The 144,179-nt window shown below is 38.5% G+C and overlaps 5 protein-coding genes across 9 annotated transcripts; 4 read left to right on the forward strand and 1 right to left on the reverse strand.

Annotated features, from left to right (window-relative positions):
• The first annotated feature begins 10,360 nt into the window (after window positions 1-10,360).
• On the forward strand, window positions 10,361-29,111 carry NMNAT3 (nicotinamide nucleotide adenylyltransferase 3). Of its 5 annotated transcripts, XM_062613222.1 has the most exons (6): window positions 10,361-10,462; window positions 13,810-13,946; window positions 20,417-20,600; window positions 24,763-24,872; window positions 27,031-27,140; window positions 27,900-29,111. In XM_062613222.1, the coding sequence occupies exons 2-6, from the start codon at window positions 13,838-13,840 to the stop codon at window positions 27,990-27,992; spliced, it is 606 nt and encodes a 201-aa protein (XP_062469206.1). In that variant the 5' UTR covers window positions 10,361-10,462; window positions 13,810-13,837; the 3' UTR covers window positions 27,993-29,111. The 5 variants fall into 5 exon arrangements, 4 of the variants coding, with proteins under 4 accessions (XP_062469206.1, XP_062469209.1, XP_062469208.1 ...); XR_009963709.1 differs by lacking the exon at window positions 24,763-24,872; XM_062613221.1 differs by having other exon boundaries at window positions 10,368-10,462; window positions 27,031-29,111.
• Window positions 28,930-61,663, forward strand: RBP1 (retinol binding protein 1). The gene is made up of 3 exons (XM_062613227.1): window positions 28,930-29,059; window positions 29,653-29,831; window positions 61,566-61,663. Exons 1-3 carry the CDS (start codon window positions 28,987-28,989, stop codon window positions 61,596-61,598), a joined length of 285 nt encoding a protein of 94 aa, XP_062469211.1. The 5' UTR covers window positions 28,930-28,986; the 3' UTR covers window positions 61,599-61,663.
• Window positions 39,292-70,142, forward strand: RBP2 (retinol binding protein 2). Its single transcript, XM_062613226.1, has 5 exons — window positions 39,292-42,032; window positions 61,566-61,660; window positions 65,151-65,329; window positions 68,137-68,238; window positions 69,877-70,142. The coding sequence occupies exons 1-5, from the start codon at window positions 41,830-41,832 to the stop codon at window positions 69,928-69,930; spliced, it is 633 nt and encodes a 210-aa protein (XP_062469210.1). The 5' UTR covers window positions 39,292-41,829; the 3' UTR covers window positions 69,931-70,142.
• A 14,480-nt stretch (window positions 70,143-84,622) lies between these two features.
• COPB2 (COPI coat complex subunit beta 2) lies at window positions 84,623-101,226 on the forward strand. Its single transcript, XM_062613235.1, has 22 exons — window positions 84,623-84,769; window positions 86,418-86,555; window positions 87,171-87,257; window positions 88,997-89,123; window positions 90,167-90,315; window positions 91,215-91,361; window positions 92,650-92,749; window positions 92,879-93,021; window positions 93,329-93,528; window positions 94,091-94,201; window positions 94,493-94,581; window positions 94,663-94,769; window positions 95,050-95,193; window positions 96,189-96,319; window positions 96,610-96,817; window positions 97,022-97,132; window positions 97,936-98,150; window positions 98,407-98,499; window positions 98,580-98,760; window positions 98,892-98,960; window positions 100,419-100,511; window positions 100,886-101,226. The coding sequence occupies exons 1-22, from the start codon at window positions 84,767-84,769 to the stop codon at window positions 100,979-100,981; spliced, it is 2,742 nt and encodes a 913-aa protein (XP_062469219.1). The 5' UTR covers window positions 84,623-84,766; the 3' UTR covers window positions 100,982-101,226.
• Window positions 101,227-101,732: 506 nt separating this feature from the next.
• On the reverse strand, window positions 101,733-108,309 carry MRPS22 (mitochondrial ribosomal protein S22). The gene is made up of 8 exons (XM_062613233.1): window positions 108,182-108,309; window positions 107,839-107,993; window positions 106,822-106,986; window positions 104,823-104,966; window positions 104,240-104,323; window positions 103,173-103,318; window positions 102,179-102,287; window positions 101,733-101,906 (listed from the first exon to the last, which is right to left on the reverse strand). Exons 1-8 carry the CDS (start codon window positions 108,288-108,290, stop codon window positions 101,814-101,816), a joined length of 1,005 nt encoding a protein of 334 aa, XP_062469217.1. The 5' UTR covers window positions 108,291-108,309; the 3' UTR covers window positions 101,733-101,813.
• Window positions 108,310-144,179: the final 35,870 nt, after the last annotated feature.

Consider the following 144,179-nt stretch of genomic DNA (forward strand, 5'->3'; position numbering starts at 1 on the left):
TTTCTGATTGCTATTTGAGCCCTTTTAAGTGGTTATTTTGTTTTTTGTTTTTCTTCTTAGCATTCAACCAAAGCTTTGTATTCTGCCCTGTCTCTACCTTTGCTCATTTATCTTCTGCATTTTATGAGGAATACCGCACGCTGGAGCCTGCTTTTGTTTCATTACTGGATTTCAGCCTTTAGACTTCTGCTCGCCTCACTAATAATGGCTTTGCTAATGTTTGCTTTTAATTCTAACAGCAATCAAGCAATGGAATGATTTTCATTTGCTGGAAATTAACATTTTCTTGTCCATTCATATTTGTAATATTTGATTTAATGTCCAAACCAACCGTAACTGCAGCATCTAAGTGATTTAAAAATAAAAGCTTGTGTATTTACTTTGTAGATTAAGCTGAGTGAATGATCGCCTCATTGTCCAAGCCAAGACTTCAAGCTAATGCTTTCCAATCCTGTTACGGAGGGTAAAGGTTAATGAACACTTCTCTCATGTTTCTCTTCTCCATCTCCTCCCAGCAGAGTTTTGTTCAGAGCTGAACTGCACATCAGTAAAGGTCAGATGCCAGCAACTAAAAGATTATGCTGCCTTGCCGTGCTGCTGCTTTGCCAGATTTTACAACTACAAGGCCTAATTCTGTAGCCTTGATGTGTGTAACTCATGTAAGACCCTGGGAGCTTTGTGTCTTGAGAACTGCAGTCAATGCCAGGTTTCCATACAGCTCCAGATTCATAGCATCTGGAACAACTTTGGCATGGAATTCCATCCAGTTTTACACCTTGACATGGGTATTCTAACTTACATTTTACTTGACAATAATAGAAGACTAACAGAATAGTATTGTTGCTTCAAACTCCTGCTAGAAGTAGTCCATAATTGAAACCCTTGAAAATAAGACTACTGTGTTAAAGAGAAGAAGCTGGTCCAGTGACTGTCATTATCTTTAGGTGCTTGTCAGAACATTGTGTGATTTTGTAGTGGTAACTTTGTCTTAATTGCTGGAAGACAGCTTTTAATTAGTTCATCTTTCATAATCACCTTGGAACTTTCTGCGGTCATTTGTTCTTCCCTTGCAGTGCTGCATCTCAGTGCTTCAGCTCTTGCACACTTTATTGTTGGATCCTCATCTCTTCCCTTACCATCTCTTTTACATCAGTCTGTTTCAGGTATGATTTGCAATTTCATTCATTTCAAGAGGGCTCAGTGGAGAACATGTTTTAGCATCATACCTACTGCTCTCTTTGTTTACCATTAGCAAATTATTCTAGATACAGCTCAGTTCAAAAAGCATTTTATTTATTAAACAGCTTCTAAAACCCTCTAATTTAAAATGGAAAGCTTATGGGTAAAGGCAACAAGCAAGAAATGCTTATTATTACAACTATGACTCAGTTTTCTAGCTGAGGTTCTGTGCTGTATACACAATGATCCATTGAGATCATTGGAGGAGCCACATTGATTTGTGTCAGCTCAGATGCTTCACCTTATTTTTCAAGCTTAATGCAAAAGATGTAATCTTTAGATTGGTTTTCTTTCTTTTTTGTAAATGAAGCACAATGTTTCCTTTTCTAGGGAATCTTACTTATTCCCAAAACACATAACAGTAATCCAAAATCTACAAAGAGCATGTTTTAATTCTAGCTCCTACTTTTCAGAATAAGCTTTATATGTTTAGTAAGCCTTGTCAGCAAAAAGAAATGAGTCATTACGCACTAGGATGTTGGATTCATAAAGCTTTTTAAAGTGGACTTTTCCCTCTCAAAGGCAGTTGGGGGAATTGTAACATTATAGATCCCTTGATTAGAAAGATGTTCAAGGCTAGGTTGGATGAGGCTTTGGGCAACCTGGTCTAGTGGAAGGTGTAGGGGTTGGAACTGAATGAGCTTTAAATTCCTTTCCAACCCAAACCATTCATTGATTCTATTATTCTATGGTTATTTATACACACACATTAGTTAACGTCCAAGCTGCCTGGCTGGCTTTTCATCATTACCTAATCCCAAAGGGTTTTAAAACCAGAGCATCTACACTCCAGGCTGTTTATATGTAAGGAATTGTTAGTCCTTAATTTTCCTGTATTAAATGATGATTACACCCACTTCACCACTAACGATAGTACTTCCCTAAAATTATAAGTTGTATTCTAAAGTAATTCTCATGGAACATAGCAGGACCAGAGGAGAGTAAGAAAATGTCATGGAGAAACACGTGCACACACACATGCTAACCACAATTTCAGCACTGACACCTTTTTAATCTTAAAAATATCAGCTTCAGGGATAATCACAATTAGCATTAAGGCAAAAGACCCCAAACCACATTTACATATGCTAAAAGCAGGAGATATGGCATTAATATACTTATCTGTATTTATATCAAACCCTGTATTTCAGGGTTTCTTAAGTGGACACCCTGCTCCCAGCCACAAGGCGAAGACCCAAATGCTGAAACCATCCCTTTCCCAGCCTTGGGAGAGACCACCCGCAGGTCTGCAAGGCAGTGCTTGGCCTCCATGTGGCACGGTGGGTTTATTGTTGGCATGTGCAATTCTCACTGTAAAGCTTAAAAATACAATCCAGGATCCTATGTATGATCGCACTGACACGAGGAATAGTTGTGCTTCCCTTTCACATTATAAACAATGGGAGGTTTGGGGTAGATTTTAAAACTAACTGGTGACATTCTGACATCACAAGAAGCTGAATTTTACATGATTTAAAGAGAATAAGCAAATGACTTAAAACTCTGTGGGCTTTCTTTTTTGCTAGAAGCTATTTAACACACACTATATGACATGTATGTATTTTGTAAGATACTCAGCAGCTGATGGAGAAGGTGACTCCACGAGGCTATTCATTACAGAAAGCTTCACTTTCCTAAGCCACAAGAAAGCCACAAGAACTCGCAACAAAACTGACAGTTACAAATGGACCCTTAAAGCGCGACTCCAGAGCCAATCGTTAAGAACAGGAATGGCAGCGGGAAGCTGAAGGTTTAGAATCCCAATTTCAGACGCGCAAAGGCGTTCCAGCAGCGGTTTCCGGGCCCTCCAGGCAGAGGGGGCCGCCGAGGCGAGGCGCTGGGTGAGGGCAGACCGCGATACCCCGGGCTAGCGCCGTGGAGCGGGTGGCAGCGCGGAAAGAGCGCCGGGGAACAGCGGCTGGTGCAGCGGAGCTAACCCGGCCCGACCCGACCCCACCCCGGTAGGGAAGGCGGGAAGGGAAGGGAGAAGAGGGGAGGAGGAGGCGGCGGGGTGGCGGCTGGCCCGAGCGGCGCGGCCGTTTCCTCGGCGTCCAGGCGCAGAGCTGCCGCGGCGCCGTGCACAGTGGGGCCGGGTGAGGCCTCTTCCGCCGCCGCGCCGCTGCCGCTCGGGCTCCAGCCCTCCACAGGCAGCTGGGCCTGTGCCCGGCGGGGCTGGGAGTGGTGCTTCGCTGTGGGCCCACCCCATGTGCCCGGAGCTGGCGGCCGTGGGTCCGGCGGGAGAGCGGGCATCAGGAGCGCTGGCGTCAGCGTGTGGGCTGCCACGGTCTGGTGTACGCGGCACTGCGAATGTGCTACAAACGTATATCCAGGACCACAGGTACAGCATAGAGTCACAGACTGCTTTGGGTTGGAAGGGACCTTAAAGCTCATCCAGTTCCAACCCCTGCCACAGACAGGGACACCTTCCACTAGAGCAGGTTGCTCCCAGCCCCTGTGTCCAACCTGGCCTTGAACACTGCCAGGGATGGGGCAGCCACAGCTTCTCTGGGCACCTTGTGCCAGTGCCTCAGCACCCTCACAGGGAAGAATTTCTGCCTAATGTCTAATCTAAATATCCTCTCTCAGGTTAAAGCCAGGTATTTATATTTAAAATAGCAAATCAAAACTTCCCCTCTCCCTCTGAACTTGTGTACCAGTGAGCATTAAAGAAGTGGCTGTATGATTACTTCTTCTTTTAATCTGTGTAACTTCCCTTTCTTTTGCCTCTACTTCAAGAGGTTGTGCAGCAGCTGTTATCTGGGTTTAGGAGGGACTCCTGATGTTGGTTCTCTTCAAGCTTCGTAGCAATACAGCATGTGCCAGTAATGCACTTTACAGGTGTTATAATTTGCTGCTGAAGTCTAGGTACATCATGTGACTCCAGCGTTTAGCTTCACCCCTTTAACTTCCCAAATGCAAATGTTCGCGTAGGAACTGACACATAACCACCGGAATGGTTATATGAGGTGCATTATTGCAGCGCTGGGAAACCAGGGGCACGCGCCCAAATCTGGCTTCCCCCTGTCACATCACGTTCGCAATTTATGCATAAAAGTTCTGCAATTAGTGCATATTCAACATGTGTTGCTACATTAACTAATACTTATGCATCAAGGATTACTTCATTAGTCCATTATGACATCAGCCTCTTCTGCGCTTGTGCAGCCCCCTCTGGTGTTCGTCCCGATGAAGTAAGGAGTCTTCCTCCCCTTACTGTTTTCACCTTTCTGTTCTTTGTACAGGCCACAGCCATTATGTGGACGCCAGCATTCTCACTTCCTCACTTGGCTTGTCCTTTTATGTTGCAGTGATTTCACAAAGCTACCAATATTGCAGAGATGAAATTTTCTGCTGCTTAAGATACATGGTTTCTATTTCTAGACAAAGCTTCCTTGTAAGCAATACAAATATTATGAACGTCTGTATTATCAAGACGCACAGTTAGACAAAGCTTCCTTGTTCTAAACCACAAGGTCTTAGGTGAGACATCCTGTGTCCTTCTCGTTGTTATGTTAGTTTCTACTGCTGAGGCTACCACAACAAAGTTACAGCATTCTTTTAATATACAGAAGTCTACTATTGATTAGAAAACTTTTCAAATATAGTCATTTCTATTGCTCTATATAATTAACGTAAAATTTCACTCTTTTCTAACATTTCCCCCCTTTGAAAATACTTCATTTCAGCAAGTATTTTCACTCCTTTAAGTAGTGGTTTCCTGACAGGTGGGCGGGGGTGTTGGGTACTTTGGATATTCTCTAGTTAACTGCTCCTATAGTTCGATAAGTCCATGCAGTGCTGCAGGTTATTTCCTTTTGGATACAGAGATACATCAAATATATCATTAAAACCACAATATCACGATTACAGTTTGCACGAGGGAATGAGCCCATCCAGTGAGATGAAGGCCCAAGCTATCAAATAGTGCTCCTACCCAATTCTGCTCGATGTCCTTTTCTTTTCCTGTCTCTTTTTCAATTTTAGTTAGTTGGGAAATGTCATATTCTACCTTTGCAGTTACGTTAGGAATGTGAATACAGCAATGGTCTATTTTGTCTTTCAAATATTCACAAACACCATGTTCTTTAATTAGTAACATGTCCAATGCCATTCTGTTCTGCAAGGTCATTTTAGTTGTTGCTTGTAACTGCAAATTCATGTCTCTGAATCCCTCCCTTGTTGCTCTTTATTGTTTGATTCATCTTTTCTACTTGTCCACTAGATTGAGGCCTCCAAGGGGTATGTAAGTTTCATGATATCCCTAATAGTTTACTAATTTCTTGTACTATGGTTGCAACAAAGTGTGGGCCCCTATCTGATGATATCCCTAAAGGGACTCAAAATCGTGGAATGATTTCTCTGAGCAACCATTTCACTGTTTCTTTTGCCTGATTGGTGCGACAGGGAAGGGCTTCCGGCCATCCAGAAAAAGTATCAACCCCTACTAATAGATATTTTATACCCTTGTGCCTTTGATAGTTCCACAAAGTCAACCTGCCAATAATCTCCTGGTTCTACCCCTATCCTGATCCTTCCCATCTCCGCTTGTCTTTTCACCACTGGGTTATTTTTCACACAAATTTCACATTTTGACCCTACAACTTTTGCCATAGTTAGCATCTGTGTGGAAATTGTTCCTCGTTTTAAATAAGTTACAAATGCTTCTGCACCCCAATGACATTTTTGATGTTCAGTTTGTAGGATTTTTCGCATTATTGCTGGGGGTACTATTACTTGTCCAGTTGTTGTTGTGTACCACCCCTCAGAATTCTTTTGTGCTTTCAAAAGTCCTGCTAGTCTTTCATCTTCCTTTGAATATTTTGGAGCTTGTGGGAGATAGGTATGGAGTGGGCTTACCTTGAGAGGTATCAGGGCCACCAGGGACTAATGCTTTTGCTTCAGTTACCTCCTGCTGCGTCGTTACGACATATCCTGCATACCATGTGCCGTTTTCCACAAAGCTGCTTCCATCTGTGAAAAGTTCCCAGTCTGGTTGTTCAAGAGGTATATCTTTCAAATCTGTCCTGGTTGCATATGTATGCTCGATAACCTCTATACAGTTATGTTCAAGGGTTCCTCCTTCCAGAAAAGCTGCTGGATTCAACAGGTTAGTGGTTTTTTAAACTCACATCATCTTGTTCTGTCAAAATTGCTTGATACTTCATCATTCTACTAGGGGATAACCAATACCCCCCTTTTTGTTCTAAGACAGTTGTTACCATGTGCGGTACAAACACTTCAATGTGTTTTCCCAAAGTCAGTTTTCTGGCCTCCTGTTGCTGCTACCACTCTTAAACATGAAGGCCATCCCGCACTTACTGGCTCCAGTTGTTTTGAGAAGTATCATGCTGGTCTTTTCCAGCTTCCAAGTTTCTGGGTTAACACTCCCAGCGCTAATCTCTGTCTCTCATGGACAAATAACTGAAATCCTTTGTCAAATCTGGGAGTCCCAGTACCAGAGATTTCATTAATGCCTCCTTCGGTTTCTTAAAGGCCTCTTTCTGTGGTTTATCCCAAACAAAAGCAGGTGATTTCTGGGCTTCATACGGGGGTTTAGCAATGAGTCCATAGTCCATTATCCACAATCTGCCCCACCCTGCCATGCCCAAAAATGTTCTTAACTCCTGTAGGTTCCGTGGTTCTGGAATGGCACAAATTGCCTCTCTGCGATTTATCCCTAGCTTTCGCTGTCCCTGCGAAATTTTACATCCTGAATACAATACAGTTGTACATGCAATTTGTGCCTTTTCATTTGAGACTTTATAACCATTTAGGCCTAGCTGATTCGGGATCTCAATAGTCACCTTTATGCATAATGACTCCTGCTCTGTTGCAATAAAGATGTCATCTGCATATTGCAATAAAAGATGTTGTGATCTCAGCACCTGTACCTTTCCTTGAGTAGCCCATGTTTCCAGTTCCTTGGCCAACTGGTTCCTAAAGAGAGTCGGGCTGTTCTTAAATCCTTGTGGGAGTCTGGTCCATGTTAACTGTGTCTTTCATCTGTTCTGTGGGTTTTCCCATTCAAATGCAAACAGTTTCCTGCTACTTTTATCAAGAGGAATGCAGAAGAAGGCATCTTTTAAATCAATCACTGTAAACCATTTATATTTTTCCTTCACAGATGTTAACAATGTATAAGGATTTGCTACTACTGGGTGGATATCTTTTGTTATTTCATTTATTGCCCTCAGATCCTGTACTAACCTATATTCACCATTTGTTTTTCTTACTGGAAAAATTGGAGTGTTATATTCTGATTCACATTCTTCCAAAATTCAATATTTTAAAAATTTCTCAATTATTTTTATAATCCCATATGTTGCTTCTAGCTTCAGTGGATATTGTTTTATTCTTACTGGCCTAACTCCATCTTTTAGTTCCACTGTTACTGGTTGAGCTGCTTTTGATTTTCCCGGGATTTCTGTTTCCCAAACTACCGGTATTACAGCCTCTTCTACCTCCTTTGGGATTTGAGCAATAGACTTTTCTGTAAGAACCAAGATCTGTCCTGCTTTTGATTCAGGGATTTGCATTATTAATTCACTATTCTGAAAAATGATCTTTGCGTCCAATTTGGCCAATAAGTCCCGTCCTAAAAGGGGAATGGAGCATTCAGGTACATACAGAAATTCATGTGTTAATTCCTTCCCTCTAAATCGCAGATCTAGGGGCTGCAAGAATGGCCGTATTTCCTCCTTCCCTGTGGCTCCCACAATTGTCATAGTTCTTTCCCCTTAACCTCCCATGTAAATCATTTAAAACTGAATAGGTAGCCCCTGTGTCTATTAAAAATTTCACTTCTTTTTCCCCCAGTTGGATTTTGGGTTTTCATAATCATTTTTATTACACGGGCTACTTTATCAGGGTTTTCTCTATATGTTCCTGCTGATTGTTTCCAGATGACTAAATCTCCAGGCAAGAAGGGTACCTTAACATACACCGGGCCCTCAGCGCCCGCCCCCTGTCTTAAAGGTACCAGCACTGCTTTAGGTACCTGGGTTTGCATTTTGCCTTCCTGATTTCCCCTCCAGCGAGTTCTGTGTGAAACCGGAGGGTGTGTGTGTGTGTGTGTGTGTGTGTGTGTGTCTACTTTCTGATCTCTTTTGCACTCACAACTACCCAGACTCTCAAGATCACTATCACTATCACCTTCTTCCCCCCCCCCCCCCCCCCCCTTTCTGTATCTAATGCTGGCAGGGCTGATGGAGCAACTGCCAAATGCAGACTTTCAATATCCCTCTGGTGTTGTAAACTATTGTCTACAGCAAGGCGCTTCATACATTTTTTCGGTAACACATCCCTTACACTGTTCATTAGCATTTACCTTTACAACCATTATTCCACAGGATTTTTGCCACTCATCATTATTTCTTAAAGCAAAGAAAAAATCTACATATGGTATCTCGTCCCATTTTCCTTCCCTTTTACAATATAGCATCAACTGCGATATAGTATTGTACTGCAAAGTCCCATTTTCAGGCCATTTCTCCTGATCCTCTAGTTCATACTGTGTCCACCATACATTACAGTAATCAATTAGTTTACTTTTCTTCATACTCTGCCCAAATCGACCCTCCTTCCAGTGGCTTAAAAGACAGCCTCATGGGGACGACTTAGGGATCGACGACATTTTACAAATACAAAGAGATCTCTGAAACAAGTTTATTTCACACCACACACACCCACACGCACACCAGTGAGTTACAATGTCTAGCTAGACAGATGCTGATCCCACAGCATGAAACCAAACAAAAAACCAGACCAGATTTGCCGAACCTGCAGAGCTTTCGCTACTGTCTAACGGACGGCGCCTAGGCTTACCCCGGGAGCTCCCTGCCCAAACAAGTGCAGCTTTCGCCGCGTCTAACAGGCAGGCTTTACCACTAGCCCAACCAAATGCAGCTTTTCACCATGTCTTACAGGCGGGCTTTACAAACCATACTTTACCAGAGATTGGCACCGTGTCCGAATCTGAAAGAAAAAAAAGCACCTTTCTTACCGTATCAGAGGTCCGTCGTGAGCAGCGGAGATCGGTCACGGTTGATGGCTCCCCAAGAATTTCTCGGTGCCGGCTGGAGCAGGATCGAGGCGCTATCTGCCTCAGCAATGCCCGCGGGTCCCATCTGGGTCGCCGAAATTTCACTCTTTTCTAACACAAATGTTAGAATTTAGCGTAGCTATGATAAGCTAATTAGCATTCAGATGGTCTAGTAGGCCTTTGAGAAGCTCAGGACACTGGGGGCACGGCACAGCACGGCACTGAGGACACGGTAGGTGTCAGAGCTATTTGATGTTCTACTTTTGGAAATACTTCAATGAGGCAAATTGATTTCATTGCAGTGATGATTTCTTGACAGTAAGCAGGAGGAACTAAAACTTAGCCATATAGGCTTACAAACTGTAATGGAGATCTTCACAAACAGAAGGAATGCTGTGCCGTGTCAGACTGTCCAGCCCACTGAGTGAGCCGTCTTATGCAATGGAGGAACAGTCAAGGTTCTGAAGATGCTGTAACTGCATGGTTTTGAATGTGTATTTCAGTTGCTGTAAGGACTTATGAAAATTAACACTTGATAGTTGCAGTGTGATTGCAGTTGTAATTAGGTACCTGATTTCATTGTAATTGTTTCAGGATCGTACCTCTCTGAATAGATGGAAATCCCCATGCGGCCAAGACATTCTTAAAGAGCAAGCAGGACATTTTGTACAACGGGCAGGGCACATACATGTTTGTATAATTTCCTTGGTTTCTTGGGTTGTACAAGATGAAGCAAGTGGAAATCTAAAATGATCATTTAATTACAATATAAAGATAGCAAGCAATGTGAGCTCTTAAGCCTAGGAGCCGTTTACTAAAACTGCCTCATTGCTGTGCAAAATCCTCAGTGTTAGTATGCAAATTCATATATTAGCCTAAGAAAGGCACATAATGCTTTTGCTTTTGATGGCTTAAAAATTTAATTGCAGATAGCCTTCTCTCTGTGAAGTATGTTACACTTAGGGGCACCTGGATGCTACTGAATTGGTGTAGGAGGGCATCTTGTTTCTAACAGTAGCTTTATATACTCATTAACCTTAGCTGCTCAGTTGGGTTTGTTGCCTCTGGCAGTAACTAACAGCAGAATTTCACAGGAAAAGGAGAAGACCTATCATGTGCTTAACAAACTGAGCAGCCTTATGCGCTGCAGAAGAATTCCTTCTTGCTTCCCAAGGTGGTCAGGTAAACTCTGAAGCACAGGAAGTCTTCTTAGCCATGTTTTTACTTTTATTTTAATTCCTTACTTTGCTAGAAGTACATGCATCTGTAGAGCCAGAGAGATGTTCGTTTCTAACTACATAACAAGTGTCAGGAGTTAGTTGCTCCTAACACAGCAGTTAGCATATAGCTCCTTTTTCAAACGGAGAGGCAAGCAGTGGGATTATGGATGTTGTTGTTTTACCTTCGGTCTTGCTGGATGTTCTGTGAATCCTGCCTTACCCTGTGGTTGCTATATATGATTATTTTGCATCTGAGCGTTCTGCAGTAGTACTTTGAGGGGGTTAATTAGTTTGCCACCTCTATAAGATTCAGATTTCAGCAATTGTTTTCTTAGTTATTTAGGTATCTACCATTTGTGTGGAAGCTGTATTTCTGTTACTAGATTTGCCTTAGGTTCTGCTAAATGTATTTTACTAATTGTAAGAAAACTGCAGAAGAGGTTGATAGAAGAAAAAACACTGAACGGCTTCTCAAGAGGAATTTCTGAAGTTTTAGTAATGGTTTATTTTGACAGACAAGTTGGTGCTTTTATTAAATCAGCAGTTTGTTTGCTTCAAAATAGCCACCTTCTGTTGGGTGCTGCATGTGACCTCCTTTTCTAGAAACCAGTATATTTTTCTTTGTGGATGACTGACTCATACATGCAAATAGAAGGGTGATTGTTGGTTACTTGGAATAGGAAGTTTATACAACTATAGTAGAAGAAAAAGCTTATTCATGTGCGATAAGGGCACAAGAAGTAGGAAAGGAGTTGAATGTAAGAGTTACAGCAATCACTAGGGATTATTGGAAAAATAATTATAAGGACCATACTGCAGCAAATTCCAGATGATGCCAGGAACTGCTGGCCTTCTCTTGACCTTGCTGAAATGCTACCAAAAGGTGCAGGGACTGGTGTTGTGTAATAGGCTGAGAGCAAACACAGCTTGCCAAGCTGCTCTTTTTTGACTTATTTTCTGCATAGTTCTGGGTAATTGTAGTATCGTTAGTTTTCTAACCAGATTAAAGTGCTGCAGAGCTCTGTGCTAAGTACTGCTGAATGTTCTATGGGCAGTTAGCCTTTTCTAGAAAATGGGGATTATTCCACCATTTTCCCAGAGAAAGAAAGGTAAGAGCATTATGCTGTGGTTTGTTTTTACATTTTTATTGTAAAAAGTTTCTGCTCCTAGAAGATTCTTGGTCTGCAATTAAATCGATTTATCATCGAGAGTTTAGCATCCACTAATCTGTGGCAATGGAATATATCTAGCAAAATGGGGACTATAGGAGAACACTTAAATGGTCTAGCAGTGATTTCTTTCTGAGTTAATCACAGATACTAATGTTTGGCTTCCTGGTTCAAGGCAAAAAGACTTCTCCATACAATGAAGATACATGAATAGAACTGTTGATATTGAAAAAAAAGAACAGTGAGTTTGGTTTCTTTTCTGATTTAAGAACCTGTAATGTATGAGTTTGTTAGTGTCTGTACAATAGTAAATCAGAGTGGAGAGTGCTGTGAAATGTGCTCCCTATAGCTGCTGTAATTGTAGACCTTAAAATTATATCAAACTTTCAAGGTAGCAAGTGTTTTTTTACCCAATACATTTCATTTCTTGTATCCGTCATAGTAAAGGAGTAAATTAAACTGAAAGCATTATAAAAGAGTCTTTATGTACTCAATATGTACTCAGATATTTGAGTACTCATATTATGAATATGTATATTCAGTACTAGATGTTCATGGTACAGGTAAGACATATGCTTTGAAGAATCTTCTCTATAAAAAGTTTTCCAACTGCCAGCATGTCACAGTAGTGACATGAAAGTATTAAAACTTGTCTCTAGATGCACTGAATGCTGTTAAATAGTACAGTCCTAGTCTTCAGAGTCATAAATCCTCTGTAAATGAATAGATAGAGTTGGCAGCTATAAAATATCAACTTGATATTGATTTAGTCACTGCTGTTAATTTTTTCTTAAGTAAGAAAATGGTGCATAGGGAAGGAGAAACAAGGACTGAGAACAGTGAAGAGGGAGCGCTTTGGTATGCTGCAGATGGAGGACAGGATTTGGCTAAACATAGCACAGAATCCTTACTGGATTCAGTCTGTTAACCCAGGAATGATGACTGAAGTTTGGGATGCATGTGTGTTCTACAGGAAGACTGTTACACGTTGGATGGATATAGCTGGAGACCAGGGGAAGGGAAGAGAAATGGTGTATGTATGGTATACAGGTGTGAGCATTGCAAAGATGTCGTATCGTATGGAGAGAGAGCAACCTTGTCTAGTGGGAGGTGTTTCTGCCAGTAGCAGGGGGTTGGAACTGGATGAGCTTTAAGTTCCCTTCCAATCCAAACTATCCAGTGATTCTATGATCAAAAAATTGAATTCACAGATACGTATGTGGGGGACAGCTGGTTTTATTATCCCAGATATATTCTGGATCACTTCTGAAGTCACTCCAAGCACAGTGACTAAAACTGCTTGCTGCCACATTGTTACTGAGATGACTGACATTTTAGCGGAATTATATAAGGGTTCTTTGTAAATGCACCTGCAAGGGTCCTAACAGCACTGCTCCCCACCCGTTCATGCCATTCATAGCTTTATAAGGTTTGTGGTCTTTTCCTCTAACAGCAGTTGTTTCTACTCCCTGCTACTCCCTGTTGTTGACCCACCATCACTTGCTCTGCCATCAACAGGGAAGCTCTGCAGGCAATTGTTGGTAGTCTGGCTAGCACATTTGCTGGCTGGCCACCAGGTAAGGAAGTCAGACCTGTAAATTTGGACATGGCATGTGGGGTTTTGTCATATGTTGCAAAGGTCTTTTTTAAGAACTTACTTTAAGAAAACTCTGCTTTTGTAGCAGGTCCGCAGGTTCCAAAATTATTAATAGGGGGTTGACAGCAAGACAGAACAAACCCTTGGTTTTTTGCCAAAAAAAGGTAAAAATTAAAAGCCATATAAGAAATCTGTCTGGTTTTAATAATAGTGACAATATGAATTTCTAGAAATACTTTCTATCCATCTCTGTATGTGGAGAAACAGAATTTGTTGATGCTTTCCCAATTCTGAGCAAGCTGATCTAGTTGAAGATGTCCTTGCTTATTGCAGGGGTTTGGACTGGATGAGCTTTGAAGGTACCTTTCAACCCAAACTGTTCAGTGATGCTAATGAATATGAGAGAACACATGTTTCTGAGGTAGTGCTTCTTGTATGCTGTGATGATAAAGAGGAATGATCTGATATGATGTTCTAGGAATACACAGCGGGCAGACTGCTCTTTGTCAAGTTTGTCTTTGTAATATTATCTTTTTTCTTTAGGGTGGAGCTTTGATGTTTTGATGTCAGAATGAAGAGCAGGATACCTCTCATTCTTCTAGCCTGTGGCTCCTTTAACCCCATCACAAACATGCATATGCGTTTATTTGAGCTGGCTAGAGATCACCTGCACCAAACAGGTCAGTAAGGTGGTGGTAGGATCACACACCCATGGTGGTTTACTGTGAGAAGGAAGAAGGATTATTAACACTTGCTATAGATAAGCTGTCACTGTGCAGCTGGCTGAATTCTAATATGCTTTAGTGATCATTCAATATGAAGGTTTCATGGCATATTCAATATAGAAAGTCTAGCATTACCTCTTCCTTTGGCTCAGTACATAAACAAGTATAATGAATATTCATGCAAAAAAAAGTGGAAGTTTTATCAGCACTTTTAGGCTCATATTCATGGAACAAGCAGAGCCTTGTGAAAGAATACACCTAGCAGCTTTGAAACTGAGAAGTGTTTGCGTTCAGATTTCATGCTTTTCTAATACATTGTGTTTTAATACGAAAAAGCGTTAGCAGTTTTGACAGCTGGATGAAACTGGAGAAAAGATGAATCCTTAATTACTCATTATCCATCTTCACTAAGAGGTACAAGTTACCTCCCCTAGCAAAAGCATTTCCTCATAAAGAAGATAAGAAAAGCTAGGTATTGGCAGGCTAAAAGGTTTTGGCAACACGGGAGAAAGGTGGGTAAAATCTTGAACCTCAGCAAGAATCAGAAGAGCTGCTGAGAAGCATTGCACTGAAAGCTTGATCAGCTGCTTAGCTGCTGAGGCTTTTAGGTTTTTTTTTTCCATTTGGCAGTAAAATATACACATATGTTTCTGGAAAGAATTGGAAGGGAATTTTAGTTTATTGGAACCTTGTAGAAGTTCCTAGGGAGGTGGTTCAGCAGGAACCTGAACAGAAGGTAACAGTAACAGGAATTTGGCTGTCAAATTGTGGGGATGTGGGGGGAGAATTTGGAACTCACTGATACTGTTGTGTGGCAAAAGCAGCAGCTACATGTTTGCCATATCCTGTGAGAATACTTAAAATGATCAGTTCTTGTTTTATATTTTCCCACCGAGGAAATTGGTTGGCCATTCTCTCATGTTTTTAGTCCTGTTTCCACTTCTGTGATTACCTAGGGAAGGAGAAGAGAAATTGGAGCTTATTTCCTGGGGAGAAGCACTAGTTGCAGACTGGGAGCTGATAGTGGGGCTGGAGGACCATGGTTATACATGTCTAAAGCTTGTTTAAAGTGAGGTGGTAGTCTGCTGTATTTGCATTGATTCCCTTCTTAGTGGAAACAGTACACTTGTGAGGTAACATACACACTGAATGCCTGACTAGAGTGAGCGAAGAATTAACTAGCATGAGGGGCGATGTTCCCTAGGCTGCCAGAATGTGACTTCTGGTGCTCCTTCAGTATTTCTGCTCAGTCACAGAAATGAGTTGTGCAGTAGCTAGAGTTGACTTGGCAATCCAGTTTTACTGTTGTGAATGACATGACTATCACTAGTGTGCATCCTGACTGACATATCCAGTAATTCTGCCTGTCAGCTTTTTGCACATCACTTCAGTTTTAAATGCTATCTAGTCTTATTTTTCATACATCCCTATTTTAAGTAGGGAGTTTTACTGAGTTTCTGATACTTTTAGCAGTACTTGAATTTCACTGTCACGTGTCAAGTAAGTCACTCTTTTTCTGTTAATATCAGTCGATAAACCTTGTCATGCTGCCTTTTAAATACAAGAGACATAGCTATGTGCGACTGAATAATGATTCTCTTTGTTTGGAATTTGTCTCTGCTTGTGTCAATTTGACTCTTTACATGTTCTCACGTAGCTAGAATTGTCTCATATTCAAATCCTGGTTTTAAAAATGTTTCTTGAAACTTGCACTGTGGCAAATGCCTTTCCAGTCTGTTCATACCTAATGCCAGATGCTTTTATTTCTCTTAGTATTTCTCATTTGACTGTAAAGTCCAAAGAAATAGTACTAGACTCAATCTATGTAAGATATTTAAAGCCTTGTTTCCGGAGTACTGCCATGGGAGGGTACGTGCTTCACCCATAGTTTCCAGATAAGACCAAGGCATAGAGGGCAAGGGAGGGAGGTATGAAAGACAAGATGGTTCTATCTGTGATGAGACAGATGCAAGGGGGAGGTGAAGGACAATGAGTTACTATCTTATGAAAACTTGGGGAAAATGTGACAGTCAGTGGGTTGTGTCAGATGCAGCACTGGGCTGCAGAGATGAGAAGTCCAAGGAGAAATTAGTCACTAACCAGCCTTGGGAATCTGGAAGTTTATGGTGTTCAAGGGGTGTAGCTGAATAAAAGACTGGTATTTTCAGGAAAGGGATAGGAACAGACTGGAACAGCAGCAAGTCAGTATATATAGTGACTTCACTTTGTTTTTCCTACAACAGTTCTTATAACTGGAATTGAAAACAAAAAAAAAACCCACTTTGATCCTACTGTTTTGATAGCGTGTATAGCAATATAGATACATGACTGCATTTAACGTGAAATCCTAGTCATCTGTTTTGTAGCCTCTCTGAAGAGAATCACTGCTTCACAGTCATGTTACATGAGAAAAACCAGCTTGGATGAGAGCATTTCACAATAAGGTGTCCTGTTAGTAGAGCTGCAATACTTTTATTCACATTGTTACTCTGAAAATTGTGGTTCTATCCTTCCATTCTGGAGGATATAACTCATTTTTATAGCTGTCAGGGTACTGCGTTTCCTTCTTCTTGTCCAAATCCAGTGACCTCAGTAGAAGTGAGCTGTTTTTTAAGGTCTTGGTGCAAAATGTTCATTATAGATGTGATGTGTGGAGATGATTCAGCATTTGTTAGAGGACTGTTCATGCTCAGTTACTTAGCTGTTGGAGGAGTTCCTGAAGTTGCAATGTATTTGAGTGGCTGCCTGACTACAGAGATAAATCTGCATCTTCAGGCCCTGTAGTTCATTCAGCCAGGTGGATATGATTGATGTTTGTCCAGATACTCATGTGGCATCTGTCACTACAGTTTTTGCACACCTCATCTAATTGAGTGAATGCATCTTTCAAACGCTCTGAAGTGGTGAAGGCAAAGTTATCCATCCTATGCAGAGCTATCCTAGAAGTTTGTCCATTACTGCTCTGATGTATTGGTTGTTTATGTTGAATTTCAACGCAGTGATTGCTGAATTTTTTACCTCTTTGGTTTTCCTTCTGTTGAATTCCCTTCACAGAAGGTGACTGAACATGAAGTAAAAAAAGCTTTGTCTATTGTCTTTCCCTTTTTCATGGTTGGCAATCTCAAGAGGATGGTGTCCTCTTGATAGGTAATCTAAAAAAAGATGTTAGATATCCCTCCCTCCACCCCAGCTAATTATAGCCTGTAAATAAAATAAACATTTTGGTTTAAATGAAACCACGACGAGTCTTTGTATTTGTTTTCCTACCATTAGTAGGCTAAGTTCTGGGAGGATAACTTGATTTTGTTGTGGTTTCAAGGGAAGCTGTTACTGTTACTTCAATACAGGATTTTATCATGTATTTTTAATGTATGTACATAGATGGCAGATGAAAGAAATTAATCCAGTTAACCCCGTTCGTAAAAGCAAGCGTGTCAGTTCTTGTTTCAGTGAAGAAATGAAATCTTACGTTAATGTAAACTCTTGTTGCATCTTAGATGGTCGAACAGGAGTTTGATCCATTTTGCAGGGAGTCACATGGGAAAGACAAGGGGTAATTGGTGCAAGTTAATCCTGGAGAGATTCCAATTGGACAAAAGAGGAAAATTTTTCCCAGTGAGAGCAATCAGCCATTGGAATAATCTCTGCAGGGAAGAAGTGATGGATTCTCAGCACTGGATGCTGTTAAGATTCAGCTGAACAGGGTGGTGGGACACCTAGCATAGGTCATCCATTGTCTAGAATGGTTGGACCAGGTGACCGTTGAGGTCACTTCCCACCTGGTATTCTATGATTGTATTATAAATGTTTTCCTTCTGACAGCAAGTTGTACATCAGTTTATGTTTTGAAATAAGTACCACTTTGCTCACGAAGGAGGACTGACTCCTCTGCAGTCCAAGTGATTTTTGTTATTTATGTATTTCATGTTCCGCAATTGTTCCCATTAATGTGCAAATATATGCAAGTTAGTTTCTTGTCCAGTGCTGGAAAGGAAATTAAGTCAGTCTTCAGGAAAAAAAAACAGGAATTTTTTGGCACATGCTTGCAGAATTTGAGTATACTGGTGAGAAACCTAAGATAGGTGGGTTAAAAACACATCGTCATCAAGGTGTGTGCGGTTTGCAGGAGGCTTTTTGGTGTTTTATTCTCAGTGGGGATTTTTTTGGTGTGTGTTTCTGTTGGTAGGGTTTTGGTGTTTAGCCTTTAGGGTGGTTTGGGTTTTGGTTTTTTTGTTGGTGTGGGGTTGGGTTTTTTTGTATGTGTGTGTTTGGTTTTGGTTTTGTGTTTGGTTGGGGGAAGAGGGGGTGTTTGGGGGTTTTTGTTGTGGTGGTATAGGGTTTTTTGGTGTTTGGATGTGGTTTTGGGTGCAGCAGTTGGCTTTTTGATTGGTTTTGCCTTTTTTCCCTATATGGTTTTTAAGCAAATGTTGGTATCTGCAGGAAGGGAGAATTCACATATTTGAGTTGGTCACATTTGAATAGGTGAACTTTTAAATAACTGGAGAGGACACAAGTTATTTAGAGACAGTAATAAGGTATTTTCCTATGTTTTGAGTACTAAAGCTTGTATTTTTAGGTGGAAGGCTCATGTGTGTATCATGTTAGTATAGTGCTGGGTTACTTAGTTGTGAATCATCTCAACCACTTACTGTATTTTCTCTTGGTAGCATAAGTGTTAGCAACCTTGATTTTTCTGTTCCAGTTGGCTTCATTTCTGCTTTGGAACAAGCTGTGATATGGCATGCGAAGCTCTTACCTCATCCAGCTGATGTAGTTCTGGGCCTGACTAGAGACTGAAATTTTTACAGTTAACAAGGATACGGCAGAGTTGCAATCATTCTTGGCTAGCATGATCTCACACCATTTTCATTTTTACATTTAATATATTAATGTAAGTATAAGGAAACAATTTATATCTGTAGAAACTAAAAAGAAAGGAATTTAAATGTGGAAAATAAAATTTTTGTGTAAGTAAAAACATTTAATAAGAGTAATCCCCAAACTATAATTTATTTCCCTTTAAATGAGGTTATAGTATTGTATGTTATCAATGTACCAAGGGAATAATTGTTGTTCATAAGTCAAATGAAATTATTTCCAATTTCAGGTCAACAGATGGACTTAATTATATGCACATCTTTGCATGGGTCTGGAAAATTTTAGCACGCTCGATTGCCCATTTTGCCTATAATGAGAATGTTTAAAACAGAGGGTAACTTGGACTCAACATTTCAACAGGGGACGGGCCTGTGAATCTCACTGACTCTCAATGCTATGTTTTTAAGACCAACTCACTTAAATTCTTCTTAAAATTTTACCCTATTACATCAAAATAAATGTGATGTCACTAATTTTTCATTATGGAATATTAAATTCTCATATGCTAGTATCAGAAATTAGGAGTGCAGGGGTATCATTTGCATTACAAAGCAATAGAAGGAACTTGCTGTATTTAAGAAACAATTTGATCTGAAAAAAGGAAGATGATTTCACTCCCCTTCAGTATTATACATATAGTTATTTAAATAGTATATGTTACTTTACAATAATTTTGTTTCATTTCTGTTTATGTGAAACACCCTTCCTGTCCTCTCTGTTTCTTGAGGGACGTGGCTCATATCAGTGCTTTATTTCCCTGTGGATTTATTTAAATAAGAGCAATATTTTGTTTGCTGATTTGAGGCCAGAGCTGCAAAGTCTAACAAAAAGAGCTTGTTGTGTTAATGATTACATTGTGTTACAAGAGTAGAATAATATGGGCATATTTTCAAATTTAATTAATGTGATCAGCCACATAGAAAGGGTCTTTAATGGCTGCTAAGCTGATGTTTGGACCATAGTGCTGTAAGTCTTATTTTAGACTCCATTAGCCTCATCTTTGTTCTTCTGATTTGTCTGAATCACATTAATCACAGCTGCAGCAATATGCTGTAATTCTTGCTTTAACACAATGAAAAGACTGTGATTTTGATAAATAGCAAGCATCAGATCCTGAAGAACAAAGCGATGGTCATTTAAGTCATCAATTGCTCTGGCTTTAGAAAAACTGAACTTACTGGAATATAAAACTTAATTAGATCCAGCGATTTTGATAGTTTGCATCATAAATTATAAACTTCTCTAATTGCTTGAAAATTGTATGTTCATCCAGATTTCCTTTTGAGTCATCTAATAGGATAAACATATTGATAGTAATTGCGAGCAGTTCACAGAGGGACAAGAAGGTTGCTTTTTAATGTAAATTGCTGTTTCTGTATGGAAAATAATGCCTAGATAAGTTTTCATAGCCTCTTATTAATTTGAAGTTAACCATGCTTTGAGGAGGTTGGACTAGATGTGCTGTCAAGGTCCTCTCCACCCTAAATTTTCAAGATCTTTGAAGATGACTTATTTTTATTTTATTCTCTATGTCCTTTCTTCAAAAGGAGGGTATCAGGTGATTGAAGGCATAATATCTCCTGTTAATGATGGCTATGGAAAGAAAGGCTTGGTTTCAGCAAGGCACCGGGTAGCAATGGCTAAACTAGCCCTGGCGACATCTGACTGGATTCGAGTTGATCCATGGGAGAGTGAGCAGAAGACATGGATAGAGACAGTAAAAGTATTAAGGTAATTACATTGTTTTTCCCTTTCTTTATGAAGTTACTGATTGCCAAAAATCTGTCAGGCTACAAGGTTAATGCACAGATCTCGCTCCTAATAGCAAAACCCAAGCAAAGCAGAATATGTCTGTTTATGGCATCATCTGCTATGAGAATATTATATGCAATGAAAATTCACATAGCTTTGCTTCAAAAAGGCTGTGTCATCAGCATTTCCTATCTCTGCTTTCCTAGTGCAAAGCCAAAAGGCTTTCTCCAGACCTATGCAAGACCCCAGTACTGTACTTGTGCCATTTCAGTAGTTAGATGCAAGTGGGAAGTCTCTGCCAAGAAAAGGTCTTGCAGAATTATAGTTATTGAAAGAATTCTGCAGATAAGGTTTTGGCTCTTATTTCTCTTGTTTTTAAATCTCTGAGCAGGTAATACAGAGATCTTAATCAGATGGTAAGAGAGTTTGCAACCTATTCTTCAGGAGCATCCCCATTCCAGATAAGCTGCGTTAGCATAATTATGCCTGCAGGCTTATCCATTCACACATCCTTGAGAAGTTTTCATATTAAGTCTAATGGAAAGTCAAACCCAAGCACATAACTGCTGCTGCTTTCTTCAAAATCACTGAATTTGATGTGGTTTTGTGAAAAAGGAGAAAAAAAAACCCATGATTTGTCCAAAACCTGTTAACTTGATGCAAGGACCTTGAAACATGCCTTTTGCCTGTATGGTTAGTCTTGGTAGTAAATGCATTATGGGGCAAGGTATGAGAACAGAAACTTCTTGTGCTAACCACTTTTTGGAAATGTAGATGCTACAGAAGTCAACAGATGCTGTTAAAGTGAAAGATTTCAAGAAGGCAAGTGTGCTATAAGGACTGTCAATGATCCTTCATTTCTATCCACATTTTCTAGGTTACTTACTAACTGGAAACAGTTGCTTGGATAGCTTTAAGGCTCTATAATGTGCCTTCCAGTAACAGCCCAGAAAGTTCTTATGACTCCCTGTGAAGGCAATTCAAAGCCAGACCTTTAACTTTACAAAATCATACATAAGAATACCCTATGTACTTACAAAACAACTAGTGGAGCCTTTTACTTCTGCTCTTACTTGCCTCACTGTGCGAACGTAGACATCCAGTTGCTTCTTTTGCCCCTTCCCTCCAGCCAGCTGAATAGGATCAAGGCAGGAGGAAGACTAGGCGACGCTAATTGCTTCTGTTCTTTTCTCTTATCACAATTGTGTATTCCAGGGTGAGAAATCACCAAAAGGTCTGTCCTGCAGCATTGATTGGGTGTGGGGTTTTGTCCCTAAATTTCAGTTTTGTAAAACTATATTCCTCTGAAGAAGCAGCCACAAATCTTACAGATAAGGTGATCCTACTTACTTATAAAGCCTTCGATTTTGCACAGCTCCAATTGAAGCAAATGCTACTTGCAAGTTCAAGTTTGTACCTTGTAAATCCACTTCAGCATCCTTTAGGGTAAGAGGTAAATAAAAACCTGTTTATCAATTTCTGCTCAGGGAAGGTAGTATCAAAGTGGTATGAACAGCCAAACTTCCTGTCTGCCTAGGAATTGAACCTCTAGTTTTAGAAATAAATTAAATAGATGTTTGTTAGGGAGAGATGAGCTTTATTAATATTATGTTGAACCCTGTCCCTTGAATTGGGTAAGCAGCATCCTGATGAAAGAGCACACGTAGGTATTTTGGTTTTACAATGTATTTTAACCATCACATATGAGTATTAAAAAATGAGGTGGCTTTAGGGGTAGACCCTGTTTAGACCAAGTCTAAACAGGCAGTGGTTTATTGTAGAGTTGAGCTTCTTCACAAGTGTTGAATGTTAATCTGTAGATTATTCCCTGGTCCAAGAATGAAGAGCCAATTGCTGCCTTCACTATAGACTTCCTCAGGTAGCAAACTGTAGTACCCATAGACAGATTTTGCTATTGCAAGGCAAAGGCAAAAACCATTATTGTACCTGATGTCTCTTCCTATCAGTATTTTGAATTGTACACTTAACTGCGGTAGAACATTGTGTCCCGAGACACATAAATGGCCTTTTTGTACAGTGCTTCTTTTCCCTTAGTGTGATGAAAATGTCATATTTAATCAAGCTCAGTGTATTTTGTAGAGGCTCCTAAATAGCTATGGCATGTTAAACAGCAAAGCTCATACCCCACTTGTGGTGGTGCTATTAGTTGCCTGTTACATTGCATGAGTATGGAAATTTTGGACACTATCCCAAGGCTTTTTTTAGAGAGGAAGAGGGAACACGATAGTACTATTTCCCCTGCTGTTTGTGAATATTCTTCCTAGACAAGAAAACAGTATTATCAGTAACCAAAGAACTACATTCATTCCTCTTGTAATATAGATTTGATTGTGGTTCAGACAGACTGTGCATTAATTTAGAATTGACAAAGATCTCTCTTACCCAACTATGGGTGAATTGTCCTTGTGATTTAATTACACAGTTACTCAAAGCTTCACACATGTTTCAGAAAGTGTCTAATAAACTGACAGATTGGTTTGTCCTTCTTGATGTGTCTTTAACAGAACCCTCACTGCCCCAACACTTGAAGTGCTCCCTGCTGAACAGACCTTCTGACAGTTAAGATTTTGCAGGCTTTGTAACGTAAGTCCTGCAGTGAGCCCTTTGCCAAGAGTTGTTATTTTTGAATCATGGACCAAGAATGTCAGTCCATGATGCAAAGTTAGTGTGCTTGGCTATACATAGCATCAGCCTGTTTACAGCAAGGCAGGATTCAAAATAGAAATATAGGAAAGCACAGGCCAAGCTACTGCTACCTACTTTCTACTCCCTTATATCCCTCACCTCATGTCTATTCAGTTTCTTTAGCCACTGCCTGAGCATCAAGTATTGTCAGACATTGTTCTGCAGCCTGTCTAGGTGTAGGTTCTTGACACTTGGGCAACTTGTTCCTGTGGCTTAAAGTATTTGCATGATTTGAAGCCTGTACATTTAAATCACTGAACTATAAATTCATTTCTTACGCCAGACATTCACAGGGTTATCTATGGCTTTGTACACATACTGAATTTGAACTGTACCTTGTAACTCATGATCTTTGCTTAGATACAGTTATATAAGGCCTATTGGTCACTTTGGCTGTACATTTAACAGACAGAGATGTGACCTGGCTTGAGTTTATGCCTGCCTGTTCTGTTTAACCATGAACATGATTCCTGAAATGATTTTGGCTCATGTCAGTATGAGCAATGCCTAAGTGTGGTTCAGGATGGTGCAAGTTACAGAGTATTCTAGTCAAGCAAGCCCATGCTGATTTGAAAGGAAGGGACTTAGGTGTTTACATCTTGCTCTCATGTTCAAAGAAGGGGCCAGTACCGAAAAGTGATAGTACCAGTACTGCAGTGGGCCACCAGTGATCAGGAGCAGCAAAAGAATAAAGTAATAGAAACCTGGAAAAACTGACAAAAGGATCCTTGCCTGCTTTCACAGATCTCAACTCGATAAAATTAGAAGCACAACAGATGTCAGAAATCTTAAGAGAATTGTCTGTTTTGAATTTCTCGGAATTGTGATTCTTTTAATTAGAGGCCAGATTGGACAGGGCTTGGGGAAACCTGGTCTAGTGGAAGGTGTCCCTGCCTGTGGCAGGGGGTTGGAACTGGATGAGCCTTAAGGTCCCTTCCAACCCAAACCAGTCTGGGTTTCTATGAAAGGGAAAACCACAAGGTGAAAACTTGGGGAATGCATTTTGTGGAGAAGAGGATGAGAGAAAACAAGAATGTCTCCTGAAAACTGAGCACACATTGTGGAAACATCTCCATAAGAGGTTGTATTTAATCCAGAAATTAAATCTAGTGAATGAAGTGTGATTTAATCTTATTCCAAGCAAAAAACTCCACAATGTTTCAAATGCAATGTTATAGTAAAATTGCCATAATGGCAGAATTTCAAAAAGGCATTTGAAAACTCGAATGCCATTACAGAGATTGCTTGTGAATTCTGCAAAATGTGAACTGCATGGCTACTGATCTCATGGCAGAAGGAATATGCTAAATTCTTACCAAAATGTATTCAAAGTGCATGAAAGCAGACTGTGTTCTTGAATCTGAAAGTGCCAGGTAATCGCTTTGTGCACGTCTGAGAGGATTGCCTCACACAGAAGCCTTTATTTTAAATGCAGGCACCATTACAACGAATCACTCAGATTGCTCCAGTCTAAGAAGGAATTCATGAAAAACAAGTGGCCCATAGAAAGAGCTACAGAAGATTCCCTTTCTTACCAGCACTCAGGTTGGTTCATAACTGTAAACATGATTCTTGGTTTAGCATAAAAAATCACACAGCTGTACCAGATTAGACTAATTGATGAAGAACTTGAACATAGTAGCTGGTAAATTTTGAGGGTTGGAGCTGCCTGCCAAAAACAAGCCATGGCAAATGCCAGCATGACTTGCAGTTATTCCCACATAGATGGGAGATTTGTTTTGGAATTGTATTAATTCTTGGTTTTATAAGCATCTCTTTGGCTGTGTCAGCAATGAGTGTTGTGGCCCTGATAGTTTTGTAAAGCACAGGATATATGAATAAGAAATATCAGAAAGTATAGGGATTACTTAGAATTGTAATTTAGTGTAAAACAATGGATGAAGTAGATGAATATCACACCGGTGCTGCTGATGCACTGATGTTCATTGCATTTCTGGACAGAATAGCTTTTGTTGACATTAGAAGTATGGCAGGTTCTGGAAACACTGTACTGTCAGGTTTGGATTTCCTGTTTTAGCCTTATGACTTGGTAGGATGCTGCTAGATTTTTGATACATTACACTGTGTAGTATTGCAGCACTCCTTGAACATGAATAATGCATTTAATTTGTTCGTGGTTATAAAAAAGTTTCCAAATGATGAGCTGTATCTTTATAGATGGTAGAGGAAAACAAGGTTCAAGGCATTTGGGCTGCAGTAGAATCTTGTGTCTGATGGGGTTAAAGATTGTGAGCAAGTCAGATTCTTCCACATTGCAGCATCATGATTGCTGGTATCTTGTTTTTACTTACTTTTTCTGTCTTCACTGCTTTTACCAACTGGGCAGTGATACGGATTTGGCTATACTAAACACGTATGTGGCCCACCAAGAGGAGCAGAATGGTTTCTTCCCACTTCCTTTGTTCACTAGCATGACATGGAGAATGATCAAGAACTACTGAGAACTCCAGAGCAGAACAAAGTTCCTCCCCTTTTTCTCCTTTCTCCTCCTCTGTTTTCACAGTGAGAACAGCCAGCCATTGGAATAATCTCCCCAGCACTGGGCACTTTTAAGGCTCAGCTGGACAGACTGCTGGGACATCTTGTCTAGGTTATGCTTTGCCAAGAAAGGTTCCTTCCAACCTGGTATTTTATGGTGCAAAATTAGAAGTTGGTTAGCACAGACTTTCAAAGGCAGGCAACTGCTCCCTAATTCCTCCTCCCCAAAAAAAAACCTGCCAACAGTGAAATCTGTAGAATTGGGGTTTTCTTGTATAAAGGCTAACTCACTTAAGTGACACTTTCACAAAGATCAGCTTGATGGCTGAATTTAGCATTGGCAGGCTTCCATAATATACTATTTGTCTACGAAATATCTCCCTACTAAACTGTAAGACTTCTGTGCTGTGAGATACTGAACCTCATGATTTTGTTCCGCATGAAGTAATCAGGTCACTTTAATATATATTACAAATAAAAAGATTCATTGAGGACAGGTATAGACAAATTATTGCAGTTGTTACACATTTAGAATAGCTTATTAGTGCTGGTTACTCAGGATGAAGATGAGAATAACAAGACTACAAAATCCTTTCTCTGTTTTTCAGTGTCCAAGAATTTGCCATCCCTCCTTGATTTTGGGGTTTTATATCATCATCTATAGTGGAAACTGCAGTCCTCATTTAGCAAAATGCCTTTGAAGGGCCAAAGACTCATTTTTCTCATTGGCATGTGAGATGTGGGGATATATGGAGATGTATCTATAAAATTGACAGCCTTTTTGTAACAGCCTATAATCTGTTAATTTAGCTTCTAGTACCGTAGAACTGTAATCCACGTACATTCAGGGAAAACCCATCAACACTATAAAAGCTCTGGCATCAGATTAGCTCTAATACAGTGTGGGACAGAGTACTGTTTTGTTATGGAGGTTGCTCTTAGTTAAAAAACAAACTGCGACATAAACCCCAGGTAAGACTGAAACCCCAGGGGACTGAAAACAGAGTTATGATAAAGTATGTGATAAAGTAATTGTGACAAGACACATAAAATCCAATCTGAATTTTTCTTGCAACCTTTTGGAAGTAAACTGGAGTAAAGGTAAATGATTAAAGAAAAAAGAGTGATGAATTGAAACCAATTTTAAGTATAGCCTTCCTCAAAAACCAAGCAACTATAGAAATCTCTCTTTTTCTCTTTCCAGTCCTACCAGAATTAAAGCTGCTCTGTGGGGCTGATTTTCTACAGACATTTAAGACACCCAATCTCTGGAAGGAAGAGCACATCACTGAAGTAGTGGAAAAGTTTGGTTTGGTCTGTGTTAGTCGTGCTGGCTCTGATCCTGCTCAGCATATCAAAGAATCAGAACTTTTATCTAAATTTCAGCACAATATTGTTCTGGTGAAAGAATGGATTCAGAATGAAATCAGTGCAACACAGATACGCTATGCCTTGCGCAGAGGGTTAAGTGTCAAGTATCTCATTCCTGATTCTGTTATAGCCTACATTGCACACCATAATATCTACACAGAAGAGAGTGAGCGGAAGAATGAAGGTGACTTGCTTGAGCCTTTGAAGCTGCATAGCACACCAGTAAACCCACTCAATGACTGATGTCTGTAGTGGGTCAAGTGGACAAACTTAGAGTTTTTTCCTATAAAGTTCTTGAGGAAGCTTGGTTCTTGTTAATGAGGAGAAAATAAGTCAGTCCAAAACCTCCTGAATTTGTTTGGTGTTTTAAATTCATAGATTTGTTTGTGGTAGTGAGCAGGAAATTGGGATGCTCAGCTCCATAGCTTAAAATACATAAAAACCAGCTTCCTTGTGAAAACAAAAGAAGTAAGATCTGAACAATAAATATTAATCTCCAGCAATATGTAAGGGCCAAACATAGTACTTTCCTGAACTGTACTTCTGTAATCCTACAGAGAGCTTTAGGATAAAGATGCTGTTCTGAAGCAGCAAAATACATGAACTGTAACTTATCTTTGTGTATATATATATATATTTAAATATATATTACTGTTAAACTTTGACTTTTTAGGACCCTGAATAATTTTTGTGTTTTGACAGCTTAGACAAGAGGTGGGAATAAATCTTCGATGTCTGCACTTTAAAATGCATGCGCCACTCATGTCACTTTTAAGCCTCCAGATTTACAAATGACAGACACTCCTCATCCCCCGATTTCGAGTGGGTTTCTTTGCTTCTCTTATCCAGAGTCTTCTATAAGAGTAATTGCCAAAGCCCTGGATTGAATGACATATCCAAGAGGATCTTCATCTCTACTATTTGAAAATACACTGTGGGAAACAGATGAAAATAGCTAAAAGGCTATCAGTATTCGAGCCCTAACATTAGCCAGAAAAATCCTTATGTTGATTGCTTGTTCTGCTTATTCACTCCATCTCATTTTTTGACAGAAGACCCCTTCAAAGAATATAGAATCTCTATAAAGTGCTACTTCTGTGTTTCAGTGTTGCTTAAATTAACTGAAAGCATGCGTTCAGTAGTGATGTAGCATTTACAATGTACAGAATTAACCACTCCTCCTTAGTTTCCACCTAAGTGGCCCTTTTTGAGCCCTTGGATGGCCGAACAGCTTCCACTGATAGAATTTCTCTAGAATTAAAGAGCTTTTGAACAAGTTAAACTAATGCCAGACACAAACTGCTTTCACTGAAAGAGTCTGTGTGATTGTTTTCTGAAAAGAAGGTGGCATAGGGTAGCTGGAGCATATTCAAGGGAGAAGGAATTCGTGAAAACCACATAAGATAAGCACTTGTATAGCTTTGGCTAATATCCTAAGCTAAAGCTATTTACCAGGGTTTTTTTCCAAGTGGAAGAATGAAGAGCAATATGGTTAAAGTGGTCATCCAGATAATCAGTACCCTTACAGAAGTTGAATGGAAGGTGAATGTTTCATTCTGTTTAAATCAAGCCATCCTGCTGTTGTTGGAAATCTCGGCAGTCAAGCTTTGTGGAAGGATTTAAAAGCAACATTTCCAACAATAATCGGATTATAAGAACTTGCATAGCTACATAGGCTAAGAAAGAGATAAAGGAAACCAGAGTTCAAGCTCGCCACAAAGAAAGGCAGTGAGCTGTGTGGTGCAGAATCAACACACTGTGTTTGATTTTGACAGTCACCTAAGCAGGGATGCCTGCGGATTTCAATGGTTACTGGAAAATGATCAGCAATGACAATTTTGAGGAGTATCTGAAAGCCCTGGGTAAGGTTCCGTTTATATTTAATAATCAATAAATGTAGCCCATCTTGGTCTTTATGTGAATCTGTTTTTTTCTTGTACAGTCATAAACATTTGAGAAGTATTTTTCAGGAATGCACTTTAAGAATTGCCTTATGCAAAGTTGTTTTGTCTTAAGCAGCCTCTACTTTTTTCCATCTTGAAGCTTACGTTAACAGAGATTAAACATCAGATCTTGAAGAGGTAAGTGGCAGACTTCAAACTTTAAAAACAATCATAAATTGAAAAAGAGTAAATGTTTTTTATGTGACAGTGATGTACTTACTGCAGTTTTGTGTTTGCATTGGATGTAAAGTGCTAGTATTTCTATAGAAATATTGAAGGCCTTATTGACTGTCAAATACAAATGGTGGGTTTTAGGATTCCACATAATCAGCAAATCAAAACATTAACTTATTTAAGTTAAAACCATAAGGTTGTGGCTTTTTCCTGATGAGAAACCTGGCCTGAAAGATCTGGATATTTACTTATCATTCCCATTTGAATTGTCCCAAGAGCTACAAGTTTCATTTTGTGGTAGACTTTTCTGGATTAAAATAACTCTTTTTCTTTTTCAGATGTAAATGTTGCTGTAAGAAAAATAGCAAACTTGCTTAAACCTGACAAAGAAATCATTCAGAATGGGGATCATATGATCATTAAAACGCTAAGCACTTTTAGAAACTACATCATGGAATTTGATGTAGGAAAGGAGTTTGAGGAGGATTTAGCTGGGGTGGATGATCGCAAATGCATGGTAAGAATTAGAACACAAACAACAGACCAAAAAAAGGGAATATTAATGATCTGAGGCCTTTTGTAGATGACATCTGTAAACCATTTTGTGTGGCTACTCCTAAAATGAGTTCTGTACTTCTCAATTTGCTGGAACACAGTTATTAGCATGCCTTTACATGAAAGGAATGCTAATTTTAACCAGGAGCACAAACCAATTTTATCAATGAATGAATACTATCTCCAGTGAAATGCTACAGGATTATACTGGGATGTTTCTCCGTCAAGAAGACATTTAAGTTAGACTTTCAGAATCTTTTCAATGAGTAATGCTTTACAGTAAAGAAATCTGCTGATTGCAGGGTCAGGCACTATTCCTCATGTGAAAGAATGGCCAAGTGCTTATAAATTGCTTATAAATCTTGTTCTTGTTGCTGTGCTTCTTCCTGGATATATTTATCAGAGCAGATGTGTTTATTAGTCTACTTACTGCTGTCAATAAGCAAACTTTGAAGACTGCCTTATGAACTCTTTTTGCTTGCCAGAGAGATGATGTTTTCTAACTTAAGTATGGTAAATACCAATTAACAGAGGAAAAACTTGAGAATCCCAGGTTTTTTTCTGTTAGTTTGAAAGTGTGACACCTGCGATATCCTACAGTGAAGAAACTGATAAGGAAAATAAAATTATCTCAGGAGAAGAAATTACCATATAGAGCAGAAATTACATAAAAGAGAATTCATAGATTTCCATTCTTAGAATGACAGTGCCATTTAGAACCGATTCTCTAACACTAGGATATGTGAATTTACTTTTGCTCGGGTGATGGCAGGAAAGGGAAAGATGGTGAAGATCAGGAAAAAAGAATGGCTAGCTAGTGAGTGCCTCAGCTATTCTTTCTGTATCCCTTGTACAGAGGGCAGAAGCATGATCGGGTGCAGAATACGAAAGGGAGAAGCAATGTGTATAGGAAAGTATCCCAATGTCATAATGCATTTCTGACTGCTGGAAGGCTCTTAATCAGGATAATGAGGTCAAGATCCATGGAACGGTTATGAGCACAAAGAAAGACATGGACACGGGTGACAAAACTACTATCGAAGAGAGCAATGATCAGAGCATCTGCTCAAGTGGTAAAAATGTCTGAAGTCCTCAGTGTTTGAGTCAGTGAAGTACTGGTTGTGTGTGCACAGAACTGTCTCCATCTAAGCATTATCTGTACATAAATACCATTAAACTCCATGTACAGGAGGACAAAGACATCCTCTACATGACAGAAAGAAGTGTTTGTGCTCTGAGGCTGTCTAGCATGTACATGCAATGAGTTGTTACAAAATGTGTCAGACAACCACTGTGATGAAAAATCGGATTCAGGAGACATGGGAGCGTGGCTGTGGCTTAGTCCTGCTTTGGAAATGCTGAATAGATGCAACACACAACTCTTATTCCTGACAAATACCCTAATATTTCTTTATTTGTAACAGGGAAATTCTCTACCCTATTTTGCTAAATTGAATGATTGGGAAGAGTTCAAAATGTTGAACCAGAAAGAAGAAATCAGTGAAAGATAATTCTAGTCACTACAACAGCTATTTGGTTAGGAGTGGAACTTTAGTTCACCCTGCTCCCAGGGATTGCTTAAGCATTTTGTTGGCTGTTTAGTACAAAATGCTTACCCAGTCTTGGAAGCAGAAGGTATCGGCGTCTTACTGCCTTTTCAAAAAAAATCCCAAACCCCAAGTGGAGTCACTAATCCTGAATGTTTAAGAACAACAGGCACCTGACTTAAGAATGACAGGCACATGACTCCACAAAAGCTTCCAGAAGTGCTCCACGTCCCTTTATGGCCTGCAGCAACAGATACCAGCTGTACAGTTAAGGTCACTAATCACTGGTCTTGATTTGCTTTGTAGCAGTATATCATACTTTATAGCTCAATTTTCTTTTTAAAGGTTTCTTTTCTACATAAGACCTCAGCTTTCTCAAAGGCAAAGGAGTACAAGAAGCTGTCTTTATTGAAGGCACTTCAGCCCAACTCTGACAACCATAATGTCGGGCAAAACTTGCAGTTGTTAAGCAGCAAAATAACTCCAACAGCCCAGAAAGAGTCTTTTGAGAGAAGGGTCATGAAGGTGATGTAAGAGATACCAGACCACTCCCTAAATGTCCTACAAAGAAAACTACCGTAAAAGCAAAGGTTGAATATCATTCCTGGTGTTTCCTTTTTTCATCTATAGCTTGTGAAACTGCATGCCATAAATGGCTTAATCATTAATAGTCAACCTGTGCAATGGGAGAGATTACGAATCAATTATCATTATTGATATTGTGGACTGGGCAGACCACTGGGCATGTTTTATCCAAGTAGCTCAGTGTATGAGAAGTACAAAGTAACATGGATAAGACAAATTACACATTAAACATTAATCTATATAGCAGAGCAATCATCAGGAGACTAGCAAAAATAAACCTAGAAGTAATTCATCCAAGAGGTATAGATCATTTTTTCTTTTAATGAAAAATATATCATCTTTCCAGAGTTAACATATCAGTAAAAATAATAGTGGGGTGAACAGGTTGCATCTTGTGTTTAATTCACTGAAATTGTCTTCACCTCTCAGTTGTAAAACGTCTTGGAGTCAGTCAGGGTAGAGTGTAACTGCAATTACTCCACATGAATACTGTCTCTGGTAACTGAAGACTTAAAATATTTTGCTGATACTTGCTTTAAAAGTAAGTTGAAGGTTTGACATTAGGAATTGGTACTTCTGTGATGGGGTAGGCCCCCTCCATGTTTTTTTTCATTTCTGTGGCTGGTCACACCTGAAGCCTGTCTAAACTCTCTGGAAGGTTGCGTTAATTGAGCTGGATAAACCTTAGCAGTTTCAGTTTGTGATTTTATTGACCTTTAATTTGCTTTCTTGTATGCACATGTCTTTAGGTGATGCTGTTTTCTTAAGGGTTATAGGTAACAATGGCTGTTGACATCAGTTCCTTTATGATTTTGTTTCTGTTGGGAAGTGAAAAATTTTTCCTTTGGAATCTTAAGAAACTCACAAGCCCTGCTAGTTTAGTTAAAGATGTACTTTCTCTGTTCTGTAAAACCAAAGATGAGGATGGTTGACGACACAGATGTATGGACACATGAGAGATCACTAATCACAGTGCAAGGAGGCAGCTGATAATGCGTTCCAAGCAATACTGAAGCTGTGTCTGGAGCAAGCTGCCCCACAACCTGCTCTATTACGAAATGCATTCACATAGCTCCATAACGTTGTCATGCTTCTCCTGGAGTCTTTCCCCAGATGTTTTACCTCTGAGATAAAAGTTAAATAAGAGTTTCTCTATCTCATTTCATGAATGCTGTGTTTCTGCAGGTTTATTCATATTTCATATTTAGGGTTGTTAAAACCTTGTCAGTTTGAGATACAAAGGTAAAATGAAACTTTTACATATACAGAAACATTCATTAGTCCTCACAAACATTTCAAGGTGCACATTAGATGTTGTAGAAAGACATTTAGAACATTAATACTGTATTATTTCTCATATAACGTGACGTTTGAATCAAATCTTGTGATAAAGTTTCTTTGATGATAAAGATAATTTGTTGAGTTTGTGGTTTTAATTGGTCACATGTAGCAGATGAATAGTGTACTAAGACATTTAAAGTTAAAATGCTAACTTGGGTATTGCCTAAACTGAGTATTTGATCCTGCTTTCTTCATCATCCAGTCTCTTCATGAAATTTCCTCAATTTTAAAGATAAATTCTATAATCCTTATTTGAGATTAATTTAGTGTTCTGGGTATTCCACTAAGTGTAAAGCCTTGTTTCCTGTGCATAAGCTTTACTGTGGAGAATATTTACTGTGCACAAAAGAGGGAAGACCTTCTTAAAAGAATTAATTTAAAACTGTCTCCAGAAGTAGGTCTTACTCATCACCAGATAATTTTGCCTCCTTTTTCAACATTGGCACTAAGCAGTGAAGCTGAGGAAACATCCACAATGTGAAGTATGTCGCAGTAAACAGAAGAACAGGGCAGGTTCTGACACCAAGCAGAGTTAGCTTTATGTACCTTCACAATGTATTTGCTTAGTATAACAGCCAAAAGTTGATTAAAAAGTTAACTAAAAAAACTTAAAGGCTGGAGTTCCGTGTTCCAGGTCTTTGCACCCAGTGAATCAAAGCAGACTGAGATGCAAAAATTACTTCCCTAAATTTTTTACTTCTCTAATCATTTTGCTGCTGAAGTCAGAGAAAGTTTTTGCATTACAGTTTTTTTCTGCTGTTTAAGCATTTGAATGAGACTGAATTGCTTTAGCTCACACTATCCAGAACGAAGCTGTCTTTTGAAAGAGACTAAGAGCAAGCAATCTGTTTAAAAACCCAAGGGAGATGCTATGTTCTAAATCACAGAACAGCAGGATGTCTTGGATAACTGAAAGAAGCATTAGTTGCATTAGAATTGAGTATTTGGCTAAGCAGGTGAAGGATGCTTTGATAATTTGGAGCCTTGTGCTCTTTGGCATGGTGATTTTCTTACATCGAAGCAGGAGAGGAAATGACAATGGTAAACAGCTACACCAGCGAGAAATTGAAACTGAAGGTGGGAAATTGTACCTATTAACCATTTAGTTAAGCAAACAGAACACAAGCAGAATATAACCATATAACATAGGTTATCACATGGGTGCCATTATTGGAACTAATATAATTTTTAGTCATAGTTAGGATTTGGTGGGGTGAGGAGGCGAGTTTTGGAGTTGTAGAATTCACTCATCACATCTGTCGTGCATCTTACCGTATGAAATATCTTCCTGAATATATGGGCATTTAATGATTAAACCACATAAGGACTGTTCACAGGCATCAGGCCAATCCTTCTGTTACTTGTGACAGGTGGCAAGGTGTTTGAAACTGATCATGGCTCTGTTTTAAATAACAAACATTCCTAATGTGAAAACCATTCCTCTCTAGTTTGTATTCAGGAGCAATGCAATGAAGTTTAGTTGTTCTCAACATAGTTTGATTTCTACTGCTGCCAGGTCAGAATAAAGCCCTGTTACAAAATCGCATGGCTTATGGAGTTTATTAACTATTTAAGCAGGGTTCCTCTGTTCCACAAATGGAATTCACAGCTGTGAAGTTAGTCTAGAGTAGGTATTGGAATGAAGACTTTGCTGCCAGAAAAACAACAAACAACCTTCCAATACTTGGGTTTTTAGTAGGGATCCCTCCCAGGGTGAGAAGACTCAAAATATTTTGCTCCTGTCTAGTAAGATGCGAGATCAACAATATGTCTTTACTTGATCCTTCTGACTCAGTTGTTTTGTTTCCTAACCTCTTCAAATGCTGTCCTTTTCTTTTTGGCTTGTATTTTCTCATACGCTTTGTTGGAACAAGGACTGTTGTAGAATTACTGTTGCTGGGAGGTGGGTTTATGGTATTGACTGTGTGTACATACTAGTCTCCTCTCAAATCCAGTGCCCTCCCTTTGCAGTACTGTAGATTCCCCAGCTCCTCATTGGAATAATCTCTGACTTTTGAGGGGTTTTACTTCAAAGGAGGTAGTCTTCATGTCGTTTTCTGTTGATACTTCTGACCTCTTACAAACTGTTGTCCACAAGTGAGGAAGAGCAGTCCTCCAGTCAGCCCTTCTGGGGCTCTGGTGAACAGAGATACCTACTTGGAGCTGTCTCAGGCTCTGTAATACTCCAGTTCATTCAGCCTCTGTGCCTCAGTAAAGAACTGTTTCCTTTTTTCTGCCTTGCTTCACACTGCATGCTCTTTTGGCCTTACTGTTTATTACCTGTAAGCGATATGATCAGCACATTTGTGTGGTGATATCAGGTGAGATCTCTTCAATCTTTTGCCATATAATTTAAGATGTCATTAAATTCACATTTTACAGTGCTGGATTCATGTCTAAAACCCGAGAGTGATCACAAGCTTTGAGCTAGTTATTCACAAAACCTCTGCTAACATGTTGAAGTCTTGTAGGTTAGGTGATTTGGGATGGGCTATTCACAAAACCTCTGCTAACATGTTGAAGTCTTGTAGGTTAGGTGATTTGGGATGGGCTTTTCAGCTCTCTCTGAATCCTAAAAAGCTCTGAGAATTATGAATGCAGAAAGTGCGATCAGAAAGGATCAGCTGAAAGCCTGACAACCAGATTTAGCAAATCCAGTTTTGAATGACAAACCATTAGTATTATGTACGATTGCATCTTGCTAAAATTACATGGGAGATAATTATATAAATTAATTTTAAAAGGGAGTGTCTTAGAATCAATTCTGATCCTTGCACAGATCAGATGTGCTGTTTTGTACTTCTTCCCTGGCATAGGATATACACAAGTCTTCCTATTTTTGTATTATTTGTATACAATTTTGTTTCATTAAAAGAAAAAGAATCCACCATTCCTAATAAATAAAACATTATGCACTGTCCAAAACATTGATTCTACTTCTCCTACCACATTTTGTCACCTGCATAGCCTTCAGTTTTGGCAAATATCCATTCCTGGAACATGTCTTTAGTTATTGCTTGTCTTCGTTGCTGTTTTGAACAAGGATTCAAAGTAAGGAATTGAAACATTTCGAGTCTGATCCTATCTGACAGAAGCTTACCCTTGGATCTTAAATTTGTCAATCCAGTCCTAAGTCTCTTTGCTAGCAGTGGAGGTGCTGACAATCACAGAAGTGAAATACTGCTTCTAGAAATGCTTCAGCTTTTGACTACTGTGAACTTCAGTAGTTTTCTCAACTGGGTGCAGAATGCCCGGATTATAACCAGCTTGTCTTTCCGTAACAATTTGAGCAAGTTTGTAATGGCATGAACATACTTCAGAGTCCTCTAACTATAGATACCTACTATGAGACATCACATCTACCAGCCCCACAAGGTGAAAGATTAGTTGTACTGTACACTCAACTGTCTTCTGTGAATTAACTTTGGGAGTCCTGGTGTTGCATGGCTAAAAACAGGAGTGGTGAAATGGGAGGTTAGATTTCTAAGTGCTTCCACGGGAGTGAACTGAAGTTAGTTAAGGGAAAGAAAGGTCGATATAGATTGTATCATTCAACCTAGCTAAAGGATGGTTAAGTGTGTAAACTTTTTTCTAGCAATATATATAGATAAAATCCAGGAACACTACCACTATATTTTCTGTTGGCTTTGTTGTTGTTTTCTCAGTAGTTTATCTGTCTGTCACCAACATGCCAGATGGAGATTTGATGACATAAAAGAAGTTACAGGATGGAGAGATGACAAACCCTGAACATGGTTGTATCCCTACTGTTAGCAATGCACATAGGTCATAGGTTGGGACTACAACATTACAGAATGCCCCTTCCTAGTTACATTTGATTTTGCCTGTAATATCAACATCAGTTTATTCCATTAGGACTTCATTTGATGAAAATTTCCCCTGCAGACTGCTTAGCTTAAAGAGGTTTTTTAAATGACTTTGATACTTGGTACAGATGAAACTGCTGTATCTTGAGAAGCTATTAAATACCTTGTTGGATAAGTTGCCATAATTGACCAAAAATTTTAGGTCAAAAATTTCTTTGGTGTTTTTTGTAAATACAATACAGGGTACAGCTCAAGCTGGATTTGACTGTGTCACCTGACTTAAACAGTTCCTTTCTATTGTTTAATCCTTCTTAAATTGTAAGTACAGTTGTAAAATGACCGGTCATGCTCATAAGCAGAGAATTACTGGATTGACATGGAGCACGGAGTGCGTCATTGCTTGTTTAGAACATTGCAGTCATTTTCTGCAGCACCATATAGAGAACACACTCTGAAGGGAAGTAGAAGAGCAGAGCTGATAGTGGTATATGATATATTTCTCCTACAGATGGGAAATCAATAACATATTTTTGATGAAGGTTGGTAGCTGCAATTCATGTTTGTAAATGCAATGTATCAAATCTATGTAGCATTAACAAAAAATCTTTGTGGGCTACTTAAAAAATGTTATTTTATTTCATTCACCTGTAAAATACATTATGTATCTTCAACTGCATGCTAGGGATAGCCAGCATGGGAATGAGAAATATTGCTTAGAGCCAGCATCAAATGTTTTTCAACTTAGACATCACTGGGAAATGCAAAGTTCTCTGATAAAATAGGTTGATGATTCTTTCAGTAAATCATAAAAGTCAGCATCTCTGGCTGGGGGTCAGTCTGACTTGCTGCTAGAAGCTGAAAGTAATACCTGTTGTAATTCTGCAGGACTTTATTGCTGTTACTGCTGCCTAGAGAAAGTGCAGATACATAGTCAGTAGATTTGGTCTGGTTTTACTTAATAGTTCATTTAATAAATCTGCCTTGTCTCAGTACTGAAAACAGTAACGAGAATACTTGATCATTTCTTCGAGCTCTAATTTTCAGGAAGGTGGTGTTGCTATGCACATATATTTGAATCTTCATAACACAAAGATTAAATCACTAACAGAAGTACGTAAATGGCAAAGTAATAAAGGGAAAATATCTAAATACACAAAAAAAAACCTGTAAGACTACAGAAATATCATGTAGCTGAAGAAAATGTGAACATTTTTGGTGTTATTAGGCTTCGAGAACTTCTCCCAGAGGAGCTCCATTCTCTATTATTAAACAGCAAGAATAAAGGGTATATAATCCAAAAGATGTGCAATAATAGTAGTTACAGTTTTTGACAAAAGTTAAATTGAAGCAAGACTCAGTCTTTTCTCTCCATTAAGTTTTCTTGTGCTCCTTCAGTATTTTTAATCATACTATTAACTGATGACATTAATCACTCTTTTCTTTTGAAATTTCATACAGAATTATATGCATTTGACCCAAGAAGTATTTGTATGATTACGTAGTAAGTGAGCAAAACTTTAACTTGCTTATGACAAACTAGATTATATACTACTTAATTGAAAGGAATAAATGAAGTCTTCCATTTATCCTACAAGTAGTACAAGGTAGGAGCTTTCAGTTTTAGAGAAAAACTGCATTTTCATCTCTTTGGTTCTGTGGCCATCAGGAAACTGCAGCTTTCCAATGTCTTCAGAGTTTATCTACTTCTCCTCCTCTTGTTTGTGGAGGAAGATGAAGAATAGGAACTGTGTGCCTGGGATGCTGTGGACACCAAACTCTGGCAAAGATTTTTCAGTTGTCCCAGATAGAGGACAGTAGCTCAGGCTCTGTAATCAAGCAAACCTTAAGTAATGCTATTATTAAAATGGTGGCAAACAAGGTTAACTATAAAAGCCTACTTTTCTAAGAAAAGCTACTTTACATAGAAAGCATTTCTTTATCTTGATAATATGTGTGTGGTGGGAGAGGAAAACAACAGCAGCTAAAGGTTCATACAGAGATGCCTTACTGGTCAAATGAGTGCTTGACTCTTAATTATACAACAGCAATATCCTGATCTGATCTTTAAAAATGAATCATTGCTCTTACATACCACAAAAGAGATTGTATTTAGTAATACAATTATTTTTAAAATATTATCGTTGTTACTGTTATTGTAATGTTCTGACCCAAATATTTGGAAATGTTCTAAGGCAAGTATTTGCTGTTGGTAAAGGGTGGACTATTAGAAGCAGCCAGTGTATAACAGCCACAGTAACTCCAACCCAAACTAATGCTCAATGTGTGTCTCAATAGAGATATTTAGAATGGAAGAGCTTACTTCAATCTGAGTTAAAAGAGAAGTTTCCTTCTTCTGTATTAGTTGTGTCTTTTATCGTCTGAGACATTACAGTTTGACCTAAAGAAAGGAAGATAAAAACACTGATTAATCTTCCTGTCATCAAGTGGTTGTTCCTGCTAACAAAGAAGAGGACATTGTGTTCTCCTGCAATATATTCTCTCCTTTATAACCTTCATAGGAAACCAGCCATATACAAAAATCAGAAACTGTATGATTTACTCATATCCCTTCAGTGTTTATATTTCTCAAAGGGAAGACAGAGGATGGTAACTGAGAATATTGGATGATAGAACACCTTGGTTAACGGTCTTTGGGATTGCACTCTTTGTGGTTATCACCAAATTGCCAAAAGCAGTATGTAATCTTGACTGGAAAAACAAGTGTGTTGTTTTCTGAGATGAAACAATTTCCAGCACCCTGGAGGCTGAAAAAGTTAACATCTCATTGCAATGATACAAATATTTCTCAATTGCCCCAAGTGTACTAAGCTAGTGAGCATTTATTAAGACTAATAACTTCCTCAACTGACTTAGAACATTAATAGTACTAATAAAGTTGGATCTTACTTTATTACAGTATATTGCCTTTGAATTCATATACAAACCCACTAAATTTAACTATTAAGCTAGTTTAGTGGTTAAACTATTCTGAACTAATACTCAATGGATAAAAATAAGTGCTGTTACTAAACGAAATTGTAAATACAAATGCATCGTTCCCAGTATTCCTCACATCTACAAGTCATCAGTAGAAATAATGTTCATTTTCTGATATATTAATTTTTTAGAATCATCAGAATTTCTTTGATAGGTTAACTTGCAAATTAAACAGGTTTCACTTTGACTAGTATTACTTTTTATCTTGTATCTCCAACTGGATGTCTACAGATTCAAATCAGACATAGAAGAGGGCTTAAACTATGATGACCACATTAACTACATACGTTAAATAGCTTTATCCAAATGTTCCTTCCTGCATAAGCATTTTATACATTATAAGAATATGGCTTTTAAAAATGTTACCTACTACTTGGTTTAAATATGTCATTTTACAAGAGCGAACAGAAGAATTTGTGAATGCATTTTCCAAATTGTAGAGATTTTTAGCAAGGACGCAAGAGTTTGTTTTTCAGAGACCCCAAATGGTGCAAACAGACTATATAGGATCAATAACAATGCCTTGCCTATGATTATCTGTGCTGGAACTCTTTTTAGTAATTAATTTTCCATGCCTGTTTAGCCTAAAGCTTCTCAGGGGAGGAGACTGCTAGCTGTACCCATGTAAAGATAGTGGCTATCATGGTTATCATTTAAGAATTAATAGTTTGTGACATGCAGAAATGAAATAAATAGGGCTGCATAGTTCTTCAGTGTTGAACTGGGTTTAGTTCCCAGAATGACAAAGGTAGGCTGACTTCTTAGAAACTATACAGGATGGATCCATTAAGTTTTCCTTTATTGATAGATCAGAATTTATTTTCTCTCCACATTTGACCGCTCATACAGGCAGTGGCTGAAGGCTTTTACAGGGTAGACACTAAATCCATATTTAGTCCTCAGCTTCACTTCCAAAAAGCTGGTTTAAAAGCCATGTGGTAATATTGATGTTAAACTGTCCTCATGTTGCTGCTATTCCCTTTCCCTGTTTAAATATTTTACTGAGTATTGCTTCTCTTTATCTTCGGGAGAGGTGGAAGGCAAAGTGTCAGTAAAGACTGTAAGATGCACCCTCATACATTTAAGTAGTTTTCTGAATCAGAATCTACTGAACAACTCAGGACAGCACCAATATTCACAGCAGTGCTGCATCAAACCCTGCAACACTGAACTCTTACTCTGTCAGTCCTGGCTCAAGTAGCTCTCCTGCTACTCTTACACAAAGCAGGGTGCTGGCAAGTTACCCATTTGCTGATGCTTCCAAACTGTTCTGCTCGATGACAGAAAGCAGATTAAGATATGGGGAAAGAACAGCACAGGGTTCAAAAAGCCTTGGTCATCCATAGCTGCCAGGAGGTGGTACTCTTTCAAGTAGAGCAGCTGGGGAATCTGTCTTACAGTGGAAAAACCAAACAATCTCAAGTTTTCAGCTCCTTTTGCAGATACAGTGTTAGGCTGCACCTCCTTTCTGCTGCTCTTAACTCTCAGAAGGAAGGGAAGAGTGCAATTAGTTTTACCATATTTTTCTTGCCTTTAAACAGCTTTATCTCATCCTTCCAGGTTTTTGACAGGCAGTTGGGCAGCAGCTTTCTCTTTAAGCTCATTTCTTTTGTATGTATCCTAAGTGTTACAACACTCTACAATTATTCTTCTTATGAGATAAATGTTAATCATTTATTACATTAGAGAGAAGTTCTGCTTTAAGGAAGGTAATCATAATACCAGAGAACACTGTAGTAACGCTGAACATGTCTATTTTGTTAGACCACTGTGTCTTGGGATGGAGATAAACTTCTTTGTGTACAGAATGGAGAAAAAGAAGGTCGTGGTTGGACCCAGTGGATTGAAGGAGATGAAATGCACCTGGTAAGATCATACAACAGGTTTTAAATGCCACTATTAAAATAGATGTAATGCAGGTTGTGTGCTATGTTATCTTGGCTTACACTGACATAATTGTGTATTGGTTTGGCATTTGACTTGTTTCTTAAGCAACAATTTAATTTGGAGCCATTACGGTTTTATGTCCTGTACGAAGACTGCATGATTTCAAAGCAGTACTCTCTGTTAACTGCCTGTCAAGACAAACCAGTTTGAAATGTTTATTCTGAAGAAGACATTTAACAGCATGTCCTTCATACAGTCTGTGAATTATGCAGTATGGGAGCTGATGAAATTGTGCATCCAACAATAAGCCATAAAGTGAAAATACACCATTGTTCCTCTACAATAATTACAGGCCAGATCACATTAGTGCCTAGAGACCTAAAACAGCAATTAAGTTTTTGAAATGTCATCTTCTTTTAGATCATAATTTCTATGTATCTAAGTTAATAGGACCTGAAATAAGATTCCTATTCTTTTCTCGCATAGCTGTTTATAGGTCATCACTGTGGGTAAAAGGCAGTCTTCCTGCTGACATAATAAAATGCAACTTTTATTTCTGTCCACTGTTCAGTATTATCAGCATTCAGCAGTCTAAATTGATGTTCTGTAAATGTTCAAATTGGCAACAGAGTTATGAAATCTTTGCGAAGTACCCCAGACCTGTTACTACTAAATACAATTTTTAGGTAGTACTGGAAACCCCAGAAACCAGTTTGGGAAAGGAATGTATATGACAGATCTTGCCATCTAAACTACATACTTTATATAATGCAGGTAGGGAGGGGTAAGTGGTGTAGGGACCACCATTGCAGCTGAGGTCATGGGCTCACGGAAAGTAGGGGGAGTCTCCTTATGAAAAGGAGACTCCAGAATTACCTGTGTACACATATTCCCTCTGTCTCTACACAAACACAGTACAGTATTGCCATACTGCCTCCCAGCCTCGTAACAGTTGGTGCCATGACACCATGGTGCCTTTCAGATTCTCTGCTGGCAAACAGCTTGCCGTTAGCCATACAGTGTCCAGCCTAGTAGTTTAACTTAGACCTTGCTGCAATCATACACGTGTGCACTCATCTGCACATATATGAAGCAACAGCACGAGTTGCTATTGGATTTATCTGTATTGGCATCCTGGTTTGTCACTTGCCAGCTCCATGGTCATTATCTCTACCCATTTCCTGTCCCCAAGACCTTTTTATTTAGCTCTGATGGCTGCTATCCTTACACTGATGCTCTAGTCATGCAACCTAGCCATGGACCTGAAGGCCAGACCGCTTTTTATACCTGACACTGTATAGAGTTTGGTTGTAGAAGTCATAAAATCAGATTCAGTTGCTCAAACGTGTATCTAGTGCCGCTTCAGGGTAACATGACTGCTCTGAGGCTGCTTTTTCAGAAGGCTGTGAAAAGTTCTGTATTATACCTACCAGCTCATGCAGGCATCCATGCACTCTCGCACTCGTATAGTTTATCACAATCTGTCTCTCGTGTATACAAGTCAGTGCAAAATTACTTCATGCAAAGGAAGTAACCAAGTATTTTAGAGACCAGTCCCCAATATTTCAGTCTGATCACTTTTTACATTTCATGAACTTCAAAAGATGTCTTTTTTATTTCTCTGGATCCTTACTAATGTAACTTTCTCCATTAAACATAGAGTACAAGAGTCCCATTTACTATCTGGGTTTTGAGCAGCTAAGATTACTAGGTCCTGTACTCCTGAGAGCCCTTTGATACAATGGGTAGTTACCTCTAAAAAATTGATACTTTGATAGCTTTATGATCCTATTGAACTTTACACAATGAGCCAAGTGTTAATTCAATTCTTTCCACAGTTCTTTAGCAAGTAGTACCACATCTCTTAGTAGTTTATTGCTTCCTATTTTCTCCATTTCATCTATGGTCTGTACTTTGTAGTTCTTTTTCCTCCTTAGGGTCTATTTTATGTGAATGACTTATTTGACCATTCTCCACTTCCTTTTGATTTTTATTGCCCTTTTCTATTGTACTGGTTGCTTCTGCTTTGTAGGTTTTTGTCACTGTCAGCAGATCTCTTCACCCTTATTGCACACTCCTTCTTTCAGGTTACCCATATACAGGTCCTGACTAAAATCACTGTACCAGTCTTGGTTTCGTCAATTCATCATGAAACACCTTCTCTTACTAGGAACTAGTAACGTATGCCAATAAGGTTATTGCCTTAGTGTCAGGTTTTTTTCAATATGTCATTTTATCAAAGTTCCCATAAGAAAATGTGCATAAATTCCCAGGATCACTTTCTGCAAGCTCAGGAGCGAGGAAAGTTCCTGCACCTAGGTCAAGGCAATCCCAAGCACAACTACAGGCTGGGCAGAGAGTGGATGGAGAGCAGCCCTGAGGAGGAGGACTTGGGAGTGCTCATGATGAGAAGCTCCCCATAACCTGGCAGTGTGTGCTCAGAGCCCAGGAACCACCCCTGTGCTGGGCTGCATCCCCAGAGAGTGAGCAGCAGGTCAAGGGAGGAGATTCTCCCCCTCTGCTGCACTCTGGGGAGACCCCCCTGCAGTCCTGATCCAGCTCTGTGGTGACAGCACAAGAGGGACATGGAGCTGCTGGAGCGAGCCCAGAGGAGGCCATGGAGATGCTGTGAGGGCTGGAGCAGCTCTGCTCTGGAGCCAGGCTGAGAGAGCTGGGCTGGTTTAGCCTGGAGAAGAGAATGATGATCTTTAAAGCCCCTTCCACCCCAAACCATTCTATGATTTTGTGAATATATAATGCGTGTGCCCTAACTTGTATTTTTTAATTATTTTCTCTTCCTAGGAAATAAGAGTGTGTGGAGTCAAGTGTAAGCAGGTCTTTAAGAAGGTGTAGTGAGCCTACTGCTGATACAGAAGTGAAGAACAGTAGAATTTACGCTTACCACCAAATCTCCAAATGCTAGTAATGAACATCATCCCTGACAAGAGCAAATACAGAAATGAAGATCACGTTTGGACTGTATAGTTAGAATATTTTTTATCAAATCATTTAAAAGGAATAAATAACTGCAATTTTTAGAAATGTCCATTAAAGATACTAAACACCATAAATGTGTGCATACAGTAATTCCTGAGTACACCAAAATAGGACTGTTTGGTAAAAAATAAGATAGTGGAATTTAAGAACTTTTAAGTTAATTTTTTACTTAGAATAGAAAACACCCTTAGCCTTAGCAAGGGGCTTCCGGGTAATCTTGTTTTCAGGTGTTGAATTGTAGTTGTAGTGAAGCTGTAGTATGTGGCGTACACTTAAATCCTGATTTCACTGAAGAGAGTGAGAATTTTACCATCATCTCCAATGGAACAGTGCTTCACTGAAAGTATATGAAACTATATGGTAAAGGAATGGATCAGTAGTCTGGGAGGACAGTGCTTAGAGAAGCATAACCAAGGGGCAGTTCTTTTCTAAACACTTCAGCCAATATCTGCCCAGTCATTTCTTTTTGTCTTATTCTGGAGAAACTAAAAGTGAGGTCACTGCTATAGGCTGTATATAGTTGTACACATAGCACACAGAAGATACGACTAGCATTGCTTTGTATTGTATCATTTGCAGAATGTTTTACAACACATCATATTCCTCATGTTCTCATGCAGACTGAGTGTATAACAAAGCATTGGCCTGGCAGTTTCCGACTCTGATTTAATTGGTAGCTATAGTAATAGTAGTTTGCAAACTGAAACATTGTATTTTCAGTCTGTCAATATACCTGATCTACAATTAGCACTATCAAACTGTTCTATGATTCTGTGAATCTGTGATTCTATGAATATGTGTTATTATGAAGGCTGTTGAGAAAAGCTGTCAGCATGCTCTAATATGAAGAAATGAAGATTCAGAAACAGTCACTGTGAACTGTAAAGTTAGTACAGCAGGGATGATAAACTTTCTCAACTCTGGTATTTTAACTGTACAGCATATATTGTGAGCGTAACACCAGATGTGCTCTAATGAAAATCTAATTCAAATTTGTAAAGTTTTAGTTTTTACTGTGCATAAGAAAATACCAGAAAATATTATCAGTGAAGACATAAGCATCCATGTATGATAAAGAGGGGAAAAATGCTCCCTCTCCATGTAAATTCTTGCGTTGCTATTGCAACAGCTGTGGGTCATACAGCTTACAATTACACACATATGCAGTGCAGTCGTTTATTTAAGTTCCCTTGTAGTTTTCTTCTTGGCAATACATGAAACTCCTGCCTAAGGAAGACTCTGGGAATTATACTTGAGCCTAGTCAACCAGATAAATGCAGAAGCTGCTTTTTTTGTCATGGAAGAGTGTGTTAGCCATCTAGCTATGTTTCCACATGGGTATCCCTCTTAACTGATAAGCAAACTTGCAGTTAATGGTGATAAAGCTTTCTTGTGCTTGGAGTGGGACAGGTCAAAAATTGTTGCAGTTAAATAGTTGTGGGTGAGGGAAAAGGATCAGAAACATGTGTATCTGGGCCCAAATTACTGTTCTGCTTAAGTGAAATTGCAAATAGCTGTCTATTTAAAGTGCTGTTTATCACCTTGCACAAAGTTGGGGATATCGCAGCTGCCCAATTTCAGTGCATCAGTCATTTGCTTTTCTTGAATGATTATTGTATACAGAAACTTAATCAAGTTTCTGAATGACAGATTTCATAACCATGCACAGCCTTCACACTCCTTTCTACATTTCTGCCCAAAGTAAAACAAGAGAACAATGGAAAAGAAAGAACAAACTCCAACTTCTCATTTATAATCGATCCTATTTTTTTTCAGACCACCTCTATTTTCCTTCTGATGTGAAAACTGAAACTACACAATAACAAGGTGGTTCGAACCATTATCCACAATTAATCTTTACATAATTCTTTTTCATGTTCAGCACTGACTGAGACCTTTTTTGCAATGTAGTTTTCCTTCAATAGAGCTTGGCAGTTCATAACCTTTAATTCACCAGATGTCCTCTAATTTTTGCCTGCAGCTCCCTCCAGTCTTGTGTAACATTCACAAACTCTTGTTGCAGAAGGTTGTAAGTGGATCCATTAACATCTAGTTAAGTAAATCCAATTGTTAAAAGCTATTATTATTGCAATCAAACAGACAGCTTTTCCCCTTTGGGTCATCTGGGACAAGGGCAAATTTAGCACCGTACTAATATCTAATGACTTAGCAAGCAGAAGCAGTGTAGCCTCCTGGTTATTGAGGAAAGGCAGACTCAGAAAGTACTTCCATAGTTCACATTGTAAAATATAGAAACTTCAGGAATATGTAAAACTGAATATATTCTCCTCAAATCATCTCAATTCCTTGTCATCATAATTGTAACTTCTTATCTCTGCAACAACCATTTCTCTTGGAAAAGGAAATTATGTTCATTCATTGTTTCCATGATGGAGCTCTCCAAATAATGTGCATAAAATTAGCCATGATGTTTCCATAAACCTTTAACAACTTGTTATCATAAGATGTAATTTAAAATTTCCTCCATAAAATAGCTGCTTATTGAATGAATAACATTCGACAGTTACTTGACAAACATCAGCTTCCCTGACTACTTTCAAAGCCACTTAGTAGCCAAGACCTTCCCAGTGAATTCATATCCAGATTTGTTTACTATTTGGGAATAAAACTGCATATTCATTTTATTGATCTTCCAAAGGCTTTCAGCTATGCTTTGCCAATACCAACCCAGTGTTTCTGGTCAGCTGCTTTACTTCCAGATAGGGAAGACCATCTCTATTTCATAGCCTTCACCATATTTTTCTTTCATGAAACTCTTCAGTCCCTTTTGAGATCAATATAAAACTCTTAACAAACACAACAGCCTCTGTCAGTTATTGAAAAAAACACCTCTTTTTGTTTGCTTAAATCTTCTTCCTGCTATGATGTTGTTATTCCTCCTAATTCTTGTACTGCAAGAGATACCGAACAGCCATTCCCTATTTTGTCCATGCCACTCAGATTTTCTTTACCCCTAACATCTCAGTAAGAGAAGTGTGCTGACTGAGTCAGTCACTAGGCTGATTTAGAATTAGAGAAGGTGAGCAATTGACTGCTGTGAGTCTTGTTGCAGGTGTTTGAATGTTAAATTTTAGTGAGCTCACCCCATATGTTATGGTTCTAAGCCCTAACACATTATAGTGGTGACTTCATCGTATGATAAATACCTCCTTTTTGCAGTAAGTGCATTGAAAAAAGTGTATGAAGTTAACTGTTTTCATTCCTAGAGGCTTTTTGTTTTAAACACCAGAAGATCACGGTGTTCCCATTTCAGTTCACACCACTGAAATACTCCATGGAAACACTTGGACTAAGGGCAACTCTTAGAATCTAATCCATGGAAACCAGAAGTGAAATAAGAGTTAGGGTTGCAGTCTACATTTATGCAAGTCTAACTATGAAAGATGAGAAAGAATTGCTTAGTATCATCTATGTAACAGTTTTATGGTAAAATAAGCATGAGCAGGCTGAATGGAAAATACCTTGTAACAAGAAGGTGCATTAGATTCTAAACAGTCTCTTATGGGACTAAGCAGTAGAAAGTAATACTCTAACGGCATGGCATGAATTATGTGCTCCACTAGATACATCCACTTTTATAAATGTCTATCATTCAGTTGACTTTTCTATATTAAAGTGGAGAACAAAAAGCAAGAATTCTCTAGCACAACGTTAATAAAACGTCCTAGTAGTGTCATACTATATTATTTTATTTTTTTGTAAAGTCTCATCTGTAGTTGCATAACAGATTCATGGCTATTCACCGTTTCACCCTCTGTTAGTAACACATTTGTATTGGAATAATACCTATGTGGTACTGCTATTTCTATTTTAAGGAGTTTTTTTTAACCTCAAAGCAAATGTTTATTGAAGTAATTTACTCCTGTCTAGCAAAAGTGCACACAAAAGTAGAGTCCCTTCAGTACTGTGTGTTTTCTTATCAGGGCAAACACTTTCTCTGTATTAATAGCTAATAATAAGTATCCACACTGAAGAGTTAATCAGAATGGCATTGCAGTTCTTCACCAATCCCTTCATAGGACTGTCTGAAGATTAAGTTTCCACACCACAGAGGCAGAATAAAATTCCCTCTTTCAAGGGCCACATTGAAGAAGAGAGGAAAGAAAGATAGGAAATGGCCTGCGGGTACTGACTCAACAGTTATTTACATAACAAGAGACCATTTATCTAATGTTTCAACAGTAGTCTAATGCTGAGCAAATTAAAAGGTCGATATTGCAACAAAAGAATTTCAAATTTAAAACATTTTATTTAAATGTTCAGCTATTTGACAGTTCAAGATGGGAGCAGAAGTATGAGCAGTTAGTTATGGGGGCATAAGCATTATAGCGTATCTAGCATTTAGAACTTATTTCTGCATGTGCAGAAAAATACAGAGCATGATTTTCAACAGTAAACTGCAAAGATGTGCAGTTCTTAATCTTTCTTTTATCAAACTGTGGAATCACTTTAAGAGCTTTTCTGTAACTGCTTGACTAGTCTTTCTTTCCCCTCCACTTCCAGCCACACAAAGCAGCAGCACTGATGTGCAGAGTTGAAATACAAGAGAAGGTGAAGGATTAATGCAAAATTGTATTGGCATTTGAAGTTACACTTTAAGTAATTTAAGGGTCTGGAAAGGTCCCTCTCCATCCTGATGTTCCCACTGGCTTTTCTCCAGTGCTAAGTCAATGCACTTATTGCAAAAAGGAGGTATTTATAATGCAGTGAAGGGCTTAGAACCATAACATATGGGGCAAGCTCACTGAAATTTAATTCAATCAAGTGCAACAAGACTCACAGCAGTTCATTGCTCGCCTTCTCTAATTCTAAATCAGTATGACTCAATTTATCTTTTCTTACCAAGAGGCTGATGCTTATTATCCATAACCATTACAATTTCCAACACTTCTCTCCAGCTGGGCATGTTAAGGGCATGCAGAAGAAGTTAACACATTTCAGTAGTACTTCTGTGAAATGACTGTGTGATCTTTCACTCATCCCGTCAAGAAACATGCTGCCAGTCTTGATGCTGACATTTCCAAGTTTATTTTTGGAGAGGAAAAGGAGAAAAAAAGTGCCATTTTACATATGTTAAGGCAATGCAGCAAAGAACTTATTCAAACACACTACCGAGCAGCTCCTCCAAACTCTCATTTTTAGGTACAGCACTGTAATGTAGTCTGGCTGATACCAGTGCTCATCAGAGACACTCAATTACTCAGGACAATCCTTAAGGGCAACATATGCTCTAAGATGCCACTAGCTAGAAAGCAAGTCATCACTACTTTATTCCAACACATATGTTCCATTATTTCAGATATAGACATAATCTTTTTCTCAGTTCCTAAAGGCTGCTCACAGATTACTCTGAAATAATTAACTTCTGAGTTTTAGATCTATAATACGTATTATAGACATAGTATACCTATTAGTCTGTTAGTATACCTTTATTTATTAGTATACCTATACCTTAGACCTAGTAGACCTATTATACCTAAGAAACAGCAGAAAGTACAGAACAAACTTTCACAACACCCTGCAGCAGTAACACATCACACTGACTTCATCTGAGATCAGTTTCAACTGATCTCAGACACAGGGGCTGACTTAGGAGCCAGACAAACAAGAACTGCAAACTAGATTTCACGCTGTCCTGAATGATGCAGAAACAGATGACTCAGTCCCTACCAAGGAAAACAGAAAACAAGCAGATCATCTGAGTTCCATAGCAAAATAGTTTTCAAATAATCTGCTTCCAGCTTTATAAGGACTGAAACACCCCAAATATCCATTAAAAACTCTGCTTGTCATCTTTCACACAATGGAATGCAGGGCAAATGTCTCCCAGAAACATATGCAGGATTATTTCAGAGAATGTTTTTTGCAACCTATGTAAAATCCTTTATGATGTATTTTCCTCACAGAGCAAGTGTGCCTTATAGACACTTGAAGTATCACATTACACAAAATTCCATTTCTGTTTCCAGCTCCCAGCATGAACACATGTATGTTTTTACTGTATCTCCAAGTGTATTTTGGTGAGCAAAGAAATGCATAGGCACTTAAACTGCTGAAGGTCACTCAAAAAATTTACCAGGTGCTTACCTGTTAGTTAAAACAGGTAAGGTTAGTTTAAACAGCTTATTAGCTGTACAAGGTAATTAATAAGCACCTACTTTGCTTGAACATCAGCTGGATGTTTTTAGGGTAGCCTGTTTTCCCTCTTCAGCCACATAAATGCTTTGCAAAGCTGGCCCAGTGTAACTTCAGGAATATCTAGTTGCCCTCTCAGTCACATATTCTCCCCAAATAAGTGAATGGTTTTCAGTACAATAAAGTAGATCAGTTTGGATTAATCAGACTGTCTCATCAGGCACTAAAGGTTTGAAGCAGGCATGCCTAAACCTTAGTCAAGAGAAGGCAAATGTACATCCCCAGTTAAAACAAATATTGTTCTTCCAGGTCCCCTTTGCACAATGAAAACAAAGCCCTATAACAACAAACTCATCAATAGCAAAATAAATACAGCTTTCAATAACAGAACTGACCAAAGATTCACTCCACTTCATCTCTGAAGCTTAAAACCTCAAGACACTGAATCATGTGCCTAAATACAGAGCGGCAAACTTCTTACCTTGCCTGTTAATTCTTCCTCCTAAAAATGTCTGTAAAAAGAATAAACCCACAGGTAATAGGTATCCACAGAAAAGGGCATCTATCATGAGAGTTACTTCTTTGGGAAGTAAAGCTCTTCCTGGACTTGCTAGCACATTTTTGAAGCTCGTTATGTGCTGTTGTGCAAAATGTGCATTCTATCGGACAAAAAGAGGTTTTCATGAAACAGCTTGGACAAAGCAAGAAGATTTCTCTTCCTTCATTTCCTTTCTAGTGCAAATGTTCCTTATTTTTAGACGTTTCAGCCTTGTAGAGCTGTTCCATGGGTGATTATGGTGCCTATTTGCTGATAATCTGATCTCTTCATAATCCAAGTATCTGCTGAAATAACACTTTTTTTGTTCCTTTTTTTTATTGTTGAAAGGATAGAAAAATTCCCTGTAACTGCACCAAGGATTTCAGAAGCAGCTATTTACCTGTTTAAGATCAATGCAGATATTTTTACTTGCTGTAATTAGATATCTAAACTCAATCAACTGTCAGCCTTGCAAATGTGCTCAAATGGGATTCTGCAAGGTACTGAGATCTCTGCATTGATATGAAAACTCTTTAAACACAATGCTATCCACTGACAGAAATAAAAAGTGATGTAGATTTGCTGGCTAGATAAAAGGCAGATTACTCAGCCTTGAAAACTATTGGGGGGGGGGGGGAAGAACAGTTTTGGGCTGCTTTTGATAATCTGAACTTTCAGAGCACCCCATTAGAGGCTCAGTCTAATGAATGGTCATTTAATAGCCACCATATAAACATTTATAATAATGATACAATGTCTTCTTTGAAACTTCAGATATCTCTGATTGCCACGAAGTAATATAACCTTTACTCACAAGTGAAGGATATGCTGCTGAACAGAGATAGCAAATCAGCCTTTGCAGGCAATGAACATATTCCAATGAATGGCAGGCATAAAGCAATTTCACAACTGTCCATTAGTAGGGCTCTCACACCTTCCAGCCATGTTGTACTTTGCCACTGTCACTGTTACAACATGGTGCTATTTGAATCCTCAGAACTGCTGGTTGAAGATGTAGCTATATTAATAACAAAGAGGAAAACGGATTTTTTTTTTTTCCCCTCTCATGATGAATATTTTGATAACAGACTTGTTTTTTCTACCTTTAAATGGCCATTCGTTGCAATCTCTTTGTAACAGCTAATTCTTTCCCTAGAAAGTTCAACATTTAACTTGGAAGCAATGGAGCACAATACCCTGATAACCAATATACTTTCATTTCTCTGACAGGGTGGTCTTTTATTAGCAACAAAGGCAATGATAAACATAATTCTAATAGATCTATAGCTTATTACAAAGACTTCTGTTTATGTTTGGCAAGTAGAAAACTACCCAGTTATCTATATTCCAGCATAGGATTTTGTTTTCCCACTGTCATGAAAGGATACTTCTCATAAGGGCTCATCTTAGTATTGAAGAAACACTTCCCAGCTCAAGCTGTTTTTTCATTGTTGCTATCCCAAGGGCCAAAGCTGACACTGCACTTGCACTGCTTTCACACAGCTCACAGCCTGTGTCTATGTCTATAAAAAGGATACATTTGTTTCCACATTGTTTTTCCCTCTGCTCAAACCTCAGATCATCTGTAAACTCTCACACAATCGAATTGAAGCCAAACAGCTATGAACTATAAATTCAGATACAGTCTGAAATGGGCAAGTGGGAAACATCTCTGGAGACCAGAGTGATACTTTCCTTTTTGCGCTGTGTACCAAACAGCTTTAGCAAGGCAGAGGTAAAGATGCTTTGTCTGCCTTATTCATTCAGCTCCCTTCAGGTTTTTTGGCAACATCCTAGGCAAGCTGTTACACTAATTTTACAGTTGATTACAGATAAAAATGCATTAATACATTAATACAGTATTAATACATTCATACATTAATACAGATAAAAAAGCATTAATAATGATTCTGTCTTTGCCTGCTTGCCTCCCTCCCTTTTTACCCCTTATCCCCTTTTCCCTTCCCTTCCCTTCCCTTCCCTTCCCTTCCCTCCCTTCCTTTCTTCCTTTCTTCCATCCTTCCTATTTGCGTATAAGCTAAAGAAATGTATCATGATGATATCACTCCAAATTTCTGGGGAAACGTTTCCTAACCTGAGATTGTATTTAGGCCTCAGTTTTTTAACTTGGGTATCACCTATTTCAATTCTTTTTCATTTTATTCTTCTTGTGAAAGCCTGTTACATGTGTGTATGTATGTATATCTATCTGTATGCATATGTATATATATATGAATATTGACATCTACACATATAAATTTTCTTCTAAAATATACAATTTAAGAAAATGTGTTTTCATCTGTATCTTCTTCTCCATTAAATGTAGTTGGTGCTTTTTATCAAAAACTGAAATGACCATATTTATCAATTCCCTATGTCAATTTAGACATCCAGTGGTAACATCAATAAATCAGATATAAACAAGCCTTCACCCTACTTTGCATGCATGTGCATCCAGTTCCTGAAGCCACATGGCAACACCGCTATGAAGAACCTATCCCTTCAGATATCTGGGAGTAATCTTAACTTCAGCAATGTGTCCTGAGTTATACTGCCTGGTTTACCACCAAGGATTCTGCAATGGACTGGTTATATACATGCTTTAAGAGCCATCTTGCAGTGTCAAGTGTGTTGTATTTCCATAACACAGAGTATACCGATTCATTTAAACAGATCAGATGACATTTGGATTTTTTAAAATACATTTTTAAAAATATTACTACAAATTTTCATCTTCACTGCTATTTTTATCAAACAATTGCCAAATTAAAGCTAGAAATGCACTACAAAGATCCAAACACCACTGTTACTACACCAAATTATTTTTTATTACATTCCAGGTTGCGCTGGAGAATTAAACATTGGCTTTGTTTCTCCAGTAGGATACGGCAGAATGAAGCCAGAGGCTTTCCGACAGCAGGAGTGCTGTTGTGGAGCTGAAGACACAGGCAGAAAAGAATAACCATACACACTGTGCAATGAATAAATTTATGAGTTTTACAATACAGAGCATTCCATAATCAACAGGAAATAAGAGGCTCATACCTCTGTTCTAAGAGATAGGCAACAACACAGGATGATAGCATTCAGTTACGTGGAAGATTTTGCTTCTGGGTTACTGAGCTAGTACTTTTTTTCCTACTTGAAGGAGTAAACCTGATTTATGGCAAAAAAAGAAAGCATTCAGGAAATAGATACACTCAGCTATCTAGGAATTTTTCTACAGTAGAATAACAGTTCTGTAACTGCTCTGCACTGGTAGCAACACAGTGAAAGAAAACAAACAGGCAGAATATTATTGTGGGCCTTCATCAATACATCTGGACTTAATTTACAGTGTGTCTGGGAGAGTGGCTTTAGGTTTTTAAGGTTATTGCAAGAATGATTTCAGTCATTTTCTAAATGGCTTCAGTGATATCAATATTGTGCACTAATTGCAGCAATTGATGTGACTTTTTCTTTTCATCTGGATTCTAGAACTTTAAGCAAAATCTTTCTATCATCAAATTATATCACTTATGAAGTATATGAAAACTTGAGGACTGAGCTATGTGAAAGTATTCCTATAAAGTGACCTCCAGATGAGGTGAAAGGACTATTTTCTCCTTGAATCTTTACAGCATTATTCTAATGGATGAGACCCTGCATTAAACTGACACGTCAGCTTTTATGGTCAGGCATGAGCAAGCTAAAGGAAATACACATTTTCTTAGCGAAATTTGCTTGTCATGGAAGAAAAAAACCCCTCACACTGCTTTCTATAGATTCTTTTAATTCAAAAGCCATCTATCAGTATTCCAGTTCAATGTCTGAGCAATGCAGCCTTTATCTGATGAAGATAAGAAGTGGCAGCTGCAATTACAAGACTTTGCCACAGAGTAAATACAATTAAGTTATAGATTACAGTTACAGATATTAATGCATAGCTCATGCAGGGAATTCAGATCCTGAACAAATCTTTGAGGGGAAAACTTAGGCAGCCTTAATGGCAATGACAAAAGCACTTCAACTGAGTTCAGGTTTTCAATCTACATTGATGTTAGTCAAGGATGAAGCATGCTTTAGTGGATAACAGAAAGGGCTATACTTGCTAACTTGCTCTGACTAGTGGCTTATTTCATGACCTTCATGAAATCATGTTGCTCCCTAAGCTTTTCTGATTTTACAAAGGCTAATGATTTTTACCTGCTTCCTTGGAGTCTGTGGATAAAGACCATCGAATAAGTGCTCAGGAGAATTAAGGGACAAATATATTCAGCATTGCCCGTTTATCTGGAAAATCAAGGTCAGCTTTATCTATTGGCTATTATTTCTCTACAGCATAATTTTTCATAATGCAAGCCACTTCAAACTGAGTTCTCAATCCAGTAGGATCCACTGGGGGATATTTTGTTATTATTAAACTCAGTAACATGATCACTAGTGACATTATGAAGCCTCTAAAAGCTAAGCCAAAGTCCTTGGTTAGAGAGGAGGAAGGCTTCTATTTAACAGTGTGTAACATCTTCATCCAATTCCATCACCAAGAGTAGGTCGAACAAGAGATAAGAATGACTGGAGAAAGTAATTGACTGGAAAAAAAAAAAAAAGAGGAAAAAAAAAAACAGTGGCAGAAAGCAAATAATTTTATTTCTAAAAGGATGATTAAAAATGTATTTTTGTGCATCTGTGCTTAAACTGAAGGTAAACATGAAATTTGTTAAACTGGCATTAAGTGCATGCTCTGTTTACACCCTACCACCACCACAGCTTTTGCAGCCTGTCCCTGCTGTTCTGTCAACAAGATCACAGTATCACAGTATCAAACAGCATGCTAGAGATTGGAAGGGACCTCAAAAGATCATCTAGTCCAATCCCCCTGCCGGAGCAGGAACACCTAGATAATGTTACACAGGAATGTGTCCAGGCGGGTTTTGAATGTCTCCAGGGAAGGAGACTCCACAACCTCCCTGGGCAGCCTGTTCCAGTGTTCCGTCACCCTCACTGAGAAGAAGATGTCAGACATGTTCTTCTACTGAGAAGTGAATGGAGGAATTCTCCCTTCTCTTGGGTGTCAAAGCGAAGTTTGTTCCTGCAGATATCTGTTTTGGCTTTAAAGTTCAGTGCCATCTGATATTTGAGGAGGGCAACCAGTAACAACTGGGGTCAAAGACTATTTGCTGAGCCCATGAAGGTGTTAAGGGGGCATGAAGAAAGGCTAGGAAAACTGGAGAAGAGCCTGCAAAAGAGAAGCTGTGTGGAGACCTCAGAGGAGCTTCCAGTATCTGAAGGGGACCTACAGGGTTGCTGGCCAAGAAGTCTTCATCTGGGACTGCAACGATAGGGCAAGGGGTGATGGGTTTAGACTTAAACAGGGGAGATTTAGGTTGGATATAAGAAAGAAGTTCTTCACTATGAGGGTGGTGAAGTACTGGTACTGGCTGCCCAAGGAAGTTCTCAATGCTCCATCCCTGGCAGTGTTCAAGGCCAGGTCGGACAGGGCTTTGGGCAACCTGATCTAGTGGAAGGTGTCCCTGCATATGGCAGGGGTTTGGAACTGGATGATGTTAAGGTCCCTCCCAACCCAAACCATTCTGCAAATTCTGTGCTCTCCTGCTGTACGTCTCTCCTAATCCTCGTTACACTTATTGAATTCTCTACAAAATAGCTGATGCCAGTCTTCACCCAGCTGAATCCCCATGGCCTGCAAGTCATCTTACACACTGACCAGAAGCATTGTTTTCCTCCAATTTATTTTTAGCTGCATAATATGACTACTCATATTTGCGCAGAACATAGCCCTGAGCATGGTGAGATGGCGCCTCTGACAGTTTTTGCTGTAGCAGCCATCACTGAATACATTTTGAGTGATTAATTTTCTTAAAAGCAAAAATAAACCTTGGGAGTGCACATGTGCTAACAAGTTAAAAATAATAATAGGTGTCTGTGACCATGCTGCTTCTGTCTGAATCCTGCAGGGGAATTCAGTTGCTAAGAACGACTTATGCAGCTTGCCATATTTCTGTGTGTTAAACAGCAACCAAATAACTATAGGCAAAAGTCCCAGCTGTCAAGCATGAGGAGTGTAGGGGCTGATCGGGGGAGTACAAGGCATTTTTCTCCTATGTTATATATGTATATTAGATAATGTAAAAGGGAAATTAAATGAGGTGAGTACAGAGTGGGAAGGATGCTACCATCTCTTTAAAATACCATGCCAAATGTTTACAGAAAAGATTCTGTTTGACCAGTAGCACTGTTCTTTATATAGTGCTCCTAACAGTGCTTTACAGCATAACATTTCACAAGGAGAGTGTAGCACCAGCTATTTCAGATTGCAAGAAGGCTGAACTCGGTTCAGCTACCCATATAGGATTGCTCTTCTGGGCAAGTCTCAGCTACAGTGAGAGAAACTGGAGGCAAGTGTTAGAAGTAGCCTCCATGGCTGCTGACTCATTCCACAGCAATATTTGGGACTCAGTTTTAAATCGTGTCAGTTTTGGCTCTTCCTATGAGATTTTTTTTATTTATAATTGCCACAAATTAGTAGAGATTTGTAGGACAGAGGCAAGAAAAGCATCTTTTTATCTTCACACACAAATAAAGACTGAAAAAGTTTCTTGGGCTTTTAACTGAAGTCTTCAGCTTTTTCATGACTTCACTTTATTTCCAAGCTCTTACTACTCAGCCATGAAACTCATCCTTGTGTTAAAACCTCACACACAAATTATGAGTTCAGAGCTTTGGCTTTTAGCACACATATAGGAAAACCTGAAGAAAACACTAATCTGCCCCAGTTCCCAGGGTTCAACACATGCTATATACATGGCATCCCTTGTGATATTACTGCTGGTCTTGCAAGAAAAGGATGCTGAGAACAAAATAATCATGATGATTAGGACCCAGCACCTTTCTTAATTTCCCCAAACTTATGGCATAGAAAGGAAATATTGCTTTGCCATTTTGACAGTCTGTCTCCATGTATGCAGTATAAAGACAATAAACACAGAGCAAATGGAATAATTTCTAAGATTTGAAGTGGATTATAAGTCTATATTTTAAAGTTGGAATGTGGCAAGGGGCAGGCCACTGTAACTAGCAAGGCATAGACCAGAGAATGCTGAGGATACAGTGGATTGGTGATTTGCAGGCTTCAATTATCCACGTAAGCCTTTAAAACAAAACTGTGTTAACAGCCTCTATACTGTTTCTTGGCTCCATATGATTTAGGCAGACACCTGAATGTGGTAGAGGTTTTACTCGCTTATCAAAATATTGATTCCTAAACTGAAAGTTCTTTCTGTGAACCCTAACACACCACTCTTTAAAAGCTCATGAACAATCTCGGGGCTCTGTCAAGTCAATATTTCATGTTTTATTAATTCCCTGCTTAGCCAGTTCTTTGAATTGGTTCAATTTAGTGTCTGTAAACCTCCTAGTTGCATGTTTACCTGAAAAGGCTCAAAAGAGCTTTTTCAGGCTGATGGACAAATTTATGCTTAGAGAACTCCTAATCTGGAGTTTACATAATACACATGCTGAAAAAAAACAGCTATTTAAAGAAATAATACGGAATAGGCATAAACAAAGTATCATTGTGAAAACCTGTATGATTATATGTGTATGCTGTAAATTATGGCCTTATACATAAAGGATGCTCTAATCTCATGATTAATTGTCTCTGAATGTGCCTACCTCTACATATCTACAGCTATAGAACTATTTTTTGCTAGTTCTTAATGAGTGTTAATTGTTGATCATCACAAGATACAGCTTCAGTCACTTCCACATTTTAGCAAACTGACTCATACATACAAAGCAAACTACTTGAGATCTAAAACCAATGAGCATATAAAATGTCTCACTGTGAGCTGCTAGCATATGCTCTGATTTTAGAAGGTGGTTGTAGACAGTCAATCTGATTCGTTCCTCATAAATCTACCACTAGGCATTTGAAGATAGAAGGTAAAAACATTTGAGTACCTGCTCATAAACTGGACATCATCCCTTTAGTACACTGAAGGAGAGAATAACTAGTTGGAAAACCAGTATGATAATGCACGTGAAGATTATTAGGTGTGTAGGGAAGTGATGTTGCTTACACTGCTTAATTTGAGTGGTTGTGAGTGACTGACTCGCGCAATAACATCTTTTTTTTTTTTTTGTCTTTTATAGAATCTTTTAGCATATACATAAAATGTATAAATAATAAGAATGTATATATTAATGTAGAGGCTAAAAAAGGAAGTACACAAAGATATAGAAAATCAAACTTATTGCATAAGTATTGCATAATATCACTACAGAACAATGTTTTAAGCACAAAGATTTGCAAATTTCCCTTTCAACATAACATCACTCATAGTGTTCCACCTAGAAATTCTTATAGTGAAAGGAAATGCAGAAGTAAATGTGTTCAGCCAAATAAACTGTGCTTGAAACAAGGCATATGTTTGAGTAAGCAACCTCTACCTAATTAAAGATTTCAGTGATTATGAATTTCACTGGTCTATAGATAAATTATACAGGTAAGGATGCAGGTATCTTCCTATGTGCATCACAAAGAAATTCATCTAACTTTAACAGTAACTGCAGTTCCTTGAGCCTTTGTCTCATATCTGATTGAAAGCCTTCTTAATATGTCCTATATGTATAGATCAAGAGCCTTCTTTTCCTTCTCTTAAATTAGCTCCTTAAGTATCAAACAAGGACATTTGAAGAACTGAGCTCCCAGAAACTCTCAACTTTTTTTAGTGGTTTGTTGTTTGGGTTTTTTTAATCCCTTTTTTCAGCATTTATGGAATTTTACATTTTTTTTTTATGAAATGTAAAGGAGATATCATAAGATCAGTAACTCAATTTACTTTTTTTCTGAGTTAAAGTTTAAGATTTTAATACTTTTCTGGTAAAATTTTTAATAATAGTCCCATAAAAAAAAGAGAGAGGGAAAGAAGAGAAAGGAAAATCAAGGAGTTTTGGACTCTTGATCACTTCTATAAGTTACCTTGTCTAATGAAAGACAAAGAATTTAAAACTTTAACTTGTAATAATTTGCCTTTAGTACTTACTTTAAATTCTGATAAAGTTCCACTACATGTTCAGATTCTCCATTCAGACACATTCCAAATGTATTTATTTGCACAACTGAAATCTGCTTTTCCGCACAACAGTGTAATGCTGCTGGATGAAAAAAACCTCTCTAACACAAACTGCTACGTTTAGGAGTAAATAAAATATCCTTTTTAGGGTAGGACTGATATAATTATGACTGATTTTGAGTTACTAAACATTTGCTAAACTTGTTGATAAATTAAAACTAAAATGCAGCTATTGATATACAGATATTTAGAAAATCAGAAGAAAACTAAAGTATTTTCAACAGAAGTATTCCTTTTTCTGCCCTACCTTGCATTTGTTGCACTTTCAAGACTCCCATTAATGGGAGTTCTGGGAGTGTCAGCTCTGTAAGACTGGTTCTTCACAGGGAAATGTGACACGGAAAGGAACTCAAAGAGAATTCACCTTGGAAACTTTAACTGGGTTGTATAATTTGCCATTCTGTTCACTATATTTCAAAGGTATCCCATAATAGCTAGTGGTTCTTTACAAAGGTCACTGTAAAATCATATCCTGTATGACTACATATTTCAGAGTGTTCAGCATCTGCCAGCTGTTCAAGTGAACTTTGTTAATGGAGGCAAAGTTTTCTGGGGTTGTCACCCTGACCCTTAAACTGCATTATCTACAAAACCATAAACCTTATTAAAAATAAAAGATATGAAAAGGTTTATAAAACATCCTCTTAGCAGATCCTGTTTCCAGCTCCACCTTTTGATCGGCAGTTGGTTTTCAGCTCTTGCCACCATGCCTGCTGATTACAATGGGACGTGGGAAATGGAAAGCAATGAAAACTTTGAAGGCTACATGGTTGCTTTAGGTAAATGAAAAAATATTAACTATACAAAGAAAAAATGTTTCAATTATAAGTAAAATCCTCCTAAAAATTAATGAGACTATTTCTGTGCATTGTGACATAAGGGTTTCTCTGATCACATTAAAAGTTCAGAAAAGTAATATAATTACTGTGATCTAAGTATAAACAAGAGAAGAGCTGTAGTCAAACGTATTAGTCATTATTTAGATGAATGAAAAGCCAGGTATAGATGGGGAAAAAGAAATGATACAGATATTTCTGATAGAGAAATTATAAATATTTTTTACTCCTGGTATATACTTATTTTGACAGTCAAATCACAACCTGGTCGTCTCTGTTAAAGATGGGATATTCTATGTCCCTAAAGTAATTACAGTGTTTAGTAATTAACGCTTCGAAGCAGTAGAAATCCTATGTACCAGTTGGATGATAAAGGTGAAATAAGCCTTTAAAAAGAATTAAAGCCGCATGGGCAGATATTTCTGACAACTTCTGTAGGAGTCCATACACAGCAAGGAGGCTTAGGTCACAGGATTTCTTGAAGATAGGTTTGCATGGTTAACTAAGCTTAATTCCACTTGCCTAGGACCATCATTGATGACAATGTATGTTTACATGCAAAAAGAGATGTTCTGCTCTTCAGGCAACTTATATTACTACTCTGTTAGCCTCTTTAGCATTAGAGGCCTGATAGCTACAGTTTGTGCATCCATTGTACAGGATATTGCTTGTAGATGCTAGTATATTGTCAACTGAATGCAAGTTCATGTGTGTTCATATCAAGTTTTTGTTGTTTGTAGATTTATTTTTCCCCACACTGATAGACTCAATTTTTGTAATGACTGAGCTGATTTTAGGAGAGAAACGTTTTCTTGTGCTGCACCTATTATTTTCAACATAAAATGCCTTCTAAGCATTTTTGTTCCCATAAAGGCATAAGCTTTTTGCTCTGGGTCATTATAATTATCTAAGTAGCGTGCAGGAAATCCTTCCTCTGCTTAGGTTAGCAAAGATGTAGACTTTGATTTGCTGAAAAGAAGAAATAATAGAAGACATCACCATTTCTCAAGAATTTCTTCAGTGCAGTCTGGATTGGCACTGGAAGAACAGTTACCACCTTCCCATTACTGCAGTAATACAGCTGCACTCCAAAACCAGCAAAAAAAGAGGGGAGTCAGATTTATACATGCATGAGAAGTTGTCTGGAGCTGGCCCTTCCTAAGTACACGATGGGGGTTTTTGCATATACACGCATATAGATTTTGTAAGTTATACTAATTAAATACTGCAAAAGAAAAAACAAACCCACCACCAGAATCAATGCAGAGATGCATTTGGCTATAGGTGATTCTCTGAGTGGAAGGAAATTACATGGAAAGGGTGAAAAGATATTCTTCTGCTCTGTTTCTCACAATACGCATGAGGTTGATATTTTAAGCATTAAAGTGGTCAGGTTCAAGGCACAATGTGATTTTGGTTTGTTGAAATTCATCCATCCTTTTAATTAATGCAGATGCATTTCTATACTTTAATTAAAGAATACTTTTGCCCTTTAAGCCAGAAACTTTGATTTTATCATAAGCATGCTACAAAGTATTTTAATCTACTAGAATAGAACAACATATCATTTTTATTGCTTGTATTGTTCAAAATGCAGTTATGAAAACCATGCTTTAATAAAACCTCCCCTGATTTTTCTCCAGGAGCTACAAGACTAATATATTAGTCAGAAATAGCAATTCTTTGGAAGTTTAGACATTTTTTTTCCTCAGAGGGAACTAGATTTTATGATACCTGGCTATAAATCAGACCCAGAGGTACCTCTAATCCACCCCAACAGATAAAATATACCCAAGAAGTCTTGAATATAAATATTGAGCAAGAACATTATTCCCCATGTTAAAAAGTAATAATTTTTTTTCAAGCCAATCCTTGTACTCATCTCGATTAGTACTTCACAAGCAGTATAATGAATCTACCCCACCAAAAAAAGGCTCCATTAGTATGTGGCATTGCTGAGCTGCCAATGATTAAACCACTAAAGGATGGCTAACAAATCAAAAGCAGTTTTCAATCTCTTGCAGAAGCATGTGAGATTATTTTGTTTGCATATAGCACCATAACAAGATTCACTGTTAGCTGGTCAGAAATATTTATTGCAGATGGCGCTAGGTGGATTATCTGGGGCAAACTGTCGTTGTAGCAATATATATTCTCCGTTTGGAAACTTTCAATGCATTCAGTTGCAAGCAGTTGTTTACATTCTAATGTTAGTCTTCTTCATGAACAAAATAAGGATGTTAAGGAGATCAGTTCTGCATAAAATAGTGACAGAATATTAAATAGGAACTATCAAATGCTGTACTTAGATACTTCTTCTACTCTTGGCTTGTAATTCATCACCCTTTAACATCTAAACTACACCTTATCTCTGCATCTGCTGTCTACCAGTAGAGGATAAGTCATACTTTTATTTCATTGCTTATTTTTATTCATTTGAATAATTTTCAATATTTTAAAATTAATTAACCTCTTATATAGTTCCACAGACTATAGGTTCATCTTGAAAGTAACATTTACAATGCAATTATCATCATTTACAAGGATACCGGAGAGGGACTCATCATCAGGGACTAAAGGGGCAATGGGTTCAAACTAAAACAGAGGAATTTCAGGTTAGATATAAAGAAGTTCTTTACTGTGAGGGTGGTGAGGCACTGGCACAGGTGTCCCAAAGAAGTGGCAAATGCTCCATTCCTGGCAGTGTTCAAGGCCTGGTTGGACAGAGCCTTGGGTGATATGGTTTAGTGTGAGGTGGCCCTGCATGTGGCAGGGGATTGGAACTAGATGACCTTAAGGTCCTTTCCAACCCCAGCCATTCTATGATTCTATGCCAAAATCCCCTTGGTTACATACTCATTCTAACATGCTTATTTTCTAAAAAAGAATATTATTTTGAGATTCTTCTTTTGGGGGCGGCCAACATTTTTAACCCTGCAGGACACACACCAGCACCCTCACATGTGAGGTGCTACATGACTTACACTGCATGCTTACAGAAAACAAGAGAATGGCTCCCAGGCATAAAGTGATAATAGCATTCCTGGCACCCCAGAGCTTCTTGCAGCCAAAAAGTCCGTCTAATAGCAAGGTTGCATGTCCTCAAAAAAAATGGAGATTTGGGATTCACTACTGGTTGTATGTTGTAACTCGGCTCACAACATTCCCACAGATATCCTGTTAATAAGTAAATTTATCATCAGTGGAAGATCCTCAAGTTGAAAGTCTACTCACAAACACAAAATCATTTTTATTTGGAGTGATCATTTTCTCTACAAAATGTTGCAGGTAAAAGTATCATTTGTGGAACTCTGTTCCACACCTAATGTGTTGGCATTTTTTTTATGTATGAATATAAGTGCTGTGGGGTTTTATTTTTGGTAGCAAATATGGGACTTTTCATTATGATACTCTCTTCTCTGTTTTATGGCAGGTATTGATTTTGCAACTCGTAAGATTGCAAAACATTTGAAACAAACAAAGGAGATTGTTCAGGATGGTGATAACTTCAAAACAAAAACACTCAGTACTTTCAGAAACTATGAACTGAATTACACTGTAGGAGTGGAGTTCGAAGAGCACACCAAAGGCCTGGATAATCGAGTGGTAAAGGTAAAAGTTTGGTGCCTTGTATCTGTTTACAGTACAGCCAGCACCAGAAGAGAGCAGTTGCAAAAATCAGCTGAATACATGAAAAAGCCCCCACAATATTTATAAACATCAGGGGATTTTTATAAAGCAGAAATAATTTGCATCTTGGGACAGTTTTCTTTCCTGCTACAAGCATTTATTCCAAATGCAAATCAGGATGGTTACTCGGCTACATGAGGACAATCATTAATTACACGTTTTTCTAGTAGGAGATTTTTCCAGCTTTTTTCTGATACACCTTTATGTATTTAGAAAGTAGCAAAACTGCATTTTGACCTATTTATCTTCCTTCCTGAAACTATAAATCCATCCATTTGAATCGAGGACTTTCTGTGACTCAGTATAAATTCTCAGTTCTGAGTGACAAGGTTCACACTGTGTTTTCCATCTGAGCCTGCTCAGGCTCAGCTGGACAGTTTAACAGTTGGACACTGTTAAAAATAGACCTGCTCTCAGCTATTAACCTTAAGGGAGCTCTGGGAAGGGACAAGACCAAAACATGAGCCATAGCTGCCACTGATACAGGTGGCAGGCCTACTGGCAGTGGCAGACGGGCAAGGAGGCACAGCAGTGCATGCTTTAATACCTTTAGGATTATAGGAGTAACCTGAGATCAAAATTCCCTTAGGAAACTGTGGGCATATGTTCATACACTTTTCAGTGAGATATGCAGAGAAGTAACGTTTGGATCAAGGACCATATTGTGTATTAGTCAAGTTTCTGTACCAATACTGCTTCTGTTTTACTCTCTTGTCACCCCTAAAATACTTAAAGAAGATTTAATTTCCACAGACTTTCCCCATCAGTCTTCCTAATCTTGCATCACCTGCCTTTGTCATCACTCACTGAATCTATCCCTATCAACTCCTCTGCCAATTACTGCAGTTTTATTCTTCCTCTAAGCTCAGCTCTCTTGCTCTTCTCCAGACATATGCTGTCTTTTCCATCAAAGTTTCTCAATAAACAAGGTTTTGGAACTTGTTGCCAAACTCTGAGAGGCTGGTATCAAAGCTCACTGTCAACAAGACCTGTTCTGTTTTGGCAATTGCCACAGGAAATTGGCAGCATACAGGACATGTTTACATTTGAACTCACATTATCCTTCACTAGAGTGGCACAAATTAAACAGAAGACATTGTTTATTCACTGTGGATCACTTTTCATTCTCAAACATGATCCAGTGTAATTCCTACCACTTCTTCCAAATTACTTCTCATTCACAGCACTGCAAGCCACGAAATTGTAAGACCCATTCTTTTGCACTGGGTGGGACATATTCCTGTGACAGACCTTATGCTTTGAAACATTGCTCCCACATCTCTTTAGATCAGTTGAAGGCATTACTGAGTATCTAAGGGCTCACTAGTTGCACCACTCTTCAAATCTTTAGACTCTAGTGCTCTTCACCACTATCAAAGCTATTGCCTTTCTGTGCAAAATCATTTCATTTGCAGACTCTCCTCTTCATTATCAGATATTTGGAAGGAAGGATGGGAACACAGCTTGTACATTTATAACCCTACTGGGCTTAACCATTTTTGCCTAATACTCTTTCCTAAACAATTCACATTACTTGTCTCTAAACAAGAGGAGAGGAACACAAGGAAGCAAGTCATGCCATTATTCTCTGGACTGCTATAAAGGAATTTTCTGGTCATTTTATTAACAAAACAATGCCTCAGACACATTGAAAGTAGATGAAGGTAATGAAACTGCTAAGCAGCATTTAAATGTAAAGAGGGCATGGATAATTTAAAGAGCATGTAGCTTAAAAACTCCGTAAATAAGAAAAAAGTTAACTGAAATGGAATGAGTTTTGTCTTGTTATTAATAGAAAGCTCCCTCAAAAGAGAAATAAATCTCCCAGTGCTGAACTAGAAAATAAATTAAGCTCCCAATACTCAGGGAGCTTTTTAATAACTGAACTTCCACTGATTGTAACTGGTGTCCGATGAGGATTTGCCTGTGATACATGTTTAAATGCCTCCCTACAGTACAATGGTTCAAATCTAGAACAAGTCAAAGCTGCTTTGAATGTACTCTACTTTATCTGAGTAGATAATTTAGCCCGTAAAGAGAAATTTTTGTTACAGATATGGTCATCCTGCTCCTAGACAAGGATCAGCATGCCCACTATCCTGTTTACTAGTGATAGACTGAATCACACCAGATCATGAAATGGCTGAGGATGGATGGGACTTCTTGACATCACCTAGTCTGCTCAAGCAGGGTCAGCTAGAGCATGTTGTCCGGCTTATGATCTTTAAAGGTCATTTGTGAAAGTGCACAACAATATAAAAATAAATTTATTGCATGAGATTGTATTAACATACTTCCATTTGTTATTTGTTGCAGAGCTAGAAAAGGTGTTAGCACTGCACTAGTTGGTATAAGCCCCACGTCTTCACTCATCAAGACTTCTAATCTTTTTATTAATGGCTTTAAATGGCAAGAAAATAAAAAGACAGTTTGCATTCGCAGCACAAGTGTTAATTCACCCAGCAAGTCACTAGACAGTATGACACTTTATATTCATGTATGTGAAGAAATGCATGGAAATGACAACAAAGCCCTGTAAAAGCTTCACATCAAAATCCTCTTGTCATCTTGAATGCATCCAGGTTTTGATTGAATGTCTGCTTTGGGGGCTTTTAGGACAAAGGTGGGGAATGGTAGGGAATTGTCTTCTAATTGTTTGATTAAGCTTATTTTCATGTATTGATAAACTTCCTGATAACATATCTGAGTTAATTATCTGATTCATGCAGACGCTAGTGACCTGGGATGGTGACAAACTGGTGTGTGTTCAGAAAGGTGAAAAGAAAAACAGGGGATGGAAGCACTGGATTGAAGGAGACCTACTGCATCTGGTAAGGGCTGCTACACAGACTTCGTAGTACATAACTGACACTGCAACAAAGTGTGGTTTTCCATTTCAAGAAGTTTGTTACTTGTTCTAGTTTGAATGGTCTTTATTTAGACAGCTCCTGTTACTGAGCTCTGGGGAAATTCCCCCTCTGCTACAAGTCAGGAATGCTCAGTTTCTTTCTACTTGCTCCCAGTTAAGTCATAATCCTTCAGAGGGTTTTTTTGCTCCAGTCCACTGCCCTTCAGCTATTAACCCTTCTTGTTACATTGCACCTCTAACATCAGCTCATTCTTATATCATTGGTGGTAGGAAAAATAAACCCAACAAACCAAAACCCCCCAAAAAACCCAAACCGTATGGGACAGATTGCAAGAAAAATGCCATCTTTGTTCTGGAAGAAGCAGTACGTGATTTTAGTGTACTGTGGTGTAATACAGATCAGAAACTGCTCAGTATTCAAGAGGATCCTGCAAACAAGCTACACTGCAATTATTGTGTTCTAGTACAAGAAAAAAGTTGAAACATTCATACATCTGAGTTAGTAAGCTGGAGCCCAAAGCTAAATGAGGTGAGTGCAAGATAGGCCAGAAGAGCCTGTGCAGGAAATAACGAGTGAAGTCCAGAAAGATTTCAAAAATCTAGATACATATGATAATGATTCCAGAGTTTCTTGGGAAAGCAATCAAGAAATGGGCATGATAATGTTAAATGTTGCAATAGCTGGGTGGAGAAAGCTTATGGAGCAGAGCTCATTGATCTTTCTCATGATTTACCTCTAGACACCTACTCCTTCACAAGTGTGCCCTACAGGTAATTGGTATGGCCAGGTACACTGACTCAAGTCTGTATGCTTGGAAGGTCAAAACAATGAATGGAAGAACACTGTCTGCCACTTAACTAAAAGCCAACTGCTCAGTACACCTTTTCAATGCTATTTTAACACATATTCAAAACCTGACCTAACAAAGGTTCTACATGCTGGCACCAGGATTCAGGCTAAGACTGTTGGAAACAGAAAGATCAAGTAGATTTGTACAAGTCTTCAGAAACAGTATTGCTGGCCAAAAAGCCAGCTGCAGCTCACTTCAAAGTCTGATTTGGCACAGGCTAATGCAAAGACTACCCAAACTGACTGCATTGCAATGTGCACGTGTGCCAACCTTGAAGGCATCAGTTGCAACACTGGGCAAAAATGTTGTGTTGTTCTGGCCCCTGAAAGATGGTTTGGGCATGTCTCTGAAATAAATGTCCTCATCTGTTCAAAGCATCCTCCTTTTTTTATTTAATTCCTTGTTTCACAGCTTCTCATAATTATGAGGTAACATGAATTATTAACTATTACAGTATATTGTTTTAACAATAGAGCATGAGAAAGCCTTACATTAAAGAGCAATTTTTATGCATTTTTCATGTTTATGCTTCTTAAAGCTCAGTTTAGCTGTCAAAATCTAATTACTGCAACATGTGGTGCATGCCTGCTGTTTGGTTACATATAATACACTATTCTTTTTGTTCTCTTCTTCATAAACACGTCTTTTTATTGCAGTGGCTCAGTTGTAGTGATTTCTGGCAGGATCTGCTGCGTATTCAAAATATGACTTGTACCACTATATACTGACTAATTGTTTTAATACTGTAGGAACTGACATGTGAAGACCAAGTGTGCCATCAGGTATATAAGAAGAAAAACTGATCAGAAAGCTGCACCATTATGCTGTTATGTTTTGTCTAAAGAGAAGAACCAAGCCAGATTTGCAATAATTATTCAACACCACCTTGCGAATGTATTTTATGCCTGTTTATGGAAACAAACACATTTTATAGAAATAACATCAAAGAGTTACAAACATCATAAATTCCTTTGTATTTCAGTCTGGAGTTAAATAAAAGTAATTGTCTTTCAAATTATGTTTTCCTACATATTTTTAATCATTTCCAGAGGAATGTTTTTCAGTGACAAAGTTGAAAATTAACAGTTACAATGATCTCGACCACAGTGTATCTCTCCATAACATCTGTAATATTATAATATATTTGGATGACGGGGTAAAACTGGGCATTCATTGGACTGTTTCTATTTAATTTAGTTCTGGATCACAAAGTCCACAGTTTCAGGCAACAGAATGGCTCACTGAATATGATACATGGACTTTCACATCCAGGTAATTGATTTGATTTTGACCCACATCTAAAGCTGCTAGTGGTTACCAACTGATCATGTTTCCTTGCCAATGTGAAATGCTGTAGCTCCTTAATAAGTTCCTAGAGTGAATCACTGACAATGCTGCTAAACTCCAGCTGGAACTGGCATCCTACTAAAAACCCCAGTGGAGAAATCTGCTGTTTGAAGCAAACTTTATATTCAAGAGTTGCTCAATGATGTAAGGCATACTTATGGCTGTAGAAGAAAAACTGCAGGGTACACACAGACTGCCTGCACCCTGTGCATAAAGAGGACCCACCCAGCTGCAATCTTCACCTTCTACCTCCCTTTCAGAGACTTTAAAAAGAAAAGCCATTTCCATACAACTCTTCTAAGTTTTATTTCAGGTTTTTCAAAGGAATTCATGTTCTTTGCTAAAGGCAAGTTTAAGTTAACCATGGATGGTGAACACTACTTTAGTAAATAGAAATTATTCAGCAAAATGCACACATTCCACAGAACTAAAGAAGGGCTTGTATGCCCAAAAGCTCATCTGTTTTTTCCCAACCATATGAATTATTCTAATAAAATATCCTGTCTTTCCTATAACTTTGCCTTGCAGATATATAAACTTTCTCATAAAGTCTATCACCATGTCAATTCCATATTGTCCACAGGCCCCCATTTTCTGTTTGGTATGGGAGGAGTGGCAATTCGCTAAACAGATCCGTGGTAGGGAATTAGAGAAGAGATGTGGAAAAAAACTTTGCAGAAATGGGGATATATGCTTTCTCTTCTTCCCAACCTGCTCTTAGTCTTCCCACTGTCTCACTGCTTTCCTATCTTTTAGGATACGAAAGCAGTGAGACAGTGTCCCAGCTGAGAACAAGGTTACCTCTGCAAAAACCCAAATCAGATTATTAATTCACTAATACTTATATGGCCATGGAAATAGAGGTATGTATATAGGGATATTTTTATGAATTGGACTTTGCTTCTCCTGATAGAAGTTGACTGTTATCAAACTTCCTGTGTACTTCAGCTAAGCAATGCTCCAATGTTAGTTCACATAGAAGAAACTGCAGTTGGAGTTGATAAACTCCTTATTTTTATTTATTCAGCCCTCACCCTGACTTTCCATTAGAAATATATTTAATTCCTATTTCTATGTCTCTGCTAGTTACTAGGATAGGAAGTACCACAGTTCATTAAGCTTTCAAAATGTTATCAGAACAAAGTAATCACTGGGAAGCAAAATGTGCACATTTTAATCCGTGACATTTCTCATAGCTGGTTCTTGGCAGGAGTAAGCCTGCACGACGTGGGGTTTTGTAACTTCACACCAAATTAGAAAACAAAGGAAAAGCTTTCATGTAGCACAAAGAACTATCGATAAATCACAATGGATGAGTTTGCAGATGGAAAGGAAGCATTCGTCAACTGATTTCTTATTATGTTTACTGGTTTTATCTAATGGATACTGTAGGGAAGTTCATGAAGTAGGCAATTGTGCAATTCAGTAGACTTTGATTAGGAGAAAACTGGATCTGGCCACTTTTGGTCATCAGTTTTCTTTAATGCTTTAACAGGGAGTGAGCGAATCTGCAAGGCTTTTTACATTCCAGAACAGCATTTTCTTCCCACACATACTGATATGTAGGAACTTACAGCACCTTTACAACTGTATGCACAGAACTGGAGACAGAGGAGATATTAATTTTGTTGCATTACAATTGCTTCCAAAGGCATGTATATATATACTTGTTTGTGTCATGTTTGTGATGTTAGCTTGGTCTCTAAGCTGTACAAAGTCCCTTATCTCCTTGTCAGCAGATTAAATACCTGCACAGGAGGAACAGATCTCACTGGTAAATCAGAGGATGTTCACTCCCAGTTTTTCAGCCCTCTGGCATGCAGTGTTGTCTCAGCTGTTTTGAAGGATTACCATTTGCATTGATTCTTTTCCTCATAGAGAATATTACTCAACTACAGTTAACAGGAAGGAATTTTACCAGCAACCTTCTGATCCAGACAACAGAAAAGCCTGTACTGTAACAAAAGCACTTCCTAGTGAGTACAGTACTGGACAAAGAGTCAGTACCATTAGCTGGCACTGGACTTTTCAACAGACAAGGAGAAAGGTATGTGTAAGAAATATTTATGGTGGAATTTGTTAAAACCCTCTGCATGAAGTCAATTTTTCTCCCTCAAGGTCAACTAGCATTTTCTTGTCAACTGTTAAAAGAAGAAAGCAACACTGTGGGGAAATGCTGCAGGATAATGTTGTAAATGCTCCCACCAACATTGTTCCGTGGCTAGTTCCTAAGAGGCCATCTTTCTGTTAAGCTCTGGAGGGTCACATATTTGCACAAATGGCTTTCAAATTTTCCATGCATATTCTATGTGCTCTGCTGATGCACTGCTTGTAAAAGAAAGTTGGAGATTTCTAAATCAGCTTTGACTTCAAGATCTGATGAAAACAAATAGAATTTCACCATTAAGTTGTTTAAATACATTTATTTGTACTTTTTTTAAGCAACGGTAATATTTTGCCTTGGTGGGGAGAGATTAATAGAAAGGATTTCTTCAGAACTCTTTTTTTTCCCCACCAGAACACATTCTGCTCAGGTTTCATTTGTGATTGACTTCAAGGGCATAGGTTGCAGATATTTTAATTTCAGCTTGCTGATTACACTTGTTATGCAGATGGTGAAGATCAGATGAAATCATTGTGTGAAAATGAGATTTTAAATAAAATTAATCTGACAAGATTTTCAATAGCTGCAAAAATTTTCTCAGTTATTCTCTAAATATCACACTTGCTTTAATTATATCTCACACTGCAGTGCTTCAGACATCATTAAATAGAAATGGCAGTACAACAGATGACAGTACATAGTCTACTTAATTCAGAGGACTTCTGTGGAGTCATTCCATTCAGCCAGATCAGATCCTGAGTCAGAGCATACGTATTTACTGATAACACAGACTATGGAGCTGAAGAATTTAATGCATTCAAAGTATCAGTGTCAGGAAAATGTTCATCACTATTCACTGTTATTGATATCTGCTTCAAAGATTCAACAACAAAAGAATGCAATATACTTCCTGAATGATTAGGAACAGGGGTTTTAAGTTAAACACTCATCTTTCAACTTAGATGATCAAAATATGCAACTAAAACCAAAACCATGTGGCATATGGCACTTTTTTCTATTAACTGAAAAACAAATAATTGAGAATTTACATTTATTGATATAGATATACATAATATTGCATTTTTCTTAATAAATCGCCAACAACAATCTAAATTTGACTCTAAATTTCTAAACATTTTTGAGAAACAAATATCAGTAAAATAGTCCAGAATAACACCTGGAAGATGAGCTTTACTGGTTAGAGGATTAAGGCAGAATTGAATGGCTCCCTTTGTGAAATAACAGCCTTGGTTCTCTAAAAACACAGATTGCTGTTTGCTACTAATGGGTGCCTTGAGTAGCATTACAGCAAATTGCTTTCCTTGATGGCATAAACTGAATACACAGAAAACACAAACACTCAGTTAAAATGTTAGCACATCAGAAGTCACTAAAGGAAAATAAGTGTTTTCCAGAGAACGGCTTTGTATGATCATAACTGAACTATTTCTGTTTTAGTGAACTTGTGGCGTTTAAACCAGGAAGCAGAACCAGATTTTCTACTGCTATGCTAATTGCATAGTGATTCTGCAGCAGAGCAGGATCAATGCTGACTGTGACTAAACCACAGTGGCAGAAATGAATTAACTGTTGATCATGGGGCTGCAGGATCCAATGTGGTCCCCAGTGGAAGTCTAGACAGCTCCAGCCCTTACTCTGATTTGGACTTCCAGATGCAACATCTGCTCACAGCAACAGGGATATTGTTTTAGTTACACCTCTTCTTACCTGACTCCCCTTAGCTTGTTGTACCAGTACTATGAGATTCTACAGGGGCAATGCACTACTATGAGAGGGTAATATTTGTCAGAAGATGATCTCATACCAACTACCTGAACCTCTACCATGGAACAAGTTGACTCAAAGGAATTCCAGAACATACTTTAGTAGTTTAAATCTCGGGATGTGCCATTGACACAGCAAGCAGTGCAAGGCAATGAAGATTCTGGCCCTTGTGCTCAGACTTGGGTTTACAGGTTTTTCACAAGGATAAGTATCTGTGTTCTCTTGATACAGTTTCTCTTTGTCTTTTGTTTCAAAGAAGAAAGCCAATCCTTCCCAAAGTCATAAATAAAGAAAAATATGTTCATTTTACTGTAGATCTCAAACAATAAGCAAGGATGTGCATGAAGACAGTTTAGTAACTTCTCAGATATGTGGTTTTATTTATTAAGTATGTGAAAGAACTTTGTAGCTGTCCTAGTGCAAGTAACTTAAATAAAATGAGACCTATAATGTGTTAGGAATCTTCCAATGAAACATGTTTCGGCACCTTGGAATAGGGTTAAAAAAATGCCAAAATAATCGACCTGTCACTGCAAATTTGTTTCCTCATGGGATTAGACACAGATTAAAATTCTTTCATAGAATAAATCAACATTGCTCTGTTGAATATAAAAACAATACAATGACTTGTATGAAAATCTGGGCTGCAAAATAAAATGTCTGTAGTCCTTTGCTTAGACTACCAACAATAGTAACAGTCAAGACTCCTAAAACCATACACTGGATACAGTTCTGCAGTCACAGAATTCACACAGAACAGTCAGTTGCACCTTGAGCAGTTACAGTCTAAATCACTTTCTCAGATATTATATCAATACTAGAGCCTTTTTGCTGCATGTTTTGATGATTTCCTGGATTCCACTTGGACTAAGAACAAAATATGGAAACATTTCAATCAATTGGTCTCAGATTGTTAAACGATTACAACTTATCCTTCTTTCCTGACCACTCCATTAGGTTTTGGTAACGAAAACCATTACTACTCCTATCCTTTCCTGTCAGCTGCATCAGCAGTAATTAATATCCACTGCCTGAAGAGCATAAACGTAGCCCAGTGCTTTTATCATCCTTTCACCCCTGCATTATAATGATTAGATATTAAAAAAAGATGCCAGAGGACATCTTTATTCAATCTGTGAACTTCAATACCTAGTTCAATGCTGGGTCTTGTTATATGGCAGTAGTAGAGAGTGGAAAAAATACATCTTGGTTGATGCAGCTCTTCTTAATGTGTAAGATTGTAACCACACCACTGTATGATGAAATGAGATGCAAAGTACAGTGGGCCTGTCCTATATAATGCATGATACAGGTAAGCTTTCTCAATGCTTAATGCTAATGTGTTCTATGGCCCTTTATGAAGTTACTTGAAGCCATAGAAGAATTTGCACCATTTTCTCTGAAGACAAATGTTTTAATGTAGTGACTGTTTTTTTAGAAGAGAAAGTACATAATCATATTTTAAATAAAATGAGTAATACAGAAAGTATAATCTTTCTTTTTTATACTATCACCTTTCATACAGAAAAAAATCCTGAAAAGTCGGGTAAATGCTGCAAAGGCTTATTGCCAGAAACCTCCTTTTGTCACTGGAAGTATAAATACAAATCTCATGTAAGCTAGGAAACACCCCCACCCCCACCCTTTTTCTTTTGTCCAAATCAAATCACTTTCATGAACAACAGAATTATCTTCACCAATATACAGTCACTAAAAGTACTCCTGACAAAATAATACTGGCTCCCAGGGTTATTTTATACAAGCTCCCAGCTTCTATTTCCAGTCAGAGCCAGTCTTCCGAGTCCCATCTCTGACAAGCCCTGCAAGTAACTCCAGCACTGATTTCTATTGCAGTTAACACAACAATATTAATCAGTTGTCATGAAATAGTTCACATAAAAAAAAATCAGATAGCATTTTCTTTAAAGTGTGTTTTTAAATACTGTAAAAGCTTCAAAGAGTGGATAGCTTCTCCTCCTGTTACAAACCCACCTAATGAGGCTGTATTTTGTCCACAAAACAGACAAGTATGCATAGGAACATAACAATGTCCATACAAGATCTGTTATAATGACTTTTTTTGTAAAGGATGGCCAGTGCAGCCTTTTGGTGCATACAAAAATTATCAGAAAGGAAGTAGTCCCTGTTGGTCAACTTGGTGCCAGGAGCTGCTCGCATGAGACTGTCCACCTGCAGATGTCTACACTGAGGCACTGCTTAACCAAAAATAAAGAAATTCCCCCTCTTTCATGGAAAGGGAGGCTGTTGTGATTTTCCTTAATGACAAGAAACTACTGGGCAGAAACATGCACATATTTTACTGTGGAACAGCTGACCCGTGTTCATTTGTTATACTACGGTTACCTGCTGTGTATCACAGGCTACAGACCTGAAGTGCTTCAGTGCAGAGGCTAACAAATGAGGAGTAGCAACTACAACACTTGCCTTAATCTGTGCTTAAAAGAAGATTTCAGCCTCTCTCTGGCCTGGTCCACACAGGAATTATTTACTTATTAGTACCAGGATCAGTGATAGTTTTTATGAGCACATATCATAAAATGCAGAATTATGCCAGTATTAAAATGCTTTACAGAAGTATAGCTTGTTACCCCCACACCTTCCACCCTCCTGGTAAGGAAAAGTGTGCACTAAATGAAACATATTTATACAAGCCTTTAACCAGACATGCTAAATGGCTGTTCATAGGTGGTATAAAGGACAATGTCGTGACCTCCTTCTACTTTTAAGTTACAGTTGTGAAGCAGAGAGAAATGAAAAACATGTATGAAGAAAAACTATTTTTAAAAGAGGTTTTGTCCAAGACAGATAAATTATCAGTATAACAAACAATAAAACTGATGACCAAAGCAGGCTGGAATTAAAACTAGCAATAACTGTAATTACTTCAACAGAAGGCTTTGAAAATGATCACTTAAAATACGTGCAAAGCATTTTTTCCCAGGTAGATTTACTAAAGAAATAGTTTCAGGATCTCAGGTCCAGCCATCAGTCAGGGAAAAAGAGATGAACAGAATCAAGGCGTCATCTAGTGGCAAATCTTTCCAACACATGGTCAAGGGGGAATCCGTGGTGTTATCCGAGTTTCCTGTCCTCTTCACAGACTCAAAACAAAAAATACAGTCACTATTGTAATTTTATACCTCCAGAGTAAATTTAATAAAATTTATATAATTTTATTTTAACAAGACAATTATTGAGACAATGTAGTCTGAAACACATCACAACTTTACAAGTGCTTTTACTTTGAGGGGATTAAATTCCAACTACATACTAGGTACATATTACATTCATCAGGCTTAATTTGGATAGCAAATAAAAATAGTAGATATCAATTTTTCATAGGAGAATTATATGTGCCTCTTCAGAAACAAAAGAAAACCATATGTAGGTGATAGTTATTATTACTAACTGGAGGGAGGGCAGAAGTTGTGCAATAACAGAATGGGTGCATTTTCAAGAATAGCAGCATAAGAGTAATTGAACCAGAAACGTCTGGGATTAAAAGCCTAAAGTTTTTTAGCTTGAGCTAAGACTCTATATTAATTCTCACTCATGACCAGATTATATATTTCACCTCTGAGAGTGAGTTTTTCTGGATGATCTGAATGCTACAAATCCTATGTCAGGTTCCATTTGTGTAATATTTTGACAAAGAACTGAAAAAGAGTCATTCAAAGTTGAAAGCACCAACTGCTACAATCTGAGTTTAAAAATTCATGTGTTGGACAGGGATGGTTGTGACAACTTGCAGTCTTCAGAATAGATGAAGAGACTACACAGCACACACTATTACTATTGAATTACACATATGACTATCTTTGAAAATTTTAATGATTCAGATCCTACTAAAAATGGGAAAACAAAAGAAACAGCTTGTATAGGGCTTGTATATAAAAATACACTGTTAACATTTGCCTCTGGCAAGACATTATTTATATGTGATTATTATAAAAGAGCAAGGGTAAAATATAAGACAGCTTTCATTACTGCCTGCTCTCCTGCATAAATAGCTTTTTACTGTGTCATTGTGAAGAAACAGCTTCAAATACAAAGACATACATTCAGTGCTACAAAAATGCCATACAATTGTGTAAGTGCTAATTGTTTGAACTACAAAGCAAACTGAGAGATCATAGAACAGAGTCATAGAATCACAGAATCAACTAGGTTGGAAAAGACTTTTAAGATCATCAAGTCCAACCATTCCCCCAGTTTCTACCACTAAACCATGTTCACTAAGGGCCTCATCTACACGGTTTTTGAACATTTCCAGTGATGGTGATTCCACCACTTCCCAGAGAGACCATGTGACTATGCGGATCAAATCACGAAGACAGATTGGTCTTAAACTTTCTTAAAAGAACCCTCCATATTACAACTACTAAAAGCAAATTAGAGCAATAAGAATAAAATTTTAAAAAGCCCCAAAAATGTTGACACTTTCCATTTGGCAGGCATATCATGAGAGAATGGTTCTGGATTATGGTCATATTTGGGAACTCTAAAAGCTTCTGCTGACACCCTGTGTAAATTAGCCTGACCTGAAAACAAACCAGGTAGCAGCGGTTTGGTTTTATGTGCCTGGCACTCCACAAGCCTGACCTGCACTTTTGCCTATGGTGAAACAACTGCCATTAAACTATAAAACAAAAGACTCATCATAGCAGAGCATTAGGTCATGCAGGATGAGTGCCTAAGCAACAGGATATCGGTAACAAGAATGACAGCTGTTCTTTAGCCTCAATTTCCTTCCCTTTGTTGAGAAAACACAAAAAATAAAAGATACTGTCTTATATCATCCCAGTCCCTTAAAAGTAGTTTTAACATCATTACCACTCCTTTGAAACAGATCCTAATGTAGAATGTTTAGATATTTATACTGTTTGGTTCATTTTAACTAAATAAACATGTTCTGACAGTTTGATTCCATTATGTACACTGTAAAAGCAGATGTTACATCTTTGCATCTGGAAAACTCAAAACTGCATGACCAAGAAGAAACAAACAACTTTGTTCATTCACAAGCCATAGTCAATTATCTAAGTCTGTTCACTAACCTTTCACATTGAGTAAGTGTCCATAGTGCTGTTCTCAAACTTCCTTTTATTACTGCTCTATATCTGGATAAAAAATAACTCTTATTATGTCAATCTTGTCTAACATTAGTAGAAAACACACACAGCAGTTTCAGCTTTCCAGAGGTCTGGCAACAAATCATTCTGATGACTGGTAATACCATCCCATAAAATTTTTTTGCAAGCTTATGGAAAGCTCTGTGCTGAATCATTTCCCAAGCACACTCCAACCCTGTGGTCAGCATGATAAGGTAACAATATATAATAGCAATTAAAATAAACCTATAGTTTTGTACTGAAATCATGAATATCGCCATAGGAATTTTTAAGTAGCTATGTGACTGATATTCCTCAGACAAGAAGACATCATTTCATAGGTTTTCTGGTTCATGTTATCTCAAGACTATATTCAGGGCACACTAAACTGCCTGCTGAATCAGTTTGACAGATTTAAAGAAGAGCAGAGAAAATGGAGTAAGTTTATCTGAGGCCTCAAAACTCAATAAAAGAACATTAATACCAACATTCTGCTGCAGTGGAAGGCATTGTAAATCTGATAAAAAAGAAATTTTATACTCTAAACTTGGAATACCTGGGAGGATATACTGCTGCATTTCAAACTACTTCTGTGGCTCCAAGGCCTGCCCTTTTGCCACCAATCTTAATGGAAATGGAATCATGCCAAAATTGTGACTTTGGCCTCCAAATAATAAAACACAAAGAAGTAAGTGCTAATAAATCAGAAGTACTAGCAGGTCAATCAGGGTAATTCCTGCTAAGTAATTACATAAATGGCATAAAGATAGCATTTATCTAACGAATCAAATGCACTCAAAGAAGCACAAGAGGGTAAGAACTGGAGTCTCTATTATGTACCACACTTCATTCACTCTCACTGATAACATTGTTTGGCAGAGTTCTCCATTTATGGACATCTCTCTCTTCATTATTAACATGAAGGTAATTTGCTGTGCTAATACAATTAATACTTACTGTTATATATTCTGCTTAAATTAAGTCTGTATCAGATACTGCTAAAAATATTGTTGATCATCCTATTGCTGATTTTAATGAAGATTTTTTTTTTTTTGTACTCCCTTAATACCTTTCCAAAAATGACTAAACTTTTCTACTGAAACTAGAAAGAGCAAGCTGACACAGGTTCCTTGTTCAGATGAAGACATCTAATGCAAAACAAATCTAAATCCACAGAGCTGAAGTTTGGCAGGATTGTCAGTTAGAAAGGCAGGCCTGTAATGAAAGTGTCAGGTGATGTTATTTTAAGTGACTTCAAACATAAAATGTCCAATCCCTTCTTTATGTACCACAGTGTCTATTTTCTCTGTATGCACCACATATATGGTTGTATGTGAAGCAACTACCATTTTGTTTAAAACTATCAGTTTATGTACCATCAGGCTGTTACAGATAGGATGCAGGGTTTGGAGGGAGCAAGATTCTTTTTTTTTTTTTTTCCTAATAGGAACTCTACAGTTTTGACAGTTCTGATAAAATTTCTCCTCTCTTTACTAACATTTTAATCGTCATTATCCTAGTGAGCGTAATACTCTGATCTCTGTGTGAGTTTTTGTATCTAAAGCTAGCATGTTTCCATGAGAGCAAGAACAAAGACTAGGCACCCCAAACTGAAAGAGACAAACTGCATTCCACAAGACTGCTGTATCCGTGATCTGCAACAAAGTGATCTTTTCAAGGGACCTTTTAATCAGGTTTACAGTGAGGTTTGTCTCACAGCTCTGTCACCTACATGTTAATAACACCTTCTCTTTAAACCCACTGTTTTCCATTAGTCTTTACTATCTTCCAAGCTAAGGCTGCTATGAGTTTTACTTCAGTTCACTGCACCACAAGTATTAACTCCTGGCACTTCACATTAATTTTGCATATGAAATAAATACTTTATAATACTGTAGAGTTGACCTAAATATATAAAAGCCTCTATATATTCTAAAAGAAAGGCTCTAATGAGAATAATAATTCAGGTTACAAGATAACTCAGAGAATACTTAGGAAATTAGAAAGCTGTTCATTATACTACCTTGAGATAATAGTCAAGCTCACAGATGCTGGCAAACAGAGCTGAGAAGTGAAATGCAGTAATGCTGGGAGGTGCCACATTGCCCCATAAACAAAATGAACAACGGCTGAAGTCTGGAGAAACAAAGAATTTATATACGAAGGGAGGCATCCTGGGTAGAACAGTCAAGGCAAAGAAATATTGGATCCCCAGGACTGAGCTGCCAACTACAGCACACAGTATATTTAATACAGCAGGTATGGATCTAGCTAAGAGTGCCTGTTAGATTTTTGCCTGAATGTGAATTTCCAAGCATATGGAATGAGTCATATGGATATAGCTCTTATTTCTAGACCTCTAGTACTTACCTCAGAGAAAAAGAAAGTGGGCTGGTGTTTTGATCTTTTCATCTGGCACACTGAAGATAAACTAGAGGTGCTTGTGATTGGTAACCCAAACTAACACCTTTCTTTGCAAGAACCATACTGTATTATTTTTTTTTACCTTAAAATGCTCTATCCTGCTTCCAGAAAACTTTTAATTGACATACAAATTCAAAACCTGACAATAATTTCATAGCCAAAAGGATCTAAGCTGAAATTTCAGGAAAGCAATGTTGAACGGGTTGGCTATGCTGAGGTGGCTTGTAAAGAAATTACCCATAGGCTGAAACAGTACTATAGTGACTCCCTCCTTATAACTGTTATATCTCTTGTTGCAATCCCATTATAGCTGCTGTGTTTCTAACTAAATCACCAACAATAAAAATGGGCAGAATTCCTTTATTACAGAGCTCCAGTCCATTTTTTAGGTTTACAAATTTTAATGTGTCAGAATGAAACTGCTTCAACTACCAGCATTTAGCTGGCCAGTTATTTAGAACATCCTTTTTTTTTTTTTTTTTTTTTTGTTGTAATAAAAAAGGGTCCTTTTTAATGCTTTGTCTTGAGAACTTTCAAGAGATTTAAAGGTAGCTTTGCACCTACAGGAAATGTTTCCTGCAACAGTGGATTACCAATTCCTTTATAATACACTTCATTACACACACATATCCACACTTTATGGAAACACTGCTTGTGTTTCTAACAAGAAGACAGTTATAAAAGGGTATATAAGGGTATAAAAGGGTACTATACACAGTAAATATTCTCTACAGCTTTATTCTAGTTTCTAATGGAAGCAAGGCCTGTGATTGCACCCTGCTGCACTACAGGAGAAGGAAACATTGTTTTGGTGTTTTCTTTTTTCTACCTGAAAATATTTTTCAGTAAAGAGGTATAAGAATAGCTGTGGGGTCACATAAAAAACACCCCAAAACCCAACAAACCAAACGAAGCAGAGATTTTGATTTGTAATGTCTGCATTGAAAGTCTCCGTAGAGACACTACATGGTTCCTGCTACTTTGTATATAACCCCTGGTGAAACAGTGGCTAGCTCAGGACATGGAGAATAGGAAAGGAAAACAAATACATAATAACATTTCCTCTACACACCTATTTAAATTGTAGCAATTTGTGGATCACGGTTTTCTTGACTCAGAACTGGTACCCTTGAGTATAACAGCTGTGAAAGATACTCCTTATTTTGTTGCTTCATTTCATTGTTTCTCTCCTGCCATAAGGTCAGTCTTGGCTTATGCCCTGGGCCTCTTCTCCGCACTTGACTTTTTCTATTATGACAACTTCCCAGGAGAAGCTAACAGCAAAGGAATTTCTTCCCTTCCCTGCTGTTATTTCCTTGACTAACAAGCTCTATCCCTTCATCTTTCACTTACCTTCCTTCCCGTCTTTCATTCCTCTGGAGCACACTCATCTCTCTCTGGACAGGACCTTATTGAAGTTCTCAAGGTAAAATACACTATGTGTGCTGTTCATCCCCCACTACCTACATTCTCTAACATGGTTATCCTTCACCTACAGGTCTTCTTTCAGTGTTCCCACCTCTTCTCCAGTGTCCCACCTCAGCTGTTTTAAAAATCATGAGTTAGACTCAAAAGTAATGAATTTTACTCAAATCATAACTTTGGAGCAATCTTATCCAGATTCTAGATCCTGAAATTCTGTACTAAAATATTTCAAACATTATTCTGCAATCATTAATGTAATGAATTCAAAGTGAAAAGAAAGTCTTAAAGTAAGCTGAAAGTCTAAACTCACCCATAACAGTTGACAACACTGTGCCCCTTTTCTTGTTTCAGGCATTTCTCTTCTCACTTATCTTCATGGGTTTGAGTTGTTTCAAATCTTAAGTATCTGTCTTTACTGTCTTTACTTCTCTGGAGTGAAACAGGAGTTGAAGTAATCTCTCTGTCACCCTTTCGTTTGTTTGTAAGCACTCCAGGGCAATCTAATCCTTCCTACTGTGCTGTAGGATGGAGCACACAGGGCTCCTAATCTCCAGGTGAACACTTGTACCAAAAGGATTATTTTCTTTACCAGAACCCCAGTGAATTCAAATATCTTCCATGTTATTCCTCTCCTTCTTACAATGAAATGAGCAGGTTCGAATTTATAATTCAACCTGGCAGCAGGGCTAGGTGAAATTTTCTCAGCAGTGGCTGTGTTTTGACACTTCCAGAAACCTCATATTCTCCATGTTGGGAAAACCTGGTTTCCTAATGATTCTAATAGGTCATGTCTGAGGTTGCAGGACCTTTTGCTGACAGGTAGATTAAGAAGAAAAACACATCCTTTCACATCCACACAGCCTTCAGGCTCGTGTCTTTCCTACTGAGTGAGAGGCAAGTCAGGCTCCTTCCCGGGGTTTAGTTCAGGGCCCTGTCACACTCTCCACTGACAGCCTGACCCCTCTCACCAACGCAGCCATCATGGTGCACACTGAGACACCACACTGCGCAGGCAAGGGCTGTGAGAGTCTCTTCCTTTGGTCACTCACAACTGTGCAGGGCTGCTCATCCTCATCACCATTAATTACCACATCACGACCATTAACTACCCAACCGGGAGGCCTGAGGTCGCACCAATCTCCATGCATAGGGAAAGCAAAGGCCGCCCCACCGAATCCCTCACAGACCCCCTCGCCGCTCCCACGCGCCAAAACTACCACTCCCAGAATGCCCTGCAAGCACAGCTAAGGGGCAGCCGTGGCCTACATAACCCGGCATCCCGCGGGGTCGCTTTTATCTCGCGAGGACCGGGGCTCCCGCCGTGGCTCTCGCGATAGCGGCGGGCCCGGAAGTTCCACGTCGTCGGCTTGGAGTTTACCCGGTCCGCAGCGACACCTCGGCGGGCGGCGCGGACGCGGGGCCATGGTGAGTGCGGGACCGTGAGGAGAGGCGGAAGGTGGACATGGAGCCAGGCCCGTGAGGGGAATGGGAAGTGAGGAGGCTTCGGAGGGTGCCAGGGCCGGTGTCGAGCCGGGCCTGGAGGTGTCGGGGACCTGCCTGAGGGAGCTGGGCTTAGCTCTGGGCAGGACAGGCCCTTTGACACAGGCTTCCCTCTTCCTGTAGTACCTGAAGAACCTGTGGTGCTATTCTGTGGTTTAAGTTACAGGGCTCAATAAGAAGAAAGTATTCGAAAGTCCTCCAGTATCCTATGGTTGAACTCGCAGAGCAAATCCCTTGCGCTCTGTTACCAGTAGGGTATTCATCAAGCTGTCCTAACGGGTGTAAAAGTGCTTTGAGTACGTGTTGCAGTTAACCTCTTAGGTCAGCAGTAGTGTGGCCCTTAATAATAAGTTTCAAGGATAAGCACAGAATCATGTGTGATTACCTTGCCTCCTTTTCTAGTATGTATGGCAGGAGAAGTAAACCACAAGTTCATTCTCTACTGTCAAGAATGATTTTAGTTGGAAGGGACCTTAAAGCTCCAGCCCCTTGTCACAGGCAGGGACGCCTTCCACTAGAGCAAGTTGCTCCAAACCACGTCCAACCTGTCCTTGAACACTGCCAGGGATGGGGCAGCCACAGCTTCTCTGGGCAACCAGTGCCAGTGGCTCATCCCCCACACAGGGAAGAACTTCTTCCTAATGTCTGATCTCAGTCTCCCCTCTGTCAGTTTAAAAACATTCCCTGTGTCCTGTCACTACAAGACCTTGTCAACGATTCAGATTTCAGATGTCATGTTCATAAATTACAGATGCAACATGACAATTAGGTATCTTTTTCTCCTTTCAATATCTAACATACATAACCGCAGTTTTTACTCATTTTATTCCACCACTAAAAATGCACAGCGCTCTGGTCAGATACTACCCATTAAGTTCTCTGAGCTAAAATGCCAGCAGCATTAAGTGAGCATAACAGTCTTTGAGTGTCTAAATGAATCTATAATGCCTTAAATATTTTAGAAAATCACTTTGCAGTACTTCATGTCTTTAAAATACTTCAGCTTTACGTTGCCAGTGATGAAGGTGAAAGCCTTCTTTATAAGGGAGGGACTTAAAACTTTCCCTTCTGCAGTGTTTACAATGTAGGTTGCATTCTGAAACTTAATATTGGAATTATAGAAATAAGTTTATGATGGGCAGATGTTGTGTTAGCTTGTGATAAGTGGCTTTTCCACCTGTTTTTCAGGTGAAGCAGGAGAAATACTGATTTTTCTATCGGTTGTATCAGAAGTGAATTCTCTTTGCTTTGGTACTTGAGGGACACAGGGAAGATGTGCAGTGCATTCTTCTGTTTTGGCTGTGATGAAGATACTTTATACAATATGAAAAAATTCTGAATTTCACAAAAGTGAATTAAATTGACCCATTGCCATTAGTGGGGATGTGATGTTCCAGAAAACTCTACAAAAAACAAATAAGCAGATGGATAGAAAAGAATCTGTCTGCTTGAAAAGGAGGATTGAGTCCTTTTATTTTAAGGTTTAACTTCAGCTTTCCTTCCTCCATCATATTTCTCTGCCAGTTTTGTGTGTGTGGGATAACCTGATATTCTCAATTCTTTCCCCCTCTAGCCTCTCCGACTTGATATAAAACGGAAGCTAACAGCTCGGTCTGACCGGGTGAAGAGTGTAGACTTGCATCCCACAGAACCATGGATGTTGGCTAGCCTTTACAATGGCAGTGTCTGTGTTTGGAACCATGAAACACAGGTGATGATTTTGGTTTTCCCATATTATGAAGCCTTCATAACTGACATATGTATCAATTCTAATTTTCAATACTAGATACACAAGAAGATTCTTAAATCGCTGTTGCTAATTGACTACAGTCTCCAGTGTCTTACTGCAAAAGTGACTGTAATAGTAGACAAGGAATATCTTTAGCTGTGACTTTAGTTATGTTTTCTTTCCTAAAAATTTACTTTACAAGATTTATCTCCTTTGTGGATTCCTTGCAAATGAATGCCTTTCCTTCTGAAAGGTTAGGTGTCTCTGGCTTGTCCCTGCCATCTGTATTTGTGAAGGCTGTAGTAACTCTTAGACCTTTCTCTATCAAGTATAGTTGAAATTGAGCAGCAGCTCCAGAACCATTCAGAGGTGGGTTTGAGTTAAGAATGAATGGAGAGCATAAAGATGTTAAAAGAACAGAAGAGGCAAGTACCTCCTTTTTTGGAAAGGTGTGTTCCTTTTGAAAAGCGAGCACGTAATGTTACAGGATTCCTGGAGAGTAGCCAAATGCAACATAATAAAACATAGTAAAAAAACCCAACCATATCAAATCTGATATTTTCTCCAGTGCTATGAACTTGTTCTTTTTATTTTTAGACTCTGGTGAAGACGTTTGAAGTGTGTGACCTACCAGTGAGAGCTGCCAAATTTGTGGCAAGGAAGAACTGGGTTGTTACAGGAGCTGTAAGCTATTGCTGTCTTGCGATTTCCATATGGAGTACTTTCTCCAGTTTATTTTCATGCTGTTCCTTTGTAGACCACATAATAATATGACTTGATAAGAATTTGTAGAAAAGAAAGGAGTATTTTGCTACTCTTTCCCCAAAATTTTGCTCTTGAAGTAAGCTTAGAAACTTAAATTTTCTGTTTGAAAGGAGGGCAGCCTTTTTTGTCAGCTAATTCTGCATGTAGTGCAAGTTAGATCTAGGTCTGACTGTTACTGGAACACACTCAGTACTCAGTTTTGACTTAATATTAGTGCTTCTTCAACTAAGATGAAACTGTTGACTATCCTGGATAAGACGACTTAGAAGTTTCTTTCTACTTTTGTTCTTGGTAGTATAGAAAATATTTTTTTCTTAGTTTTACTTGCCCCTAGAAAAATCCTCTGCTTTTATTCCATGAGTCTGCCTTGAGTGGAATAGTTTTATTCTAATCTTGGTAACACATCTTCCTTGATGGAATGAGTGGGTTTTGTCTGAATTGAGGTAATGCGTAAAATTGTCATCTCTAATTTGTTTCTTGTCTTCTGCCTTAGACACAGAGTAAAACAAAATTGCTGTCATTTCATTGTCTTATGCTGCTGTGCTGCAGTTACTTCAGGAATGCATAAGTTAGCACTGCTTCCCAAGAAGTACAACACTGCCCCTTTGGCATCACACGAGTTCAAATATCTGCATGGGAACTGGATTAGAAACTGATGAAATTTAGACCCATTTTTATTTTTTATCAGTTTCTTGATCTGATTCGGTGTGCAGCTGTATTTGTCCTCACCTTCCCAAGGGAGGCTGCACCGCTGTAGCAAGAAGCGGTAAGGAAAGGGCAAGACAGCTGCTCTCAGCAACAGGGCTGGCTGAGTCTTAGTCAGTGACTATGAAACAGTGACATCAGTCATTGCTTGTTCTGTGTATTCCATGTTAGTTATACTGATGGGCTGGTCTCAAAAGAACCTTTTGTGCTGTTCTGACGAGTGTTTTCTGTAGATGTTGCCGCTTAAACAGGCGTGCGTGTGAAAGAGAATAAGTAAATGCTTTGGATAAAACAAGTAATGTAGAGTTTATCACAAAGTTGCATTTACTTCGATGGCCTTGTAAGTCATGGTCATGTGGTAAAACAGAAGTTTTACCTGGTGTTTTATTCCTTGTCAGATTGTTCTCCAGTTTTATTTGTATTTTAAAGGTTTGGGAGTACTGCTTGTAATAATACTGTATCAGACATAAAATTATATCCAGTCCTCACCCCCCCCAAATAAAGCTCAACTTGAGAAAATAAAGTTGAAATCTTCTTTCCACAAGACTTGGAGCTGCAACTTCTTTCCTTCTGGCCCCATAGTATTAAACTGTAAATTTTATGTTGGAGGACTTTGTTTTGATATTAAGCATTAATAATTCTAAAAGCATTTTTGCACTTTTCTGTAATTTTAAATCAAAATATTGTTTTTAATAGGCCTTTTAAAATTGAAAATTTAGGTGTAGTTTTTTCAGTTTTATCAATGTCCTGGAATAGGGTTGGGTAGTTTATAGACTTCTGAATCAAAGTATGCTTTGTATTATTAGCAGTGTACACAATACACATTTTCTTAACCATTTTGTTGTTAGAGGCTCTTCAATGGTAGAATATATTGGTTTATAGCTGCCCTGCATTGAACATAAGGTGTATTATACAGACTCCTGTTTAAAGGTGGTTTTTCTTCCCTTTCACAGGATGACATGCAAATCAGAGTTTTCAATTATAACACCTTGGAAAGAGTTCACATGTTTGAGGCCCATTCAGATTACATTCGTTGTATTGCAGTGCATCCCACGCAGCCTTTCATATTGACAAGCAGTGGTAAGAGTTCTTTGGTATATTTGTATATCTGTTAACCAGCTATATTTAGGCTTTTGTTATCTGTCTAGTGAGGGGTTGCATGTTTTTTCCTCTTTCTGCTGAAACAGGAATCCTTGAGCAAGTAGAAAATGTGACAGTTATCACTTTGTTATTTGGTTGCCAGATGCATTCATGTTTTTTTTAATGGGATATCATCTGTACCTATAACTTAAAATGTAATAGTTTATGTTGTTGTCAGGGAAGACTGAAGAACCCTGTTGCTTAATATCTGTGCTAATTATTTGAGAGTCTGCTGCGCTGAAGTTCTGCTTAAAAAAGAAATTACATAAAGGTTTGGATTGTGTTTTCAGCTGGCCATGTGACTTGCAGCAGCAGGTAACTTGCATCTTTCATCCCCAAGAACTATTGAGCTATCTTATTTGAGGTGATTGATATGATGCGTGATTGAAAGATCACAGTATCCCAATAAATCTTGCCCAAGAACATCTGCATCATGTGACTCAGGCCTTTTCATTCCTGGAAACATTACTAATACAGTCAGAGCTCTGCAAGAATGCAGAGAACCTTGTGAATCAGAAGCACCATATAGTTGAAGCTAATATATTTACACTTCAAATAAAGGTGCTAGAAAGCTTGTTTGTCTCTGCTTCCTATTCCTTAATGCTCATCAGAGTAGGTGCTGCACAACAAAGCACAGGTTGAATTCCTGAATATCTGCCCAGTATTTTAAGATTAATAATTCAATAACTAAATATCTTTTCTTAATCTCCTGTTTAAAAGACAGATGTATTGCTTATTTAGTTTTATCACTATTTTACTGGACAGTCTATTTGAGAAACTTGTACTCCCCGTGGTCCTTCTGCAAGGGGGGACTAGAAATCTTACAGGTGAAAAATACACGGGGTATTAGTAACGCCTCCTTTCAAGGGGGCAGGGATGAGTGAGCCTTTTAATGTGTTAAGGATTCTGTAGCTGAAGAAGATAAGTATTGGAATATATTAAACTAACCAAAGCTTGGCTGTTGGTTTTAATCTCTTTTTCAGATGACATGCTCATTAAACTCTGGGACTGGGATAAAAAATGGTCTTGTTCTCAGGTGTTTGAAGGACACACCCATTATGTCATGCAAATTGTCATAAACCCAAAAGACAATAATCAGTTTGCCAGTGCCTCTTTGGACAGGACAATCAAGGTAGAGAAACTGTAACTTGGTTTTTGGTTTTGGGGTTTTCTTTTTCATCAGTAAGTAAATATCAGAGAACACAAACCAATAATAATGTATGGACAATGGGTCAGAATTCTTAAAAGAAGGTGCAATAATAGAATTTTTCCTGAACAAAGACCTGAATGTTGGTCAGGTTTCTGTGCACCTACTAAATAATTCAGTAAAGCATCTTAACTGCTATGTAAAAGGTGGTTTTTTTCATGCTTTGGTCTGTTTATTGAATTGTTTACAAAGGTGTATTTAGCCTTCTCATGGTAGACCCTGATGAGTCTCACTTGCTGTGAAACTGTATTTAAGTATCTAGAACTATAGGTTTAGAGATGTCTGAGCAGTGAGACTTCCTCACTTTCCCTAGAAATTCCCAGTATGTTGGCCAGGTATCATTTCATATATTCTCAGATGCTGAGATGAGGTGTTTATAAATGTTGATTTGACGTGATAATCATGGGGAAATAGCAGTGTATCTACAAATGGACTTGAGCAATTGAGTCCTCATTTAGCATGAGATTTGTCATTGATTTAATGTAACTGGAAAGAACACAATTCAGGACCCAGTTGGGGGCAACCTGTGTATGCACAAATTGTTAATTGCTTTTTCTGTGTCTATTAGTCAATTTCGTAAATAGTTACTACTTCTAACAAGCAGTGTCTTATATGATTTTATGTTGTTTTGAGGTGAGCACAATATGTTTTTTTTGTCCATGGTGGGAGAAGGATTGGTTGTTTGATAACCAGTTGTTTGGGTTCCTCACTTAGGAAAACAACTGTGTCTTTTGGAAGTAGTACATCTGAATACCTGCTGTGTTTGGCAAGGTTGGCCTGAATGCCAAAGATTTAAGAACTACATGCACTTTTTTTCTGGGCAGGTCTGGCAGCTTGGCTCTTCTTCACCTAACTTTACCTTGGAAGGCCATGAGAAAGGAGTGAACTGCATTGACTATTACAGTGGAGGAGACAAGCCATACCTCATTTCAGGTGCAGATGACCGGTTGGTTAAGATCTGGGACTACCAGGTATGTCTTCACCCTTTCATAACCTTTTATACAGACTGCCAAAGCAAAACCATTAGTGAAGAAACAGAGAAAGAGGGAAAGTATTTGAACGGACAAACAGATTTTGCCTCATTTTTCCTTGGAAAGAAGAAAGTGGGGATGAAATATTTAATGACTTGTATGTAAATAAAAAGAAAAAAAAATTAACCCTTGAGAAAAGCTGCTGTGCATTTAAATAACTTCAAAATTAATTTGAAGAATTAAATCTGAAATAAGGTTGCCATTATTAACATTAGGAATTTTTCTTCTAATGCAGTAATTGTGCCTTTTGAACTTCTTTCTTTGGTGGATTAAATTGCTCCTCTTCTATGTTCAGATGTAAATTTCATTAATGTATCTGCTCTTTCCATCCTTTTTTTTTTTTTTCCTCCCTTTTCTTGGTTCCCTTTCGTCTCCTTTTTCATTCTGTGTACATTCGTAGGCACACGTGCATGCAGAGACATGCATGTACATTGACAGGTTGCAGGGGTCATGAGGTGACTTGTTTGAGTGCCTTACAAGAAAGGGAGGTTGGATCCAGGGATTCAATTCTGTTACTGGAACTTGGAACTCTTTAAGTTCTTCCTGTGCATAAGTGCATGAAGGGCCAGAAGGGCAAGAGAAAGTTTGTTAGTAGTACTTTCTGGCTGCTAAACCATGTTGCCCTAGAGTAAACCCAAGTTTGGAAGGTAAAGCTGCTGCCGTTCAAGTATGCAGTACAATAATGACTTTTGCATAATGATGCTTCAGTTTTGCCACCATGTACAGTTGTAGACATCATGTTGTCTAATCTGAGTTGTCTCAAGCAGAATAGGCCTTCCTTTCATCACAGTGTGAATAAATAGTCTCAAAAAGACAATATTAGATGTGTCTTCACCTGTAGTTAGATTCAGATAGATGTTTTGCCCTGATGTTGTTTTTTTGGCAGCAAACTCAGCTTTCTATCTTCCTTTAATCTGTTGTGCTACATAGCTCTGAGAAAGCACATCTTCTAGGTAGAAACACATCTAAAAATAGAGAAAAACAACAGTGCCAAGGGAAATTAGTATTTTCTTCTGGGGAGGAGAAATTAATACAATCATAGTTTTTAATATATTCATGCTATTGTTTGAACATCTTGGAAATAAATGTTATTGGAAGAGATCTAGAGCAATAGGTTTTCAGGTAAACTTTGGATTTGGGGGGAGACCTTTACTTCTCTTTCAAGAAATGGAAGGTAAAAATTAGTGACGTGTTTATCATCTTTACCTGTGCTTCCTATTCTTTCCAGAATAAAACCTGTGTGCAGACACTAGAAGGACATGCTCAGAATGTGTCGTGTGTCAGCTTCCATCCTGAATTGCCTATCATTATCACAGGCTCAGAAGATGGTAATTTTGTGTTTTCTGATACATAAAGGATAGGGGAGGAAATTAAGGGAGTACTCTACTTGTGGTGTGGCTTCACACCTCCTGCCCTTGCACTGGGCAATAAAAGGCATGTGTTTCCTTTTCCTCTAGGAACTGTGCGCATTTGGCATTCAAGCACTTACCGCCTGGAAAGTACCCTCAACTATGGCATGGAGAGAGTGTGGTGTGTGGCCAGTTTAAGAGGATCCAATAATGTGGCATTGGGGTATGACGAAGGCAGCATTATTGTTAAGGTACAGTTAATGATTTTAAATGAGAAATGGTGATTCATCACTGTCCTGTGTATAGAGCAAGGGATTTCTGTTTTGGTGATACGTAAACCAGGGAAATTTGGCATTTTACTTTGCATTTTCAGACAGAGGCATGTCATTTCACTAGACTGGGTGACATGGTCTAGGGTGAGGAGTCCTTGGCGAGGGCTTGGAACTAGATGATCTTAAGGTCCCTTCCAACCCAAACCGTTCTGTGTACATGTGTTCAGCTGAAAAGAAACTCAGTGTATTTTCTGCATATGCTCAGTTGTTACGCTACACTTCCTAGCTTGGTCGTGAAGAACCTGCCATGTCCATGGATGCAAATGGAAAAATTATTTGGGCTAAACATTCAGAAGTCCAACAGGCCAACTTGAAAGCTATGGGCGATGCTGAAATCAAAGATGGAGAAAGATTGCCACTGGCTGTAAAGGACATGGGGAGCTGTGAAATCTATCCTCAGACAATTCAGCACAACCCCAATGGACGGTAATAGATTTAAGAACAAAGTACTTTTGACATTTATGATTCCTTTTTCTTTTTTCTTTCATATTGAAAACTTTTTTGAATGAAAGATATTAGTTGCATGTGTGCTGGTGGCTTGTGAAAGAGGTGTGTCAGTCCCAGGCAATGTAACATCAGGATAATGGGCTTCACCTGTAAGAGCTCACCACTTGAACAGACAAGTTGGACACTGTAGGTAGAGGAAGCAGCATGCAAACAAAATGTATGAGGTAATAGCAGCGAACCACATCCTTTTCTCATTTCTCTTGAATTGTCTTTTGTTAACAGATAAATTAAAAGAAAAGGTAAAGGGATCCAAGGTACAAGAACTGCTCAGTGGAGACGAGGGAATAGGAAGTGGCAATATGCTGCAGAGCAAATCCAGTTCTGTGTCATTTCTGCATATACAAAGTTCTTTTATTGTGTCTGCATGAGCAGTGATTATATTGGGCTAGGGGCCTTTGACTTTTAAAATCATTTATCTACTTGATTATGCCTATTGAACTGAACACAGGTATCTAACAAATGAATCTGTCTTGTGCTCTAGGTTTGTAGTAGTGTGCGGTGATGGTGAATACATCATCTACACAGCAATGGCTTTGAGAAACAAGAGCTTTGGTTCTGCACAGGAGTTTGTGTGGGCACATGATTCTTCAGAGTAAGTGTTGCAGATGCTCATGTTTGTATTACCTTAACTTGCTGCTGTTAGTGTTTAGGTTGTACAAACCACCCTGGCCTGAAGACTAAAACCTGTGTGGATAATGAACTCTCAGTAACTTTCCTACATAAAATTTTCTTATTTCCAGCACTTTGCTAATTACTGAAGATAAATTAAATGCAGTTGTTTTGTAGCAGCTTATAATTGCAGTAATTCACTGCTTTGGAAGCTGAATGGTGCCTGGGGTTGTGTGGTTTTGTTTATTTCTTTTACAATGCAATCTCTCTTTAGGTACGCAATCAGGGAGAGCAACAGTGTTGTAAAGATATTTAAAAACTTCAAAGAGAAGAAGTCATTCAAACCTGATTTTGGAGCAGAAGGTAAGAATTTACCTTTCAATATAGATATGTTGGTGTGGTTTTTGTACAGTGTGGATTTCTTCCACCTTTATTTTCTTGCAGGCATCTATGGTGGCTTCCTGTTGGGAGTCAGATCTGTTAATGGCTTGGCATTCTATGATTGGGAAAACACAGAATTGATTCGCAGGATTGAAATTCAGCCCAAACACGTGAGTTTCTAGACATGACTGAAGATACTCACCTCTCCGTGTTTACTGATTGCCTTGTTTTTTACTAGATTGCTCATTTTTCTTGATTGAAGCCAAGCTAATGATGGAAGTAATAACTTCAATTTCTTGGTCATGTAGCAGAAAGGGACAATAATCCCTGTATGTGTTGGCTTCTCGAGTTGTAAAGCTTTTGTTAGATGCAGTATATTTTAATTCATACGTCCTCCTTTCTTAACCTGGAGTCTCTAAACCAGTGCTGTTGTTGATTCTGATGATGCAGATTTTCTGGTCTGACTCGGGTGAGCTCGTCTGCATTGCTACAGAAGAGTCATTCTTCATTCTGAAATACCTATCAGAAAAAGTTGCAGCAGCCCAGGAAACACATGAAGGTGTCACTGAAGATGGAATTGAAGATGCTTTTGAGGTACCTTCTGTTTTAAAAAAATGGAATAGGATTAGAGCAGCCTTCCAGTATCTGAAGGGGGCCTACAAGGAAGGATGCTGGAGAAAGACTCTTCATCAGGGACTATAGTAATAAGACAAGGGGTAATGTGTTTAAACTTAAACAGAGGAAGTTCAGGTTAGATGAAAGGAAGAAGCTCTTCACGGTGAGGGTGGTGAGGCACTGGCAGAGGCTGCCCAGAGAAGTGGTAAATGCCCCATCCGTGGCAGTGTTCAGGTTGGACAGGACTTGGAAGAACTTGGTCTAGTGAAAGGTGTCCCTGCCCAGGGCAGGGGTTTGGAAGTAGATGATCTTCAGGTCACTTCCAGCCCAAACCAGTCTGTGATTCTGTCATGGAAGCAAATTTAGTCCTTACCGTAGTCCTAATAAATTCTAGTTTCTAAAACACCAAGTACCCCATGGTACACATGTGCCTGAGGAACACTGTTAATCATTTGACTTTGGTCCCTTGGTGAGAGCATCCCTGTTTGAATACCAGTGTGACAGACCTTTGTGCCTGCATTTCTCACTGGACATCTGTTTACTCTTCTCACAGAGTTATAAAGGTTATTTCTACAACACGTTTGGGTACCATGTTTCCATAGCTTAAACTTTCTCTGCAATTTTCACATTTTGAAATGTTACTGAAATTTGAGAAGTGGGAAAAAAAAAATCATGCTGTGAAATGTCAGCAAAACATTTCAGAAGGAAAATAGTCTTCTATTATGTTGCTTAATGCTTAGCTTGGTGCTTGTTTCCTAGATTTATAATTGGCTTAGTTATGAATTAAGGTAGAGATCTCTTATGTTGACAGCATTTGTGTAAAACTAAAAGCATTTATATACTTCTAATCTGTATCTAAACTTAATTTTGCAACTGTTAAGTATAGAATATTAAATTCAATTTGAAAGTGCAGTAGTCTTACTGCTGTCTAAAGTCCCTTTTTATTTATCTAATTAAATTAACTTAATTTGCAGGTTCTTGGTGAGATCCAGGAGATTGTGAAAACAGGCTTGTGGGTAGGCGACTGCTTTATTTACACCAGTTCTGTGAACAGACTCAACTACTATGTTGGAGGAGAAATTGTCACCATTGCCCACTTAGACAGGTGAGTTGCTGCTTCGGGTTGTAAGTAATTGTTAAAGGTTCTCTCAACAAAGTTGGGTGAACCTGTGTTGTGTATTAATACTCTTTCTTATGTATCATGCTAATGTGTAGTGGTAATGGGATTGTGGAGGGAGACAGCTGTGTTAGGTGGTAGTATATGTATAGTATATGTATATATGAACCTTTTTATGTGAGTATTCTTGCTATCAAAGAGCTACTAGTTGTTTTTTTTTTCTAGAGACTGTTTGGTAGTGGATCTATTCAAGATGAATATTCTTTGTTTTGTTTCAGAACAATGTATCTTTTGGGGTATATCCCTAAGGACAACAGACTTTATTTGGGTGATAAAGAGCTAAACATTGTTAGCTACTCTTTGCTGGTCTCGGTGCTTGAGTATCAAACGGCTGTGATGAGAAGAGATTTCAGTATGGCTGACAAAGTCCTTCCCACCATTCCAAAAGAACAGAGAACCAGAGTTGCACATTTTCTTGAAAAACAGGCAAGAAATCTAATTCTTGGTTATCAAAAACTTAAAAAATGGGTTTATTCATATTTCTAATTGAGTTTGTTAAACAATCCCAGTTATGTTAGCTGTAAGCATAAACTTTGGTTAATGATATGTTTGAGAATACTGTGACCTTCTGTTAGAGGGTTTTTGTTAAAACATCTGTTTGAGCCTTAACTGTCTAATTTTTGGTTTTAGGGCTTTAAGCAACAAGCTCTTGCAGTATCCACAGATCCAGAGCATCGTTTTGAACTTGCTCTTCAACTTGGAGAATTAAAAATAGCATACCAGCTTGCAGTGGAAGCAGAGGTAAACATACTGGATTTGGTGATTCATACTAGTTCTGAGTATTATGAATCTGAAGAGGCCTTGTAAGAAAAGACAAATTTATGTGGGGATGCACTACTGCTCCTTGAACACTGTATAAATGCCTCCAACTTTCCTCAGTGAAGCTCTTCTGTCTGTAAATCAGAGTGATTTGAGCTGTGGGATGGAGGCAGAAGAAATGGTTGCTCAGAAAACTGCAGGAACTTCTGGAGAAAACAAAATGTGAACCAGGCCTTAATCTTCAGTATTTAACAGTGAGAGGAGGAGTGACAGGACTGAAAGCCTCTAGGCCATTGTTCCAGCCTTGACAGACTTACACTGAAGCACTGGGAAGGCTGACAGGCAGAGATTTGTCCCATAGCTCTTATTCAGAGGGTTGATCTCTGTTTGTGTTGTAAGCCAATAAAGTTAAGTGATAAAGCATGTTAACTTAGTTACAGACACAAATGCCTTTCTTATATTCTGAAGCTTAACTTAGGAGTTGTTACTGTTTAAATTGCCTAAGTTATTCCTACCTCCTCCCTCCATGCTTAATGAAAAAGTATTTATTTGGTGTAATGTTATAGCTGTGTAATGATAAAACTTGCTATATCATGTTGTGAAGCTGCAGTAAACATGGTATCTGAAAGGGAAGACAAGTTTAATGATGGGATGTAGCACCTTCACAAGTAAACTTACATTTTAATGGTGGATGCTCTGAAAAATCTTTAAATGCTGCTCAGAAGTGTGAGGGTTATTTTTTGTCTCTTTTTCCTGCCCTCCCTCTCCCTTTTTTGTACCATTAGTCGGAACAGAAATGGAAACAACTTGCTGAGCTTGCCATTAGTAAATGCCAGTTTGGCTTAGCCCAGGAGTGTCTCCACCATGCACAAGACTACGGAGGACTGCTGCTCCTGGCTACAGCTTCAGGAAACGCTAACATGGTGAATAAGTTAGCTGAAGGAGCTGAAAAGGATGGCAAGAATAATGTGGCGTTTATGAGCTACTTCCTGCAGGGAAAGTAAGTAGCAAGCAAGAGATGAAGCTAGGTATGTTCTGCTTTCCCAAGTACAAAGAACCTCCTCAGATTCTTTAAATTGTTAGCTACAGCTAACTTAAGACTTGATGGAGAAAGACTGTAGCAGGTACAGAGAAGCTGATGCCATTTTATGGCAGCTGCGACTTTAAAAACCTGAATGGAAAGCACTTTAATGGGATAAAGAGGTAATCTTACATAAAAAAGAAGTCTGTAAAAATCACATTTTAAAACCTTCTAGGCTCGACTCCTGTTTGGAACTCCTGATTAAAACCAGCCGTCTCCCAGAAGCTGCTTTTCTTGCACGGACATATTTACCAAGCCAAGTTTCAAGGTAACTTCTAAAGCACATGCAGAGCCTTAATAGTATTGTCCAAGCTAGCTGTATGTAGCAGAGACTGTTTGCATCTCCAGGGTGGTTAAACTGTGGCGGGAGAATCTCTCTAAAGTCAATCAGAAAGCTGCGGAGTCCCTTGCTGATCCTACAGAGTATGAGAATCTTTTTCCTGGACTAAAGGAAGCTTTTGTTGCTGAGGAATACGTTAAACAAAGTCTTGCTGACTTGCGGCCAGCCAGGGAATATCCCCTTGTCACTGTGAGTAAGAAATGGGAGTTCTTGTCTCTAGAAGAGCAATACTTGGTGCTGTGTAAAAGCAGCTTTAAGCAGGTCAGTGCAACCACTCAGACACTCCATGAACCTGTGTTTTGGTTTTGGTTTTCTTGTAGCCAAATGAAGAAAGAAACTTACTTGAAGAAGCAAAAGGATTTCAGCCTTCTGGAGTAATGGCATCTGAGGTCAGTGTTACTACTAAGTATTCAAAGAAAGAACAACTTTGCTGTTGTACGGTAACATGTGCCCTGGAGAATATTGTGCCCCTAATTAACAAATCATTGCTCTTAGTGGTTTGACTGTAAGCACTGCAGCTGACTTGTGTTCTTTTGTTTCAGGCTCTTAGTCTACTTTAACTACTGATGACTTCTTGACTGCAGTTTTTTGTGTGGTTACTTGCGCCATCTTTTGTTAGTGTGTGTAATCACAGCATCTTACCACTGAACTTACCCTGCAGAAAACCAGTTTCAGTTGCACATTCAAATGCTGCTTCCCCTGCTGCTAGCTTTCTAAAAGCTCAGTAGTTGGAACGTGAGCACTCTTGCATATTACAGGAATTAAAAATGTTTAATGTTATTTGCTAGTGTGTGGTTATGGAATAAGACTATTCCATATCTTACTGCCTAGGAATGTCATCTCAAGTATACTTTACATTTGAACATGAAAATCAGAATGTGAGAGCTTGTTAAAGACACCGGTGTTGGCACAGCACTTTGAGGCTATAAACTTCTAAAAGAACTGCAGTTGAAACAGAGAAACAGGAAGTCACAACTCTCCATTCTGTCTCCATTTTTTTCCTCACAGGAGATGTGCTACAAACCTTGAGTGACAGTTCAGAGAAGTTAGCTGACTTGAGCTAACTGTAGTTATAAGTTAACTCGCCTTTAGTGACTGTGTTTCTGTATCACGCACAAGTAATCACTACAGCACAATCAAACTTGTGTGCACATTTGTTAAAAAATATACAGAAATAGCATTGCACAAGTTGTCTAAAGCAGATTGGAGCTAGTTTGCATTAGAAGCTGAAAACAGGACCACTGATGTCAGAATATCTTTGCATTCAACTAATGATTGCATGGAAGTCCTTAAAACAGCAGGTCTCTCTTACAGCTGAGGCTGAATATGGGAAGCTTTGTGGGAGTTAATGAACCTAAGTACAGCTAATTGAATACTACCATTGTTGATCACTTATGTTAAGTTAAAACTTGTGCAGCAGTGAAGAGAGAAGGGTAAGTGTTAAACCGCTACAGGGCATGGAACATAAAGACCAGCCACAGTACCAGTATTGACTGCCTTTGCTAAAACTGCTCTGACAGTCTCAAATAGCCTTGTCTCTTTCCTGCTGAGGACCTTGAAGATCACTATGCTTTCTCACAGCACTTCAGTATTTGTAATTTAACTGATGGCTTCTGAAGGTTGTTTTCATTGTATCAGTCCCATCATCAACTGCTTTAAATAAACTAAGTGGGGAAGCAGTAGTCTCTACTGGAGTGAGGACTAGAATGCTTAAGGGCTGTGAAGAAGTGGTTCAGGAATTACTGTGGGAATCTCTGAAAAAGAACCACAGCGGGAGGGGAGGTTATAGGTCTGCTGCTCTTGTCTTGCTTTTCTTAAAAGAACTTAAGGAATGTCTTTTTCATTAGAGGAAGGCTGAAGAACCAGCTCCATCTCCTAAACAAGATGTGATGAAGACGGTTTTACAGAGTTCTGATCTACTTCCAACAAAAGACCAAAAGGTACCAAGATCTTTTTTCATGAGCAAGCACTAAACTCATTTTACATTAAACACTCCAACTGATAATGTGATTACACCAAGCTACTGGAAAATGTCACTCTGTACACTAATAGACCCAGCCAGCTTGGGACAAGTACAGTGTATAATCCCTTCCTGTTGTATGCAGAAGCTGTACGCAGTAACAGTTGGTCAGAACATGGTAGAAAGTTACATCTCTGAGGTGCTTTCTTATCAAGAAGGCAGCTTCCCTCTACAGCTTCTGTTCCATCCAACTGCCTCAGTTTGGTATTCTGCAGAACATGTGAATACACGGTACAAGCTGGAAAACATGTAACCATATTAGCATCTACTTAATCTAGACTTCTGTTTTCCTAGACCCTCCTTGACTTGGAAGATGACTTGGATAACTTGGACCTGGAGGATATTGATACCACAGATATCAATCTGGATGAAGAGATCTTAGATGAGTGAACATGCTATTTAAATAACCAAATCCATTACTCCAGACAAGGAAATGAAGATTTAAGGGTTGTGTGCTCCAAGTTAATTTGTTTTTTTATACTGCCAATGGACCATGTACATGTAGAAAGAAGGGTGGACCCAGGAATTCTAAAAAAAAAATCAGCCTCCAGTATGTTGAAAATTAAAGATGTAGGCCTGAAAATACTGAAAAATCACTTATTAAGCAGTTCAATAAAACCCTTTTACCCCTTCTATTCCTGAGTTCTCCCATTATTAGCAATTCTACTATTCGTAACTGAGCTTCAGTACTTTGTGTTGCAAATATTTCTAATGGGAGCATTGTAGCCAATCATTACTATTTTAACCTCACTTAACATTTACACTGTTAACTTCTTTAGTATGCTTTTTAGTTTGTGTCTGTTAACAACAGTAGCTCAGTAACTATTCCAGACACTTTTAGCTAAGCTGTATACCACAGCAGTAACCTGGCTTAAGGCACAGACGTGGTGGTAGACACCTCACTAAAGCAACTTCTGCAGACCCTAAACATCAACAATTAAAATGACTTGTGGGCAATTCTTTAGCTTCAGGAGTCCATTTACATTCACGTAGAGGAATTAAACACACAGGGTATAATATCACTTCAAAGCTGAAGTCATGATGACTGCTATAAGTTCATTTACTGAACTTTTGCAAATACAAGCTGCTCTAATGATTCTTACATACATGCTTCAGTAAAAAAAGTGCTAGAACAGCGAGGTGTTTGAAGTATTTATTGTGGGATCCTGTACAGAGAATGTTTATAAACAGACTTAAAACTTGTGAGGAACAAAGGTGAATTTCATGAAGCTGTAGAAGTAGCCATTGTTTCTTCATAGGTCTGGAGGGCCAATTGTATATAGCCTTCTCTCTGTGATTCAGTTTTTGCAAATGCCTGCAAACATGACAGGAGAGACATTAATGTACAATTAAGAGCATCCCTGAATAATGGTATTTCATCATTCCCATGGTACATCAGCCAGTGCCAACCCAAATCCTAGAGCAGCTATATATAGTTTTAAAAATGGCACAAAGCCCCCAACAAACCAGCATGTGGAACAGTTCTAGTTAAAGTACTCACTTCTTAAGGAGAAATTAGACTGAAACTCAACTTCTGCTCTTTAGAAGCTTTATGTAGTTACATAACCTTAAAGTGGAAAAGCATACCTTGATCAGATCAACTCCTTGAAGCTTCCCTTCCTTAGCTTCTTTTGCTGATGGACATTCAGGATGAAGCATGTGATACAGTGTAATTAAACTCGTAGCATCATCCAGCCTAAACAAATAAAGGCTCATTTGTAGTATTAGCTTTCCCTCAATACTTAAAAGGACTTAAAGAATATGTACTTTGCACACCACAGGCTTTCTTAAACTGCTTTCACTGGCTATATGCTAACTGGGACATCTAGCTCAACAGGCATCCCATCTATTGCAAAGGCAACCTGTTCAAGAGAAGGCAGACCAGAAGCATGCAAGCACCAACACTCATCAGGTAAGGTACTTAAACGTAGCCATACTGCAGTTTAAGCCTGATGCTTAATTAAGCTGAAATCTGTGAAATACAATTAATTACCTAGTAGCAAGGATTTAGCAGAACACCTGCAGAAACTTACTAACATGAACTGCAGTAACCAGCATGTTTTACAGATGTAGTGTTAGAAATCTTGTGACACCTCAGCCCTCAGCTGCATTTAGAACTTGAACAAATGCTTTACATAAATGCAAGCATTAGCCAAAGTGTGTGGTAGATAAAGATGCTCCTGACTCCAGTAATGTTAACTGTCCACACATTTCAATTTTTCCTTTAACAATTTGATTCCAAAACTGGAACTTTTCTGTATTGCTTCTTATACTTGAGTTTAAAAGTAAGACCTGACCACCTATTGAAAGCTTCCAACTTTAACAGGAAGGTTAAAGAAGGAAGAAAAGGATGTGCCAATCTTAAAAGCCAAGAAACTTGTTAGGCTTTAAGATCAGCCCTGGCCAGAGCTGCTATGGTGCTTCCATTCAGCATCTATGTAACTAAAAGTTACAGGTAGCCTAAGATTTCATGCAAATGAAAACATGTTACATCTTACAGAAATACTTTATTTTCAAACACTGGTACTTGTTGTTTTCTGTTTAGATAACCAGAATTGATAAGTGACAAAACACCACTTACAAGTCTCTGTTGATCATATCTATTAGTAAGCCATCCGTTTTCTTTCTGTTGACTAGATACCATACCATGCCTCCAAAATGTCTTGTTGAACGGAGCAGGTCGTATTTGGCATGTTTCTCAATGTCATCATACGTCCGATGATGAACCTATACACAGAAAAGTTTTCACTCTCATCAGCATAACCGGAGCTGGATGACAGTTTCTCCCCTCTACATCTCCGAGTTTCTATGTATTTCCTCCCTAATGTGCAGGAATAAGCAATAGGCAATATTAAAGCTTTATACATGTTATAATTCAAGGTAACACTGGGATGACCTAAATTCTTGCTACTAAGGGGTAGACATCTTTATGTTAGGAGAAAGCTAAATACTAGCTGTGTGCTAAAAATCTGGTAAGGGAGGGACATCTCCTCTGAATCTTCACTGCTGTCAAGTTGTAATCTCTCCCTTAAGGGGCAAAGAGGTGAAATTTGACTTTGAGGAAAAGGGACTTGAAAATCTCTTAACAGAAGTTACATTCTCAGTGCCTTGAGAAATTACTACAATTTAAAGAGAAATAAACATTTTAAAGGCAAGTATAGATTAATCTATTCACCAGTAGCTAGGTTTCTGCTAGAATTGTATTTTTTGTACCTGGTCTTTGCCAAAAATAATACAGTGCTCTCAGGTGCACTTTCATCTATTATCTACCCTGTTCTTTCAAATCCCAGTGCAGCAGTCAGCATGACTTGAGTGAGCACAGCTCTGATTGTGGTCACTTACAGGCATTATCATAACTTCCGGTTTGATACCAAACCCCCACTATGTAAGGGCTATTTTCATGCATCTGTAGTTCTTTGTATACTGTGGAAATTACTTAAACAGAATACTGGGTTATTTTTTTTTTCTTGTAGAAAAGTAAGATAACAGGTAATCTATACAGGGAAAAAAAGAACACGCAAACAGCACCTCTGATGCCTAGATAATGCTGATGGTTACTGCTGTGGGAAACCAGGACGTGGTTATAGAACAAACCCTTAAGTTATTCATTAATGCTATTTATACTAGAAAAAAGGAAAGTGAACTCACTCTGATATAGTCAGCTGAATCTGGCTCAAACTGAGCAATGCACATGTTGAGGACATCCTCATGACGGTCTTGCTGAAATACGGTCTAAAACAACAGTTCAAATTCAGGACTACATTCTGAATCACACCATTCCAATGCTCCAAAATCAAAACAGCAGCCACAACATTTCTGTTCTAGGCAACACTTATACTGAGCATCCCCCTTAATCACAAAACAAAATGAGTAAGACTATAGGAACTGCTTTAATGGTATTGTATTAATGTTTCTTTGATTTCTTTTCCCCTGAATTTTTCAGATTAAACATGTGATTTCATCAAAGCAGAACAAATTAGATGTGGATTTGGATTTCTGGTATGACAAAATATTTGCACCTACCCAGGATTTACCTTGCCCTAACCTGAAACTTCATTACAAGTACTTTAATGAAGTTTCAATGATAAGCAATTGTTCAAAAGAAAATTGGAACAGCTTAAAACCTAACAGCAGACTGGTTTACTCAGAGTTACTCTGTCCATCTAGCACAGCTTCACTGTCCGAGCACAGTTAAATAAAAATCATCAATTTCCAGACCCAAAGATCTTACCCCAAGGTGTTCATCCTTGAATAGCACTGGGGGAATAACTCTGCGCCCTTCTTGTGGGAAGAATATCTGTATCATTCTGTCTCGCTCGTCCCAAGTTGCTTTGCGTAACACACCATTTGGTTCTCTAACAACAATGAAACGTTCCTGAAAAGAAGGTAAAAAAAGCATCATCGCCCAAAGTCTGCTCTCTCTGTAGCCAGAACCATTGCAAAAAGATCTTATTTTGCCAAAGTCCTTCTCTACCTAAACTCACACTAAAAACACCAGTTTCTAGTTGATTGATGCTATGTGCTAGATGCATCATTTCTCCCTTGATACCTGCTCACCAAGTGCTATATTTTCACTTTTATTTTACTGTGTGACATAACTGCATGCGCCCACGCTCAGAGCTACAAGTCTGTGAAGTTTACATAGATAACCTAACTAATAGTGAGAGAAAGGAGCTAGTGTTGCTGCCAGCCTGACTGATGCACATAACACATACTGAGCTAAGAAGGGAAGAGTCTTGGACTTTTTCAACTGTTTCAGAGGTAGGTGCTAGAATCAAGTAAGGGCAAGTGCAAAACAAAAAATACAAGTAAAAAAAACACACTTGTATCTCTTCACAAGCATATTTGATTTAGGCAGCACACAGGAAAGTCCATTGGAATGAGGAAGTTTTCAATACACAGAGGCAGAAGAATAAATAGCAGGTACCTGGAGAGAGTTCTCAGATGGTGTAGTAGATCAGAATCACACAATTCTTTCGGGTTGGAGATCATGTAGTTCAACTGACTACAGGCATTTAAATGAATTCTACTCTCCTGATCATGACCCTTAGAACTCTGCCATTCAGCCAGTTCTCAATCCACCTCACTGTCCATTCAAGTAACCCACATTTCCAAAGCTTACCTATGAGGATGTTACAGGAAACAGTGCCAAAAGCCTTGCCAAAATTGAGGCAGATACAACCCACTGCTCTCCTCTGTCATGGTGACATCTTACCATGTCATCACAAAAGGCTATTAGCTTAGTCTAGCAAGATTTACCCTTGGTGAATCCATGATGACTACTCCTGACGACCTTCTTTTGTTCTAGATGCTTGGTGATGACCCCCAAAATGACCTGTTCCATCTCTGTTCCAGGGATGGAGGGGAGGGTGACTGGCCAGCAGTTTTCTGGGTCGCCCTTTTTGAAGATGGGAGTAACACTGGCCTTCCTCCAGTCATCAGGCACCTCTCCTGTTCTCCATGATCTTTCAAAGATGATGGAAAGCAGCAGAGCAACAACATCTGCCAGCTCCCTCACTATGCATGGGTGTATGCCATCAGGGCCAGTGGATTTATGGGTGTTAAGTCTGACTAGCCTACCCCTAACCCAACCCTCTACGACCGGGGCAAGTCTTCCTTTCTCCAGCCTGGGAGACTGGGCAATTCATTTCACGGTATTATCACCATATGCATGTTTGAACCATGGAGACTTCTGAGAATAATAACTACTTCTGAAGAAATTTTCCAGTCTCTTACTAAGGGCACCTAAGACAATCTGGATGTTTCATTAAACAAAGCAATCTTTACCCCTATGCTCCATAATTCTATTTGACAACTGTTTCTTCACAGCTTTCCTGAGAATTTACTTTATCACTTACTCAGCTTTCCTCTGCCGCTGTGAGGTAACTCCATCTTCTGGTCTATGCCCAGTAGTAAGTAATCCAGTTCCACAGAAAGGTTCTATGATGTGTGGAGGAGCACACCTAGCATATCACAAGCACCTGCTTTTGAAATAATTAGCCAACTACCCCACAGCCCCCCACCAAGACTGCTTTTGAGTACTGGAATGTCAGTCACTATCTGTCATAAACAAACATTTAGAAATACATTTCTTTGTATTCCCTTGTACCAGCCTGAACCTGCAACTCCTCAGACTTTTTACAAACTAACAGAACTATACTTTATTCAAATCTAAAGGTTAATTTGAAATTAAGAATGATAAAGTCTTGAAAGAATACACTGTTACTTACACGATGTGGAACAGAGTAAGTTAAATCTGTAAAGATATATTTTGTAGTTTCAGTTCCTTCAAGTAATTTGTCTTCTGCTAAGACATCATCAATTGGCTCTCGTTCATCCAAAACAGGGGGCATCATTAGTCTTTCTTTAGCTTCCTCAATGGCTTTTCTTGTGGCCTTGGAAAAGGAAAAAAATAGTTAAATTTTACAATTAAATAAAAAGCTAAGATACAATTTTTGGACAAACATGAGAAGTGAGACACTAATTCAGTCTGCAGATAGATGAATCACAACTGAACAATATACCACGACTGTAGCTTGGGCAAACTGGTGGAGTTTGTTCCTAAACAAAAGATGTATATATACTACTGCAAACGCCAAGTGTATTTCAGTTATTTTATCATGGCAAATTTCCTCCAAAGCATAAGCCACAGTCACCAGTTTAGGGAAAGAGAATAATTAAGAAAACCTGTTACTCAAGAAAACAAAAGAGCATCTGATTTCCTTTCATATTCCACGATAAATCAAGAGAATTTGTATAAATAAAGCTGACTATTTAAAGTGGAGAAACACTGATTTACATAAAACCTAAATGCTCCGGGCTTAGTGAAAAGTGGCTGGAGGCCACTCCAAACTCACGGAAAAGGACCTGAAGGTTTAGACTGACAGAGCTGAAAACGAGCAGCTTGTGCCCAGGTAGCCAAGAAGCCACCATCATCCTGGCTTGTATCAGCATAAGTGTGGCAGCAGGGGAGGTTTAGATTGGATATTAAGAACAATTGTGGTCAGACATTGGGACAGGCTGCCCAGGGCAGTGGTGGCCTTGTCAGTGCTGGGGAACAGTTGGACTTGATAATCTTAAGGATCTTTTCCAACCTAGCTGATTCTATGGTTCTAGGAAACGAGTAAAGAAATCAAAATGTTTTCAACAGCAGCATTAAAGGAAGCAGAAACACAAACTGTTACAGGACCACTACAAGCTTTTTGCTAAATCCAAAGCTTATATCAACAAGAAGCTGAGCAGCCTACCTCTTCCAGCTGAGCTTCTGTCATCAGCTTGTATGTTGGTGGCTTAAGTTCCTTCTTCACCGGCCTAAACACTTTCTGCAGGTTGAGCCCTGTCATTTTGTAAAGCAGATTCTGAACCGCTTCATCCGTGAAGGCAGGCTTGGCGGCTGTCCCTCCTGCAGGAGCATTTTACACTCTGTTAACCCAGCCGGCGGGAAGCCGCGGCCATACCACCCCCTCCCACTGAAGACCCAAAACAGCCCCACACCCCTCCTCCCGCCCTCCTCAGATCACCATGAAGAGCCTTTGCAATGAGAGAGCCCGGTGGGGGATCCCTGTTCCCATTCTTTCTTCCCTCACGTACCGCCCGCGGCCGCCGCGTCTTGCCCGAGGCCCCGCCGGGTGCGACAGCCCCATAGAGCCCGCGCCGCCCGTGACAACCTTGTGGGGACCCACGCGCTGAGAGCCGCCATCTTACACACACGCCCCTTCCCTTCCCTTCCTGCCGCCCCGAGGTGCGCCGGGAAATGGAGGCACCCTTCACCTCAGCGTCTTGTCAGAGCGGGGCCACAGGGGGGAGCTCACCTAAGGGGCAAAGAGACGCAGCCCCTCCCCGCGCGGTTTTAAACCGAAAAATCTCTTCCAGTGTGTTTGTGTGATTAAAACGCTGCCGAGGCGGAGGTGAGGACAGGTTAAGGTGGGAATTCGTTCTGTTAGAGCAAGTAGCGGGAGCAAGATGGGGAGCAGAGGGAGCCGTCTGCTTCCTCAGGTGGGAAGGGGATAGAGCAGAGCTCTAGGTTGGCAGGTCTCCTTGCTTCTTGGGAAAAGGAGGAATTGAGGCCAGCGTGCACACTTGCCACAATTAAACCAATGGTAAACAGCAACTGCTCAGGGACTAGAAAGCGTGTGAGGTGATAAGTGGGTTCATTTCTTCAGAGGAGTAATGGAGCTGGTGGAGGGTGTCGAGTGTAAATCTGATGAGGAGCAGCTGAGGGACCTGGAGGGTTTTAGTCTGGAGAACTGCTTTTCAGGAGGCTTGTGTGAGAAAGTGGCTGGTCTCTTTTCCCAATTAACAAGGGGTAGGATAAGAGGAAACGACCTCAAGCTGTGCCGGGGAAGTTTAGACTGGATATTAGGAACAATTCCTTCCCCAAAAGGTGCTCAGGCACTGGAACAAGCTGCCCAGGGCAGTGCTGGACTCACCGTCCCTGGAAGTGTTTACAAACTGTCTAGACGAGGCCCTCAGTGGCACGGTTTAGTGATGGCCTTGGCAGTGCTGGGGAATGGTTGGACTTGATGATCTTCAAAGTCTTTTCTAGCCTAGCTGATTCTATGATTTTTTTAGCAGCTGCTGGGTCTGGTGTCTCTCTGGTTGGTCAGCTGGCAGGGCAGGGGCTGCCTGCCTCAGAGGGAGAAATATGGTGGTAAATTGTGTCAAATTTAAAACCACACATGGCTGTAGTGTATCTGCTAATTTGGCACTTGCATGGTGACTGAAGGGGCAGTTTAGTTGCCACGTGGTTGATTTTCTCCCTGGCATGTAATACGAGGGAGCTCCAAAGGACACCAGAAGCAGACATGCCTGGAAGTACTTACCTCCTGAGGAGTGTCTGTATCATGCACTGCCTCCCTTAGTCCCTGTTTCGACAGGTGCTGAGTTTAGTCTTTTCATGTTGAGGGAGCTTTAACATTTTTGTTAATGAGGGCAAATTGTAGAGTCACAGCCTGGTTTGGGGTGGAAGGGACCTTAAAGCTCATCCAGTACCAACCCTCTGCCACGGGACACCTTCCACTAGACCAGGGTGCTCCAAGCCCTGTCCAACCTGGCCTTGAACACTGCCAGGGATGGGGCAGCCACAGCTTCTCTGGGCACCCTGTGCCAATGTTTAAATGCGTGTGTATATATATATATATATGTATAAAACTGTATATAATATCAATAATTGCATTGAAACATAAAATGAATATTTACACTTATATCTAGTAGGCACAGCAGATCAGATCTAATGGCTGTGAAGAGAGGGTATGCAGTTGAAATGGTTATTTCATTACAACTATAACTGATTTCTTATAAATGAGTCTGTTTTAGGGATTGAAAGTTCATTATTACTCAGAAGTTTATTTTCTCTAGCTGGCCTGTATCTTCTACTGTGACTGTCAGTCTTACAGACTGTTGTTAGGGGCATGTGAAATAGAAAGAAAACCTATTATCAGCAGGCGAGTCTTTGTACAGGGACCCTGAATGCTTCTAATTTTACAATGCCTAAAGCCACACATTGATGCAGTCTGGCTGATGACTTCCTGTCCAAACAGGAAATATTTCATCTCCAGGAGAGGAGATTTGAAAACACAAGTAATGTGCTTAAATTCTGCAGATTTCTAATTGGTTTAAAGGTAAAGTTTATTGCTTTGCCAAATCAAAAAGTAAATTATGTTACTTCTGAAAATGGAAATTGAAGTCTTGGAGAAAAGTTGTTTCTAATAACAGATCTTCATTATCTTGGGGAGTATTGCTGTCCTCCTCTGCCTTACTCTGTATTCAAACACATGTGCTGGGTTGAATTTTATGTTCAAGCTTTTCAGTATCCTGGCCTTTGCACTCTCGGAAAGGTTGCAGGAGGGCATATTCCTCTCATATTTATGTTGGTAGCATTAGGTTGAAATTGCTGAGAACTGAAGAGTGCGAATGAGCCCTTAATATTATTCTAATGTGATTTTGTGCATAATTTGTTTAAATAGTGCTTAGAAAATGAAAAAAATAATTTTGAGGAAATGAAGAAGGTGTTGTTTTTCAGTTCTTGCTTCGAAGATCTCTAGGGTGAGAGCTATACCCTATAAGGGAATTGGGAAGTTATTTGGCGACTTGCCTAAAAGCCACTTCAGACCTGTTCCTGAATTTGGATGGCAAGCTAACGTCCATTTAAATTCACAAAAGTGCTTAGAAAAACAACAGAATTTATTGGGCTATATCCAGGAGAGGTTAAATTCACAGTCATTCTGTACTGGAGTAGTAACAGCTGCTGTGAGGATTAGCCTTTTGGCTGGTGGGATGAAAGGAAATATTGACTAATTATACTGTAGATGGAAGTATAGCAGGTTAATGTAATTTGTAAAATAAAATCACCTTATATTGAATAGGTTGGTTATATTTTATGTATTGTTTATATTTGTACTGAAGTAAGTTTTAAACAGGATGTTTTATATTGGTAGACTTAAAAATAAAACACCACCTTGAAGAATCAGTGGTGTAAAAAACTGATAATGAAATAAAGAATCTTTCTCAGCTTTTGGTATTATTCTGAATGCATCCCAGGACAGTTGCTGTTGGGAAATTACAACCATCTGAGGGTGGGTGGATGTCCCCTGTGAAAGACACTGGTGGTCTAAGTCTGGATTCTATTGGAAAAGTGTCAATACAAAATTACCTCCACAGTTGGCATTAATTTCCTTTGTGTTGATCGTTTCAGGAGAGCAAAAGGATCAGATGGCTGCTGAGAGTGAATCAGCTTGGTTAACATCTTGGGGGAAGAGAAGGCAAACTGGGAGCTTAGGAGCTTGCATTGTTGCTTTGCCTATTTAATTGATAAAATAAGGGGTGGTAGTTTGGCAGTCTTTCTGAATAATAAATGTGTCAAATTAGTAGTAAGAAGTTGTTAGGAAGGAAGGATTCTTTGTTAGGAAGTAATACAGGGTAAAATACCAAATGTAAGTTTTGGTAACTGTGCAGCCAGCGGCTGTAAGAAAGGGTGCACTCAAGGCAGGCTGTGTACGTGTCCACAGTTGATGACATGACCTTTTTAAAATTAATGGCTGGTTCTCTTGATCCTTGTAAGAAAGAACCTGACAATCCTGTGGAACATTTTTTCTGGGGCACATAATGGACCAAGTTGGAAGCTCTTTTTACTAAACCTGCAGGGTTAGTATGAAGAGTAATTATTTTTTCACAGAGAAGGCAGAGAGAATGCTGAAGTTGGACAGATGACACAAAGCTTATTATATCATTTAATATGATAAGCATTTAAAATAAAGGCTTTTAAAGGAACATGTAAAGGTTTTGTCTCCCCATGTCCATAGACAGAGTGGGGTATTTTTTTTCTGAAATAATTGGGGTGGTCATTTGAAGTAGTCACCTCTTTTCAGGCATGTTACCTGCAAGCACCTTATTTGCTAGTTTCTTTTGTTGAAGGGAGAGTATTATTTTCTCAGAAATTGCCTTTAAGATCTGTAGCCATGAATTTCATTGCCATCCAGAGCCCTCGTAGCTGTTTTGATGTTGATGATGGTGGTGGTGATGGATGAGCCTTTGCTAATACACCAGAGTGGGTATTTTCTGTCTTAAAGACCATATAGATACCTGAAGGTGTTTTAGTTTCAAATGCCAGTGTGACACTTGACTGCAGTGACATGTCTGTGTGCCTGCAGAACTGTGCTGAGCCAAACCTACCTCTCAAGGCAGTTAGGGGTAGTTCTGAAGGACAAAGCCCGTTTTCCCAAATAATAAGAGATGCCTACTGGAACTGAATGATGGAACCCAGCTGTAGCGATTATCATCCTGAGTCAGCAGCTGCCTCCTGTTGCCTATGGAAATATCCTTAGTGAGAGGGAATGAGAGGGAAACTGCATGAGATTTCATGCAGAAATCTCCCAAGTTGGTTTCTTTGGTGCTGGCAGTTTTAGGATGTACTAGTAGTAAATATAGGTTGAACAGCAAATTGTGCCTTGACTATTTGACATTTTTATTTTGAAGTTGAAGAAAAAATGGCAAACCAAAACCGATTATACATGCTCTTTATTTTAAATATCCGGCCTGGTTTTGGGGGGAGTTTGTACTGCGCACATGTGCTATATTATCATGGGCCACAGGGGGGGGCAAGATTGAGGTTTTAAAAGTAAAGAATGGAAGTGCCTGAGGAGTTACAGTGGATAATGTAAATGAGCTCTCTTCATTAGTGACCCGGATTTGCCTCTGTCTCACATAAAGCTGCCATAATCTCACTTTAATAATGATAAATTAGATAGATACAAGTACTGTCTCCAGCAGTTGAGATTACATACATTATTTATAGTAGGGATATAAATCCCACTCCAGTTTATATTGTTTTCTTTGCCACACTGAAACAGCTTGAGCCAAAGCCCATTAAAGCCATTGGAAGTCATTCCCTGACTTCAGCAAACTCTAAATTAAGAGTCTGTATTTTTCAAATAAACTTTATTCTTCCTTCCCACCCTTGTAATAAGTATCCTTTAAACATGAGTTGTCAGAAAAAAATAGTAAATATTTGGTATTATTCAAAGTAGTGTAGAATTAAAGTAATTGTTGTTTTCCCCATTCTTAATCCTTTTTTTACCTCCCTCTCATTCCATCACTATTTAAAATCTTGTCCATCTGAATCCAAGCACTCACCAGGGCATTGTGAACTAAATCTGGCGTCCAGCAAAGACTGTTATATGCAGGCAGGATGGGACCTACCTGATATCTTTATTTCCTAAGTAGAAGGACAGAGCAGGAGTTCTGGTGGTTGGTTTCTTTCATATTTGGGACAAGAATGCTTGGAGGAGAAAGCATCTTCCAATTCAAAGGTTAATTAGAATTTTTTTTTCTTCTCTTGCTAACAAGAGTGGTCAGTGCCTTTCTGTCATAATTATCTGTTTGTCACTGAAACCTAACAGAATATTCTGAAACATGCCCTGTCCAGATTAAACCTAGATGGGGATGATGTGCTTTGCCTGGCCTATTGGCAAAGGCTTCAGAAAAACCCAAATCAGATGTGTCTACTAGTTACACTTTATCACATTTTGTCATTCTCCCAAAGAAGCCTGGAGATAATGATTTTCCTGCCTTTTTTTTTTTTTTTTTTAATTCAAGCTTCACCAAGACTATTGTATCACATTATGGTTTTTCACTTATTTTATCAACAAATTTTCCTGACACAAGCATATCCTCCTAGTTATAAAATAACACCTATTCAATGGTAACTGCAGAATTTTGTTTATTCCAGCCTTTTCTCATAAGAGCTGAGTTTATGAACCACTTCATCCTTCAGTTCTTTCACAAGTAGGTGTATGTATTATTCTGCTGAGGACTTGTTACAGTTAAATAGATTATTTTTTCCCAGATCTGGTTTGGTCTCATAATTTTCTTTGCTTATTTTTTCCAGTTTAAAGAACACCTCACAACTGGTCATCTTGTGGCTTAGTGATACCAAGAAACCACTCTTAACTATGCCATTCTCTTCTTATGTCCTTTTTACTTCTGATACTCCATCTGTCTCTGGGATTCTTTCACAAGTTCACTTCTTCTCGTCTATGTAATTATTTTTCTTCAAATCTCCTAGTTGTATTTCACATGGCACCTAAGCCTTCCTGTTTTCATCTTGTATTACTTTGAAATCATCTGGATATTTTGGTTTGTTTTGCCACCTTGATTTCTCTTCCTTCTTTCCCCAAATTTATTTTCATGCATAAAAGCTCCTGTAGTTTGCTATTTAACAGCCTGTGTTTTTTTAACTTAGTTGTTGCTGTTAATAAGGGCAATAGGTACTTTTGGCTTGCTGTTTTGTATTTGAGTAGCCTACATGTCAGGGTCAGGTTTTTTTTAACCTACTCTTTATCCAGGCAATACTAAAGTTTTTATACTGTTTTATATAAAATCCCCTCTCTTCTAAAGGTGGAGCTGCATGCGGGGTAGGGATTGTTTTTTCTGTTTTTTTTTTTTTCTGGTTTCTTTCTCCACCCCCCCCCCCCCCCCCCCGCTTTGGATTCCTTTGGATCCAGAGTGTAATACAAATTAAATTTGCTTAGGCAAACCCACTGTTCATTTAAAAAAAGTCATTATAAAGACAGGATCCTGGGGGTCTGACAGAAAAGCTAAAACAGCTGTGCACTCCAGTACAAACAACACATAAATCTACAGTATCTTCTCTTCATGATCAAGTAAGTGGAAGAAAAGGCTCACAAAGTAAAAGATATTTTTATCCCCCAGAAGCAGAGTTAAGAGAATTCAGTGGCAGGTTAAATCTCAGCCATTTCTGTCAGGCAGTTAAAAGCTAGCATTTCTTCATTTGTTTTAAGCAAAAGCATTTTGATGTGCTAGCCAAACAATTCTTTTGACCTGTTAGAAATGAAGGTTGGTTTTAAGTCCAAGATGAAATGGTTATTCAGCTCTTTAGTGAAGAGCATATATCTCAAGTTTTCAGTTGTATTTATTCTTGCTACTTTATTTCTATCCAAGCCCATCAAGAAAATGCTAAAACCAAAACCAGACATGGAGTTAATTTGGTCAAATAGTCATCAGATTGTTTTCCCCATTTATTTCCAAGTAAACCTCTTGGTATTTATTAGGTTGCCCACCAGAGTTAATGGGAAGACTCCCATCCAGTTTTGTACAAACTGAGTAGATTACGAGATGTCACTAGATGACTTGCAGAACAGCATGGACAAAAGTGATTCAGCTGGTGCTATAGCTGCTTAATCTGGGGCAAAATATACATGTGGATTGTTTACAAACTGTAGTGAAACTGTGCACTGAATGAATAATTGCGTTTATGCTTCTTTGAATTTTAATAGAGTATGTGTATTGGTAGAAACGTGTACTGTGCTATCACAGCTCTTTCTCTTGTAAGAAAGAGTACGTGTATGTGTACTCATAATCTCTGTATGTTTAGCCATGCCATTTTGCAGTACATGATATGATTATTAACATATGTCAGTGTTTGTATATTTGGACTAGGATAAGTGCTTGGATCTTTATGAAGGCACATATTACATATCTACATAAATAACATAGCTGGGCAGCTGGAGAGATCTAGTAGTGGGTTTATAAAATGTTTCAAGGGGAAAAACCCAGCAGATGGCCCAGCATGCCAGGAGAAATATTACTGACAGAAACATAGAAAACACAGGTCTGACTCTGTCCCATGCACTGTATGCACTGTGGCCCCATTTGTCAGAGGGATGAGTGTATGAGCCACAAATTTAAAGTGTGGAATGCTTTCCTTCAAAAAAACAACCTTGCAGCAGCAAGTAGAATGAAAATGAAGACTGAAAGCTAAAGGAAAGTGTTAGAAGCCCAAGTGTATGTATCTGGTAATATTTCATTTTTTAGTGACTACACAGCAAAAGGGGAATGGCTTGGTCCTCCCATTTATTCACCCTATTCTGGGCTGCCTGCTTCTGATTGCTTCCCTTACACCCACTCCACACACACACATCATATATTTTCATAAACAGTCTTAGTTTATTATCCAAATGGAAACTATGAATGATTTTCTTTTAGGTTGTTGAGCTGAATCAAGTCCCAGAGGGGTCTAATGAGTGCCAGAGCCTCTGAGAGGAAAAGAATGGAAGCAGAATCTTCTTATTTCACTTGCAGGAAGCCTCCAGATTGTGTCACAGCTTTCAGGTAACTAGAGCCTCAAGGCCAAAACTTGTTCTCTGTGTTCAAGCCCTCCTTTGAGCCGTTTTGCTTGTTGGAAAAATTTTGGTCTTCCTGACAGTCACTAAACAGAGTCAGTGATTTTCTTCTGTCTTCTTTTGTTTTAAAAGCGCAACAGTTCAGGCCACATACAAATTCAGGATCTGACCCTGAAAGTGAGGTTATGTGTTCCATGGAAAAGCAAATCGGATACTGTCCCCTTTGCTCTGCAACAGCGCAAAGGTTTCCTAAACCTGACAAGTTATGATTGAGATGCAGCCAATCCACATGATATTTTACAGTAGAATTTTGCAGCACTGAGATCACTTCATTTTTCCTGTGTACTCCAGTGCAGCAGAATTACTTGCAAACCAAGTACAATTTACTTTGTAAGTAGGGAGTGGAATTTTTGATTGATACTTACAAATTAAGTAGGTTATTGCTTGAGGGGCTTTAATTTAGATCTAAAAACTAAAAGGACAATTTGAGTGCTGGGGCAGCAAAAAATAAGTTGTGATCCTGTGAGCAACAGAGCAATATGAGATCAGTATTGTATAAATTTGCCTGCGTCTGAAATGAACTGTGCATTTGCTGTGCATATTTAAGCCCTAAGGGCTGAATATTTGCCCCAAAGCAAGGCATAATTTTATTTAGTTGTTCACTCTTTTTCATTATAATTTTTTTTTTTTTTAATTTGTATCGTATACCAAATCAAACTTCTAAATGCTGGTATAATATGTGATTCTGTGCAAAATACTGTATGCTCTTATATCTCCTACTGATGCAAGTTAGATTCTGCTTATCATTCTTTTGCCTTCTCCTAATAATTTCCCTAGTGGTACTCCAAAACAAGAATAGTATCTTCCTTGTCAACTATTAGGTGTGATTGTTTTATCACTGTATTTCTGAAAAACAAAACTAATTGTGTTTTTCATTGTGAAATCGTCTGGACAATCCTTTCGAAGTTCCCAAATTTATTCCTTGTGTGGCTACAGAACACTAGATGTCACTGTGTGGCTGCGTGTCGTACACAGAAATGACAGTAGCACAAGCCTCTCAACACATGAAAGAATCCTAATCTTTCAGAAATATTTGTAATATTGCCTTTTTATTATGAAAACAATTAAAACGTGTAAATGCTCGATTTTTACACTCTAAAAGCATTGCAAAGCTTCTTTTCCCTGCATTATGATTACATGGGGAACATTTCTTAATGAGTTAGAGTGGCAAGTTCGTTTGCTCACTTTTTGGTCTACTGTAATGCTCTCCAATTGATTATCTACCAAAAGAGAGAATTTTTATTTCCTAATATCATCAGCATCCTCACTGTAGAACAGGAAGGAAGGAATAACAGCTGGGGTGTTGCCCTTTTCTATCTCCTCAAATAACCTTTTATTGAGTGCCCTGGCTTGAAAGAGAATGGACATCTTAAAAATTAAGTAAAAGCAAAATGTGTTAGGTAGTAGCAGTACTTTGAGCTCTAGAGTCATCTTGAAGACAACCAGTGCAACAGTTGTTACTTTGTCAGTATTTGATTGGGTTTGGATGATTTCAAAGGAAGTCGTTTCAAAATCACTGATCTGGCACAGCTAATGTGCCAGTCAGAGGGGCCCAATCCTGCATAGGGTCTTTAATACTGAGTGTGGTTAAGTAACATAGTTAAAACACATCTAGTGCATTGTTACTGTATCATATCCTACCTCTGTTTCACTGCTTTGGTCTTTGTCACTCTGTGTGGGTCACAATTCCTAGCTAAGATCTGTTGATAACCGCCACAGACTTCTTAGTGACTCTGGGTCAGTCACTTTGCTATTTAGTATTTTTTTAACCCCCCATCTTTGACATACAGATTGATTGGATGAGTCGTTACAAAGAAGCATTACTGTATGTATTCCTATTTTCATTTCAGTTGGGCACAGCAAAATATATTAAATTTAAAAAAAAAAAATCCTTTAAGTGTTTCATGGGTAGCTGTCACGTAAATTTAAGGGCTTAGGACCAGGGATTATATTAATTTCTAGTAGAATTTTGCATTACCTGTTCAATACCTTTGTGATTTTTTCAAACAAACCTACACTTTAAGATGCTCCTTGTTTATCCAGCAAGTCCCCCTCTGTCCTGTTTGTCAAAGTAATTATCTCACCCTACAGAAATGGAGGCAGAAACAGTTTTTAGAATATAAGATTATGATATGACTTTATTGTGCCTATGTACAATTTTGCATGTAGTGTATTATTGCTGTACCAACGAGAGGGAGATTATTAATGGTAGGGACCCATGAAGAGTATTACAAATAGACACTGTGCCTAAGACATCTCAGAATGTTACACCTCCTCTGCCGGCTGCTGTATTCTCAGTAGGACAGGAAGGCTGTATATGTCTCTTAGGACAGAGGGATTAACAGGCTGTTTTATGTTCTGTTCCAATGAAACTAATTGAAGGACTATCCATGGCCTGTAGTTCCTGTTGAATCATTGGTGATGGTAGGATGAACATACTGCTGTCTCATTCTTTCTCTCTTAATATAGGTAATGCTGCTCTCTATACTGAAAAGGAGAGGCATAGCATAGAGCAGCTGTTTTATTTCCAGTTCCTTCCCATTGTCTTTACAATCCTACCACAGCATCCAGTAGTGGTCTTCTGATAAACACATGCAGTTTCCCATTTTGGAAACATGGCTAACTGAGTGGGGAAGAATGGGGGGGGGTTGGGGGAGAGGCCTGCATGGGAAATAAGATGCTTATTGCCTTTATTAACGACCCTTCTCCACTCACACTTTCTTTTTTGCTGTTGGTCTCTCTACTAGTACTTTATTTTTACACTTTGACCCCACTTGCACATCCTTTTTCCCCACTCTTTGTCTATTTCTCTCCTTTTCCCAGTAGAAGGACATACTGCTATGGCATTTTATTTTGGTTGATTGGGTCTGATACTAGTTCTCACCAAAAACATTTGGGTTTTTGGTACTCATAACCACTGCGTATAAGTGTAAATTGTTACCTCAGGTGGCTACAATCCTTTATTTCCAAATGAGGATCATAAAAAGGAAAGCCCTTGCTCAGTGGAAATGAGATTTGGGACTTACTGTAATTTGCAGACTGATTAATTGTACAATGAAAACTGAACATTCTGGAGAGCAGCACTGAAGTAAAACAAACAGCACCAATCAATCATGAAAGAATTTTCCCAAGGTTTGAATTTATCGGGTGAGGATTTTTCAATAACTCAAAATTAAATCAGAATCTGGACTAGCCATGGAGCTGCCATCATCCTCTTACAAAGCAACCAGTCTCTTAAAACAGGGGAACATATATCATAAGCAGATCCTAACCCCAAATTCTGCCCCCAGTACTTCAGATGACTCTGTTTTCTCCCTTGACAGGGGAGGAGCATGCATATCCCTTGCTGGGTTAGTGGATGATGAGGCCCAACTGCTCTGAGGCATCAGGTCACTCAGAAGCACTGCTGCTTTCTGCAGCCAGACAAGTCAAGGGAGAAACTCCAGCCCACCCGCTCTGCTGGAACACAACTGCCAGGAGTACACAAGGCCTGGCTAGGCTGCTTTATGCTTTGCATTGAAAGATAACCAGGGACACAGATATTGCTTGGGAACAACAGCTGTATTTCAAAATGACCTCAATGACCAGTGTGTATCCCATCCTTGTGGAATGATTTTTTAATTTTTTTCCCTTGTACTTCCCATTGACAACACCAGAACAGAGAATGGTTTGGGTTGGAAAGGACCTTAAGATCATGTAGTTTCAACCCCCTGCCATGGGCAGGGACACCTCACACTAGGCTGTGTCACCCAGGGGTCTGTCCAGCCTGGCCTTGAGCACTGCCAGGGATGAAACATTTACCATTTCTTTGGGCAACCTGTATCAGAGCCTCACCACCATTTATAGTAAAGAACCTCTTCCTTATATCCAGCCTGAACTTCACCTGTTTTAGTTTGAACTCATTTCCCCTTGTCCTATTGCTACTGTCCTTGATGATGAGTCCTTCTACAGCATGCAAACACTTAACTCTGTTGTGTGGTGGGGAAGAACCCTTCAAAATGCCCTTTCCAAATTAATTGGTTTTAACATTAGCAATATTAATTTTTCTCAAGTCTCCTACTTATGTTTTCAATGAGAAAATGGACCAGCAATAGCCGAAGTCCCTCACAGAAACAGGACATCCTGAGCTAGGGTAGATGTACTTCCTCTACCAAGTTTTAATGCAAGTTTTCAACAATAGCTCTGTGTATGTGCTTCAGGGTATAGCGTGTGCACAAACTTGTGTATACACACACTGTGCAATGCTACATGAGCCTTTTAAAATAACATACAAAATTCTATGGGATCTGTATGTTTTGTTAGAAGAAATGTATTTTGGAAAAGAAAATACAGTTACTCTATTAGGACACAAAGCAGGATCAGGTAGAGAGAACATTTCAGGATGTGGGTGGCCACAGTTGCAAGTCTTACAGAGAATGTTCAGTAAAATATCCTTGGAACATTAAAATAAATGAAGAGTCAACCAACATATCAGTGAATATAAACAAATGCTAGTGCTAAATAAGTACTCTGAGGAAGCCGAAGTGCAGTAATTAAAAAGGGATAATTATGCTTTCTCTCCTTTCTAGAGGAGATGATTAAGATTTTTTGTTGGTACATGGATGCAGTTTTTGAGAAGCTTATATTTGTGTTCCTATACCTTGATTCCAGCTCAGGCACTGTTTGTTACCTGTGCCTGGGCTTCTTTGCCACAGAAGGGCAGGAAGCCAGGATTGAGCTTTCCTGGCCCATTTAGTCAGTTACTGCAGCAAAAGTACAGCTTCTGACATAAACAGAGCATCAAATTATTTGGGCTTGTGACACTGAAGGACCAAACTGGTGCTTACCTTTTCTCAGCTCTCACAGCTTTTTTTCATCAAACAAATAGTTCAAATCAGTAAATAATTGTAAATGATAGCAATATTGCAAGGGCAGTACATACTGCATTTAAATGCAAAGGAAATGTTTATAAGAAAGAGTATTTTTAGTAATTGTCATAGAAGCTTAAAAGTACTCACAGATAATAACCAGAAAAAAAACCAACATTTATTTTATTTTATCCTTCACTCATTTCCAGATAATTTGTCCTTGTCATCTTTCAAATGAAGTAGTTGTAGTTCAAATCATGTCCCTTCAGCAGCAACATGTGTGGTTAGCACTTGTGACTGACTGTGGCTGTCGGTTATTGACCTGGCTTGCAGGCAGAAAGAATGGTTGGCAGCTGTGTCCTTGTTAATTTGCTGTAGCTCAGCTTTGGCTGTGAGGAATTTCATGGTGTTTCATCTCTGTATCAAGTTCTGCGGAGCTGGTGGAGGTGAACACTAAAGAAATGAAAACCCTTCTAAGATCAGTTCATAGAGAAAGAATGTCTAAATTGTGGTGCATCAACCCACACATCTGCTTGTTATATATCAGTAAAATCAATATGTGGTGCTTTCTTTAATTTTGCTTTTCTGTTAATAAATAGTAGGCTGATTTCTGATTGAATATCTTGTTCCTTTTAGAATAAGTGTAATGATTTTATGATCTTAAGGTCTTTTCCAGCCCTAACCATTCTAAGATTTTACCTGGTGATATTTAAGAATGTCCTACACAATGTATATAAACTCTCTCCTGTTTAGCATGTAGACTTTCAGGATTTGCTTTCCTCACTTCATAAGTTAGGAAAAGCACACAACCTTGTTAAGGAATCCTGTGTTTAACAGAGGTTAAGAGAAGATAATTCAGGAAAGCAAAGTATAATTACTCCAACTAGAATTTGGCCAGAACTTACCCCACTATGATTGGACCATATTTCCTTATATTAAGATCATTCTGTACCCATACCCATGCTGAGTCAATATAGAAGCCAAGACTTTGATTTGAACATGCCGTCTGAGACATGGGCACCCCTAAGTAGCTGCCCTCAGGATTCCAGGAATCGGATTTGTGTGTAGAGCAAGAGCATGTTTTGGAGGATAACTTTTTTAATGTTTGTGATTGTTAATTGTAGTTCATTTGTGAGATGCCAGTTTCTAGGAAGGACTGAACAGGACACTGTTCAGATGGAACTCCAGAGAGTTTAGATTTTTAAGGAATGCTTTGAGATAATAAACTATTCTTACGATGTTTTAACAAAATGATATTGTTGTCAGAATTAAGTAACAGCATGAAAATATCTTTATTAAAAATCTTTGCATTTTTAGTCTTAAAGAGTCAACAATCTGGTCTTCTAATCCATTCTGGATGGGTTTAGCTTCATGCCCATCTTTAGAATACCCTAGTCATGACCACAGTGACTGAGAGGTTGAAGTGGCACCTTCACCCTCACTTCTTTTTTGTTACACAGTATTCCCAGAAATATGTAGCAAAATTAGCATCCCCTTGTGTTATGTGTTGTGCAGACCTACAGTAAAAAATGACATGCTGCAAATCTGATACTACTGTAATGGAAAGATTCCTCTGTGGTTCCCATTAGCACAGTGTATGGAAGGCTTCCCAAGATGCTTTGGACATCAGGTTGACCAAAGCTAAAAAAAAACAGTACTGAAAGCCAAGTTTGGCTTAGGAATTTTGTGTCATTACTGAAGCTACAATAGGGTAAAAAGATTTTTGTTTTCTTCTCTTAGATGAAGGTGTGAAAAGTCTTTCTCATTTTGTATTTGCAAACTAGTTCTGATATTCCTGGGAGACAATGGAATGTGAACAGGAAGTGTTTGCTGTTGAGGAGTAACACTGTGGTATGCCACATCAGTTGGAATCCCTAAGCCCTGAAGGTATAAAACTGTGTAAATTCATCTTACTGTAGGCCAGGAAGACCAGCAGCAGGTAGGTTATAATCACATTTAACACAATGATATAAAGTAACAGGGAGAAGTAGCAGCACTAGTGCTAGGAAACATGGATAGATATGAAAGAGGATTGTCTAAAGATAGATGAATTTGAATTTTCAAAAAGAAAAAAACTTACAGAAATGCATGTCATACAGAAGAAATATTTCATCATTTTGTATCATACACTCTGCAAAACAGGGATTTTTTATTTTTTTTTTTATTTTTTGCCATAAACTTAAATTTCCAACTCTGCGAGAGGATTGACGCAGATTCTGGTACAACACCAGAGTAAAAAGTAATTGGAACAATAAACGGCGATCAGATAGATTTTACTGGGTCAGAGATGTACATGAGCCATGCTATGTCCAAAAGCAATAGAACTTCAACTGGAGACATCAGGAAGATATTGGTTTTATACCCTGGGTCTGAAATTTCTTTATTGTTGATCTCTTTAGAGTCACTATGGATTTAAACAAACAAAAAAATTATATCCAGAACATTTTTGTTCTAGTGCCTTTGCAGCCTTTGGAAAAGAAAAGCACATTGTCAGTTTTATTGGTGTGGTTTAGTGTTGTTGCACTTCTTTAGGATCAGTGGAATGACCTTAATGTTTTCTGATGGATAATTAGGCCTAACTGGGAATGTCCCTGTAGGTATATGTAGGAGCTAGTTAAGAGGAAGAGGGCTTAATGCTGGGCCCAAATCAGAAGAAGGTTGTTTGGTTTGGCATGATGTTGGAATCTACTCATAGACTCTGCCATGTTGAAGCTGGCTGAGCTCTTAGAAGTACAGGCTGCACATGGGGCTGAGGTGGAGGAGAGTATGAGTGTTAACAGATGCAACCATTGCAATACTGTGACAAAATTTGTAGGGATGTGCAGCTTTCACACCAGAAAGAGGAGGCTTACAGTAGTCCTCCTGCTAATTTTGTGAAGTATGGCAAGATACCTCACAGAAGAATGAGTATCTTGGATTCCCCCCACTGGAGGGTAGATTTCATGAGGAAAGTGTGCTGTGTGTGAAAACAGCAAAGGAAGTATAGTGTAAAAAATCACAAGCCCCATATTTTCCCTTTAGTTTTCTTATTGGAAGGAAGCAGGGGAAAACGAAGTGTTGGTTTCCAGTGAAAATAAGTTACTGCTTCCTGATTCCACCTGTGTAACAACTGCACCAGTCAATGGCTGGAGTGTATGTTCTTTTTATTCCCTCCGTGCTAGCTCCTGGGAAGGGGTATGTTGCCTGCTTTACGTGTCTGTGCTTTTATTGCCTAGCCTGCTTTTGATCATATTGTTTCACCTGTATTAGAACCTGACTTTGCTGTTGCTCATGCATATAAGTTGCACTGGTAACATCTTACATGTTATGTTAATTAGCTTCACACTGAAGAGGGCTTGTTGAGATATGGGTACAAGCTGGTCTTGAAGGAAAGAAAGCCTTATGGCTGAAGTTAACCCCACAGGAGTTTCTCAAAGCCACACAGGAAATCTGTGACAGATCCCAGAATAAATCCCAGATTTCCTGTCTCCTCCACTTGTGCTGTTAACTACAAGGCCCATAATTTCTTAGCTGAGCTGCCCAGTATTATCTTTCTGCTATACTGTTGCTTCAGTTTACCACAGTAGTTGCTGCCATATGTTAGGCTGTGGCAGTTCATCCCTGTGGCTCTTTCTTTGTTCTGTCTTGGGGGATATGGTTGTGTATTGCACAATGAACAATATTAATGCTGAGGAGCAGTGCTGTTCATCAGTCAAGCAAATAAAACACAATAAAAGGTATTTTGAGCTAACCGTGGAACATTTGCAGGTACAGATGATTTATTGTCTGATTCCCTTTCAAAATCAACTGTTCATACGTCTGCTAATTTCAATAGTGTTCAGAGAAGCAGTTTTGTTATGTATCAGATGATTGCTGGCTGTGCTAAAATAGTGCAATTTGATAGAGTTTAATTATTTGAATAATGTGATTTTGTTTTTTGCATATGCCACTTTGATGCATTCTCTCATTCTTAAGTATCAGACATCTTTAATGAATTACCAATTAACATATTCAGCATTAGTAAGGGAGAGGAATTCATTGTGGAGCTATAATTGAATGAGATGCTGTTAAGATTTTACAACTTTTACTATTGCTACTTAAATGGAAATTACAGAAATTTGGTGTGCTCCTTAGGTATCCAAGTTTTTCATGTACTCAGATGAATTGCTGAGTGTCTAATCATTTTTTTTTTAGATACTCTGCTGCTAGATTAAACTTTAATAGTTTTCATTCTGTGCTTCTCCATTTGCCCTCATATGGTTCTTCTTTAGATAATATTACTTGTACAAATTCCAACTGAAGCAGAATGGGTAAACTAGCCAGTCTTGACAGCATTTCTAATGCAGTACAGCTATGGTATTTCTATCTTCTTGTTTTCTAATTATATCTAAATAACTGAAAAGAAACATGGGAACAAATTAGTTTATTTTAAAGGAGGATATTTAGAACATTTACTATATGTGTAACTATTCTGAATGCAAAACCTTTGTAGAGTTCAGTAGCAAACTCCGCAAGCAGTAAGCTGAGGGTTCTTGATTTGCAAGTGTATACAAGCAAAAAGTAACTTCCAGAATATTTTTGGGTATAAGCATTATCCTTTCCTTTGCCAATAAAGAAGAAAAAAGTCATTCGATGTCAGCCACTCTCTTTAGAAGCAGCATAAGGATTTAAAATTCTCTTTCTGCCGAGTGATGTCAGGTCAATTTTGTTACTATATTTGGTGAGAGGAAAACCAGGTCCTAGAGGCTCCATCTCAGTAAGGTCCTTAGGTATGCAGCAGACTTGCAGTATATGTGTAGTCTACTTGATGTGATGATACTGCACAGAAGATAAATGTTGCACATAGAGTCAGGTGCCAAACAACAGGTATTTAAAGCAGGCTGTGAAAACATTCTGAAGAACACCCCTGACACTGTTGAGGTTAGCATAAATCGAAACATGAAACAGCTGTAAATTCTAAACACCGCTGCTTTGTTGAGTACTTTTAAACAAAAGATCTTTTTAATTTCTCATAGAATTGTAAGTCTCTTTCTTTGGACTGTGAAGCACAGTGGTATGATATTAGCACATAAAACTTGGAGTGTACAGGTAAGGACAGCACTTCCCAGCAGCTGGTTTCTGCAGATAGTGGGAGACATATCAGACTCACTTTTTAGTGAAGTTGTGATAACATTAGCAAAACTAACTAATGCTAAGCCAGAGACACACCCAAAGAGACTTGTCTGGGCATCTGTGCACTCTCGCCGTATTCTAGGCCCCAGGAAACCTGTCCATGAGGCAGTTCCACAGAAGAGCTGGTGTTCTGACACATCCACTAGTTCCTTCTACAATCAGGAGAAATGAGCACTGCTGTTCAGAGAGACTCTTTCCTCTTCAAGAGTCGTGTCAAATCCAGACTAGTTAATTCCAGCTCACCATTATCCCTGATGGATCTAGGCTGGATCCAGTCAGCTATCTCTGTGCCATGCAGTCTGGTAACAGTTTTATCCATGGTTTTTCTATGACCTTCACTGTCCTAGTTGCCATTCCAATGGATAATGGAGAGTCAGCTATATTACAGTTGTTTAAACAGAAAACTGGTAACTCTTTGTGCTGGGAAGGGTTCCTCTTTGGGGTGGGTGCCACAACTGGTGACAAGGTGTGCACTCGTTCTGAATGTACTGCCTTGCAAAATAAAACCAAAGATATCAAATTAAGAAATAACACTTGTCACTTGAGACCATTATGAAGGCAGAGGGGTAATGAAGATTTGGAGGAGCACAGATCCAGATATTGAAATCCAGCTTAAATCAGAGTAAAATTGAAGGCTGTTAAGGCAGGTGGTTATCAAATTATTAGGCTGTAACAAAGCATTAAGACAGTTATCACACAAGAGATAAAGCTTTATCCTGAATATGCTTTTGACAAAAGACACACTGTAGTTCTTAATTTTTCAATGTATGAAAGAAAAATCAGTGCTTTATATTATATTATTTACTATTCATGTTGGATAAAGGAGGCTAATAGTTCACAACAGACTGCAAATAAGGTGTGTGTGAACTGGCACCCAGTCTTCAAAATATTTTTCCACAACTGCTTTATTTCTGAGCTGAGGATGCTAGACTACATGAGCTACTAAGCTAAATTCTAATGGGCATGGAAATAACCATGATAGCCTTTCAGTTCCTCTTACTAGGACATCTCAGAAGTCTGTCCTGAATGGAGGCACAGTTTGCAACTGCTGAGTGATTCTGCATGCTGAGGAGCTCACACCGTGAATCTCAAATGTGGATGCATATAGGATGGTGGATGTGACAATATGCTACCTGGTAACTGATTAAAAAACTACAGACTTTCTACTTAGAGGGAAAGATGCTTCTTTAGTACTTTACTTTCCTTCATCTCTCACCCCTGATTTCTGACCATGTTTACTATAATATATATAAAATAGGATATAGTAGCCTCCAAAAAGGATAGAGTAGTCCCAAAATCAAAGTCTGTGTGTGTCTGAGGAGTTAATCTAGTGCAGATACTAGGTGATGTCCCCTGGTACATGTGACAGATCAGTACCTGGGCTGTAAGTCAGGCAGTCTTGCTCAAAACAGGCTTTGAAAATGACTGAAGGCATTTGTCTCCCAGCCTCAGAGAGCCTGGGCAGCCAAGCTGGCAGAGCTCTGTGCTTAAACTGAGCTCCTGAACTCTATCTACAACCAGATTTTCATTCACTTTTCTAAATCAAGTGATTACATTCATAGGAGTGGAACATGCTGCTAAATGACTGTATTAATGGGATATTGTTAGTAATTAACAAGTAAGATTAACAGAAGCAGAATAATACTTAACTAATTATACATGAATGAACATGACATGCTTTTTGGTCTCAAAGTACTTAGTATTTAGGTTAAACTTTGCATATGGAAGCAAATTTACAAGCAGTTACTCTATACATAAATGAGGACATGGCTCTTTAAAGGTTGGAGATTTAGATGATACTAACAACTGTCATTCCTCACACTGCAATAGCACACTACCCCACAAATTAGTGCCAACTTATGATTTGACCCTGTAATGTACTAGGAGATAAAAGGCTTGTCACAGGTTACCTTGAAGGGATAAATATGTGGATTTTCATTAACAGCTTAGAGCTGAACTGCTCTGTGTTCTGATAGTTGTCCCTGTCTTCATAGTTTAAAAATACTTACATGTCTCTGTAGCTGCAGAATTGTTCTTAAGATGCTTTATAAATCCAAAGTGATATGATTAGCCATTCATGTTATTATTTTGATTGCAAATAAGACAAGTTAAAGAGTATATAAACCTGCTTCAGTTAGAATGTTACATCTTTCACATAAGGTAGTTAGCATTTTATGTAGTTGCTTACAATTCTACCTGGTTAATGAAACTGCAGGCAATAGTGGTGTTACCAGGAACCATTAGATCTTTTTATGCTGTTGTTTTCAATAAATCTGGTTTCTTTGTGAAAAACAGCTGTTATGTACTTGGACTATCTGAGTTCAAAGAGAAACCTCATAGATCTGCACTCAGAAAGCCATTTAGTTCTATGAGTCTCAGCACTGACTGCAGAATTGGAAATATCTTTAACAACAGCTGGGTGCATCTGGAAAGTTACACTGATACACTTTCTTTTCTCATCTCATTACAGTTGGTTTCTATATTTGTATTTTCTACGTTTATTTTTTTCTATCTTTTAGATTTTCTTTCCAAACTGACTGGAAATGCGAACAATTATTACAATTTTAATTTAGTTTCCCAAATGAATCTTAACTGAGATTCAGGGTTAAAGATAGAAATACAACCATCACATAGCTGTATGCACTTTGCAAAGTAAAGTACAACTCAAAATAATATTTGCTTTATATAGGGAAAATAATACTTGCATATTTAATGAAAATATTTAATATTTTTTAATTAAATTTGCATAAGGTATAGCATAAAACATCAATAATACATACCATAAATTAGTATTAATAAAATTAGAATCGGCAATGTTTAACACAGGCACAGGAGTTCAATTTTATAAGTGCACTGAAGCACACATAGTTTAAACTGGTGTAATATTTGAAAGCAGGAGTACCACATCCTCTAGTCAGCACATATAATAATATCCATTTTCAATTTACAGGCTAAAAAGGCTCTTTGCTTCTCCTAATACCCCCCCACTCCTTTGGAAGACTATTGCAGAGATGAAGACAGACCCTTGTTTTAATATCTTTCTAATTTGCAAAGCTAGTTCTGCTGGGCAAATGGAGCTGGATTGAGAATAGGCTTCTGCAGGAAATATGAATCCATTCATAAATTGTAGGAAATAATAATCTGAGGAGCTGTAACACCAAACATATGCTTTACAAATAAAGCAGGTGGTGGGAGAGTCACCTCTACAAAGACCTTTCTGCTTCGTCAGAGCATACTATCTCTGTATACAGAACTGTGAAGGAAAAAAGCCAGTTTACTGGGTAAGGGCTCTATCTGCTGCAAGTGGTTGCAGTCTGGGAGCTGATGAATGTGGTATATTTGGTGGCAGGAGGGCAGGCAGGATTTGAGGCAGTACAGCTGCAGTGCTTTATCAAGAAGCTTGATAGCCTAGCTTACTAGTTTGTGAATTTGTTCGTATGTCAGCACCTGCAGTTTAAGATACCTCTAGTCCTTAACAACATGAGCTGCATGGTATTGCAGTGAGATTATCCCAGCAATAACAAGAACTGCAATGCAGTTGCAGTTCTGCAATCTCTGTAAAACAGTCTTCCAAAGCTGTAAGGTAGGATTTCTTTTCCTCTATTATGTTTTACTCAATTCTACCATGTAGTGAAGTCCTACGAACCATTTTTAAAGGCAGAGTTCTAATCATAGGTCTTCAATGATTTTATAGGGATCTATCATGAAACCGTATCAGCCTACATCAGTGCTTTAATGCAGGCTGATAATTGTTAGCATGGTATTCTTTGGAAAGGAAAAGAAATCCCTCTAATTCTAGAATAACCTGTTACTGCGCCACTTTGTGAAAATAGTTTAATTAAATTATTTTCCCAGAAAGTGAGTAAAGATAAATGTAAAAAGTAACCATAAATAATTACAAAGAACTGCTTAGACTACCAGCTGTACCCCAAAATATGTTAGACAGAAGACCACTTTGCTGGCAGAACTTCTTGGCCTAAGCACTTTTTCGTCTTCAAAGACATAGAAGCAGTAATCCTCACCTATATTTGAAATAGGTGATTCCAATTTTGGCTTTAAAAGAAATGCTGTGTTGCTTGATTAAGTGCTTTGGAATCACAAAAAGCATTTTTAGTTTCGTTCCAATGGATGTTTTCTTTTAGCAAGGTTTGTTGCTTTTACCAGACCAACCAAAAAATCTTCCTGAAACTTTCTTCATCTAGAATCGAATTCAGAATTTGTGCAAACTTAGAAATTGGCATTCACAAGGAATAGCCACGGTAGCAACATGAGTAACTTCTGAAAGACCGGCCCTTGACTGGAAGGGTCAACCTTTAATCCTCCTTTTGCTCCTCTTTGTGCTGTCATTAGTATCTCCTCTGTGTGAAGGAGAAACTAAATAACAGCAAGGCAACTCAAAGTTATTCCTTAAGACATTCTGTCTCTGAAGCCACCACTTGCCTTTACTAAAGAAAAAGCTACTTCAGATACCATCCTCTTTCTCTAAGCTTCTTAACTGATAGGGAAAAGAGCATGGCAAATCTGCTGAGTCAGCTGGCACTTTATTATAAAACCAAAGGAGGGGGGGGCTGGGAGGGCGGGCTGGGAAGTAAAAATACTCTGGTGTAGAGAGTTCACTGCAGAGTCAGTTCAATAAAACGTGTGCTTTCCAGTTCTGGCAATGCTTTTGGACATTTCAAAGGGCTTGATAAACAGCAATAGCCTTGTCTCCCACACATTAAAGCTTCCCCAACGACATTATATGAAAAGAAGAAAAACCTGGCAGAACAGTAAAGCAAAGGGTAAGGTGTTCCTTGGATGGGTCAAGGTGCTCCGAGTTCCTCTTGCTTCACTGAAATAGCAGCATTTTTTTTTTCTGGCAGCAGAACATCTGTAACCTCTGTCTGTGTCGAAGCAGCACATCTGTTCACAGTTATGGGTCGGTACCCATACAGGAAGCATAGCTGTACTGCACTCAGAGATGCTGGATCATAGCTCACAAAAACCATTTCTAAAATTTTAATTAGTGAAGGGACAGGAGGATAAAATGAAGCAGATCAGATCCATGACAATTAAAACTCCGAACAACTGCCTTCAACCTGATGAACATCTAGATAGAGCCACAGGCAGCGACAGTAGGGTCTTAATTCAATGCCTTCCTGTTATTGATGTTAATTAAATGCCCTATTCTAAGAAATACTGAAGAATAAAATTTGTATCAATAATGCAGAAAAAGCACACAAGTCTAGTGGGCTGTCTGATTATAGCACAACATCTGAAGTAATTTCTGTCCTGTCAGCCCACAACTGTTATCAGTCTTTCCCCTTTGTCAGGTAGCTTCTTGGAAATAGCTCTAATTTTAGAAGGACTATTGAAGCATACAGTATGCAGTTTGCATTAGCAGGAACATCTGTTTACTGTTGCTAGGCTTGCCCAGTAAAGAACACATTTATTTCTTTGGGTTCTTTCACCTCTGACAAAAAAAAATGTTGAGAGGATTTAAGGTGTATATTTTCAGTGCTAAAACATGTAGGCCTATGGAGATACAGCTGTCTAATTAGAATATCTGCCTTCCATTAAGTTTATCTAAGTCTGCTTAAATGGAAAAATGTTACTATTTGAGAAGCATAGTAGCACACAAACCTTTTGTCCTGTGGCAGGAAAGACACATTGAAAGGCAATTTAGACAGCTAAAATTTGAAACAACTTCGTATTTCATAACATCATCCAGTGACTTGATTTAGAAGAACTAACAGATTTGTTTTGAAACATACAGATATTAAAGTAGACTAAGCTGATGTTTTCCCTTTGATTGGTTCTGCTTCTTGATAACCTTAACTATGAGGCTGACTTTCTTCACCTTAAACCCATTTAATGTAGTTCAGTTTTATTGCAGTAAGAATCAGCTGATAACACTGAAATCTGACTATAATGTAGCCCACCACCCAGCTGTTGGGTGTATGGTGTTGATCTTTCATTAAAAGGAAATTATACTTCCACTTTCCTATTTCCTCAAAGTATATTACTTCAGCATTTAAGCACTCTAGCAATGAGTTTCTTGTGACTTCTAAATTGCATCATGAAGCCCCTGAAGAAACACCACTGCTATAGTAAACAGCTTCTAATACACCAAAAGTTGTAATTACTAAAACAAATTAATCTAATGACTGATCTTTCATTCTTAATGGTAACTTGTAACAAGAATACTCATTATGACTCTGTATGTGTTCATTTGTGTGGGCAGGAAGGGCTGTATGACTTTAAGAAAGAATGTGTAAGATGTGATGAGGACAAAAAAATGTTTGATTTCTTTACCTGAAGACCCTTGGGAGGTTTATAATGTACTAATCTCTGGTTTAACTATCTTCTAATTGCAGTTAATAAGATCCTTGCCCTTCCCAAAGTTTGAACAGCAACGATGTTCTTACTGGCTCAGTTGTAGCTGAAGCTCTCGCTCCTGAGGGTTAGGTAATAGCCCATCCAGCAGCAAAAACTTTGTTTCTCTGTTGCAGGAATTTCATCTGACCTGTCTTTTGCCAACTGCATACAGGACACCAGAAGGTCACTACATTGCATTAAACAAACTCCTGCTCTGATGCAACAGAATTTTGGGGTCCCCAAACCCATTTAAGCAGTTACTGCTGAAATATGTAACTGTGAGATGATACATAGTCATCAGGAGATAACTTGATGGTGGTCTTACTGTCAAAGAGACTTCCATTTCTATTTACTAACCTTCATTAATAAACCATCTAAACACTGAACCTTAGACGTTCAAAGACAAGTCTATATTCCAATGAGTCATCTTCTAGATCTTCTGATAAATACAGTATTTGTGATGCCACCTTCTGTATTGGGGATAAATTCTACAAAACCTTTAAGCAGTTGTACATGGAAGAATTCTTCTCATATTAGCAAACTGTACAGCTCAGTCTTTACAAGATGCTTAAATATCAGCATTTATTCCTGTGTAGTTTTGGATACATTGGAAATGCATAAAAAGAAAATTAACATTAGTAATCACACTGAGACATGGTATAAAACTAGGGAAAAAAGAAACATTTGAAAATATTTAAGTCTTTTACTTTTATAGATAAATACTAACAGTTAACTACTTCTAAGTATTTGAATAAAAATTGTTTAAGGTTTCAACTGATAGTAAAGCTCTAAATGCAATACCAGAGCATGAAAGGGAAGAGCTTTCAGCATGGATTCGACAGTATTTCATGCTTTTGTGAGCTTGAGAAACTTTCAGAGTAATTTGTCACTTAAAACAGGCTTCAGACATCACTTTCTAAGTATCTTTGTGTACAAGCCAGCTGATCTATGTGTGACTGAAATGTGAAATGCATGCTCCTGTATCTCCACTATGCAATGAATTGTACCTTTTATTGCCTCACCTGCAGAAGAGGCACATTTGAGCATGTTCAGTTGTGTATGGCTTGCTGCAGTCATGAGGCATTCAGCAGTTAAAGCTGACCTCATGTTTAGGCTGTGGGAAGTAGGTTGAATCAACCCACTTTACTACTACTTTGCACAGACATGGGAGTTTTTTGGAAGGTGGACACAAACACCTGCTGAACATAGTCTAGAGAACAATAGCCATGACAAGATTGTACTTTAGAGGATGAGCAGAAACACAAGCATAACAAATGTTACTGCAAATGTTCTTATGACACCAAGGTCAGAAAGCTATGTAAGAGGCAGCAAGTACATAGCTATAGAAGAGAATTCTACTGACTTTTGCTGTCCCCTGTTTGAGGGATGAGAAAAGACTGTCAGTGACTACAGTAGAAATAAAGCCTGTTATGTGAATTAATGAGTTTATTTCAGAATTAGCAAACATAAAATCCCTGTGGGAAACTGGGCAAAACTGATCAAAATAGATTTGAAGGCTGTGAGCCAGACTGAAGGAGATACCATACTTTATGTAGTTAGATTTAATGCATTTTATAATATCATATGGCTTGAGTTTCCTCTAAAAAAGCTATTTTTTGTTTCAGTATGACTAAGTTTGGTGTCTGGGAGGAGATACCCAAATCTCAAAGTACAGTATGGGTTGCAGTGGCTTAAAAAGGATATGAGTGTAATAATTTGTTTCATATAAGTGTTTCTTCCCAAATATTCAGAGCAGGTAAGTTTTTATGTTTGCTTTCTTAGGACGCTGGACTGTAATAGTAGTTACTATGAGACATTTAGTGGGTTTGCCTAACTACCAGCATGGTTAACTTATGTACTGAGCCAGGTCAGCTGGAAAACGGGTTCATAAAGTTTCACACTGATGGATCATGCACCTCTACACCATGTGTTTGGTTGGTGCTGCATGTTAAAACAAGTTAGAGAAACCTGTACAGATTTTTTCAGTAAATATGGTGGTGTGTGGAAAAAAAAAAGCTAGCAAAGGTGGTGAGAATAGCTAAATCACTGTAGGCTATGACTTAAGTTTAAGGCTGGAGAGGAGCATACGATTGTTTTGTCGAATGTTAGGAGCTTTCCCAGAGAAACTTTGCTGTTTTTCTTGATAAGTATACAGCTGACTATTTGCTTTTTACTCTAGCAAATTATTCTGTTGATTGATAGCTCAGTTCATTTCCAAAGTAGCCTTCTTGCTGCAGATGCAGCTGTGAATTCTAATCAACTGAAGCAATTAACTGCTATCTCTGTGGCTGCAGAGGAGCCAACTGGAGAACCACATGTACTGAGAAAGGGCCTTTGCAGATAACTGAGAAGAGTGAATTCATGCCTAACATTTACTCCCTATAATGTTCTCTCAATTTCCGATATTTAGTAACTGCATTTGTCTCTGTATTACTTGGTCAACATTTCTATTTTCACTATAATTAGTTTTACTTAGTGTAGCCACTGGTAAAGGGAATTAATCAAGGAAGACCTTATGCTGTGACTAAGTTAAATAACTGACTTCCACTGTTTTTTAGACTGGGTACACTATAGTACACTATCCTGTATCCTGAGTGGACTTTTAAAGATTGTCTGCAACAGGTTTCGGTGACAGCAAGCTTGACGCTTGGAAAAGGTCAAGTAGTTAGTGTCAAGGTGAGTGAGAAGAACAGCATATGTTTTAAAGCATTTTTTTTTCAGGGGGGCACCAAGGATCTGATCACATATCATTCTGTAGCCCCTGGCACCTTTTTAAAAGTATAGGAGTGTTAACCCTGGTTGTCCTGACCAGAGCCCATCTTGGCTAAATCTAACTTGCCAGTATTAACTTCCATTGTTGTTTCAACTGGTTATGTTGGGTTTTTATTTCCTGCCCTTGACTTTTAAACTGCAGCCATACTGTTTCTCTTTTTCTGATTTCAGGTAAAAAGAGTGGCAAGTTTAGAATTCTTCATAGTGTGTTTAGTCCTGGTGGACAGGGATCTTACTGGGCCTTTTGAGAATGATTTCAGGCCAGTTCTCCAGACCATGCCAGGCCATATAAACCCAATGTAAAAATATCAAGCTGTACTAGAGTAAAAAACCTCCAGGATTATGTCTTTATTATTTAGTGTTGAGATACAGGAGCCACGATACTTCTTTACACATTGTAACTGCTGATACTCAAAGTCACATGAATAAGTTAAGAACAAGTGAGAAGCAGATACAGCTTTTCAGAACTGATGAACTACGACATAGAAATAGCAGCACTGAGTAATTAACCTGGCCTATAATATTCTTACACACACAGTTTTTTACTTTAATGTCACATCCTATTCTCATTGAGTGGAAAAAAACAAGAGTTTTATATTAAAATAATGACAATCAGGTATTTAAGATAGCAGTGATGTAGAATGTTTATCTTATGAGCTTAATACAATAACATACTATCTTTCAATATTCTATACAAAGAAAAAGAACTTCCTATAAAAATCATATATAAATAAGTCAGGTTTCATCAACAAGTGTAGTACTTACATTGTAGAGCAGCCACCCTTACATAAAAGAAAGATCCCAAATAACTTCCAGAGCACTAGATGTAATGCATCCTAGATATTGATTTTCATAATCTCATTTGCATATTTCATTTGCAAACAGGTAAGAGAAGAGAATTGTGCCCATGTTTCAAGAACTGGGGCTTGCTGGCCTCCTGCTGCTCCTGATCATGAAATTGCAAGGCTGTAAATGAGCAAAATCAAGGTTTTCCAGAATAGCTGAATTTTACTGGCTTGGAATTGAGCTAAAAGAGCTGAAGGCTGCTGTTGAGTGTTTGAGTCCTGAAGCAGCAGGATGTGGTTATCAATTTATTTTTTTTTTTTTAAGTAGTGTCCTTGGTTCAGCTATAGCAGTCGTTAATACAAATGGAGGAAGTGTTCTGATATGCTCAGGACAATATAAGAATATATACAGCTACATTCACTGACATGCTTATGGGTCATGTTGCTTGGTGATTTGCTAAAATTGCTTCTCAAATACATACCAGGTTATTTTTCCCTTTTTCCAGAAAAGAGTTAAGGTTAATGGGTTTTAATATTAATACATGCTAAAAGAACATACCTCTATATGTGGTGCTAGTCTTGCTTTTGGAGCATAGGTGAGGAAAATTACTGTGATTTTATCAGTACTTGTATAAAATACAGCCTGAGCTGAAGGCACTAGAAGGTATTTATTTCTAATTGATATACTTATTTCTAATTGAAATCTAGGTTAGGATTGCTTTAATGCACATAATGATCTTCAAGAGTTCAACCTTTCTTGGTGATCTGGACTCTTTGTTGAAGCATGGTTCAGGTACTGTAGGGCTGTCCCCAGAATTATTGCTTCTGTGCTCCCTGCCTGCACCTTTTAGCAAGGTGACTATGGCATTTGCATGCAGAATTCATACCTGGGTCACCTTGAAATTCTAAATGTACTTTTTAATGACATGGTAGGGAAATTTTAGTTTTAAAAATCCAAGAAGTCTGAACACTAAAATGAGCTAGGGACTTTCTAACTTACTAAATTCAGAATCCAGCAGCTGAAGACAGCCATATTTCATTCAAAGTAGTCCAGAGAAGATCTATTCACATTTCTCTCATAGATAGCAAACTGCTTAACTTCCTCTAACATGCAATAATATCCAAACAAGCTCTAGTATGAGACAATTGCATGGTGTCAGTTACTTCAAGGAAAGTAGGCAGAATGGGAAAAGGCAAGCTTTTAAAGTCTGGAAAATTTAGTTCTCATTCATCCAAAGTTAAAATTAATGGCTGTTGTATCAGTATTGCACTATTTGTACAGGTTGTTTCTCTGTTTCAAGCTTTTAAAAATGAAGACACCTTTCTGGGGGCTGACTCATCTATACTTCCAGCTCTTCCAGCTAGTTCTGTTTGGAAAACTGCTTCTGAAAAGACTCAGAATTCTAAAGCCAAATTTATACCGAGCAGTTTCCACTGATGGGAAGGAATTTTCACTGGTGCAGGTCTGACCTAGCTTTTGAACTGCCAGTTTGGAACTAGCTTTGTGTATGTCAGCCCACCATCAGCATCACTGCTGGTAGACAACCCAAAAATGGTCTTTTCATATGTTTACTTGTAACAGTAAAATGCACTGCTTTTTTTTTTTTTTTGTTTATAATAAACTTTGCTTTCTGCTTGCTATAACTGATGTTTGCCTCATTGCTTTTTCTAAGAAAACAAACTACATCTCCCCTTTATGTCCTAAAGCCATTAGGTTTTGTTTACTGTGCTGGCATAAAGGATATTTCAGGAGGGTAGAAATAATTTCAGGATAACTGAAATGACACCTTTTTTTTATTATTCCATAAAAAAAAAACAAAACAAAAATAACACACACACAAAAAATAAAAAAGAAAGAAATATTTTAACTTCAAAGTATTTGGTCAAGATGTACCCAAATAAATTCCCCACGTTTGCCAAGGAATAAAAACAACCCTGTAGAACAAAAGAGAGTTTGGAATGAATAAAAAGTACTGTTGGAGTAGATACTATCAGGAGTGCTCTTTTACTTGAAAGGAACATGAAAAACCTTTTGTAGTGGTCATACTAAGCTCTTGGAGGACACTAGCTTCTCGGAAAAGTCCTCCTGTTTGTAACATAAGTATTCATCATCACTAACTCACCAAGCAAAAGCAGACTGGCATCTCACTTTTAACCTACCAGCTTTTTCTTCTTCTTTTCTTTTTTTTTTTTTAGCACAACCGGGGATTTAAAACTGTATAGCAGTGCTTCAATCAAGCACTGTCTTTGCCAGTGATACTGGTGAAAGATACTCCTACCCTTTCTATTCCAACTGGGAGTCACTGGTTCCTCAGCTGTCACAAAGGGCACAGCCAGCCCATGACTGCTGCCACAGAACTGTGGTTAGGCATAAACATGCATTGGTCTGATTTTAGAAATGGCTGTTGAATCCACATCTAAACTTCAGCCTCTTCTTTCTAGACATCTGGATCTGGAGTACTACCTTTATTTCTCGCAGTTGATGAACTGTTAACAGATATGTAAAAACTGTAACTTCTGATGTTCCAAGTTCCAGATTCCCTTTAATAATAAAAGGCTCTTCTATATTTTGAATGAAACATTGGCATCTGTTTTGACAGTCCTGGTTGAGTGTTTTCATAGTAATTATTCCTGGAAAAGGAAAACCAATTTGAAATGCTACTCTAGGCCGAGTTCCAACTGGGATAATTACATGCTACCTCCCTTTAATCCCCCTCCAACATTGCTCCTTATGATGTTCCTTAGGTCTTGTCTTTAAATTATTATTCACTGCTCTTCAGGAGAAGCCACTTTTCCTTTCAGAGATGGATATGTTTCTTTGCTGACTGATACAGTCTTTGTGTATCATTATGTTAATCAAGGAGTCCTAGAGCTTCAAAATTGTTCCGTTTGGTTTACATTCCTTCAGGCAAATCACAACTGTTCCAGAGCAAATCCTATTCTAGCTCTTCCTGTATAGAACCATAAAATACCTCAAGTTGGAAGGGACCCAGAAGTATTATCATAGCATTGGTGTACTTACACACTTGGACTTTTTTTTAAGGTGAGGAGAAACTGGAGTAAGCTCTTCAACATTTATTGAAGCAATCCGGGTATTTTTTTTGTCCTTAGCTGTGGTGAATTTTTCTAAGCATGGATTTTTCCAACCTGCGAGCCTGCATTTTGCCTGAATGTGTTGTCCTAGAAGCAAGACAAACTGCTTATTGCTTACAATGTCATTGACTCAGGACAGGCAATACAGTGTGATCAGAGAAATTATTTAGTTTGCTTACTCAAAAATATCAGTATCTCTCTCATCCTGCCTAGTATGGCCAACACATGAAATGGTATCTTCTTAGCATGCTGCTAACAAATATATTTTAAGGAGTGGTCATATTAGCCCTTAACTAGCATTTTATAGTAGCTCTTCTTTCTAAAAGAAGAATTTTAGATCCAAGGGTTGCATGAAAAATGAAGCGGCTCTCACTATCATGTAGCCCCTATATCAGTAAATTGTCCTTCAGAAATTATAATATCCTTGGTTCTGTGGCACCTCCCCTCTGTTTCACAGTTGAGAGTCTTGCTATCTCAGAGTGGGAAAGGCTGTTTTGTTTCCTTCAGCCAAATCAGTAGCCTTGTTTTCAGAACAAAATGTCGCTGATGGGAACAGTGGCTCTGTTTGGTGAGAACTGAACTGGTTTGCAGTGTAACTTGTGATAAACGTCGCCTCTGTGGGTTGACGGAACCAAAACAACTTGGCATTTCCAAGCAATTAAAATGCAAGCAATGAAGATTAGACTACATTGAAAAAAGAAAAAGAGGAGAAAAAGACAAAAACTGATTTCAGATAACTAAATTGCAGCTGAGCAGGTCAGATTCCCAGCACAAAACCTGGGCCCAAGTCCCACATGAATCTAAAAAGAATGAGCTAGCAACTGATGATGTAGGAAAGAAGGGACACAACCTTCCTCTTTGGAATTTTGATCCCACTGATGTGCTATGGGCTCGCCTCCTTGTCTCTTCCAGAAAGCTGAACTGGTTTGTGGTCTTTTTTCCCTTTCTATCTATTGAAGAGAAGGGAGAACAAAACAGACTTGAGAGTTGTATTGCAAATGATGTGACAGAATGCGGAGGATGTGCTCTTTGAAATAGTAGAGAGTATTTAACTCCTTTGTAAATAGGCAGTGGGTTCAAAAGGAAAAAACAGCTTCCACAATATTGTGCTTTTTGACTGTCTTTTAAACCCTTCATTGAACTTGCTGACATCTTACACAGTTGTGAAATCACTTCACATAGTGACTGACTAGTGATTGCTGGGGCTTTGTCACAATAATCACTATTATAAAGTTCTGCTTCATCTTTCTCTTTTCACTGCAGTTTTGCTGGGATAAAGTTTCATCTAGATTGAACTGCAGAGATGGGGATGTTGCTATGAATCGCTCTTGTGTTCTGGTGACTTCCATGGAGTCACACTGGTTTTAATGTTGGTTGAGGGCCTGATCTGTGAGGATGATAGACACCGAAGAATGCAGCAGAGTAATCCAAGAGTCACAGGAGCTAAGGAAAGAGAGAAATGGGAAGGAACATGGAAGATGTTGTATACTGTGTTTCAAGAGTAGTTGGCTGAAGAAGCAGATCTGGTACCATTGAGAAGGGAATTCAATATGCACAAAATTATTGCTGGAAGAGTAGTGCAAAAGTTGAAGCACATTAGTGGTCAGTTTGGCAGGCTGTGTAAGAAAAAGGGAATTTTCCAAAGAATATGCTGTCAAAAGAGAGGAAAAGGTAGCATGCTTTAGGAGACAAATCCAGTTCCTAATATCATGCCAAAAGAAAAAAAAAACTCCTTGGAGAAAAAGATAAAGAATGTTACAAAAATATAGTACATGGAGCAGAGAAAACCAGCAGAGGAATAATGCTGTCAGTCAAATGAGCATGTGATGACTGATTCAATAGCTTTGAAGTTAGTTACATGATACAATAGTAATAAAGCCGCTAGCAGTTATTGGTGTTTTAAGTTTGCTGCATTTTAACATGTCAGTCAGATGTTTAATTTACATGGGGTTTATTTCTACTTATTTTAAGATGTTGACAGGCCCTAACAGCAGTTATCCATAGAATGCAAGATGAAATTGTTAACTCCAATCATAATGACTCATTCGTAAATAAGCATGAAAGCAAAGAGAAAGAAATGCATAGCTTAAACAGCAATGGGAAGGTTCTTTGGGACTTACTGTTTGACAGCTCATACTTTCTGTAGCTTCAGAGACGTAACTTGTGTTTTTAATTCAGAAGTTCATGGGAAGCATTTTAACAAAAGTAAAGCCAGGGGATTTTCACTTTAAGCAGAGTGTATTTTATGTGAAAGGTATTACACCCTTCATTACAAAATGTGTAGCTTCCCAGCCATTGAAAATGAATGTTGCACATTGAGGAAAAACAGCTTATTTTTGCTTTAATTTATGAAGAGGTTCATGGCTTAAAATGTGGGTGAATTTCCATGTTCAGACCAAACTCAGCAGGTACATACCAACATTCACAAGTGTCTGCCTACATGCATGTCTGTCTAAAATAATGGATTGAAAATTTGCAGGCTTCCAGAGATGCTGTGAGATTAGTTCTGGTCTGCAGAGCTGGTCAAATGGTACATCAATACACGCTATATTTTCTATTGCAAGCAGGTTTGCTTTTCAATGCAGAAAAATGCAATAATCTATTTCTTTATTTTCTAAACCAAAAAACATTATTTGTAGTTTGACAGTGCTGTCATAGCTAATGTTTCCATTAGAATTATTTAAAATCTGTATAGAATTACTCAAATTTCTGTTCCAATTTCATATAAAGAGAATTTCTGACCTCTTAAGTGTGGTCATACAACAAATGACAGTTTCCCAGATAACTTTGGAGTCTGTTTTGAAATCATTAAATGTAACGTGAAGTGTTGGCCTATTGGCTGCATCAGTAAGACTTGCACAGAAATTCCTTTTATTTCAGTGTTAAGGGAGACAAGTCACTTTGATATAAGCCTTACTAATAGCATAATATCCATGAGATTGACATCCAGTATGTATCACTATATGAAGTTCAAATTGCACCTTCCAGCACCTGAAAACAAAAATACCAGAAATAATGTTTATGAATTGATTCTTTTTATTATCCACTTCAGAACAGAGGCCCCTTTTCCCCCAGACAATATATTATCATCCTCTGCATAAAAATAAATGCAAAACCCTGTACAGACTAATCCAGTCATCAAAATACAGCAAACACAGTGACTAGTGCTAGATAATTTGAAAAGAAAGTAAGATTGACTGAGTGCATCTTTTGCTTTCACAAATTGACTATATGACAATCATGAGCTCTTTATCTCATTAATCCCAATATTTTACCCTTCTTCTTGTGCATAGCTAGTGAGGAAAGAGTCCCCTAAGAACAACAGTAAGCATAAGAAGAAAATGCTGTTGCTGCAGCAGCTCTCAGTAGGAAGATCATAAAATGGTTTGGGTTGGAATGGACCTTAAAGCTCATCTAGTTCCAACCTGCTGCCGTGGATTGCTTGTGCCCTGCTGTGTCGTCCCTTCAGCAGATGACAGGGTGGGTAACTTTCCCCATGAGGACCAGGGCTTGCAAACAGGAGGCTGCTCCTGTCTGTCTATAGAGGGCCTCATCCACCTGGTTTTCCTGGTCGGGTTGCCTGTAGCAGACCCCCACTGTAATGTCCCCTGTCCTTGCCTTCACTTTCATTCTGATCCATAAGCTCTAGCTCAGCTCTTTATTCAACCTCCAAAGATACACAAACTTAAGCTTATTTCCACTATTTTTTCAGTGCTTTTTATAAATGAAAAAGAGCTCCATGAAGAATGCCAAGTAATATAAACATTTAAAAATCACAGAAACTTTCTCTCTTTTATATAATTTGAAATATCAAAAACCCTTAGCTTGTATAGGATATGAGCAATTTACCTGTTTATAACCTGCACAGCATGATCCCAGTCCCAGAGTACTCTAGACTTTTGTCTTTGATTTCTTTAAGGTGATGTCAGGGAACTTTTACTGATTTAAATCCTCTACAGTCCCATTTATCACAAGCTTTATACAATATTTAGCTTTGGTAGCATTCTGAGCTACAAATTCCAGAAAGTATTGCTGCAATCCTGTAAATATAAATAGAAAACTGGGTTCCTGGTCTTCCAAAGACCTTTGTGTAAAGTCAGTATATAAGTGGAATGTGTCTGGAATGCAATAATTGGCCCCTTTATTTCCATGGTACTGTCCTTATTTTTCAAGCACAAAGAGTCCTTTTTGGTTGCATGGTTTAAGGTATGTTAAACCTGGTTCTTGGCAAATGCCAGAAAACAGCATTGTGCTATAGGTACACCAGGATAGTTTGTGTTAATCTTGTGACCTCTTTAGCAGAACCATCACAATTGAAAGATTTCCTGCTTTCTGTATATCTTGAGCCACTGACTCAAGACTTGAAAGACGTGATTACAATGCCCAGAACAATATGAAGTGTGGAAACAAACCCAGGCTTTATGTAAGTTTTTGAGACCTCTTAGATAGTTTATTTCTGATCAGGCGGAACTTCATATGAAGATGTACCTTTTTTTTAAGATAGGTTATCCACAAATTCCAGTAATTTTCTGGCAGGTTTTTTTCCTTTGTTATTTTTATATTATTTTTTTATAGATTCCATAGTTATTGAAGCGATGGAGGAGTATTGGCATTGGGCTTTTAGGGACAGCACACCACAAGTGCAGGGGCTGAGATACCTCAGTGTACCATTTCCAGTAGCGGTTCCTGTTGTTTCTGAAAGCTAGTACCAGGAGAACTTGCTATCCAGTGTGCCAACCCATTCTGAAAACCTGGAAGTAGGAATCTTTTGATGAAATATGAGTGTTACTAGATAGACGTCAACTAACAGAGAGAGATGGATAAGTAGAATGTGTAAAAGGTACAAGAGCAACTATTTAGAGAAGATGACATCTATAAATGTAAC

The sequence above is a fragment of the Pezoporus occidentalis genome, unplaced genomic scaffold (assembly GCF_034315485.1).
Source record: "Pezoporus occidentalis ecotype Australia unplaced genomic scaffold, CSIRO_AGI_Poc_V1 ctg164, whole genome shotgun sequence".
Lineage (NCBI taxonomy): Eukaryota > Metazoa > Chordata > Aves > Psittaciformes > Psittacidae > Pezoporus > Pezoporus occidentalis.

Excerpts from the sequence above, each read along its gene's own strand:
- NMNAT3 (XM_062613221.1), top strand. The coding sequence starts at position 13,838 with ATGAAGAGCAGGATACCTCTCATTCTTCTAGCCTGTGGCTCCTTTAAC. Across the intron at positions 20,601-24,762 it reads GAGACAGTAAAAGTATTAAG|GCACCATTACAACGAATCAC; the intron begins GTAATTACATTG and ends TTTTAAATGCAG. Across the intron at positions 24,873-27,030 it reads CCTTTCTTACCAGCACTCAG|TCCTACCAGAATTAAAGCTG; the intron begins GTTGGTTCATAA and ends TTCTCTTTCCAG.
- RBP1 (XM_062613227.1), top strand. The coding sequence starts at position 28,987 with ATGCCTGCGGATTTCAATGGTTACTGGAAAATGATCAGCAATGACAAT. Across the intron at positions 29,060-29,652 it reads GGAGTATCTGAAAGCCCTGG|ATGTAAATGTTGCTGTAAGA; the intron begins GTAAGGTTCCGT and ends TTTCTTTTTCAG. Across the intron at positions 29,832-61,565 it reads TGGATGATCGCAAATGCATG|TTGGTTTTCAGCTCTTGCCA; the intron begins GTAAGAATTAGA and ends TTTGATCGGCAG.
- RBP2 (XM_062613226.1), top strand. The coding sequence starts at position 41,830 with ATGTTAATCATTTATTACATTAGAGAGAAGTTCTGCTTTAAGGAAGGT. Across the intron at positions 42,033-61,565 it reads AAGGAGATGAAATGCACCTG|TTGGTTTTCAGCTCTTGCCA; the intron begins GTAAGATCATAC and ends TTTGATCGGCAG. Across the intron at positions 68,239-69,876 it reads AAGGAGACCTACTGCATCTG|GAACTGACATGTGAAGACCA; the intron begins GTAAGGGCTGCT and ends TTAATACTGTAG.
- COPB2 (XM_062613235.1), top strand. Across the intron at positions 94,770-95,049 it reads TTGAAATTCAGCCCAAACAC|ATTTTCTGGTCTGACTCGGG; the intron begins GTGAGTTTCTAG and ends CTGATGATGCAG. Across the intron at positions 95,194-96,188 it reads GAATTGAAGATGCTTTTGAG|GTTCTTGGTGAGATCCAGGA; the intron begins GTACCTTCTGTT and ends CTTAATTTGCAG.
- MRPS22 (XM_062613233.1), bottom strand. The coding sequence starts at position 108,290 with ATGGCGGCTCTCAGCGCGTGGGTCCCCACAAGGTTGTCACGGGCGGCG. Across the intron at positions 107,994-108,181 it reads AGACGCGGCGGCCGCGGGCG|GAGGGACAGCCGCCAAGCCT; the intron begins GTACGTGAGGGA and ends ATGCTCCTGCAG. Across the intron at positions 103,319-104,239 it reads ATTCAGCTGACTATATCAGA|GTTCATCATCGGACGTATGA; the intron begins GTGAGTTCACTT and ends TTCTGTGTATAG.